The sequence below is a fragment of the Battus philenor genome, unplaced genomic scaffold (genome assembly GCF_028537555.1).
Source record: "Battus philenor isolate CCGP_79_NKW_IND1 unplaced genomic scaffold, ilBatPhil1.0.hap1 SCAF_20, whole genome shotgun sequence".
In the NCBI taxonomy this organism is placed as follows: domain Eukaryota; kingdom Metazoa; phylum Arthropoda; class Insecta; order Lepidoptera; family Papilionidae; genus Battus; species Battus philenor.
In genome coordinates this window covers 11,551,597-11,695,775 of record NW_027181683.1, presented here as the reverse complement: position 1 = coordinate 11,695,775, position 144,179 = coordinate 11,551,597, and the positions used below count along the sequence as shown (strand labels likewise).

Genomic DNA, 144,179 nt, shown 5'->3' with positions numbered 1-144,179 from the left:
AAACATTTTGAGTTATGTCTTGTGTCTTACGCGTCAAGTCTTGTTCGGAAAATGTCAAATTGCATTCGTCTTTCGCAACTTTTTTTGCAAATAAATACATTTAAAAAACTTTTAAGTTAAACGGTTTTTTGATACCCATATTGTGGTGGTTGTGGAAAAATATGTACCTAGTCCGCCATATTGGAACGGCGTCCATCTTGAATCTTAAATTTTGACAAAATCATCGTGTTTTACTAGTGTAGCCCTTTCATTTGATACCCATATTGAGAGGGTTAAGGAAAAATATGTAATCCGCCATTTTGTATCGGCGGCTATCTTAGATTTATAATGTTATTGATTTTATTATATTGTATTGTCATCTAAATTAAATATGTGTACCAAATTTCAGATCAATCTGACAACGGAAAGGTGCTTAAATTTCAATTTCAACTTTTGACCCAAATAAACAAATGCCGTACGGGTCGAAATAAATAAAACCGTTTAAAAACTGGATACATGCCGTTCCGTAACCACTGTATTCGAATAATATAATTCCGTGCGACTTCCGGATATTCAGCAAACGAAAGGCCAATTCGGAGACGTTATTTTAACATGATTGAAGAGATAAAAACTAAATCTAAGAAGGTTTTGAAGGCCATACCGGAAAAAGACTATTCCGAGTTTTTGAAGACTGAAAAAAGCAACGGAAAAAGTGCTTCTTACCGGACGGGTATTACTTGGAAGGAAATGAAATTGTTTTACAGGAATAAAGAATTAACATTTTTATTAATACAATCATCTTACTTTTTGATAATAGTATTATATACTATATATAGGTAGCGTATGAATTTAAATCTACATTTAAATTTGATTTCAAACGCGCAATTGTAGTTTAACTCTGAAAAGCTTTATAGCTGTGTGGCCAGTTACACGAAGCATTCTCACATGAACGCTGTACAAATTTAAAATCGCAGACAAATAAAATTTTGATTTAATTTTAATATTGGATACTAACTTGGATTTTTTTACTAAATCTATGCGAAATTTGAACACGGTATCTTTAGGTTTACATAGTTTTGTTTTATGTTAGAGTTAGATTCCTAAGTAGATGGAAGTCTTTTTATCAACTTAGTTGTTGAAAAGCAGATGAAAAATCGGGAAAATTAAAATGAACCGAAGTATGCTGCTTTACATGGGTCTCCCTCATACTCGACTGGAGCGGCTTTCATTCAACATGTTTCAACAACCTTGACAAGGTTGTCTGTCAACCTTGTTAGGACATTTTGCGCTGCGCTTGCCGATGCGTGGTTTTCAGAACCGTAAGGCTTTAGCGGTCAAGTCAATCTCATGGAGAAATCATGATCATAACACTCGACATGCCACGTTAATGGTTATTGGTTTGCCAGTTGAAATATAGCGTGTAAATTTAATTACACATTTTTAATACTTATATCATTCTGAAAGTACATAAATAAGGTTTAAATTTATTTTTACATCCGTAAAAGAATATATCGATTTTAAAATATTACGTTAAGTTAGGATTGCATTTCACTCGATACCTTCGCGGGTGACAAGGCCATCATTCTGTCCGGCTTCCGTGGTTAAATGTAGTCAAAGCGTAATTTAGTCGTAAAGTCGGTCTGCAGTGTTGAGTCGCAGATAACAGTCGCTTGCGGCACGACGCGTTTCCCTAACGATGGAGGCGCTGGTTACCCTACCAATCGCGATAGAATCTAAGAAGAGTTTCTCCTTCAATCTGTTCTTGAGAACTGTGTTTCACACATTCTATTTCGCTCTGTGCTGCTTTGTGTCGCTATGGGGTATTCTTCTATGCGTTAATATGGATGTCGAAATACATTCGGATCAGATATTAAAAGATCTGAAATATTTGGCGCCGGGATTCGGAACTAATTGGAATTACGTGAGTAATATATCTATTATTTTTAATTTTTTTTTTATAAATATAACCGGCTTTTACTGGTTCTTTCGTTATTATCTAAGGGCTACACGATCACATGTTTTAGTTTAACATTCTTATCTAAATCCTTGTGAGGGTATGTAAAAATCAACAGCATATTAACATAATAATGTATATCAATACGAGTGTTTGATAAAATATTGAATTAATATCAACGATTAAAGATACTATCTAATTAATACTGATTAATAGGTTTGATATGCTTTTTAAATTTAACGATTTTATATATCACAACTTTTAACTTAACACTTAACTTTATTTATTATTTATTTGAAATTAATAAATTAATTTTATCCGTAAATAAAGAACGATGCAACTTTTCAACACAAAAACTGTAAAATGCGCGAAATTTATAACGAATTGCCAAACTCGTTGTAGCATTCGTTTAAACTCAAATTAAAATGTAAACCGCTCAGTTTTTAATCTTTTTGATATATCTGAAATAACAAAAGTTTATGCTATACGAAACATTTAAAAACAAGATCAAAGATGGACTAGATGTGCAAAGTTGTTTTCAAGCTATGAACGTGATCAATGTATTCATTTTTATATACATATATAGATATTGTATTGTCCTGTCTTGTCTTGTCTCAGCGAGCTGGTTTCCGAAACCAAGCGGCACCGTGCACATTTTGCGACAGGGACTCATATATGTATATATATATATATATATATATATATATATATATATATATATATATATACATGTATATATATATATATATAAATGGTATAAGCATAGATATTGTAGATTTTTGTATAAATTGTTAGTTAGTATGTACGTAATCATGACAAAAAATCTGTTCAGATATGTATACATTTCTAGATAGATAGCTAAGCACAGATCACGAATCCTAGAGTTACCAATCTAGAAGAAATAATTACAAGTAGTAATAAATAAAATGTGTATCTTAGGTCTAACGCGACACATGATATATTATTTAACAATAGGTAGCAAATACACTATGAAATATGAAAGTATTTTATTAAAAACATTTCAAGATACCGCAGCGGAATGCCGTAGTCTGACTAGTATAAAGTATCAATGGAAATTTCATTGATCGACCATGACATTTTCAATAGAAATTTCTAGAATTATTTAAACTGAATAGAAGTAATGAAACAAGACGAAAGATTCTCTAGAAGAGAATGTAAAAAATAAAAATGAGCAATAAAATTTAAATCAAACAAAGATTCTCGCAGCTCAGACTGGCAAGTTGAAATGGCAGTTGGCAAGCCACATAGCCTACAGAACAGATGGCCTTTAGGAGGTGGTCAGATGACCTTGTTAAGGTTAAAAGACTTTAGTCGCAAGGTGTTACTGAAGATCGTGTACATCTTGCACCGCCTTGACGGACACAATTACAATTTCTTTACATACTACTTTGCTTTCCACAGTACAATTAAAAAGAGACCAGTTATTGATTTGACTTGATCAGACTAGCGGAGAAGTGGTCACAGCCTGTAGTTTGTCAAAGTCATCAGGTTGTCTACAAACATATATTTACATATATCTATAGCTTACAGGCAATGTGGCCAAAATAGCATAGGTGTGATAAAAATGTAATATAGATATAAGATATAAATATTAAAAAAAAAAAGAAATAATAGAAATGTATAATGTTAAATAGGTATTGAAAATGTATATATTATAAAGTAGCAGTACTAAAACGGCGCCATTAAAAAAATTAACTTAAGATTCGTAGCACATTGAGAAGAGCCTGGTTAATATTAAGCTGGTTGAAAATCTTCGCGTTGGTGCATCTTGATGTCCATGGTGTGTGTGAACATTTTTCACCAACACCACATTTTAAAATACTAAAAACTTTTTTGTTTCGTTGCACGAATTAATCATGGCTCAATAAATAGACAATATATTTATATATATATATATACACACACACATATATTGAAATTATTCACACACTGACCTGTAACAAATAAAGTATACATTAACATTACAAATATATAAAGTTGAAGTGTGTTTGTAATTTAAAAATAACCGCATATATATATATATATATATATATATATATATATATATATATACACACACACACTTATATATATATATATATATATATAAATATATAAATGAATTGAATGTAAAGATCGCCTGTCTGACGAAGTTTATAAAGATTGGTGGATAATCGTCAGGACGTTGTAGTTAAAACAATGATAAGGAAAAAATAAATATAAATCCACAGTTGAATTGTAAACAGTGTTCTCTTTCTTTACTTTGAATTAATTAAAATCTCTAGTATGCGTGTATATTTTTATCTACTAGAGAAAAATAAATAAACAGGTGCGTTAGTAGCGGATAAGTTAATTAAAGATAGTTATAAGCATCTTCTTATTTTCTGCTTATATACGCCCACTCTAAGGTACAGGTCTCCCCTAAAGATCATTGCGATGACCTGTCCTGCGCTGCCCATCGATCCATCTTTTGGAGGGTTTAAACACACCGGGTATACTGGCTTGTGGTCGCAACTCAATGACCTTTCGGCCACAACGCCCATCGGTTGCACGAGCTGCTTCGCCCACTGCCACTCTAGATGAGCAATTCTTCGAGCTACATCACTGATCTTGCTTCATCTGCTGAACGTTTCGGCTCTGGTGATGTTCCTTGCTCACTCCAGTATTATCCTTTATTTACTAACTAGCTGTACAAGATTTTCAATTGAAACAATAAATCTTTGCAACGTATTTCAGTGTGATCATTTTATTTTTCAAGTATTTGGTCCATGCTCTACCAGCTTGTGGTCGTCACTCTAGAACCTTTCGGCCTCAACGACCATCTTACACATCAGCGATGTGCTGCAACTTTGGACGGGCAATTCCTAGACCTTTTAAGTGACCTTAGTTTTTCAACGAATTTCCGTTACAGCGGTACCTTTCGGCCCCAACGACCATCTTACATATTAGCGATGTGCTGCCACTTTGGACCGACAATTCCCAGACCTTTTAAGTGATCTTAGTTTTTCAACGAACCTCCGTTACAGCGGTACCTTTCGGCCCCAACGACCATCTTACATATTAGCGATGTGCTGCCACTTTGGACCGACAATTCCCAGACCTTTTAAGTGATCTTAGTTTTTCAACGAACCTCCGTTACAGCGGTACCTTTCGGCCCCAACGACCATCTTACACATCAGCGATGTGCTGCAACTTTGGACGGGCAATTCCTAGACCTTTTAAGTGACCTTAGTTTTTCAACGAATTTCCGTTACAGCGGTACCTTTCGGCCCCAACGACCATCTTACATATTAGCGATGTGCTGCCACTTTGGACCGACAATTCCCAGACCTTTTAAGTGATCTTAGTTTTTCAACGAACCTCCGTTACAGCGGTACCTTTCGGCCCCAACGACCATCTTACATATTAGCGATGTGCTGCCACTTTGGACCGACAATTCCCAGACCTTTTAAGTGATCTTAGTTTTTCAACGAACCTCCGTTACAGCGGTACCTTTCGGCCCCAACGACCATCTTACATATTAGCGATGTGCTGCCACTTTGGACCGACAATTCCCAGACCTTTTAAGTGACATTAGTTTTTCAACGAATCTCGTCAGCGGTACCATAAAAAATTAAAATACCTTTATTCAAGTAGGCATTTATATGCGCTTTTAATTGTTGTTTATTTTACCATTATATGTAAGCTACCAGCGGCTTGAAACACTGATATGTTGAGAAGAGCCGGCCGGAAACTTAACATATAATATCAATCATGTAAATGAGTAATCAAACCTACAAACAAACAAAATTTTGATCAAATAAAAACTCTAGAATTATCAAATTACATTTATTTTTCATTTATTCTTTCTGTCGAAATAAGCGGATCACCTCGCAGTAACCTGATGTTGCGTGTATGGCCAGAAAATCAACAGTTGCCCTTTTAAATGAAATTTAATAATTTTTGATGTATACATTATAATATCAAGACATAGCAACTAAAAACTTTTGGAAACTATAATAAGATTTATTTAATAATATATACTTTACATATACTTTAGATTCAAAACTAACAAATGGGAGGTCTAAGATATCTCGTGGAACATTATTATATTTAAACTAGCTGATCCCGCAAACGTTGCTTAGCAAAAAAAATAAAGTTTAGAAATTTTAGGGTTGTATGTATTTTTGTATGCTGTATCATAAAAAAATAAAAACAAGAAATTTTGTATAAAAAATAAAACAAAAAATTTAGGGGAGGTCCATCCTTATCACTTAGGGATATGGAAAATAGATTGTAGCCGATTCTCAGACCTACTGAATACGCATATTAAATTTGGTAAAAATCGGTCAAGCCGTTTCGGAGGAATACGACAACTAACATTGTGACATGGAAATTTTATATATTAGATACACTAACATCTATGAAGGTTTTGTTAACTTTTTAAATACTTATTTATCATTTGTCCTGCCATATTATTATTCATAAACGATTTTAAAATATTTCTCATTAATAATATGCTATCAAAAATGTTTCACATACCCAATGAAAAAAATCAAGTTGTGTATAATTATTTGGTATTTCGTCTTAATTTAAAATATAATAAATATGATACTAAGATACTCCAAATGGTAATCTATAAGGTATTATATATGTCGCTTTCTTAAGTTAAATTCACACGACTACGTTTTTAACAATTTTTTTTTCTAATCAAATTTGTATTCATTATCAACAACCTTTTGACATCTAGTATACAAATTTTTAACGCTGAGCGGTAAAAATCAATCGGATTTTCTGTAAAGCAGTTCGTCAGAAACGATATTACTTTCCGGTCCCCCATCAAAAATATTTTTATTAAAATACATCATTATCACCATTATCTCAGTGGTAGGACATCCGTCAATATTGGCTTGTAAATACAGACAATTCAGTTCTTTTATACCAGAAGGGAAACTGCCGTTTTTCTTATTATTATTAAAATGAAACTATCATGACTTGAAAGGCTGTTCTGGCATTGCTTTTGGTAAAGGCATGACTCTTTTAACTTAACCTAGTAAACACCAACTTAATCATGATGCAGCTAATGCCTTCCTGTAGCCAAGTTACATCAGCTTAGATGGACTAACTTACTTAGAAACATTAGGACCTCATTACGTTTAGAATGTACAAAATACGACGCATTTAATATAATTATTAATTCAAGTTTTATATACATGAATATTGTTCACTATATTTTAAATACATGAATCTTTGATTTTATGTATTTAAGTCATATGAAATCCTCAGCTGGACAAAGGCTTTATATATATGTTTCCGACGAGACCGGTTGGAAACTGTCTGCATTCAGTATTATAACAAGAATATATGATATGTGAATATTAATAATATCTACGTAATTTTATTACATTTATAACTATACGCGAGAAGTAACGTATAATTGAGAATTGTTGCAAAGTTCATGTTTTTATTTTTATTTTTAACTTTGCATCTTATAGCACTCCTTTGTCTCTGTGAAAAGATAACTCATTTTTTCTTTTACTCATGATTTTAAAGAAGAGGAATTTGATAGAAAATATTGTTAAATCTTCGTGTCCGTTTGGCAGGCTCGCAGAAGCAACTGCATCGAACAAAGCCTTCGAGATATATATGTATAAAATTGGTATAAGCAGGGTCCTCAGCAGAGAGGTCCATTGGGGTCGAATGGACCTCAATCGGACTGTAACCGCGAATGGGAGATAGCCCATGGGTGCTTAACACTCATTGGCGCTCTGGAAGCATGGGCCCCTAACACGCTCGGCAACGAGTAGGGTAAAAATGAGGGTAGCTGTAAACCCATCACTACCTTATTGTGTAGAATACGACTACCCTATAAGCAGGGTGATATCGACACTTCTTTTCATCCAATGAACTCCTAAGTGCATCCAGTCTTGTCTATGACTAATGTATGTCACGTGTGATGAGGTTACTGAAACGTGGACTTACGTATTTCGGGCTTTATAATCAAGCTAACAGCCTAAAATATTCAAAAAAACTTTAATTGACAATTATATCAAATTCGCCGTTTTTGATTACTTAAAAAAGGTAATAATAGAAATGAATATTTAATGGAATCAGGCGTTACCGTGCGGAAGTCCATCCTAAGTAAGAAAAGGACCAATATTTAGCCACTTCCGCACATGCAGTGATAGTCGTGCAACAAAGTGCACCACTCGTCAGCCCGCTGACAAATGCGCATGCGGCAAATAATGCGAACTACACAACTGCCACCGTCAAATCACACAACACGTGTTTCACCCCTCCACGGGGCATCTTCAGGAGCTATGTTACACCGATTAGTGCCAATCACAGAGTCATCAATAGAAATGAAGGTAGTTCCCCTTTCTTCTCATATAAAACTCCTAAACGATTTTTGAATTTCGAATCAAGTCATAAATAAAAACAATCCATTGCACATAATTTCTTTGAGTATTCAAAGATTATTATAAAATCGTGTAGGTCGAGTGATTAAAAGTAAAAAACAATATTCGTTAAAAATAAATAGTAAAAACTTAACAAATTAAACAAAGGTAAGTGTAACCGGTTGGGACAAGTGTCTTAACATTTAATATTTTATATATTATATTATTTAACGTCTTCCGGTATGAAGGTAGTCGGTTAATGACATATAGAACTATCGAGCTTTAATATTCTCAAGGTGAGATATACAGGGTGTTTCATTACAGATGTAAAACCTTTAAAGTGATGTATTGCATCTCCAGCCGTGTCCCATTGCATTTGATGTGTTAGAAGTTGTAATGCTAGCCAGTCTAGGCTTTGTGCAGCTTCATCGAAATTGAACCCGTGGAAACAGAGGTCCACGGACTAAAAATTTTACGCTGGGGATCGTACCTCAGTTACGACGAAGACGTCCACACGCGGAGAACTATATCCGTGTAGGTGTATAGTGTAGTGAGTAGGGTGTAGTGTAAATAGCACGAAGCGAGGACTACTGGGCGGTCGGGAGAGACACGGGCCTCTCCGGACCGCCCTCGCTTACGCGGGTTAGGCGGACGCGGCCGCCGTGTCATGTGTAGGTGAGTAGTGCATGACATGTGCATCGAGACTGCCGGGGCTCGATACGAGGCGTGAATCTTGGCGTTGAGACGGGGGAGTGGATATTATTTTAATTCCGCTTTAAGGGCGGCGAGTGCTCCGCAATACAGAGAAAGCGCTCCGAGGGACCGGAGGCTTTGCGGAGTTTTGCGGCGAGGATGCAGACCTTGTCGAGGTCTACACTGACGAGGTATAGCGCGAGGGCTTGAAGTTCCTCGGTGGGCGAATGGGACCCGGTTTGGGGTTTGGTTTTCGTTTGTTTGTGAGCCACCGATGGGGCGGTAGGGAGGGTGGCGGGCTTGCCTCTCGGGTAGAGTGGCTTCGCCCAGGCTAAAGTGGCTGGGGGTGGTTGGGAGCTTAGCGCTTGGAGCGTTCCACTGAGGCGCCACACTTTAATATTTAGTTGACTAATGGTTTACATCGGGGCGGCTCTAGCTCGTGTAGCGCCCGTGTGCGATGAAATCTTAGCACCCCCTACGCACGCCCCCCCGCCTCGGCTACAATTATTAACTTTGCCGTCGTAACAAGAAAGTTTTTTCATATTCCAACAAGCTATTTTATAAGTAGGTACAGCTTACAGTATGGTATTAGTAACAGCCTTTTGTTATATGACGGCAGAATAACACTCATTGTTTTTATGCCTGTAGCATATTTCTGTTGCGAGACTAAGCGGTGAACCGCGATAGATTCCAAGACGATCTTCACTTTCCGCTGCCCCAGCGCCCCGGCGCATTGCACGCCTTGCACTATAGGTTAAACCGCCCCTAGGACGGTACAGCAACGAAACTCAATTATGTACATTGTTTTAAATACAAATTAAAACAAATTAATATAATACTAACAATACTATATTATAATGTATCGTATCTGTGAGAGTGCGTGGATACCTTAGGCTATATATACGATTGGTACTAGGCTGTTATCCTTTCTGGTTTTAACAGCTTCTTCGGACTCAAGGCTTGCATATTCGAAATCCGCGAGGTACTAAATTTAAAAAAAAAAAACTACATGAGATGCGATAGTTGACGTATTGTAATGACGTCAGCTGAATCGATGGTTTGAGTCCCAGGTGTGTGTTGCACTGCTGGTCATGAGTTTTGCGAGTTATAATTGATTTTGTGGTCGATACAATCATGTAGACGTGTTTGGATCGGGTTCGTAGTTAGCTGCGTTGTTTAATAGCGGGTTTTTTATTTGGACCGGACTATCACTGCTGCCCAAATGAAATTCGCAGATTCCGTAGATTTTAGGTGGCAGGGTGCTGAATGCTCCTAGCCAGACAGACAGAAGACCTTTTTAAAGTAGGGGAGTTCTAGGGAGCCCAGCTCAGGCCGGTACAATGGTAGTATCTAGATACTACCATTGTATAGGATTGGGGAGCCGACCAGGTCTTAGATCGCTTGGGTAAATTCACCATGGAGTGACTAAACTCAAGGACCTCTCCAGGAGGTTCGTGTGCGAAATGGCCTCATTGAAGTAACGTGACAATGTTTCGGAGAAAAAAATCTGCTCATGGATACGGCACACAGGCTACTTATATCTACTCGGGTCTGCGCGCTGATGGGAAAGATCTGGTCATTTAGAGGCAATTGACGCGTGAGGGAGGTGATTTCAAACTATCCCCCGTTTTTAAGATCTCTCATGGGCTGTTATAAGTAGTTACTCCATGCCACGTCCGTCGAAACCATTAATATCTTGAAGAAATCTCAATTCGGTAGAGTAAGAGACTTCAGAAAAAGTTTTCGAACTAGTATTGGGTGATAGACCAGTAGAACATTTTGAATCACGTGATTATAATCACTTCATGACGCGTTCACCTATATGATCTTAGAGCTCAAGAAACATTAAATGAATTTAAGGCTCTTGAGGAAAATATCGATACTAGTAAAAGTTTAGATGTCTAGACAGTATGCAAGCAAATAGAATATGCGAGAAATATCTTCAAATATATCGATACATATTTGTTAGTTTATAATAAGAATTATACTAAAATATTTTTGAATTGTGAAATTTATTTGAAATACGAATATTAAAAGTTTTAATTTTTTTCTATCTTTTCCTATATTTTGCCATACCGTTAAATTATACAATGATTTACATAAAGTTATCTGAAAAAGTTGTGAACTGTGTCATTTAATATAAAGGTATACGTATTTATATATAGACAGATGGATTCGCTTAATAAATTAAAAGGAAAATTTGTTCCAGCAAGTTCGATGCGCTTTTGGAAATTCCGAGATCAAATTATGCAGGTCATTGTCTGTTTCGTTCCTCAACATGATTTACGATTTTAAAAATAAAATTAAAAATTCGTATAAAGAACACTCTAAAAAACCACAAAAAAATCACCCATTAAGCGGACATTTCACACGAGAGCCTTTGGTTGGTTTTTAATTAAAAAGAACAGGACGATACATGAAATTTTAAAACATTCGCCGGCTCCGTGGTTTATTTTATGTAAGATATCAAAACTTTTTTGAATTAACTCCTTGGTTTCATTTATAATGTATAGAGGTCATTCAACTCCGGTCCTTTATTATATTAGGGTATGAAAATTGTTGCGATTATTAAACGAAAAACGAGTAATATTCAACGAATCTATTTATAAATATGATCATGTAAGTATATAGACGCCATGCAAGTAATAGGTCACCCTCAAAAATCCAGCGACGTCCCACCACCAGTCAAGGTATTATTAAACGGTTTTATTTAGTTCGACCTGTACGGAATTTGTTTATTTGGGTCAAAATTAGAAATTGAAATTTAAGCACCTTCCCGTTGTCAGATTGATTGATTGATCTGAAATTTAGTACACACATTTAATTTAGATGACAGTACAATATAATAAAATCAATAACATTATAAATCTAAGATGGCCGCCGATACAAAATGGCGGATTACATATTTTTCCTTAACCCTCTCAATATGGGTATCAAATGAACGCCGTTCCAATATAGCGGTTCACCTAGCGGTGGGCTTGCAGCCTTGCCTTCGCTCGTGTTAATCACTCGAAAACTTTTTGACTTAAATGTAATATATCTGAATTATCACGTATAGCATCGACCTTTGGAAAGAGACAATCGGCTAATTTCTGCTTTGTAGCGCACTATCTCTGTCCCACACTACTCGTGTGACGTTTTGTCAGTCGTTATATTTCGTGTGACAGAGATAACGCTTGTCAAATCCGAAATTAGCCGATTGTCTCTTTCTAAAGGTCGATGTGCAATATTTATCGCCAGGTACTGTGTAATATTTTGATTTTTTTTAATAAAAATTATATAAAATCTCATACAGAACCAAAAATGTTAACGAGCGCGTGGACTGTATAAATGATAATTTTACAAAAATAGGTAACAGTAAAGTAATACGTACAAATAGACTGACAGAACAAGCAAACACACAAAACAGACTGGCATAATAAAAGTATAAATAACAAATAAAAATGTAAAGAGGTTATAAATGATCCAGACAGTCGCCAACATTGCATCATAGCAAGGCGTGGGTCTCTGTCCACTATATTGTCAGATAACTGAACCAATTTCATTAGTGCCAATTGGAGCTTGCATCGCTCTACCATGAAGATATCGAAAACTTTGCGATCTGCCGCAAGATATCCTGGAAGTTCATGCCCGCTTTGCCTTTTATGGGAGGCGCGTGACAATGAATGGTGCGATCGGTAAAAACCATATTTTCTGGTTAAGAGGCGTTCTAAGGATGTCCTCAGCGACCCAGGGGTTTCCTCAACCCCAACTTGATTACACATCGCACAAACACGCGATGATACATTGAGATCAAACACAAAACTTCTCATAAACGGCGATCGCGTATAGTTGGAGCGACCCAAGGTAGAATTCGGATCCTACCTTCGATGTTGAGTAGTCCTTGCTGCCTTGCACACTTATCTTCTCTACACTCTACACTAACATGTATATAGTCTGTTGTCTTCATGTAACCGTCAACGTGCATCTGAAATAACAAATCAGCAAATTTCGTTACTCTTATTTCGGCGAACTCATTTCCGATGATGAAAACCGCCTAACTTGTAACAACTACATCAACAGAGTAAGAAAAAGACCAATATTTAGCCACTTCCGTACATGCAGTGGTAGTCGTGCAATTACACAACCGCCACCATCAAATCACTCCACGGGGCATCTTCAGGAGTTATGTTATGAGTGATTTGGCAGTGACAGTTGTGTTATTCGCATTGCTTGCCGCATACGCATTTGTCAGCGGGCTGGCGGGCGTTGCACTTTATTGCACGAGTACTATTGCATGTGCGGAAGTGGCTAAATATTGGTCTTTTTCTTACTTAGGATGGACTTCCGCAAGGTAACGCCTGATTCCATAAAATATATACATCAACAGAAACAAAGCAATGTGCAAGCAAACGTGTTTATTATCATTTGTTTATCATCAAAATCTGCTATTTAACTGTGAAAACTGCTATGTACTTGTATATACATTGTCTATCGTCATAAAAAAATCATTACTTTTGTATTGATCGCGTGTTTTGTTCTTTCATTAATCAATATTCCTTGACCTTGTGACCTATGCAGCAAAGATCCATTATTAAATGCATTTTATTTTTAATTTAGATAAATATTTTTTAATGTCCTTATTAAATAGGTTATGTTAAAATTTCTCAAATTAAAACCTCTATGATGTCATTCCATAGTATCAGGATCATAGTAACATAGTTCATCAAACCATGGAGAGGAATTTCTATACGTGATAAATTTAGAAATGAAGATATTCATAAACGAACGGAAGTAAATGACATAGTCCAACAAATTTGGAAGTTTAAGTAGCAGTGTGCAGGCTAGATGGCACAGAGAACAAGTGCCCGTTGACGCCTTAAGTTTCTGGAGTTTGTACGTCACCTGATGCTGACGATGTGCAATTTAATCAGTCATATTGAAAATCTATGGAGGAAGCCTATGTCCAGTGGTGGGCATCTCCGTCCTACACCACATATAAAGTAAGGTCTTTTAAAACTTAACTTAAGTACGAGGCTCAAGATACGATAGCTAGATTTATCGAAGTTGACAAAAAGTCACCCACCGCCTAGATACTGGCGTACAACCTGATGAAAGGTCCAAAGGGATGAGGATGTGGTCGCGCAAACCGTAATTTAAAAACTAGACATTGTAAGTGCGTTATGAAAAACAAAAATATATAATCCGCCATTTTGTATCGGCAGCCATCTTAGATTTATAATGTTATTGATTTTATTATATTGTATTGTCATCTAAATTAAATGTGTGTACCAAATTTCAGATCAATCTGACAACGGGAAGGTGCTTAAATTTCAATTTCTAATTTTGTCCCAAATAAATAAACAAATAAATTCCGTACGGATCGAACTAAATAAAATCGTTTAAAAAATACAGCGGTGATTTAAGCCAGGAAATTTGAAGTAAATTTAAAAGAGTTAGTAAACTGATTTGCCGAAACGTGTGCAAAAACAATATTCGGAAATGTTAAATGTAATTGTTAAAACAAAGGCAGGGACGCAAATGTTTGTTGTAACAATAACTTAGCAACTTAAAGGTGTCTCACCGACCTATAAGCCCACTGCACCGCCTACGACGTCCCAGGCAACTGTATTTGCTCTATAGCCTGCCTTCAACCAATTCAACTTGCCAATCCTCTGCGATATATCGATTATTTTATTCGTCTTAAAATCATTATCATTAACATGTTTTAATTATTATCCTAACATTTTAATTATTACACAGGCTGTTAAACATCGTAGTGACTAAACAGTTGAATATCGTTTCGAAGTAATAAGATCAGGAAATTTGTTATGAAATAAATATATTGTTTCGATTTCAGTTTAATGTTACTGTCGTATTTTTGTAAGGTATCAGTGATAATAATATAATTGAAATGAAAGTTCTAGTTGAAAAATTGTTATTAACAAAAACTTTCAAACACTAATTTCATTTTCTTCATTATTACAATGTTGGAGTGCATAAATAAATAAGGTCTCCTTGTGGAGGCCCTCGACTCTAGTCACTCTATGGAGCGTTTGCCTAAGCGAGCTTGGCGAGAGCACAAATCGGTGAAACTGTAAAAGGTGCCTAAGTTGTGGCTTCTGAAGGAGCCCTCATTCTTCGATACCTTAACACGTTCACTGCGGGCCCAATTTTGAAGAACTTTCAGCTGGTGCGGCTGAGGTCGAATCAGCCTCAAGCTGAACTTCCTAGTAGTGCGGATGAGGCCTTTTCTGCCTCATGTTCATCAATATTTTTTTACAATATTGAGTCAATGCTTCGCAGACATAAAGAGAGCTAAATTTGTCTTTGTCATACCTCATACGGTTGAGTGTAAATAGCCGCCGCACTAGAGAGAAAACACGAGTTTTACGCGCCGCACCAGTGCAAAGTCTACCATGAGGCTGAATCGACCTCAAGCCGCAGTGAACGTGTTAAAAGAGGTTAACGCCCTCTGCGCACTACCACCTGAAACGAAATCTAAACACGCCTCAAGGCAGTGATGAACACGTGAAAAAAATCCTTTATCTAGTAAATAAAATAAACTTAACAGAAAGGTTTTTCACGGAAGCAGTTTTAATTATTTGTATTTTGTAAGTAAACAAGGGTGTCTAAAAATACTTTTGATATCATTCCGTAATGAACATGTTAATTTTATATGTACCGACAAACGGTTTCCGGTTTACAGTAGGGTTGTCAAAACTGAAATAATAAAAAATATCAAATTAAAAGCCTTTTTTTACTATCATCGTAATTTAATTAATCGTTCTTTTTTTTAAAACAAGAAGAGAATTAATAAAAAACGAATTAATAAAAAAGAGAATTAATAAAATTCAGTATCATATTTATTAATTTTACACAGTGTAAAATAATATAATTAAATTGAAATGTGAACTATTTCTTAGCTAAACGCGTTACTAAAGACAGCGTTTTAATTATAACAATGAATAATATAAGGAACACCAGAATAAAAAATAAAACATAACTTTATTTCGTGTATGACATTGTTTAATATATCTTTGTTTTATTTCCGCAACTTTTGCCTTTTGTGGCAGCCATGATCGTAAGAAAATGTCGCGTTGTCTAACCTGAATTGTCATAATTGTACTAAGTCGTTCAACTGGTACAATTATACGATATAAGATGTACTAACTTCGTTTGGGTGAATAAAGAAGATATATATCCTTGTCACTGTCGATTGCCAGGGATCTTTTATGTTAAAACATATATATGTTTCTTTAAAGTTCGTTCGTATATAGTTACGTCAATTGTTTCTTTGTTCAACAATTTATTAAAGCGCCTGTTATATTTTTATATTTTAATTTTAAATCATGGATTGGTTTATATAAACAAATTTCGAAGGCGTATTGTGGACGTCCATCTAAAATATGGACAGACGTCTTTGTGAAAGTCATCTGAAGATGTTGGATTCAGTCCGTTTCCAAGCGGTCTTATTGGAAATCTATGAGGTAGAACCATGCCCAGCTGTGGACCGGGAGGTCCTCTGTTATGATGATAATGATACATGCATACATAGCATGTAAAATCACACCGTTAAATACATGCCAATTTTTTACAGGATGAGTAATTACTAATGTCGTTTTATCACTAGTATTTAAAACAGAGTTCCCCAAACTTTTTTGTGTCGTAGACCCCTTGCTATGTTTTTCCGTGTTGGGTAGACCCCCTACTTACCTCATATTGATTTCCTGTAATTGTAGTGAAGTTTAGTGTTAAAAACTTATACAATTTTTAATTTAAATTAAAACTACTCAAAATAAAATTTTGTATCTGTTATGTAAAATATACGTAACATTAAATAAACAATTTTTTTACTTCATAGGTACTTTTATAAATAATGTATATGTTTTGATATTATAAGATAGTATGATGTAAGTAAATAGGTACTATCAGTGTATGTATTGAGATCCACTATCGTGGACCCCATTTTCGTTTCATGGACCCAAATTTTTTTCGCTGACGTAGACCCCTTGCAGGTTGTCATAGACCCCTAGGGGTCGATATAGACCACTTTGGGAATCACTGATTTAAAGCAAGCATATAATTGTACGAAGTTATTAAAACCTGCCTGTTAAGTAAAGGATGTAATACAAGTAATACTTTTGTTAATTTGTTTAATTAGGGTCATGATATTATAAAGGATATAATAAACGTATTAAGTAAAATCTGTTTCTTTATATTTTGTAATAGAGCAGTCTAGTTATATTTATTAAAAACTCTTGCAAATACCCAAATATTAAAGCAATACGAACATATTGGATATATGTTTAGATTTGTAAAACTTTTAAACGCTTTTTCTATTAGCTGATTCTGCTATATAGCATATTTACTAATTAAATACATTACGTAATAGTTACTATCTTATGATTTAATAATAGGGACGCTGGTACGAATTTAGAACACGAACTAGTGGACCTTTTAAAATCAGCATATTAATTATGCATTAAAATAAAAAGGAGAAGATAATAAGAGTAAAAAGAACGTTAATTAAGAAATATAGCATTAAAATGTAAAAAATGGAAGAATTTTTTAAATTTCAAAGCTATATTTTATAAGAAACAGATTATTTTTGCTAGTAATCAAAATACAACTAGTGGATTTATTACAGCGCCCTCTCTTAGCAACGTTCAAAAACACTTAGAACTTATTTAATGTTTGTGGTATCGACGTTTATATACTACTGTGATTAAAAAGTAAAGTGAAATTGTCATTTAAAACTCCCGGGCATTAGAAGGGGTAAATTATTTTTTTCCAGGTTGATAAGACTGTCTATGAAATTTGCCAAGCGTCTGTTAGTCAAAAGGTTTAGTTATCTCCGAGAAACACGTGTTAATGTCAAATGTTTCAATTTTGTCAAACGCGTCAAATCTCGATTGGAGTTAAAATCACCGGAAAAAGCCTATTCCGATTGTTTCAACCGATGTTTTTTACTTTGAAGATGAAATAGATTTGGAATAATAAATAAAGAATTTATGTTTTATAAACAATTTTACCTTACTTTTTATCACAGTTTTACAAAGATTACGTAATTATATTAATGAAAATTATTACCGACTGAACAAAATTATTACTGATTTAGTTGTTAAATACGGTATGAAGCCATAGATGGCGTAACTATACTTGTACTTTCCGCCCTATAACACTGACCAATGGCTCTTCAGAGAGAAATTAATAAAAATAGCACCGTGCTAGATATGTATGATCATATTGTCTCAGTGTGGTTAATATATATATTTTTGAAATTTTGTATTTCAAGGACAATGCTCATATAATGATATCATTTAACTGTTTTTTAACAATCATATTAATGGAATATAGCAATAACAGATAACAAAATATATTTTAATGACATGCGCATTCTTTTAAAATGGAAAAAAATAATAGCGACAATGTGAGTTCTTTAAGTAGATGTGTTATATTATATTTTAATGTTGATGACTTATGAATTAAATATAGTAATTTCCATTAAAATATAATTGGAATTATAGAGAAATATACAGGATGGTTTACTAGCAAAAATCTGTAAGGCTTTTACATATATTTTCAATCATTCTGTATAAAATGATCACTCTGAAATATGTTACAATACTTTAATTTTTGTATGTGAATCCGACAAGCCAATAACTTATGGCTTTACCATAGCAAATAGCGTAAATAAATTTATGGGTGGATACCATAATTGCCATGCTTGGCAGGTGGGTTGGCGATCACAGTGTGGTATTATTGTACATAGAGGATACTGATTCTATCGTTTGGAAGCTTTTTGTGAGAAGTGGAAATTCTATATAATTAATGCACAAAGTGTGAACTACATGAGATTATATCCCGGGATTTAAACCCGCGACTTGTGATCGCAAGTCAACTCCCTACCGTTGAGATACCACTGCTTTTATATAAAGCCTTCACTCTGGTGTATTTTAATTTTTTTTTTAAAGAATGACTGGACAATAATTTCTGGCAGTATAAATGAGGCGGGGACAGTAAACAATAAATAATTTATCAGATACGGTCAGCGTAAGAACGGTCATTCTGCCGATTTTCGGGGGAGGTTTATGCCCAGCAGTGGGCATCTATCCGCTGACATGATGATGATGAAACTTTTTAATAGATTTAAATGATAAATAAAAAAATAAAATAATTTTAGGGACATTACACAGGAGTGTCGTACACAATTATAATATGATTTATTTACACAGTAGTGGAATTAATAATATAGCTATTTCCTCTTTTGTATAAAATTAGTGGATAGTCACGCTTTGATGGTTAGAAAACACATTATTTATTTCAAGGTATTTCGAACCATTCTGTGTAAGATTTTGAACTCCTAATAATATAATAGAAATATTATTCATACAAAAATACAATGTAGTGAAAATGACTTAATTTTATTAGTGTGAAAAACTGCATTCGTATTTTGTATGAGAGCGAGGTTAGTTTTTTTTCTTAGATTATTTACATTTAACTATAATATATTCGTTCTTTTGTTCCACGACTTAACCATCATGTAGATTTCAGGTCTTTAAAAAAATTCGATAAGTAATTTTGTGTTTTAATAATGTTTACCTGGAACAGCAGCTGCAGCAGCAGAATTCTGGAGAGACAAGAAAGTGGAAATCTAGAGCTGCAATGATAAGACTGCATGGGGGATGCTTTATCACCTCCTAGTCAAACTCTCCTAATTTTTGATGAATGGCTAAAGATGTGTGTGATCTTATGATGATAAAAAACCACAGCAGTTGTATTGTGTTGTATAAAGGAGATATTTTCAATCACAACAAACGGTGTTTGGCACTAATCGATGTAACATAACTCTTGAAGATGCCCCGTGGAGGGGTGAAACACGTGTTGAGTGATTTGACGGTGGCAGTTGTGTAGTTCGCATTGTTTGCCGCATAAGCATTTGTCAGCGTGCTGGCGGGCGTTGCAATTTGTTGCACGACTACCACTGCATGTGCGTAAGTGGCTAAATATTGGTCCTATTCTTACTTAGGATGGACTTCCGCAAGGTAACGCCTGATTCCATTACATAACTAGATACAAATAATAAAATCAAATGATTTTGATACGTGCTTGTTTTCACTTTTTGTGAAAATACGTTTTCTCTCATTATATATGGGATCGTACAAGGGAAGGCTTATATAAGTGAAGTTTTTTACAGATATTCCATAATTATTTGACCATATTTATTGGGAATGTAAATTAATACTACTAATAGGTTGTAAGCCACGGGTTTAATTCCTTACAATTGTAAATAATTAATATACTTTGTGCATTAATTATACAGTAAATGCCACTGCTCACCAACAAGTTTTCAGAGGATGGGTAGCAGCTTCTGCAGTATACCAAAATAGCATATTGCGATCGCCAATCTGCCTGTCAAGCATGGTGATTATGATATATCTTCCCTTAGATATCTTTGGGGAGGCCTGTGCATTTGCAGTTGACGTCTACGGAACGAATATTGAAAAAACACAAAAATAAATGCAGATACAAAATCATTAATGTTATTAAATAGATTATTAAATGTAGAAGATCAAGTTTCTAGAGATTAAAGTTTAGACCAGGGGTGTAACACTCGTGATCCGCGGGTCGCATTAATATTTTTGTATCCAAGTCAATACATCCGTTGGGTGAATGTTAAAAGTAGTCTCGGCTAATAAAATTTCTCCCGAAATAGGAAAGGCGGTATCGGCGAAGAGACTAAGTAGCAAGATGTCGCGGGTCCTTTCTAGATTACTGCAGAAAGGTCATAGGAGAGACCACTAAAAGGAAAAATTAGGCAAAAAAAGAACAAAAGTGTATAAGACTGATCAAAATAAATATATAAATCTGTGATAAATGTATTTTAGAAATAGGAAAGTAAAAATTAAATTACAAGGAAATGTAAATGGAAGAAAAAAATACAAACAAGGAAATAAAAATGATGCAAAAGAGAACAAAATGTAAATCTATAGTATTCTGGTGAAAGGGCGACGAAAGTATGGTGATAAATGAAAGGGATGAAGTAGTTTGTGAAGAATAAATAATGAATGATTAAATGACATTGAGAATGTATATACGGAAACGCAAATAATATGATAAAAAAAAATTTAAAAATAGTCCACGTGTAACTAAAACAAGGGTAGTAAAACAGGCCCCCTTTAACGAGGGTCAAAAATAGCATCAAGACGTATATAATAATTTAACTTTATATATATGTGGAATGGTCAAACAATAAAGGTGGCAGTCCGGAACACAAGTCTCTGTTTTATTTTTAGCAGCTTAAGTCTTTTCACTCTATATTTCTCGTGACATTACATCAACTTGACGTTTAAACTTCAAGCAAACAAAAGATACAAATAAGGTATGTTTATGAAGTTATATGTAATAAATAAATAAGAATTAAAACAATAATTTTATATTCATTATAATGTAATAGTTAAAGTAAAAATATACTTTTTAATGTACATTGATTTTTTTGCGGCCCATGTTAAGTTATGAGTTGGACACCCCTGGCGTAGACCAAGCAATAGATGACGCACAGTTCTTAGTAATTGACACATTGACTAAGCGTTATAAGAACTGCATCGAAATGAGACGTTCTCGGATTATATCTAAGCAGGTCTTAGCAGGTGATATCAGTTATTTATTGTAATACGTTCCGTGGCACGGCAATTTTTGAACATTTTCCACTCAGGCCGCGTGTGGCGTATACGATACTTTAAAAATTAAAAAAAGTCGTTTAAAACGTATGCTTAACAGTTCTTAATTACTGCAATACTGTAATTAGCGGGCAAAAGTAAATTTTAATACGCATTACGTACACGCATGCGTGATGTGAAGTTATTTATTCGACCCTACATTTCATTTGTTCAAGAATCCTTTGTTTTTTAATGAGAACTGCAAGTGGCCTGAACGGAAAGTGCAGCGGGGGTCGTATATAGAAAGCATAGAATGTGTTGAATAAGCACTCCAATGGCATACATACTCGTATATTAATAAAGTGCAAAATTAAAGATATTTAAAAAATAAACCATGACAACATTATAAAAAAGAAAATAATTTTAAATAACTTAATAATAATGAAATAAGACACCAACAATCTATTGTATTTAAGTTAATTATAACTAAGATAAACTTTCGCAAAGTTACGTTGGCCCCACGTTGGGAAACACTACTAGTGGGACCCACGCCGCACAAGATGACAATTAGATTTGAGAATGAACTCTACACGAATTTAACCGTTTCGATTTTATACATAATTATATATGTTACATAGCGCGAAAAAAGAATTTCAAAAAGTCAAAGGTTTAAGGCTCATATAGACTTTTCGGGAAACGCTTCTCTACAAGATAGTCTTGCGGATAACGGGGAACCCCTCCTCAGACAATATAGGAGAATAATATTCTTTCAATTTATGTACAAGCACCTTAACTTAAATCAGTTTTTTTATGTCAAATTTAAATCAAGTTATTTTAAAAAACAAATTTTCGCAATGTACTAGTTATTTTTTGCATATATTTGAGTATATGTTATGTATTGAGCCGGTGGTGTTGCAGCGATAGGTTTCGTAGTCGACCACCTGATTGGCCCGCGTTACCGCAGGTATTCCAATTTGCATTTTGTCTGTAGAAGTAAGTGCTGTTAGCCATAAGGCTTTTACAGCTTCATCTGAACTGATCTCACGGAACGGAGGGGTCCGTGAACTTAAAAGGTATCCTGCGGACGTGACGTCACGCAATAAATTGTCTAACACCTTCGTGTCGGCGAGAAACCAGGGGTTTAAATGTAAACCGTGTAGCCTGTATCACTATAGTGTCTTTAATAGAGAGAGGTTACTTGCTGTAAATGAAATAAGAGACTGTTAACTCAACACATACACTGATAGTACCTATTTACTTAGATCATACTATCTTATAATATCAAAACATTTACATTATTTGTAAAAGTACCTATGAAGTAAAAAAATTACTATATTTGTTTATAAAATTTTGTAAGTTGTAGGATGTTGGACATCATTAGCCTAGGAGATTTAAGATTAACCCTTACAAAATTGACGCCAAATGTTAATAATTTATTATTAAAGCATCAGGTTCATAAAAATATTGACTTATTGCTTTTGTTTTTTTTATGTTTATTTAATGTTACGTATATTTTACATAACAGATACGAAATTTTATTTTGAGTTTTAATTTAAATTCAATTAATAAATGTATAAATTGTTTTAACTTTAAGTTTTTAACACTGAAGTTTACTACAGTAAGAAATTTACAGGAAATCAATATCAGGTAAGTAGGGGGTTTACCCAAAACATGGCAAGGGGTCTACGACACAAAAAGTTTGGGGAACTCTGCTCTAAATGAAATAAGAGACTGTTATGTTAAGTAATCATCATGACTCTTAAACGGAGCGCTATTACGGAACAATTGTATTGTCAGAATTATGTGGTTAAACTGCATAAATAATATTATGTTATACGTTGTACTTGAATGTAACTCTAAGACAATATCTGTTACCATGACGATTATTCTGTCTTCGTTTCAATTGCGTCTGTTAAAATTGTATTTACATATTCATTGATATATTCTTGCATTAACTATTTACATTGAAACAATTCGTATGAAAAAAAAAACTATTATGTACGAGTGATTTTTTAAACGTCTTTTTTTAAATAAACTTTAGTCGCTCGCAATGAATAGCAAAACAATGGAATGAATAATTACGAGTGTCATGCAAATGTGTTTAAATTTTTAGGAAATTTATTTCAATAAAATACGTGTGTTTTTAATTCATTTATATAAAAATTATATATTAATTGATAACATACATCATTTAATATCAGATTGTCTTTAAGTATTCAGGATCGTTTTAAAGTTCCGCAAGGCAGTTTTATAATAAAGACAGAAACACAATTTTTGTGATATATAATTATTATTTTTTAGAAGACATATTACACGTAATCTGTGTAGTTTTTGAATAGAATAAATCGTCGGTAAAACAGTACTACGTATATGAGGCTTAGTAACTAGCGCCATCTAGTAGGATATAGAGAGAATATGATAAAACAGTTCTATGTATTTACCACCGATGTAGCTATAGGATTGCATGTCCAAGTGGCAGTTGGCGAGGCTTGATCGTGCAACCGACGATCGTTGGAGTAGGAAGGTTTTAGAGTGGCAGCTATGAGCCGGTAGACGCACCGTGGGCCTCCCACTTGGTGGACCGACGACTGTTCTCTTAGAGTCTGTTTGGAACTAGGGTTCGATGCGTAACCGTTCGTAGGCGAATTATTCATTTTCGTCGCACAAATTATTGTAATTATTAAATTGCATTAAATAAACGTTTTTCCAAACCACAAACTATATATAATCATTATATCGTCACATATATAATAAAGTTTCACAAGATATATTAGACATTTATTTTCTTAGTTTTAAATGTAAGATTTAAAGTATATTATTAAATAAACCTTATTCGAACATTCCAGAGTTTTTAGTAGATTGAAATGTTAAATAAAAATATTGTTAAATTTAATTTAAAAAGAGCAACTGTTGAGTTTCTAGCAGGCTTTTTAATATTCCGCGCCGATAGTTATTCTAGTTATTAATTATTTATTAATTAGTTATTAATCTGATATTATTCCTAATAATGTTAAAATAGTAGCAAAAGTGTATGTAAAAGCGTACTTGAATAAAAATCGATAATAATAATTAACAATTACATATAATAAATTTTTACTTGGTATTTTCGAACTCGTCTTTCTAGCATATTTTTTCTCAATGCTAAAGTTTGTGATCTCTTGGACACCTATCTTTAGCATCGAAGAGAACAGCAAGTTCGTTGTCAAGTGTCCAGCGGTTTTTTTTTGACGAACTGATGGAATTATTACTCCACGTTTGCATGCGACTTTTTCAGTCACTATCAGTTGTTCGATTTTAGTAAGATCACACAAAAAGTATTAAATCTCTATTCAAATTATATTTCTTTAATATTTAATATAATCTAATATATAAAATTCTCGTGTCACGGTGTTCGAACTTGAACTCCTCCGAAACGGCTTGACCCATTTTTACCAAATTTTACATGCGTATTCAGTATGTCTGAGGATCGGCTATTTATTATTTATTTATATTATTATTCTATATTTTCCATACCCCTAAGTGATAAGGGTGGTCCACCCCTAAATTTTATTTTTAATTTTTTTAGACCATTTTTTTCGGTTTTTATTTTATTATGATACAGCATACAAAAATACATACAAACCTACAATAAACCTAAACAATAGAGAGAGGTATAAGGGGTCACCATAGAAGGGAATATTTAAGAAAAATACTCGACAATCAGACGTATCCATCATGTGGGTGGACTTCCTATTTTGCGTGTTGTATTATTTATTATACGTAAAAAAATTATGTATTTTATATTCACTGTAAAAATGTTATATGTACGTATACGTGTAATTATAAATGTTTTGTATTTAAAATCAGGATATCATTGCTTAATATCAGACGAGAGAGAGGTCAAATGCTTTGACTATAATCAATATAAAAGCAAGGATTGAGGCTCGAAGTATTGCTTGTCTTAAATCGCAGCAGGGTTGAAACATGTAACTGCTATGTGGGGAGAAAGGTTCTCTATGGTCTGTGACCACAATACGGTATGCTGTATGGGTAGACTCACGTCTAGATGGACAGACGACTTGATTAAGGCTGTGTAAGGCAGCGTGGCAATCTTTGATGTAGGCCTAAGTCTTGCAGTGGTCATCTTTGGATCACACTGCCCGTATCCAACGACATCCCGTGACCTTGGGTAAGAATAGAGTATCACATATCCTGACGGGAAATTTCCTCATTATTTAATATTATACTTATTATTAATATTTATTAATATTATTTATTGAATATTTTATATATAATAAATATTTTTAATATTAACTCAATTATTTTAATTATTCGGTGTTTAATATTATAATAAAAAGGAAGCGCTACAATTATATTCATGCATAATAATAAAGACATGAAGAGTTTATTCTATAAATAATATGCAAAACAGTCAAAAAATATAATGGTTGTGTGCGATAGCGTATTCCAAAAAGTTTTTAATGTTTCTTACAAATGCGTTCAAAAGATATAAAATTACGTATGCCTTAATACCATCGCGATTCGAATGTACCGGCAAACGTTCGCCATATAAAAGGTTAACATCGTGGGAGAAACACGTGTATCAACATAAACGTTGTTTTGCGCGAAACGAAAAAAATATATATCGTCTATGGTGTTGCAATTTGGCGGGCTGTCAACACTAATTCAAAATGGACGCCGACTTGCATGCGGTCCAGGCGGGAGAAACGAAAAATAAATTCCCTTTAAATTTAGTATTAAGAACGATTTTTCATACTATAGGATGTGTTGTGTTTTGTGCAGTGGGTCCTTGGGGTGTTGTAATGTGTTTTGGAATAGACACCAATATACACACAGATCCTTTATTAAAGGATCTGAAATATTTGACGCCGTTCTTCTTAACCAATTGGAATTTCGTAAGTAATATTTACAAATAAATAAAATTATTATGCCTGTTTGTAATATTAAAATAACTGCTTTTATATACATGCATATGATAAAAAATAATTAATATTTATTAATTTATGTGTGCCTTTGTTACGGCTTAACTCTGAAATGGCTGAATCGATTTTGACAGGACTTATATTGACAGATAGCTGATGTAATAAGGAGTAACTTAGGCTATGTTAGTTTTAGAAAAAAAGTAACGTAAAAAAAATATCTAATTTTTTTTTGTTAAATATCACGCGGATGATTTCATGTGTTCAGCTATTGATAAAGTTTAAATTTATATATATATGTATGGTTTAATAATTATCACCGTTTAGACTATAAGACGTCCTCTGGTGAACATAAGCTTCTGCTTCCCCCTGGTTGCAATAGGATCGGATGGAAGCGGCCTGCATGCAGCATCTTCTGATGATATAAACGAGGTCGTCTTTTCACCTTGTCGGACGCCCTCGCTGCGCTTGTCGGGCTGTTGTTTTCAATCCACGCATGCATTTTTAAAATTACTTAAAGTAACTTGACTTTAAATCAAATAGCATGGGATAGAGAGTAATAAACTTGATAGTTATATTATATATACATTTTTAATCACGCAAATAATGCATAATTTAGATTTTAAAATTAAAAGAAAAAATATTTTTTTGTCGTTTTTTTTCTACATCTTTATCTATTTCAAATAAAACACCAAATATTATTCGATTTTATGCGTTCAATAAAAAGTAAAGATAAATAGAGAATGATATTTTGTTTCTGAACGTATATTTTAAAATATTTCAAGTATTGAAAAGGAAATGAAATAAAAAATATAATATAAATTCTCTTCCAGACAGTGTTGACATTTTTAACTAATTTTTGCAGTGTTTTGTACTTAAATGTTTACAAAACTAAATGTAATCTAATAAAACATTATTCATATTACTGTGATCAAAATGTAAGATGAATTTGTTCATAAAATGTAAATTATTTATTTATTCCTCCAAATCAATTTCGCATTTTAGCCAACGCTTTTTCCAGACTTCGAAATAGTGGGAATAGTCTTTTTCTGGTAATGCCTTCAAGATCTTCGATTTGGTTTTTATCTCCTCAATTATGTCAGAACAGTGTCCCCGCATTTGATTTTTTAGTTTGCTATAGGCAGAAGTTGAACGAAGCTAAATCAGGTGAATACGGTGGTTGCGGATCGATATCTGACAAGTTTTTTGGCACAAAATTCACAAAGAACCAGTTGCAATATGACATCGAACAATCGAGACTTATTCTTCAAAATGGTTTGAACTGCGCCAAGTGATATTTCAGCCTAGGAAAAAAAATTACCTGCCTTACTAATGAAAGATTTAAATGACAATTTCAACATACTTTTTGATCACAGAGGTATGTTATTAATAGAATATAAACTATTATTAATAATTACGTAAATATATACTTCATTGAATATATAGTAAATAGGTCTATAAAAATATGGTTATTATAATTCAAAGGCTTCGCATAACTTCATGTAATCGGTGGCGAACGAATGAATCAATGTAATTCTAACATAATGGATAAGTTTGAAGGTTGTATTCTATTGACCTTAAAACGTAACATATAGTAAGAGGATTGAACTTGAATTATCTAGACAGGCGTAGACAAACAGAGGTATTCAATATATAGAATGTATGTAACGTTTTTATATATTTATTTCCGAAAATTTAGAACAGCGGTCATTCAGTAGTGAAGAAAAGGACTTGCGATTGTATGTCGCGTTCGATTCCCGATATACAATCTTATATAATTCACAATTAATGCATTAATTATAAAAGATTGTCACTGCTCAAAAACAAATTTCAAAAGGAATAGCAGCAGTGTCTTCTGGGTACCATAATACCACACTGCGATCGCCGACACGCCCGCCATGTTGGGCGATTATGGTATATCTCATACATATCTTGAGCGGAGGCCTATGTATAGCAATGCGTGTTTTTTAAGGTTTCACAGATATTAAAAGAAACTATATATGAAAGTAAAAACTTTTAGTAAGAAAAGACCAATATATAGCCACTTCCGCACATGCAGTGATAGTCGTGCAAAAAAGTGCACCCCCGCCAGCCCGCTGATAAATGCGTATGCGGCAAACAATGCGAATTACACAACTGCCACCGCCAAATTACTCAACTCGTGTTTCACCCATCCACGGGGCATCTTCAGGAGTTATGTTACACCGATTTGTGCCAAACACAGACTCTGTGTTATCAGCGGGCAGGCAGGTGCACTTTGTTGCACGACTTCCCCTGCATGTGCGGAAGTGGCTAAATATTGATCCTTTTCTTACTTAGGATGGACTTCTGCAAGGTAACGCCTAATTCCATTAAATAGTCAGGAGTTAAGAAATTTTGGTTTATCTCATAATACAAAAATCAAAAGATTTAAAATAGAGAACAGTTTTTTTACAAATGCAATACGCCTGAAGCAAGATTATCATGCCATATGAACAAAGATTATATAGTGAACTATTAAAATTCGCTTTTATTCACCCATGTCATTTAGAGACAACCCGACCCTTATATCTTGTATCTTATAATATAATCTTATAATATTTACAATATCATAACATATTAATTATTGTTTAAAGAAACCACGCAATTCAATTTAGTGTGAATTATGTGTGGAAATTTTTTTTACACACGCACATATAAACACACACGCACACATATATGTATATATTACTCACTTTTATTGAAACCGGAAATTAATTGGTCTTCCCCATAATGGCATGCTTCAACTTAAAAAAAAAAACACTGACGCGGTTTAAATTTATTCTGATCCGAGAAAACCACATAAAAACTTTAATCGGGTTTTTATTTTGCAATCAAATTCTATATCTCATATCGTATTTGTTTCTATGATATATGTTTTATTTAATAAAGAACCAAAAACAAGGTGGACATGATGATTTGTTCAATTTATTTACTAAATTTAAATTATCATTTAACATATCATTTTTAATACAAGGTTGACGACATCTGGTCTTGATAAACTAAGGGATCAGTTCATACGTTTGATTAGAAAATTGTGATACATAGTTGCGTGTAAAGGAAATTTCCTGCATCTTTATCACGCGCTGTTAATATGAGAAATGATTAAATATATGTATATTGTATATAATTAAATCAGACATGAATACATCCGCAAAGGAATGAATGGATGGGTCGGTTAAAAATTAGCTCGAAGCTTTGGATTTAATGCTGAGTTAAAAACTTATTGGTCGTGAAAATTTACCAGTTTATCGGTGTTCTATAGATTGCATTTTGGAGAATGTGCTTTGTAATTGAATCTTCTATCTCTTTGCTTTTATACACACATTGAAATCCCTTCAAACTGCACTAAACATTTTTGATATTACGTTTGTAGTGCGAATATACAAGGAATGGAACAACATACCGGCGTAATTGTTTTAAACTAACTATAACTTAGGAGTCATCACGTCAAGAGTGAGTAGGTATCGCTAGTTCGTCGCTTAAAATCAGGCGAGACGGAGCGCCAATACTTTGTCTATAAACAAAGGAAGATCAAAGAAACGGCGTTTCAAGGTAGACACGACATGCAGAAATAAATAAACTACCGAGTAGAATAAGACTATTATAGAAGATTTGACGAGATGTGGACGCATACGACGGGCCTTGCATGCACCCACAGAGCAATGTTCGGAGATTCAGTACGAGATCGAATCAGAAATGGAAAGATTCTCAGAAGAACCAAGATCACGTACGTAGCTACCAAAATTGTTCGTCTGAAATGATAATGGACGGAGTACATTGCTCGTGTAGTAGTTGTTTAGGATCGAAAGGTTTTCGAGTGGCAACTACAAGCATAGATAGATAGATGCAACATGGGTAGGTTCATCACTAGATTGAAAGACTACTTCAGTTTCGGGAAGTCGCTAGATCCTGGCAGTGTAAGACCAGTCATTGTGGTAATTCGGAAGCCTATGCCTTCCACTGGACGCCTTTTACATGTATATCTAGAGAGAGATAGTATATGTTCGGAACTGAGACAAAGAGACATATTAAAATCAGCTTGAACACACATATGTTATGTACAGAAAAACCGACCCCGACACAATCTATCGTATATGATCTACAATGTCATATTAATTATTAACAAATTTCCATTGTAATTCAATTCGGTGTGAATAATTTTATTTAAATTTGACTAAACAATTATAATAAAAATATTACGCATATGTTAATGAGTAAGTTTTGATGATTTCCGTTTATGTGGAACCCTCGTTCATATACATGTACTTGGTTCACAATGTTAAATTGTTTTATTAGTTTTGATTTTTAATTTTTCTTCATTCTTGCTTCGTATTTTATTTTGTGATATTCCGTTCTTCACAATATCTGTCATTCTTTACATTCTTTGCATTTCGTTCAAACTTACTCTTACATCCCTCCCCTGCATTCCAAAGATATCACAGATTTGTTTTTACCATCACACACTTAGATACTGGTCTACGGCTTGCGTCCGTATCTACAATAGTATTTATTTCATGGAACCAGGCGTTATTTTGCGAAAGTCCATCCAAAGTAAGTAAAGGACCAATATTTAGCCACTTCCGCACATGCAGCGGTAGTCGTGAAACAAAGTGCACCGCCCGCCAGCCCGCTGATGATAACATAACTCCTGAAGATGCCTCGTGGAGGGGTAAAACACTTTGTTGCACGACTAACGCTGCATTTGCGGAAGTGGCTAAATATTGGTCCTTTTCTTACTGAGTATTTATTTTGTTGTTTTTAGTTAACACATTTCAATTACAAATTTTATCTCAGTTTTTATTTATGAAGTATTGAAGTCTTACCTGATGTATGCTCATGTTTTGCAATTAAAAAGTAAAATAGGAATTTATTTAATATGAACATGGAATACCTAATGTTTTTTGTCCCATATTGTGGAAACACTTGGCATGATGATGATGAAAGCCTAATAACCTGGTGCGTAGCAAAATGCAACGGAAGTATGCAGTAGATTGTAAAAACCAGCTCTTCACAACATTTTTCTACGATTTTTTTTATGTTAGCCAGTTACAAATTTGTAAAATCACGTATTCTTTGCAAGCATGTACGACCGCGAAGCCTTATTAAAGCCTGCCTTGTTATCCGTTTTGTAACAGAAGCCCTTGTGTCAACGAACTATTTACAAAATCCAAGTCGACACGTTTAATTCTGCTATAAGTACATTGGTATATAATATATTTACTCGTATTATTATAAGTGTAGTGAAATCAAGCTATCGTTGATGCCGTCATTTTAGCTTAAAGACGCTCTCTATAAGGCTTCCTTAAAGATATCTATGGTGGAATATACTGTAATCACCACGCTTGGCAGGCGAGTTGGCGATCGCAGTATCGTGTTATAGTACGTTGAGAACGAACCTGCCAATCCTTTGAAAACTTGTTTCTGAGCACTGGAAGCCTTTATAATTAAAGTGTGAATTATATATGACACTGTCTCTCGGGAATCGAACTCGCAACCTACTTCTGGGCTACCATTGCTCAACTGATATACGCATAGATATTCATAATTTTTAATAATATACTTACATAATATTATATAGATGACCATTGTAAAACAAAAGCCTCACGCAAAGATATTTATAGGAGGAAATATCATAATCACTTGTAAATGTAGTATTTAAGATATGAACTCTACTATAACGGTAATGTGCCGAATGCCGATTCATGTTCGTCCGGAGATCTCAGACGAAGATCTTCCGGTCTTCCTTTAAACCCTTGAGAGAAGAGACGGTGGGTAACGAGGTCAGATAAAGAGACAATAAAGCTCCCTGATTTGTTACTCTTAGCCTCATTGTAGTTCATAATTTATTTCATATCACCGCCTGACCGCTGCTAGGAAAGATGCTATTAAGCGCGGGACTAACTAAATCCACATTTACCTTTTTGATGTCATGCCGTCAGCCCCGACTGGCCCGTTCGTAGTATTCGTTCTGTGTTCCCGGTGGTCTCTTTCATGTCAAATACTTTAACGAATGTTACAGTGTTTTACAATAGTTCATGTCAATGTCGTGACTAAGTATATAATTTAATCCACTCGACAGATATTAGACAAATTGCGGATGTAATATAGTTATTATTAGACAAAGCACGAAAGGCTCTGTAGTTTTAATCATCAACGATAAATTTAGCTTCATCATCTCCTGGATGGTTGCAGACGTTAGGTTCATCGAGATATAATTATAACGATAGTATAACAAATGCACTTACTTATTCCATCCAAAGAAAGTGAAGCTGGGCAGGTCACGTGGCGAGGTTCGCTGATAACAGGTGAACACAAAGTGTTATTAACTTGACGGGACCACGAGGTACCAGAGCGAGAGGCAGACCTTATGCCGGATGTGCTGATGAGATCGTGGCTATGGCAGGTCACGGGTGGCTCCAAGTTGCCAAAGATAGAGAGAAATGGAAAGCTTTGGAGGAGGCTTTTACCATGATGGATTCCATATAAACTTAGTACAAAATTATCAAAACTCTAATTAAAATTTTAAATTTTAAGTCATTTGTATGAAATGAGATAAAACTTTATGATAATTATCATCATCATCATAATTATTAATATCATCACCACCACCACCACCACCACCGCCATCACCACCACCACCGCCATCACCACCACCACCGCTACCGCCACCACCGCCACCATCACCACCGCCACCGCTACCGCCACCACCACCACCACCACCACCATCATCATCATCATCATCATCATCATCAGTATTATTATTATTATTCCTAATATTATTATTATTACGCGGATTATTATTTATATTGACGCGGCGTGTGACGGTCCCCCACTAAATAGAACGACGATATAGTCAAGGTCACTAGAAGAGCCTGGTTGCGGTCAAGATCACTCATCTTGACGATATTTGGGGCAGAACTAAGCCATGCAATGATTGATATGGTGATCATAATGAAACAGTTGCCCACGATTTAATATTTAAATAACACATACACCAATAAATACACATTGTTTCAACATATCAGACAACATTGTGTTATAATGAACTGTTTACCAACCAGTATTTTCGAAAGATTTTAAAAATCAACGCGCTAACTCGATATCCTTAACATGTTTTATCGTATTCGCTTCATTATCAATCTCTTCATGTACACGCGTTGACGATTTCGTAATAAAACGCATTTCACCATTTCACAACTGTCTTTCTTAACCGAATATTATTATTGACTATATATTTTATATATTCATTTATAACTCGTTTCTAGAACACCATGTACATCTTAATTAAAACATAATATTGTATATTTAATAATATAATAATTTAAATAAATCCAGGCAGTAATAGGCTAGCGATGGTGGACTGAGACTTGCCAATGATATAATCTTTTAATATACATTTTGTGTATTTATTATATAGGATTGCAAATGTTTAAATACAAGTTTCCAGAGGATGATCAGCAGCGTCCTCTGCGTACCAAAATATAACACTGTGATTGCAAATCCTTTTAATGGAATCAGGCGTTACCTTGCGGAAGTCCATCCTAAGTAAGAAAAGGACCAATATTAAGCCACTTCCTCACATACAGTGGTAGACTCTGTGTTTGGCACTAATCGGTGTAACATAACTCCTGAAGATTCCCCGTGGAGGGGTGAAACACGTATTGAGTGGTTAGGCGGTGGCGGTTGTGTGATTCGCATTGTTTGCCGCATACGCATTTATCAGCGGGCTGGCGGGCGGTGCACTTTATTGCACGACTACCTCTGCATGTGCGAAAGTGGCTAAATATTGCAAATTCTTTTGTTAAGCGTGATATCTATGGTATATTTCCACGTAGATATTTTTGGGAAAGGCCATATGCCTTGCAGTGTGCGTTTATGAATTGATAACATAAACATAATACTAATATAGATAATAACTTTAAAATTACTTAAATAATTTAAACCACATGCAAAATGAAGCCTTTAAAATGTATCGATTGAGTTAAACGCACGCGATTTTACGCAATTCATACCAAATAGGTTTAAAAATACCAACTCGGTGTTTACTTGTCAAGGGCGTAGAAAGTTGATGTTTGGGATATAACAGACACAAATTCTGAGAAAAGGTTGTTTTGACAAATATTTTAAAGCTATTTTATTGGTCGATTCGTAAGCTGCGGGTCCCGACCTGCGTGAGAATACTCGTCTTGTAAACAGACAACGGACCTCGAACAAAAACCTGTGGGCCGCGTGACTGTGGGAATTTTCCATAATAATCCCACGGATGGACAAAAGGTTATGAAAATTTGACAAATACATTGCGTAATGGCGTTCCAAACAGAACAGTCATTTCACCTAATTTAAGATATATATATGTGTATATATATATATATATATATATACATATATATTTACAGGACCTATCACTAGTTGTACGGTTCTATTACACTTAAACCGACTTGTAACAGTTCATAATTGTCCTAAATTGAGATACGATGTTGTCTCCAACCATGAAGTTTATTTGTGGAAATACCTTGTGCAAGAATGGGATATGATGTAACATGTGGTGCAAAAGTAATGTCGTAATTGAAAGTGACAACAATTTTGTTGTAAATTAAATAACAGAGCTCCTTTATTGATAATATAAGTGTAAAACTGATGACATCAATTGATAAGTATTATATTCCTCAAGTGGCCTAATCCCGAGTTGATATATATTTGCGCTCGTTTTATGATATTTTGAATTGTTGCGCGCAACACATCTGGCAACAAATTGGCGATATCTTCTTCAATGTGGCCAAGGCTTGTAAGATGCGTAGTTTGTTGATATAAAATCAAGATTTAAAAAAGCTCAATCCTTTGATTGTTCATCCACATGGAGTAAAACGAGGAAAACGATGACCAAATTTATGCTGCGTTAAAATTACAGACTGAAAATTTGTCAAATAAGCTGTAACATTAATTCCAAGTTTTTGAAGCGTGTATCGCTCCATCGGTTATTTAAAACTAATTCTTTATATATCTATATCCTAAATGTCAAAGTACAGTTACATTTAGCACTAACTTTAAAAATTAAGGCAGGATCACATTATGATATTACTTTTGCGCCATTTATTATTATCCACGTAGTACCCAAGAATTCGGCCTTCATGTAAATGAGTTTTAATTCCATTCTCTTTATAATTTTTGTACTAAGCAAGATATGATCATTTGTATTGTTAATTTTTATTGAGTGTCCTTTAAGGCCAGATAAATGTATAAAATATTTAATACAAATGTTTCTAATACTATTCTAGAATAAACACCGCGGAATTGAATTTGACAACCTCAGCGAAGGACATATATTTATATTTGTACAGACAATCTTGTTACGGTCGTAGAAAGAGGCTAAATGCAGGCTGTTTACTTCCAATGTTATTGAAAATATTTTGATATATGCCCAGCTGTGGACTAAATACGGGTGAAATGATAATGATGACGGTTTTCAAAACTTTACATTTGTTAAAACAAATTCTCTACCGATTTAAATAAATATGTAAACACGAATTATTCGGGACTTAAGTTCTATCACAAACTTAATTTAAATTACGAATACTGGTCAAAAATATTTTTGAAGATGACATGTGTTTTTAAACTTTTAAATTAGAAATATGCCGATTGTCAAATTGTTATTGTTAACCCTGGCCAAAGTTGTATGGAGCTCTCTAAGTTACTTTAAAAAGAACCAGGCTAAGTGGTTTCGGCGCCTGCCACGCTCTGCCATTTTTAGCCCCAAAAGCTGTAAATGGTAACAAATAAATAGCATATCTTTATCGCGTTGAAGCGAAGGCGGTTACAGTAGTCCTCACTTCGCATCACTTACTCCACATTACAGTCACAACACTATACCTACAGACCACAAATGTAAGCTGGCTAACAGCATAAAATATATCATATTAAATGCAATGCATATATTTAAGATAAATAAATGCCACATTCCGTCTATACCAACTTTCTACTTTTTTTCAGTAAATTTTATTCAATTTGGTCTACCACAGTATATATATATATATATATATATGTATATATGCTTAATAACATATATAATATGTTTTTAAGGATGATTGGTTCTATAAAGACTTTTACAGTATTTAAATCTGTTTAAAATCAACCTGTATAAAAAGATCATTATGAAATATGTAACATTAATTTATTATTTCCATTTCAATAGGACAGGCCAAAAGCTTTTGGCAGTACAAAGTATATGAGGATATATAGTAAACTACAATAATTTTTAAAACGATTTTTCTTACTAGATCATAATTATGCTATTTATTATTTCTGGAAACATTAATTTTTCGACAAGTTTTATCATATTTAACAGCGAAACAGTGTACTGTGTACCATACATTCAATCTCTTAAAGTTTTTTCATCAATAACTAATCATCCTGTATATAAATACACGAATATACAATAAAGTGACAGTAACAGCAGCATATTTGAACGCATTTTATGTTAATTACCAATTTTATATATCGCAGAGAAAACCTGTTTGTTTTAATGTTACACGATTGACACATGTCCTTGGATATATCTAATATTATTTTTTATTAATTTTGTCGATTTTTACACTTTAAAATGTATCGCTGGTAGAATAATAAAATTTTGTATAGATTAGTCAAAATTATCTTATTAAAGATAATAATATTCATTATATTTTATTCATAATTATTAACGTGTGTTTAATTTAGTGTGTATTATGTAAATTGCTCTGTTAATATTACATAGCGAAGGTTAATACTCAATGTTAGAACTATTCGCTTGTTCTAGAAAAGATAAAATCGATTTGAAAATTCGCATATAATTCATGGTCGATTATTTTAATCGATTGAATTATAACATCATCCGTTTTATACATAGATAGTTTTTTGTTTATTTATATATACTGTTTTATACACAGATAGATTTTTTAATGTATATACTGTGATCAAAAAGTAAAATCAAATTCATTTAGTCAGTCATTTAAAATTTCCAGGCTTTAGGAAGGCAGGTAAAATGTTTTTTCTAGGTTGAAATATCTTTACGCTTAGTCTAAAATATGAGATTGGTAGATGTCATAATGCATAGGTTCTTCGCGACTTATTCGCTCGATTTGACTTCGTGTGACTTCTCGCTATTCGGCAGAATTAAAAGGCCAATCCGGAGATGTTGTTTTGATACGATAAGGGTGATAAAACCAAATCAAAGAGGGTCTTGAAGGCTATATAAGAAAAAGACTATTCCGACTGCTTCGACGACTGGAATAAGCGTTGAAGAGAGAAAAAGAAAAACCCATAAAAAGACAACTGTAATATAATAATAGGTTAAGTATTAAAATAAAGAATAAAAAACGTACCTAGCCACCTGAGAGTAATAAGATGATGCAAGGAAGGCGATGAAAGCAAGAAGGAATGAAAGAACAAAATAAAAGATATTGTGAAGGATAAAAGGTAAGAATAAAAGAAATTGAGAAGTTTAAAAGTGGGTGAAGAATAAAGATAAAAAATTTGAAAAACTTATTTGTAAGCAAAGACCCTGATTAGGGGTACGAGAGGCCTCCAATAGCGAGAGCCATAAAAAAAATAAGCGTTGAAAAAAATTGCATCATATCGGATGGGGATAATTTTAAAGGTATAAAATTGATTTAGAAGAATAAATAAAAAATACATTATAAACAAATTCATCTTACTTTTGGATCTCAGTGGTACTTAGTAATATTGGAAAGTTATTGTGGCAGTAGCCAAGCCACAGAACAGATGGGAGCTTTAAGGTTCTAGAGGTTTCCATGGACTGGCAAACGTTACGAAGGACATTCACCAACTACCTATACAGATGACGTCCTTTAGTTTGTTGGAAGATACTGGCGGGGGGCTGCTTTATACCGGGCCTATCGGAAATTTATTAGGTAGCCTATACCCACATACATTGAAATTTTAAACACGATTGATTTAATCTATTTTATATTTACTCTACTCTAGTTCGAAAGGTATTATAATTGTGGAGACGAATCAGTAAGAAACTTCATAACAACACGTCTTTTGTCACTACTCTGTGTTTGGCACTAATCGGTGTAACATGGCTCCTGAAGATGCCCCGAGGAGGGGTGAAACACGTGTTGAGTAATTTGGTGGTGGCGGTTGTGTGATTCGCATTGTTTGCCGCATACGCATTTATTAGCGGGCTGGCGGGCGGTGCATTTCATTGCACGACTACCACTGCATGTGCGGAAGTGGCTAAATATGGGTCCTTTTCTTACTTAGGATGGACTTCCGCGAGGTAACGCCTGATTCCATTAAATATTAAACACGTCTTTTATCGAAAGTGAATTACTTTGAAGGTGATGAATATCATTTCGAAAGAATTAATAAAGAAATTTTAAAAAAAATCACCTTACTTTTTGATCACAGTAATATGTTGTGTTCACCTGAAGGTAACAACTTATGTGGATTATTCGAATCCATCATCTATATAGTACTACATATATTAGTGATATTGATATATTTTCGTGCTCTCTTGTATCTTTTATAAGACAATTTCATTCGAAATTATTGAATATACACAATACCATTTAAACCTTATTGGAATGAGTTTGCTTGCTGTGACTCGTAATTATTACTCTCTGTTCTGCAGAATGCGCTGGATCTTTGTTTTCGATTCTAGGTTTTCGTTCTGTTTTATTAAAGTTTTACTTTAATTCATTAAATTTTCTTAGTGGGATAGTTTTAAGGTAACAATTGTAACTAATTTTATATTTCAAAATTTGTAATTTTTTACTGCCTTTTGTTACTATTTATCTCCAATCAAGTAAAATAAAACAAAATATAGACCTATTTTAGTAATGTATACATAGAGCTAGCAGTCCCATTGTATCTCGGACTTAACAAACGCTCCATTGATGTCGAAATTTCGCAAAATCCTTTCTTAACTGAAACTTTAACTCCTAAATTTCAAATATCTAAGGTTCCAGAGATGTCGTGATAACTCAGTATATAAGTGAAAATCTCATGTAACAAGAACAGACTTTATAATAACTCAAATTACCTGGAATGTCATTCATAGACTCCAGGTCATGCAGAATCAATTCATGGACCATGGGAGCACCGTTGCACATGCACGAAAATTTGCATCTAGACATGGAAAACTACCAGCGATAACTCAGTTTTTTTATGGCCTTAGTACCCTATCGTGGGTACATATGTAAAATTTTTCAACTGATTATTAATTTTCTTATATTATTTCCTCTGCAGGCTGGTGAGTGACGTAATAAGGTAAAATAAAACCGTGTAACAGGAAGTGTGGCGAAGGATGGCGATGCGTAAATGGAATGCTGTATGTTGAGTGTATGCAGAAATTGTGAAGGATAAGAGATGGAAGGTGAAAGTAGGTGTATATCCCTGTTCCGAAAATAAGACAGGAAGAGAAGTATTCATAAAAAAAATAATTCGTCAGTAATAAAAGGACTAATATTTAGCCACTGTGAGACTCTGTGTTTGGCACTAATCGGTGTAACATAACTCCTGAAGATGCCCCGTGGAGGGGTGAAACACGTGTTGAGTGATTTGGCGGTGGTGGTTGTGTGATTCGCATTGTTGGCCGCATGCGCATTTATCAGCAGGCAGGCGGACGGTGCACTTTGTGGCACGAATACCACTGCATTTGCGGAAGGGGCTAAATATTGGTCCTTTTTTTAATATTTTTACTCTACTTTTATTTTTTTTTCGAATAAAATAATTTGTGAACTTAAGAAGGGAAAAAAGATACAAAACGAATATAGAAAAGATAGAGAACGCAAATAAATTATTTTGAAAAATAGTCCCTGTGTACTCAAGTATGAAAGACTTTTAAAACGTGGGCCATAAAATAAGTAAGGCGATTGAAGCCTTAACAGTAATATAGTTACTTAGACTAGTATATGGAAATCTAATATTGAAATATCGACTACTTTACAATTTATTCTTTAATATATTAATTTAATTTAGTATATGATTATTAAAAAGATCATGAGGGTCTTTATAAAACTGTATACAATTGATCATATGAAAGATTTATTAGTTTTTCTAAGCATAGAGAAATAGTGACTACCCAAGTAGACGTCTTCGTGGACCAGACCGTGGTCAACCTGTTAGCAACTGTCCCGCTTTCGAACTCCGGGTCGACTCCGAATGCCACTTAGGTATTAAGATTAGCGAGGACTCTATGGCCTGGCTAATCAACGGCGAGGAAGCAAAACCAACGTTCCTAAAAATTAAAAATTGTAAAAGTGTAAAAATAGACAATTAGATAAATAAGTAAATAAAATAATACATATTTAATGGAATCAGGCGTTATTTTGCGGAAGTTCATCCTAAGTAAGAAAATGACCAATTTTTAGCTACTCCCGCATAATCAGTGGTAGTCGTGCAACAAAGTGCACCGCCCGCCAGCCGCTGATAAATACGCATGCGGCAAACAAACACAACCGCCACCGCCAAATCACTCAACACGTGTTTCATCCCTCCACGGGGCATCTTCAGTAGTTATGTTACACCGATTATTGACAAACACAGAGTGTAAGTAAGTGTCACCCCTCCATATGCGGAAGTGGCTAAATATTGGCCCTTCTTACTTAAAATAATACATATAAAAATGTATACCTAGAATAGATAAAAATTGTGATACACAATAAAACAAAGATATTTTAATAGTTAATATATGTGTGGAAGAAAGAATAGTATCCAATAAAGAGAAAAATGTATATGAAAGGGAAAGAAAGAAGAATTATAGAAAGAAAGACAATAAAGGAATGAAAGATCATGGGAGGAACGATAGAAGAGCGTGAAAATAAAAATATTACATGAAAAAATTATTAAATAAAAACAATGTCCCTGTCCCACAATAGATAGGGGTACGAGGGGTCCACATAGCGAGGGCCATAAAAAGAGTAGAGGTCCTTTTCGCCTATTCCCATGGAGCTATATTCTAAGGATCAATAAAGTTTTACCGATTTTTAACTTAGAGACATTGTAAGTGAGCGTATTGTAATTCACAGTGTTCGTATATACCATACCTTATTAAACCAAGATTTGTAAAGATATTTTTATGTATGTTTTAACTGAACATTTTTACAGTTGATTTTTTTTATGTAAAATGTTAAACAAAGGAGCTATCTTAAACCATCGTTCGAGTCGTTTCATTACAATATCTTCTGACATCTACATCGGTTCACACGTACCTTTGCGGAGATGTCGGCTGCTTATTATGCGGTACACACGCCCTTAATAATAAAGATTATTTTTCACGGATGTTTTTTACTATCGTGCTGTATTTCCGCGTATTATGGAAGCGTGATTATTGACGGGATTAATACGATGGATGTTATACATGAAGATTTAATGACGATAAAGGATAACGTACCATATTTTTTTACAAATTGGAGCCTGGTAAGTGATTTAATTTTTTTTTGTTGTTATAAAAATATGTACGTAATAGATATGTATTAAAAACGGTTAAATAATAATTGGGTTTGATGCAAGAGATCGGCTGAATACATAATGATTAATCAATTTTTCATAATCAATATCATGTCAGCCAATAGACTCCCACTGCAAGGTTTAGGCCTCCCAAAAGATCACAAAGATGACATTTAATGGTATACTCTATCCAAAAATCAATAATTTCAAAATGGCATTACACTACCCGGCGATAAATATTGCACATTGAACTTTGGAAAGAGACAATCGGCAAATTTCGTTGTTGTAGAATTTATTAAGGCTTCTTCTTCACAAATATAACCTCTTGCTAAGTAGATTCCAAAATATTTTTTTAATTTTCAATCTACTTAGCAGCGCAGATTAAAAAAAAATTGACAATCAACAAAAGTTATGTCCAATTGAAGTTGCTATTGCTGAATAAAATAATTTTATTTTGATCCGCTAATAACCGCAGTTCTCAGATTCAACCACGACATATGACAGACGATATGTAATTATCTATTATTAGTCGTATAGACATATTATAATGACGATATTAGTGTATAACATAACAATATATAGGATATTGTGTAGCATTTTTATTTACTCGTTTTTTGTAATACCTTTTCCACACACCAAGCACACGCACACGCATATGCACACGCACACGCACACGCATATGCACACGCACACGCATACGCAAACGCACACGCCCACGCCTTAGCCTATGCCCCCGCCCACTCACACGCACACTCACACGTACACGCACACGCACTCGCGCACGCACTCGCGTACGCACACGCACACGCACTCGCGCACACAGTTCACACACATATATATATAGGGCCGGAAGGTTCTCGGTAGACGAGGCGTAGGTAGTTCTCCCCCTAGTTGGGGTCCAACATGACATAGTAAAAGAGACAGGAAGTCGCTTGATGCGGGCAGCGCAAGACCGGTCAGCCAGGCGATCTTTACAGGAAGCTTATACCTTGCAGTGAGTGTCCATCGATTCAATAAAAGAGAAAGATTTCAAGAGGTAACTTCAGCTTGGAATGTCACTTAAGATGGTCTAAAATGGCCCAAGCACGTCTTGGCCGGTACTATTGCTTGGCTAACTTAGAAAAGCGATAGCGCTAGAACGTGAATTGAAAGAAAGAACTCCAGAAACTCTTTTATCTAAGATGATCGGAGGAGATACCACCTTCCATATACAGCCTTAATTTGTGTGGTACGTGTCTTTGTAAACATTAGATTATCTCGCGTGCAATAATCATAATAAAATTAATTAAATACATTGTAATATGTATGTTATATACATTTTAAGATCGAAAAGTAATTTTCTATAGAGAAGGGTAGTCAATAAAGGCGCTTATTCTTAAAAGGAGATAACGGCGACTTCTTTATAAGCATAACCTTATAAAAGATTTAATAAATGTTTTTAATAAAAAATATTTCACTTAGTAGCGTATATTTTAACTTGACCTCGAAAACCAGTTCGGAGATACATTCGAACAAGTAATATGTTTTCCTCATTATATATGTTTTTTATTTATTTGTTTCACAATTCAAATAGTTTTCATTGCTATGTATTTACTGGTAATTTTTGTTTACGTAAATAATAACTAGTGTGTTCCTTTTACGATCACAATATTTTATAATACTTATCCTAGAACATTGAAATATGTAAAAGGCCCCTGTTTTTCGGAAACTAACATTCGCCCCTTTCTTTTATTTCGTAATAATTTTTTCAACCTATATTTTAATGATACCCTCTTCTCTCGTCCTTTACAATTACTATTTCTCTATCTTCTTTTGTTCTTCACGTTATGTTACATTCTTTTTTCGTTTGTTGACAATTCTTTCACACATCTCTTCTGTTCTTTTGCTACAATCTTTGAAATCACTGTTTACTATTTAGAATTTTTGTTTCTTACAACTTATTTCTATTTCCATTTTTATTTTTACTATATTCCTTGCATTTTGATTAACTCAATCTCACGTTTTAAGATTTACTTTTGTTTAAAATATCCCTTATAATGTTGTGACAATATTTTAAAGATACATGGCAGTTGTCTGCATCTCCCATTAGGGAGGCGATGGTGTCAATCTCCACTCTTCTCTCCATCTTCATTTCTCAATCTTATCATTTTTTTTTGCGAATTCATAGTGACTTTATATGGCAAAGATTCGAAAAGGGTTACTAACGCATCGTTTATTTAGCAAAGAGAGTAGTAGTCTGGTCTGTGGGAGAGAACGTCATTACAAGGAGACCGTCTTGAACCACTCTATAACGTGACAGACTTGGACTCTCACGTTTAATCAACGGAATGCTTCATAATCCCTGTGTGTATAATACTATACGAAGTAATGTTTATATACCATTGCATCTAATAACACAATAAGTAGTGAAACTGTTTTTATCATCATCATAAATATAGGTTGTCCAAAACTGGATAAAGGGCTCCAGTATAAATTTTAAGCAACAACAAGCAAACTTAACAAAGTCTGTCCTTGTGGGTGAACGTCTTAAGCTATATTTACGTTCGAGGTCTTCACTCCATAATCTTAAAGCCACAGCGGTCATCATCCCAGGTCGTATGTCCAGCTGTGAATATTCTACGGCTGATGATGATACACCCTTACATGAGACTTCTATTATGCAAGGATCTTTAAACATCGTAAGCTTTATATGGATTGTAAACTACCTGATTTTGTGAATTTTATGATTTCTTACGATGATTTCAATTGTTTATTTTAAAGACAACTATATACTTGATAATACGCGTTATATTGGTTACTATGATTCATATACGGATCTCCTTATTAATGATTCAAAAACATGAATACATTGTGTTGAACAAGAACACTTTTTACTTGGTTTTTATGGTGAAATTGAGGGTGTTTCGCTTACGTAATTTCCTTCAACGGGTATCGTTATTACAGTTTATACGTCAAACACGTTTCCTTAATTACAATCGACGTTCAGAAATTAATGTGAATAATTAAAAAGAAAATTACTGATAAGCATCGATGTTTCCTTTATGATTGAAAATGTCGTTTAAATTTCGTACATTGAACCTTTTCAAGGCATTTAATATCTTCCTTTTTGATATAAACTTTACATGGATAACAAAGTTTATTGGAATTATTTTTATTCAATTCTCTTTATTGATGTACAGTACCCGGCGTTAAATATTGTACACCGAGCTTTGGAAAGAGACAATCAGTTTATTTTGGCTTCGTGGAGCACTATCTCTGTCCCACACTACCTATGTGACATTTTGACAGTCGTTTTCGTGCGACAGAGATAACAGATCGATGTGCAATATGATATATATTTATCGCTGTTAGACGAATAAAAAAAAACACCATGAAACTATGTCGTATAGGCTGTACAATCTCCAAAATTAGGTTAGATATGTCAAAAAAGCATACATATTACATTTATTAAACATTATCGAGTCTATTCCTCAGACATATAACTATGTATTTAATATTAACTACAAATATACTAAAAAAGGTTCTCTATTGTCGAGATATAGAATAAGCTCTGCTTAATATTCCTTGTATTATCAGCACAGAAAAATATTTGATATAACATATTTCAAAGCGATTACTTTTTACAAGCACTTTTATATATAATTCACGCGTTTATTGCTTTCACGCCTATAAGCAATTTTACCGAGACTAAAATAAAAATAATTATATTATTTATTTATTTCGATAAACATATGTCAAAATAATAAATGTTTGTATGTTTAACGCTAATAGTTTTAAAATTATTATTCATTTTAGCTTTTCAAAGTTACATTCTATCTACGTCATCCAAGGTTGACAGGTTTATTATGTATGTGACATTAAATCTGCCTGTGTACATTTATAAGAAATGTTTTAACAAATAATTAAACATATCAATTCTCTTGACTTTATTTTAGAGAAGGTGCTATATGAGATTTTAATTTTTTAAATTCTTTTAGGAAATTTAAATACGAACGTAAGTAGCCCAAGAAATAGGCAATAATATTTATTATAATTATAATAAATACAAAAGGGGAACGCCTGTAGTGTACTTATAAGGCACCGTGAAAAACAGGCAGTACCAAAGTTTCGACTGCAAAGAATCCCAAACGGAATAGGGTCTTTTAATAAAATGCCGCAAAATATTATTGGCTGATCATTGAAAAAAATCAAAACGCATATTAAAAATAAACTGACGGTAAATGCTTATTATTTAATAAACAAATATTTAAGTGATAAGAATCCACAGCAGATATGTCACTTGATTATTTTGTTTTTATTTAATCTATCTATATCTGATAAGAAATGTAGTTTTTAAAACATGTGTTGTTATAGATTTTCTTCTTCACAACTATAACACCTTGCGGAACAGAATTTATTTATTACGAAACTAAGCTTGTTCGATAAATCGCTTTTAAAATAAATATACAATATTACATACAACTAAAATAAACATAGCTGTAACAGATACACAATTAACTGGTTACGCATAACGAGCGCTGTTATTGCTAATTTGCTATTGCTAATTAATGTTATTTTTTTGTTTTGTTTTGTTTCGTGTGAAATTGTTTTAACCTCAGATTAAATTTTTGTAGTTCAACTATGTTAATTAATAATTAGTATTGTTGAGTGTTTTTTTCTATTTTTTTAACTTAGCATATATTTTTATTTCAATTTACTAGATTAATTTCGTTACAACGGTTGTTGTAAAATGTAAAATTTTTAAGCGTATTTTAATTGTTTCTAATGTTTTATTTGATGTATATTTCTAGACTTCTATACAGAGATACAAATCTATGATGCTAGAAAGCTAGTTTATTAGCCATGTGTTTATTTAATCTCATTGTATGTTAAATTATTGATTTAGTATGTTAAACTTTGTTTAATAGAGAATTGAATAGACTAAGGAATACGCATTACATTCTATTACCACGTTTAAATGTATATGAAGAAGAGAAAAAAGTCTTGGCCAAAATATTATCCTGTTTGAGGATCTGATATACAATCAGTCATTCTAGAAAGTCAACTATGAATAAAACCTAAGGCTGTGATATAGTAATGTCATGTAAAGTAATGTAATGTGATAATAAAAGTAAAGAATAATAAATATGTAATATAGTTAAAAATGTGGCGACGAACAAAAACGATGTACGAATAAAATGTAAATAAAAGTTATAGAGTGAGTTATTGTGGTTGAAGGAAGAATAGAGAATGCGAGATTATATGAAGGATGTTAGAAGAAGATGAAAAACATAATGTAAAGAACATTTCGTAAAATCAGTCCCTGTTATAGATTAAGAGGAATGAGAGGAGCCCGAAAAGGAGTACAATGAAAAGTAGAAGAAATATGACTAAACGACATACAGCAGAGCGATGTTAAAATGGATAAAAGTTATAAAAAATGTTAAAATCAAACGTATTATCATCACCATTTCAACCGAAATCCACCACTGGATATAAGCCATAGATTCCAAACAAGATCGGTCGGAAACGGCCAGTCGGTTTTTCAATGTCCTTGAAGAGGTTACTTATTCACCTTGTGTGTGGAAGTTCTACGCTGCACTTGCAGGTCCGTGGTCTTCAATGTAGAACCTTAAGGCTTCAGCGGCCATCATTCTTGATAGCTGCATAGCCTGCCAACGCCACTTCATTGCGAATCGAGCGTGTATAATTAGGTAAAGTTCGTCTACATTACTTTACTTTCATTCGAAGAAAGTTTACGTTAACCCCTAAGTTCGCAGTTGAACTAAACACGTGCAAGTCGATGTAATCAAGACGCGTTATGAAACGAGGAATACCGCGTTATCTAACTGAGATAATATAGGACAAAGAGCACACTACTGTCTGTCCGTACTACGCAACCCAGCACTGATATTGCTGTGTTGCCATCTTATTCAAGAATTATTTACCATATTTTTGGGTAGTTTTTCTTTTAATTTTGGTGAAAATATTTAAAAGCAAATTATTATGTTATTGTTATATTTTAATATTGGTAGTACATAAATAGGTAATTCAAGTAATAATTCGCTGTTTTATATTAATTGATCCAATTGTGAAAAATCGTACATTTTACAGTTGTATCATTTAATATCATAAAAGTTAGTTTTTACTATTTAATAAATTTTTGTGACAATTATTTTAATAGTAGGTTATTCTAATACATGGTATATTAATTTTATATTTTCTATTACAATGCAAGTAGCCAATAACTTCTGGTATACATTTTTAACACACAGACACACCCACACACACATAAATATATGTTTATGTATGTTTATATATATATACAATATAATACAAAATTTATTATGAATACAATAATTAACCAATAGAATGAACAAAAACACGTTAACATTTATAGAAGTGAAAAATATATCGCACTGCCAGTTCCGACGGACTCCGTAGTACTAGTAGTTATTGGCCATTTGCATAGCATTGGAAAAATTATTTATAAATATATATACGTATAAACATTTACATAAATATAAATCTAATATATACATACATATCATTTTTTATTCATATTAGGTCTATATGTACAAGTTAACTAACCGCTACTTATTCCACTTCTATTTCCATACTATGGTTGTCTGGAAGAAATTTCCTCGTCTGATAAGACCGTATTGTTCTTTTTCTTTACTATTATGCAACTAATTATATATTTTTTAGAACGTACAATAAAGAGCATTAAATTAAAATATGATAAATATTTTTACGGGTAAATATTTTTCGCAACTGGCCACACAGATGTCATTTGCGACTACCGTCTACAAGTCCAATTATGAATATAGTCGCCCAAAACAAGTCGGGCGTCTATTTAGTGTAATTTAAATTTAAGTTTACACTTAGTAATAACTATATATAATAGTAAGTTAAAGTAGTAAATAAGATAAACTTAAATATGGAGGAGGTGTGGAAAGACAGCAACGTGTTGTACAACGTTCTGTGCTTTCTCATAACGGAAAATGAGAAACTCTTCGATAGGAGTGACGCGAGATTGTATTGGAAAACAGTTTTTCATATTTTCTCTCTTCTTCATCACTTTTATGTAAGTTTGTTCGCCGCGCACTTGGAGTTGGAAACGAACCCGAATGTAGAAATTAGATCTCTGTATACATACAGAGTTGCTTATCTCACGGGATGGAATTTTGTAAGTACATTCTGTTTAATGTAGATATTTGATATTACTTCGTCAATTTTTTCAATTCATTATTGATAGTACATTAAACTTTTTCCCTTTTTTATAACTACGAAATTATACCTCCGGACCTCATAGGTTTTTAATTTAAAGTGACTTATTATTATTTCAATTGTTCGCAACTTTTTAAAATTATAAAAATCTATTTAAAAAATGATTATTATTTCAATTAAATCAAGCCAATAGATATATTTATAAGAACATAAATAGCTGTCATCTATTATTTTTGTCATAAGATTTAATGCGCTCTTATAATTTAGCATGTCAGAAGAAGATAACGTGATGTGTACAGTTTGATAGATGCTAGAATAGATCGAGTTTTTCTATAATGGCATCATATTAAAATACGTGACTACGAGGGTTCCAAACGCAGCATGATCTGAGAAGAGACCACTACGAACTCAGTTGTGTTATATTTTGAGAAAAATTTCATAAGCTTTCTCAATTTCATTCTGCATTTTTAAGGACGTTCTTCGGAATTAAAACAAATAATTGTCCTATCTCCTTTCTTCTATTGTACAACAAGACGCACGCATTCACGACATTCGTACACGGTTGAAATTCCTTCCACCCTCACTAAGCGTTTTGCTAATACTTTTATAGTGCGAACAGTCAAGGATTTGAACAACCTACCGGCTTCATTGTTACGAGACATTTATAACTTAGGAGTTTGAAAGACTAGCGTGAATAGGTTTCGTGTATCCTTTTAAGTTTCGTCATCGCTTAAGATCAGACGAGACATAGGTCAAATGCTTCGCCTATGAAGGAAAAAAATTTAGAGAAATGAACTTGAATTATCAAAATTTAAAAGTCATTGTTTAAGATTGTTAAATTGACTGCATATTTCTAGTTTTTTCCGCTTGACTGAGTTTCATAGACAATCATATCAGTTTACGTCTTTTTTTGTTTTCTAAAATTTTTATAGAACCATGCAGGGGGTGGTGTTGCACGATATAACTGCATCACTCCAGCTAGAAGATGACCATCCTCTAGACCTTTTACCCTTTTTATACCAGATAACTTACTGGTGTACTTCAAATTAAATGATTCATATATTCTGGAATTCTTTTTATAAAATCCGTACTGCTATATACGTACGTATTAACATACACATTTGAGTAGTCATTTTAATCTTCATTCAGAGAAGGACAGGGCTATGTGGGATTCCCCTCAGTGGGTCTCTTAGACAGGCCGCAGGATCTCTTACGGAACTTGCTGCTGCCTCAGTACGAGTACTATACCAAGACATATCCTGGGAGGAAGCTTTGCCTCCACCGTCTTCTCTCCTGTACCGCAGCAAAACTAGACCACTTCTCATTGCTGTCTTTCTCGGTTTGCATTAAATAGATGATGCAGGCCACCACCTTCTACACCTGTCAACCCAATGCTCCTTTAGTCGCCTCTTACGACAGGCAGAGGATACCTTAGTCCCATTCTAGTGGAACAAAGCGATCTTTGTCACAGCAGTTATTTGATGCCATGTTTACTAGACCCGTAATTATATATTTTTGATATTATTGAAAAATACACCTATCCCCCGATTTACACGGTAGATACGTTCCTGAGAAAAACGTGTAAATCGAAAATCAAAAATTTTCAAGTCAAAACCGTGTAAATCGAAAAACTCGCAAAAAACGCATAATTTTGCTATTTAACAGTTGTGATTTTTTTTTCAATAATTTTAGGTGTACACATAAATAAAAATAGAATTCATTGACAAGTTAAAATATTTAATATATTACGGAAAAACAGTTTTTTTTTTAATTTAATTACAATATACATTAAACAGAAGAACAAAAAGTAAATTACACTCATTCTTTTTTTCGGAATCGAAGGTTCGAATTCACTTTCATCACTCGAAGTTATTTGTGCCGATTCGATGTTTGAAGCAGAAATATTTATATTATGAGAGATGGTAATAAAATCGGTTATTAAAACAAAAAAACAACTTTTTTGGAAAACCGTGTAAAAGCGAAAACGTGTAAAACGAGTACCGTGTAAATCGGGTGTATACAAGAAAGATAGGTCTTGGGTTACTTTTGTAGTGATTCACATATATCATACAAGGAAATATAGTTGCGTAACTTATCTGGTAATTGGTGTACTATATGTGATAGACAAATATAAACTTATTTATCGAATAAGGAACCATGATGTATTTTTCGTGTCATTTATTACATGTGAAGTTATTGTACACGTTTGATACTTTGATAAGATTTTATTAAACAAAGCCGGGAACTTCCTGGAACCCGATTTCTTGCCACATGTAACCTTATTAAAAGACCTTCGAGTTATTAAAATTATTGTTTTTCACATTAACGACACTGCTGTCTGATTCGCAGCCTCCACGGGTTGCAGGAAATATATCGCAGATGACGCTTAACTTAAATTTATTTAATATGCAGGCTTGAGTTGCGTCAGTAACCATGTCTCTGACGTCTTCCTTTTCTTTTTAGCCTATAGACCATTGGGTACCTGGTGGTGTACCATTGGGTATATACCATAATCGCCACGTATGGTAGGCGGGTTGGCGATCATCATCGTGGCAAGCTTTGAAAGAAAGCTCTTTGATAGTGCGAGCCGTTATTCGAAATTTGAATTTATATGCGAGCCGCAATTTAATACGCATTAAAAAAAAACAAAAGATCGTTTTTTTATATATACATATTCATTTAAATTATTTAAACAAAAGTACAAAATATACGTATTGAAGTTAGATATAATGGCACACGTATATGACAGCACTCCTAATAATACTTAAGATGTCGGTTAGTTAATTATGATCGGTGTTTGGATTTCGCTAATTTTATGGTTGAATAATAATAATAATTATTCACGCCAGTAATTTGTTCCGATTTACCAGGAGCTGACATAGGTTATATAAATTGAAATATTTCAACAATCAATCGTTGAAAGAACTGCATGTTGCTCGCGAGCCGCAGTTTGACCACCCCTGGTCTATAGTTTGAAACGACGACAACAAGAATATATGGCTACTGAGGCCTTAAGAATCTGAAGGGGAAACTATAGATGCAGGCGGCTTTCGTCCGTCATACCGAAAATCAATGTGGAAGGCCTATGTCCAGCTGTGGTGAGTCCGACAGTTGAAATGATGTTGATAATATAATAACGTTAACCGTTAATAGCCTAATTTACGTAAGTGATTTTTTTTAATATTACTGTGTTTGCTTGAGGGTCTAGATGAAGGGAAAAATAGATTTTTTGTAATTTCGTTAGAAAGAATATTATACAACAGTAAAATTCGTACAGCCAACCTATAAAAAAACTAATAGTAATGTGAACATTCGGTTTAAAAGAACGGTAGCAAAATTGAAACTCTAGGCTATTAAGGGTTAAATTCCAAACATAATTTCGTATTTGTTTTATGATACCCACGCAATACACCCAACGTTTGGGTAACATAATATATATTTATATGCATATCATTTATATCGTCTAAACAAAACTCAGTTACTTATGTCAAAGCGTATTAGTTTAATTTATCTATTCAATCATTTTATTTTCTACCTGAATATTTATAGTGACCTCTTTTATAAGTTATAAAAAGAATACCATAAAAGTTATTTTTCTTAAAAAAAAAACTAGAAACTTTTGTATTTAAATCTATTATGATACACAGAGGACGCTGCTGACCATCCTCTGAAAACTTGTTTGTGAGTAGTGGCCATCCTTTATAATTATTGCACAAAGTGTGAATTACTTAAGATTTTATCCTGGGAAGTAAACCGCTTGGCTACAACAAACATTTTATTATTAAACAAGGGTGTAATGCTCCTTAATTATTCGTATTTATATAGTACCTTTGCCACGTAAATGTATATATATATATATATAGATGTGTGTGATTCTTGTATGTATGTATGTTTATACGTATATATATTTATATTGGTATGTTTGTATTTATTTTCAGAAGTGACTCACATGATAAGTTGCTTAGATCATCGGAGAATACACACGCACACAGGCACGCACGCACGCACGCGAACGCGCGCACACACACACACACACATGTATTTAAACCTACACCCTAAACTGCCCTCTCCTTCCTAACCCTCATCTCCATTTAAAGGTTGTCAGGTACAGATCGCCTCGTGCCATAAGACCGCTTCTTGTGCCATATAAAATGTTTCATTTTTTTTCCTCCTTTTTTTATTGTATATGGTGTACAAAAAAGTGTTAATAAATAAAGGGTGTTTCCCGGTAATTTTGATCAGACATCACAATACGAACACTATTCTAAATCAGGGTAGACGGTATCAAAAAGGTCGACGACAGGCCAAAGGTCAGGACACGAGACGACCAGCCGTGGTCGATGCATGCGTCGCTTATCTCCTAATTAGTAAATAGAATAAATTACAACATAACGCTGATAAGCGATCGTAGAGTAATGTAACCACAGAGACTTCCGTCGAAATTTTTAACGGAAACAATATCATAATATCCTCTTCCTTTTTTATCTTAGTCCTATTTTTTTATTCACTTCCTTATGTGTTCCTTGTGTATAAAATTGTGTATAAAAGAGGACTCTTACAGAAAACCTTCGTCCTTTATTGAAGATATTTAGTGTGAAAATCCTTAAAATAACTAAGTCAGACACACACACATTACAATCAAAATGGCCTTTTGATTGTAACTAAAATCAGATTGAGCCCCTCTATAGTGAAATCCTTTAACTTAAGGCTACGCGGGTTCCAAACGCTCAAGTGATTTAAAAAGAGCATTGGCTATCTAACACCAGGGGTAAACCAGCGGTAGAGTATTGATACTTGCGATAGTAAGTCACAGGTTTGATTCTCTAGATAAAGCCTTATATAATTCACCTTTTTTTCGATAATTATAAATGATTGCCACTGCTCACAAACAAGGTTCCAAAGGATTGGCAGCGGCGTCCTCTGAGTACCATAATAACACTTTTTGCTAATCTGTCTGCCAATATATATCTTTGAAAAAGGCCTTTGCTTTAAAATTGGTGTCTGTAAGATAAAACGGGGACAAAGGCATTTCATTTCACAGCAGTATTTTTATGCGAGTTATTGTAACTGAGGTACTTTTTATTTATATTACAATACATGGGAGTGATGATCGTAACACCATATGTTTACATGTACGGAGAAAACATTTATGTTTATGTAATATGTTAAACATTTATGATAATATACGTCTCTTTTATTGTAATGTAAATGCAATAGTCTAAAATTACCTTACTTTGTGCAATAAAACATCGGGTCAGTCATATTGTTATGGTTTGGACCTATTTACAATTATCTTTACTAAATAACCTAACCATTAATAAATAAGTACTCTTTGTATACATTACAGTAATAAAATAGGTGTATATATATACATATCCCCTATTTCCAATAGTCTTATCAAGACTTGAGAAAGACTAGGGAATTCTTTCATGTTTTGTAAACAAACAGGTTTGATTCCCGGTATACAATTTTATAGAATTCAAAATATGCATTAAATATAAAAGATTAAAGATGGCCACAGTACACAAAAAAAGTTTCAGAAAATCGGCAACAGCGTCCTATGCCTACCATAACACACTAAACGCCAAGCGTGGCGATTATTGTACATACCTCCACTTCTCGGGATACTTATTTACAACTTTCAGAATAAGTACTGTAATTTTTTTATAAAAATATTGCTCAATTGTAAAGTTTTCTAGCAGTAAATTTTTCTATTACCTCCCTTTGCGTACCACTTAAGTTGTTTTGATTTTACCACCATATTTTTATTTAAATTATCACATGACAAGGCTGCAAGTCCTAAAACATCTTTTAAAATATGCGACACGGTTTTATGAGGTGTCTTCAACTCCTTTGCTTTCGGACAGGATTACTTCTAATTCTTTCCCTTACTGCTCTGATCGCCTTTTTTGTACGAAGTTCTTTTTCTGTCACAAACAGAGAATGTTTTATTGTACCTATTAATATCCCGGCACACAAACATTTGACTAAACCAAGCATACGGAGGATTTTAAAAATCCATTTTAATATTACAAAATATTTTACAATACATTGGCGCGAAAATAAGAAAACATAATGAACTATAATATAAAAATGACAGATTCCAAATTCAAAAGTGACGTTTTGTTTATTTTTAATTATAACAGTATTTATGGCCAGATTAAGTAATGAAGACCCTGTCCTCGTGGAAGGATATACGTGGGGTCCCAACGGGACAACTGGTCCATAATTCATGCGCCGCTCGACAGTGGGAAGCCTTCATGATATTATTCACGCAGGTGTATAAATAGCCGTGTGTCTTTAACATTCCGTAACTGCATTCCGTATGGAACAATCACACAGTGTACTCGACACAACAATCTTTTATTTCAATCACAATATGGCACTCTACTCTTATCATTTTTGTGTTCATAAATTATCATCAGCTTCTATTTTATATTAATCTGTTACACTTGTTTTGAAACCTATAGGACACGTGATGTAATTAAAGATGGTCTTATCTTGAATTAATTGGTCAGCCTTTGTCTGTCCGCTTATTTTACGAAGACGTTCTTTGATTGCTTAATCGTTGACCTTAGCATTTATATCATCGACATTTTGCATCTAATTAATCCTATTGCAAATCTATTGTCTGTTTGTTTTATTTATTAAACACTACCATTATTGTTTTAGAATTGTGTATGATAAACTAAAAGTACATTACATCGAAGCTTTTCAACACGACGATAGCAACGCCATCTATTGGATAATGTACCTTATTTTCCACAGTAGAGGGTCCAATCGAAAATAGAGATATTATAAAATACCTCTATTTACATGATGATACATTTTATCTAGAAGTCAAAAATATTTATTTTATTATTATGATGTAAATAAGAATAAAAATATAATTTAATTTTATGGAACTGTATTATAGTCCTTCAAGTGGTGAGCACGAACCTGCAGATCTGGCGTGGGTTTCCCCCTGAAGGTTGAACGACTGAATAGTCAAAGGTCTAAGCAATACAGAAAGTACGGTACGGTGCGAGAAGGGCATCGGGCATCTATCAGAATTTAGATGATGAACTTAAATTTAATTCTATTTTTAAATACAAACCTCTCATGACAATTAGAACCATCAGATAGAAGATTTTGTTTATTTAAATTTACGATATTTTTATATGTGTAATAATCTTTAAAATGATCTTAGTATTGGACAGCATAGATCGTATCTATTTATTTAATGGAATCAGGCGTTACCTTGCGGAAGCCCATCCTAAGTAAGAAAAGGACCAATATTTAGCCACTTCCGCACATGCAGTGGTAGTCGTGCAACAAAGTGCACCGCCCGCTAGCCCGCTGATAAATGCGTATGCGGCAAACGATGCGAATCACACAACCCCCCGCCAAATCACTCAACACATGTTTCACCCCTCCACGGAGCATCTTCAGGAGTTATGTTACACCGATTAGTGCCAAACACAAAACACAATTGGCGGGCGGTGCACTTTGTTGCACGACTAATACTGCATATGCGGAAGTGGCTAAATATTGGTCCTTTTCTTGCTTAGATCGTATCTATTACATATACAGCGGGCACTAATTTGTAGATATAGTCATGATTACTATCTTCATTTGAGCTATAGCGTGTCCACAGCTGGACATAAATCTTCCTTGTAGGTTTCCGAGGACCTTAATAAGGTTGTATGTCCATCTTGTACGTGGACGGCGAATGTTGATATCATTATATAAGTTGATAGACACTCATTGCAAAGCGGCTTCTCCTAAAGATCGGGACAACTTGCGTTTGTGGTCACCACTCGGAAATTTTCGGTCCCATCGATCGTTAGTTGCACGAGATATTAACCCATCAACATTACTTTAAATGAGCAATTATCGGAGCTTCACTGTTGATCTTGGTTCTTCTGTGTATTTCCTCATTTTTGATTCGATCTTGCTACGAAACTTCGAGAATAGCCCTCGTTAAATAGATTTATATGTGGTTGTGTCTCTGTTTCAGGCATTTCAAACAATATTCCTCATGCTGTCGTTGGCTCATGACGTACTGGAATGGATGGACAAACACGAGAGTCACTTCGCTTCCAGGCTGCGTTATTGGCGTGACGTCATCTTTTCCGGACTTGTTGTTCCTTTCACTCTTGTAAGTAGTATTCATTTGTTTATACTATTATAATATCTCTACTCCGTCTTTCATTTCGGGCCTTATTGACAAGCTGACAGTTGCTCAATGTGCCGTGGGGGAGGCCATGCTCGCAATCTGTAGACAAAAGAAAGCAACCAATGGCAACTTTTAGTGGGTAGACCAAATAGCGTGTATTCACCAATTGCGTGAAGAACACGGACTGAAAATCTTGGTGTAGGACGTATTTCTACAAGTTAAATAGATGTGACAGTGGTCGGATACAGACCGCTTTCGACCGGTCTTATTTGAAATCTCTTGGGGAGGTCTATATCTAGAAGAGGCTTAAACGATGATAATTATTATCCACTTCATAGATATAGTGATAATTTATGAACGTTTTGAGAAGAAAAAAAAACATGAAAGAAGTTCGACGTGAGCCCGGAACAATAAAATCGAAATCAATATTTAAAAAAATTATTCTTTTTGGATATTTAAGAGAGAGAAGTTTTTTTCTTTCATTTGAAAATTAAACTAAAGTGAACAGAAAAAAAACCCTATATTTATAAAAAAAAAACATTAAAACTACATGAATAAATTCTAGAATTAAATTAAATTTCACAACCAATCACAATTCCTACTTAACAACCAATCACAAGTGTCGTCTGTGTGAAGCGACGGAAGATATGCGCGACAGAGAAAGAAATACAATCGTTTCGTAGTTTTGTAGCGCGCAGTTATCTGTGCCGGTTGGTGTTGCTATGTAGATAAGCGAGCAGGCTGAGCATCTTCAGCTCTGCCTCTTCAAACTCGTTCAAGCTATAAACGCCAACGACCAAACAGTGAGCTATTGCATTTATGCTGCTAGCCGATATAGGCTTTGGGCAGCTTCATTGAAATTGAGTCCGCGAAAACAGGAGGTCCGTGGATTAAAAAAAATTACGCTGGGTGATCGTACCCCAGTTACACGAAATCGCAGATACGTAGAGGAACTATACCCATGTAGGTGACCATTGTTTTAAATGTGGTGTACTGTAAGGTATGCGAAGCTAGGACTACTCGGAGGTAAGGAGTTACACGGGCCTTTCCAGATCGCCCTGACTTGAACGGCGGGCACCGAGTCATGTGTATAAGAGGGATGACTGCGATGTACATCGAGACCGACGGGGGGGGGGGGGGATTTATTTGAATTCCGCTTTAAGGGCGGCGAGAAGCGCCGAATGCTCTGCAATACAGAGGAAGCGTTCCAAAGGACCGAAGGCTTTGAGTTTTGCCGCAAGTAAGCAGACCTTGTCTAGGTCTACATTGGCGAGGTAATGCGCGAAGGCTTTGAGTTCGTCGGCAAGCGAAGGGGACCCAGTTTGGGGCTTGATGGGAGGGAGTTATTAGATACATGCAGTGTCCCCTCAATAGGTGGACCCACTACTTAGTTATGGTCTCAGGAAGATGCAGATAAGACCAGTCACCTTATCGATTTTTAAGGGAAGTCTATGTCTTGTAGTGGACATTCATTTAAAAATTACGTTTTATCATGCAGTGGAAGAACTTTGTTTAATCAACATTTAGTATGTATGATAGGTACCCAACGTGTTAGTTCAAACTACGTCTATGTTTGGGTATTGATTTTATAATTTAGACGTATTGTCAAATTTCGTTTATACATATTTGGAAGAATATACTCGCTAATTACGTTTGGAACTATGTAAAAACAACTCCATAATTTTCTTTATATAAATAACATATTTTTGTTTCTTCTATTGATTTTCAATAGTGTAAAAGTAATTAAATGAAATACATTTATACTGGGCTTACTTCAACCGGTCAATGTGAACACAGCTTTCTTATATGATCAATTTGGGCGAGGTTTGAACGATAATAAAGAATTAATATAATCTTAACTTGATTTAACATAGTTTTAAGTTTAGAGGAATGTATACCAACGTATTTCAAATATAAATTGATATGTATAACATATATTAACATTGTCATATTCAAGATGTTACATGTTTACATGTCTTGAGGTTGACAATCATCGATGTTTCAGCCCTTAGTCTCATTTTAAGGTATACGCTTCCCTCGAAGATATCTAAGGAGGGATGTACCATAATCGCCACACTTAGCAGGCAGGTAGTATGTAGAGGGCGCTGCTGTTCATCGTATCGAAACCTATTCGTGGGCAGTGTCAATCATATATAATTATTGAACTTAACAAAAATTGAAAATATAAAATTGTATCTCAGGAATCAAACTGATAATGCCCGTTAAATAATTAATGTTTACATAAAAAAAATTACAATAGTGTATACATTACATTGGAGACAATTGTATGTTTCGATAGCTTATTACCATGTATTATATGAAATGACTATAAAAAGGTTTATGTGGTATTACCTATATGTTAGGTTTCGCATCTTTTTGGATATTGTATTTATGTGTAGTTAATACAGACGATAGCGAAATTTACGAGTATATTATATATTTTAATACATTGTTGCTAAAAAAATATAGAAATAAATGGTTATATAAATGGTTATAGACATTTTATAAGGCTTAGGTCGCAATATTAGGAAAATTTCAAGGTCAACATCCAAATACAAAAAAAAATAATTTTGTTTCCCTATGTTAACGTATTTAACGATTTTACCAAATTTTATCAATCCTTTCTTTATTTTGTTGAAAATAGAATAAAAAAGATAATTATGTCGTCACGATTCATCTATACCTTCTAGAACATTCTTTTAAACAACACTGAATGTTTTCAAAAACACACTGACTCTCGCAATTTTTCGATCGTTTTGCTTTATTAAACCAAGAGGTTTCAAAGAGTTACATAAAGGTCTTTTATATTACCTTTTGAACATTTTTTATACAAATTCCATGTCCCAGTGACCCTAGAGCATGGTTGCACAGACTTATTAAGACTAGGGGCCACTCGGGCAAATCATGAACTGATAGCGGGCCGGCCGACAGAAGTATGGGTAATTAATTTTTTTTGTTTTTATTCTGGAGTAGAATTCAATATTTTTGGAATGTACGAGAGTATTATTTTTGCTGTCGGCGGGCCACCAGTATTCGACCGGCAGGCCGCGGTCTGTGCATCCATGCCCTAGAGCCTATGTCGTTGGTTCAACTAATTCGGTTCCCACCCACATCGTTTTGATTGACTAGTGGTCGTCATTCAGTAATTTTTCACTGTGACGAGCGGTTGTCTGACCTGGTAAACCTTGGTTCTTTCACCTTCTCGCAATAAAACTCCAAGGGTAGCTTTAGAATATTGTTATGTTTTACTATTAAACCATTTTTATTTTTTTCAGTTCGTATCATTGATGTTCTGGTGCGTGTACGCCGTGGACAGAGAGCTGGTCTTCCCGGAGGTATACGACGCTGTGGTGCCTTGGTGGTTCAACCATTGCGTGCACACTAACATCTCTATTGTGATCCTCATCGAGACCTTACTGCAGGCCAGGCGAAGACCACGTGACTTCAAGAAGGAGATCATATTCGTCACGGCTGTTGATCTTGCTTATGCTGTTGTGTAAGTTGTTTTATGATGATCAGGTTCCCACAAGGTCTGCCCGCTCACATGGTGAACAGATGACCTCGTTGAGGTCAACGAAATATGCTGAATATACCCTTCCATCGGGTAATATTAGAAATATTTTTGAGAGGCTTATGTCCAGAAGTGAACCTTCTATGATTATGATGATGATAGATTCTCAAATAACAATATCATCTCTGGGAATTTATTTCATCACTCTAGTATCATTTTTTGTTTTTATTTTTTTAGGCACTTTCTACAAAGGATAAGGTGTGTGTAGAAAGTAAAATAAAACAAAATTTTTACAATTCATACTTCGATGTCTTCATAATAGGAGCATATGAATTGACAAGTGCACTGTAAGACGCTTAGTCCAGACCAGTTTGTTATGGTCATCGAAAGATGGTACTATTTAAAATCTATATTGGATGCCTGTATAACAGTGAATATCTACGGCTGAAATAGTGGTAATTTATTTTCTAAAATATTACTTAAAATGGTCTATGTTACATTCATACACATTGTTAGAGTTTATTCAAATAATAATAAAAAATACCAAACTTCAAGGCTGCGACAAAGACTATTTCAACAGCCAATTAGTAAATATTACATAAAATAGTCACAAAAAGGTTTTAAGCGAAATAACTCATTTCTTTAGCTTCGTAACTTTTTTTATCTTATATTTAGCTGATACAGACTGACAGGTTTTTTAAATTTAGAAGATGATATTCGTCACAGTCGTTGATCGACCTTATGCAGTTATATATGTTATTTTGATATGATATATATTCCCACATTAAACCTATATAGATATTTATTTTTATCTTTTTTTTTGCAACGGAAAGTCATTGTTTGCCTTTTCAGCAGTATAGCGTCATAAGCGTATAAATATAGAAAGCTTGTATATTTCAAAGGTATATACGATGTCATTGACCATAGTGCTACCGAAACCGCTGTACCGCGCTTTAGGTAAGTGCGGGGCGAGATGGGGGGTGATATTAACTGATTTGTCTAGTCAGTTCATTATTAACGCTTGTAGCGGTAAAACTAATGCTTTTACTCTCGCCCCCCCCACCTCGTTCTTTTCTGAGACGCGGTATAGGGGTTTCGGTAGCACTGTAATGTTGCCCAAGGACTTCTAGGGAAGCGTCTGTTCGATACATTATATTATATATCACACCTGACTGCCTGCGAACTCTTAGATAGCTTATGCAGATATTTTTCGGAGCCATGAATTCCTGGAAAGTCATCACGGCTTGGTCTCTGTGATTGATATCATCAATTGAGTTCAATACTCGTGTTAAAAAGTGTTTACAACTTCTTTGGGTGAATTAGTTGATTTCAGAATAAAAAATTAAAAATAATAATTATTAAACCACTATTATATTTGAAATCTTACAAAAAGTTGCACATCATTATCATCATATTTCCAGCATTAAGGCTGTACTAGACCTAGGCCTACGATAGAGACTACCAATAGGACGGGTTGAAAGAGGTTTGCATCTACGTACCTTAAGGTCTGCCCACTTTGTCGGTGGACGTCGTACGCGGCCTTTATCGGCCTGTGGTCTCAAATCTAGAACGTGAAAGCCTCCGCCAAAATTTCAAGCAGTAGGAAGGCGTAATAAAGACAGGAAGCGATATAAAAATATTTCTTATGAACGTGTTTGTATAACAGCAGAAATGAAGCCGCGACCACATTATTCTTTTTTTATTTTAATTCTAGTCTCATGATCGACCATACGTATACGATTTCGGAAAAAAAATACCCGAAAAACTGGGATCCAAGTACAGTGCCTTGGAATATTCCCGCTGATATGAATCTTTTGAAAAAAAAAACCTAACTACCGTATATATTCACGGAATTTTCCGACGAACAAATTTTCATTGAAATTTTATTACAAGGTGTGCGAGTTTTATGTATATAAAATAAATGAACAATAGATGTTAAAAAAATATTCACATCACAGAAAATAAATTTTAGTGTATTAATTAGGTAAATATGAGTAATTATTTAAACAATTCGTGAAATTTAAAAACAGATAAGATCTTATTTAAACTTAACAATGTATTTTTAACTAACTAATGGTTCCGTAATACGTTACATGCGTCGATTATAGTAAATAAGAAAGCCGTGTTCACATTGAAAGATTGAAGTATATTCAGTAAATACGAAAGTAAGTATTACGAATTTTAATAATAGTAGAAAAATATTTGTTTAGTTATTAATTCATTTATATTATTGTCTATGGATTATTTAGAGTGATTACTTGTGTATATTAATAGAGATATATCAAAAGGCCATTTCGACAAAAACTAGAATCAAATTCAGCTTCTCCATAACGGCATTCTATAATTTAAAATACGTGGGAGACTAGAGTCAAAAATACGAAAGACAATAGACTAAAACGACTTTATGTTTGTGATCTTTTTTAAAAAAACCCGGATTGGGTAATTGATTTTCACGGTCAATGGTCAATTACGAAATAATTTTTTTTAATTTTCTTTAATTTACCAGAGGCATTAGACGGGCGTTTATTCTGAAAGTGTACACAGTTGCTTATAAGACGTTACTAATTTAATAAAGCCTATAGAAATTTAAACTTATTTCTAGGAGACTTTTTAGATCTCGTAGAGCTTTAAGGTTCTGAATGGAAGACATCCACCTGTATGTTTGATAGACGTCTTGTTAAGGTAGTTGTCGATACAGGTTGCTTCCAGGTCCTATTGTTAGTCTCTAGTTCTATGTCCAGCGGTGGACTACTGTGATGACAATGATGACGAAGACCTTTTTTAAGATTTAGTGTTCGAAAATTCTAGTGATTAAACTTTTAATGTTGTAAATGTGTTGCTAGTTTGTCAGAAAAAGTTTTAAAGCTTTTATACCTATTTTTAATCACCATTAATAATGTAATCACTTTTTAAAATATGTTACATTAATTTGTTTTTTATATTGACATACGTCACGTAACTTGTCCCAATACAAAGTCCAAGGAAAAGTAGTAAACAATGATTGATTTTCAAATGTAGTAATTCCAAATTTGAAATCGATTTGTTATTCTATTTACGTTACTTCTTTTACATTTACGTTCCCTTTTTTCAAGCTTTTAAATCTATAAGGTAGCGAAGAAGTAAAGTCATGTGATAAAATGTTGACTTGACTTTACCTTTTTTTGATAGGCAGATTATATTTTAAAAAGTTCATAATCGACTGTTAGTTGTAAAAACTTGCGTATTCTATATTCCGTACGTGTTCACAATTCTAAAAACAACAACCTTCTTTTTTGAGTATGGTAGAAAGTTTCTTTTTAAAGAAATACAGATAACCTTTTAGACGGACATTTGTTTGATAGACTTTTTTTTTTACTAACAGACACTTAACTCATATTTAAGAACTGAAAACTAATTATTAACAAGACTGTATCTCATATAACAATGTACGTTAATGTTACTTAGACACCTGATAAACATATTCAAGGAAGTTATCCAAATATTTTAACACGGTTTTCATATAAGTGTGAAAAAATATATTTATCATTAATAACAGGTGGAGCAAAAGTAATGTCATAATTTGAACTAGTCTTAATTTTTACTAATGGCGCCTAATATTACTGTGATATACATATAGAAAATTAGTTGTCAACATGCAATGGAGTGTATTTATATATTTACATCTTAAATGTCAAATTTGACATTTGGTGCCATTTGTAAAAATTAAGGCATGTTCACATTAAGACATGAAGAGAGAAACTCACTTCTGCCGATATAAACATTGTAACGATATCTTAGATTATTGTGCACGTGGTATTTCAAACTATAAGATATAAAGCGAATATACTAAAGGTTTTCCACCTCTGACAAACATTTAGTTCCTATATTTTTGTTTCAGATACTACGCGATCTATTTCTTTACTCACAGATGGCTGTACAAGGTGTTCGGTGTGATGACTTGGTGGCAGGTCTGCTTGTACCAGCTCCTCATCTGGGGTTCATCGTATACCTTCTACTTCCTCCAGTTTCCCATCAACAGACTGTTTCACGGGGATGCCGATGAAACGGAAAGTGCAGTGTCGACTGATAATGTCAGCACTGAGGAGGTGATGAATGGAACCAAAGAAGAGAAGAATGATAAACCTTTCTCAGAGAAATCGTGGAGCTTAAAGTATAGATCGAGTAGAAATCAAATCGAAGACTCAAATTTATAAATATTGTTTAGTGTGATATTACTGCTAAGATACATGTTTTAATTTTTTTTTAATTCAAATATTGTCCCTTTAGCAGTGCCTTTGATATAAGTTATAATAAATACCTTGTCAATTAATATATACTATAAGTTATTAATATTTGAAAACAATATTTTAAATATGCTCAAATTACTAAGTTAGATCATTTGGTCTCCAATAAAAATTTCATTTTAATGTAGGTTTATTTCAAATCCCTGAAAATTAGGTACAGGCATTGTTATATGATCTCAGATATAAAAGCACCTATTACCGCGGTATGCAAAATCGGATTTATCGAATTTCTGTTGCTTTGATAGAAAAAAATGCAAGTCAATTGAATTCATGTGTCAAAAATATAATTATTACATTTTTTTCGAATGAAGAAGCTCGGAGTTGTTCAAGCCACAGAAGAAATTATATTCAGGAGTTTGCTACGAGATCCAAATGAAGAATGTGGAGATACGTAGATGAAAGGAAGTATACGATATAGTCCAGCGTATTGGAAAGTTGAGGTGGCAGTATGCGGGTGATCTAGTGCACAACGATGGCCGATAGAGCCAAGTTTTTACAATGAAGGACATAGACCGACAAACACAGCATCGATATCGACGAAGATTAACAGGATCTTATTGAAGTCGCCAGAAGAGGTGGATGCCTGTGATGCAGATCCCTTTGGAAGTCTATTTGGGAGACCTATGTCCACCAGTGGGAGACTAGTGGATGAATCATGAGGATGAAATTTGTTTCTAGTCAGCGTGAAGCGAAACACAAAATAATTTCCCCATCTTGTTTCCATCGGATAACAAGACGCATTGATTCACCACATCCGTACACAATTGAAATTCCTTCCATCGCTAAGCGTTTTTCTTATACTTTTATATTGCAAACAGCCAAGGAGTTTAACAACCTACCAGCATCATTGTTTCTGGCCAATTATAACTCAGGAGTTTTCAAGACATAGATGAATAGGTTTTTTTCTAGGCGAGACAGAGGTCAAATGCTTTACCTGTAGATTATAAAAAAATAATGCATATTGCGGTAAAAGGTGTTTTTACCTTCCAAGGATATAAGAAAAATCAATTGTATGCCTTTTCAGTATGGTATAAAAAAGAAATAATTGCCTTCTACGCGTATTGTTGCCATTAAATATGTGTGAACACGATATCGAGATACTTCCGTATATAATATTGTATTTGAAGTAAATAGACATCCTGACTCTTTTCTTGAGATTTTTGTAAGAGTCAAGGATGTAAAGGATGTGAAGGATGTTCGAAATATCAACATATTTACAGACACGAAACCATACATTTTATTTGTAACTAAATTTATGCTATAATTTTAAATTTATAAATTTAATGAGTTTATTTTTAAAATAATGTTCTATGGAAGTACTCGACGAAGATTTTCTTGATCGTGTGTTAATATTTTATTTAGAATATGGGACCAATTTTATGTAGGGGGTTGATATTATATTGATATTAAATATAGATAACATATTCTAAATTTGAATTTTATAATCAAAGTTTCTGAAAATGTACATTGAAATTGTCCAGTTATTAATATAATATATTAAAAAAAATAGATCTTAAAATCAGTACATTTTTTATAAACAGGTTTTATATGTTTCCTATTCAAGATATAGTTATTATATTGTTATATAAATGCAAGTAATCTTACATTTTGTACAACCAAAAATTATTCGCCAGTCGCATTGTAATAGAAAAAATAAACTGATGTAACATATTTCAGAGTGATCGATTTATTTATGCTTTATATGTATTAAAAGTAAATTTATTTTGTGATCAGTAAATACTGATTGAATTTTTATTTATTTTAAATTACAGCGCGTGAAATTCAAGCGCGCGAATTTCAAAGTGCACTGTCAAACGTGCGATGTTCGTTTCCTAGATAAAAAAGACATTACATATTGTTTTTTTATTTTCTGTACAGTTTTGTATTTTTTTCCCAAAAGTAAAGTTTCCCTTCTAGAAATTTCAAAGTCAAACATGATGTTTAAAAATAACTGTAAGTTTAAAAATTTTCGTTTGATATATGAGCTACATCCTCATAAAGCTTTATGAGCTACATCCTCATAAAGCTTTTATATCGATAATCAATCATCCTGTATAATCTCTGTTCATTATGACGAAATATTTCTCATAATTTATGCATACATATCAAATATCACAACCATTTGCTAATTATACTGAAATATTCGACCTTTGTACGAGATTGGATTTTGTTCGAGTAAAAGTTGATATTATTGGGGTTTATATTATATATCTATACAAAGTTGTATGACATAAGTGTGCCTTATATGTTAATATGTATATACTGGACATTCGACAGACAGAGAATAGTCTGAAATTTATGAATTCCAATGATTAGTTAAATAAAAAAATAATTTTTAAATTAAATGGTATGTTCATATTTTAAAAAGTTAAAAAATATATACCGAACCAAACAGTAGGTCGCGGAATCGATTCCCTGGATACAATCTTATATAAGTCACACTTTCTGCATTAATTATATAGGATTGCCACAGCTTTAAGCTAATTTCCCGAAGATGGGCAGCAGCGTTCTCTGCGTACCATAATACAACACTGCGATTGTCAAACCGCCAGCCAAGCATATTCCCCCATAGATATCTTTGGGGGTGGCCCATGCTTTGTATTGGGCGATTATGACCTGAAATGACGAATGTTGTAACCGGAACAGTGTCCCTCCGATCTGGTATCCTTTACCTAAATTTCACATGTACTAGTCGACCAAATGTCCGGAAACGTTAAGAGTACTACATATAAAACTGTCTTCTATTTCTCTGTTAAGTTCCGTTTTATATTTCTCTTGCAGTCTGTCTTCCTAATCATATTTATTTATTCTGGATGTAGTTTAATTCTTGAGGGGTGACATATTTGGTGATTTCTAGATCTTTCTTAGTCATATTGTCGTCGTTTATCTATATATATAATGTCTATGGGGGTATATACTATAATCGCCACGCTTGGTAGGTGAAATGGCGAACGCAGTGTGGTATTATTACTTGTCTGTGAGCTGTGAAAAATGCCAGGAGTAATTCCAGTCTAGTTCCAGAACTCACTGGTGAAATTCCAGCGGCAGGTCCTTTTTGATTTAGATACTAAAACTCGTAACAAAGTACAGTGTGCCTCGGAATGAAACCGACGGTGGATGTGTTTCTTATTTCACACTCACAAGTTTAAATATTTAACCAGTAAATAGTAGAGCAGTGGTAGTCTAGTGATAGAGGACTGACAATCCTAGATCATGGTTTCGATACGGAGACAATGTTATACAATTCACAGTTTGTGCATTAATTATATAGGTTGCCACTGCTCACGTAGATTTCATAGGATTTCCAGAAGGGTCGTCGGCGTACGATAATATCACACTGCTATCACCAATCCGTCTGCCATGGTCAATGCCTTGAAGTGGACATCTAGGGGAGGATCGATAAGCCAGTAAAGGATTCTCAAGTCTGGTAAGGAAAGCGCTTGCCAGTTTTGCGATCACCATTAATATATCTTCAGTAATTTCAATGCGGTGACGAAATCTAAAATCATTTTTTTAATACGTCTTTAATTACAAGTTTGCTTTATACAGACGACTTTATATTGATTTCAATTTTATATTTCTTATACTTTGACGTCAGATTTGCGGAATCTTTTCAAAATGTTTTTTCGTTTATTTATCTTGAAAAATTTGTACCCTTGCCTGCTATTATTCGAGAAAGGTATATTAGCGTAATTAATAAAAGATTAAAATAATTTCTACATCTTTTTAATGAATTTTAAAAAAGTAGCCTTAAAATATCAATTACGTTTAATTACAAAATTGTTTTAATATTTATATAATTTACAAATTTTGTGCGCCTGCCGAGAAAAACCACTCGATATATTTACACAATTATAAAATACTGTTATGAAATATATTTGCTGATTGTTTTAAAGAAATATCAAATGCTTTGTTATGTTAAAATTTACTGTTTCTCATTGATCTTATAAATTTAAATATATAGCAAAAAAAAACTCAAGTGATTTTTCAACACCAGTATAGTTTCAGGTAACCTTTGAAAAATGAACGTTTCTTCCTTAAAATTACGGGTAACTAGGGAGTATTATGTTACTTATACATAGATTTACATCTTGGCAGTGTTGGTTTGTAAAAACATAATTTATAAGTTGTTTAGTTTCTTAATAAATACATCAACTAGATAGAATCCATTAATCATTAACTTACTGATAATTTTATAAATGTACAAAAAATACTACATTTTAATGTCAAACTCCTTTTTAGTAAAAGAAAATTCTTCTACGTCTGCTTCTCCTTTCTAGAATTAATCTTTCAAAGGTTACCTGGAACGTATGCTTAAAAGAAACTTGGATAGTTCATGTGAACTAGTTGTCTAGGGGCTCTTGCTAGCCCTTGGTCTTGGTAAGAGATCCTCTGAGGTTGAAGGTAATATGACGTAGGAGTTCTTATACTAACTCCTTGGACTCCTTGAACTTGTTGGCGTTTCCTTAGCTGATAGTTATTTAATTCGGATGCTGCGAACTGCGGATCTGGAAGGCTGTTCCTGAATCTAGAAAACGAGTAGTCCCTATCAGGAGACACTATAAACCCGCTTGGAACCCTGACTTTAGGTGCGATTGGCGCCAGAGCTTCATTTAGCGTCACATCGTAATCATTCTCTACTGAATCAGCTAGATTCTGTTTTATCGATATTTCTTCAGGTATCTTTAACGGCTTACCAGTAGCTGTGTATGGTTTTGATATATCCGGTTTAAGATTCAGTGGTCTGTAACTGGTTTTCAATTCTGATTGTACTGGCGGGGAGGTCGCCAGGTACGGCTTAAGGTAATCACCAGGCGATAATGTAGATTGTAGTTTATCTCTTATGGCCTCGTAATTGTCGTTGAAGACCCTGAGGACTTTCGTAGCAAGGACTTTTGCCTTTTGCTCCGTCGATATTGCTCCTGTGGTGGTAGTGGTTGACGGGGTGGTTATCACGACTTCTGTTGTGGTCGTTTCTTTATTCTCAGTTTGCTTTTTATCCTTTCCTTCATATTCTATATCTTCTTCGTCATAATACTCGTATTCTTCCTCCGGTTTTTGAAGTTCAGTTCGAGTAGGCTTTTCTGTTCCTATAGTTGTAGTTATTTTTTCAGTAGTTGTTCCAATAGTTTCAGTAGTTGTAATTCTCGATGTCGTTGTGGGAGGTGGTGTAGTAGTGGTAGTAGTGGTTGTAGTTGTGGTCGTGGTGGTGGTGGTTTTAGTGGGTTTAGGGGTGGTATTTGCTGGTGAGCTTAGATCCTTACCGGCAACTGGTTGCAAGCCACGCGGCAGGTAGGGACTGCCACCCCTAGACGGTAAAAAAGGACGTTTAACAACTCTTACGTTAGGTCTCACTTCCTTGATTTTTGCAGTGATTTCTTCTTCATTAGGTTTAGGTTTCTCGGTACTGGGCCGCTTTTCATCTTCGTAGTAATAGTCATCATTAATTGGTTTCGGCCTCACGGGCCTTTCGTTTCTAGTGCGTTGAGCGGGAGCTGGTTTCCTTACTGGTTGTTCAAATTCGTATTCATCTTCCTCGTAATCAACCACTCTCTTGGGCTTTTTGAACCTATTTTCCGGATTTGTCAAATACGATCGTGTCGGTTTAAATTTTTCCTTCACAATGGGCTCTGACTTGGGCCTTTGTTGGACAGCCGTTGATTTTTCGGACGACGATGGCTTGCTCACTTCTTCATCATAATCATCATAGTACTCTTCGTCGACTTTGGGCGGTGCTTTTGTAGTCGCTATCGGAACGTAGTCGTATTTATCCTTTTCATTTGCTGGAACAGGCCGTTTTATTTTTGGCGGAATGCGCGGTTGACTAAATATACCATGACCATTGGGCTTGACTAGCGGTTGACCATCTGATGGAGATGGAACTTGGCGTTTTTCATCTTGGACTTTATCATCATCATCGTCGTAATTGCGTTCAGGTTTCACGACAGGTCGTTCTTCCCTCCTGCTAGGTCTTTCATCTCTATTGTATAGACGTCGACCTTCAGTTGGTTGGTAACGATCTCTACCTCTGAGAACTTCCCTTCTACCTTCAGTATTAAAGGCACCATCTCTGTAGGGTCTTCTTTCATCTCTAGGTCGAATATCATCTCGGGGACGAATGTCATCTCTAGCTCTTGTCTCGTCCCTAGGTCTCTTTTCTTCTCTAGGCTTGAATTCATCACGTGAACTTGTTTCATCTTTAGAACGAACTTCATCACGTGGTTTTACATCATCTCTTTGATCATCTCTACCAGTCGGAATATCATCTCTGGAAGTGATATCATCTGCCGGTCTTACTTCATCTCGAGGTTTATAGTTATCCCTGTATCTATCATCGTTACGAAACCTTGTTTCGTCTCTTGGTTTATCTTCCCAAGCGTTTGAATCGTCTCTAGATTTTTCATCTTCCTGTGGTCTTATATCATCTCTTGACCTAGTTTTATCTCTGGGTCTGTAATCATCTCTTTTCTGATCGCGCGGTCCAGAGCGCGGTCTACTTTCATCATCAGATTTATATCGATCATCATCGGTATCTCTAGGACGACCGGGCATTCTGCCTCCTTTGTAACCTGGGCGTCTATCCTCTCTCCTGTCCTCTTCGTCGTATGGCCTTCTTTCTGAATAAGGTCTTTTCGCTGGCCTCCTATCGTAAGTTCTTCTTTCTTCAAAATAATCTTCACTTTCGTCTCTAGGCCTTGGTCGCGGTTCATATCTGAAGATAAAATATATCAATTAATATTTTTTTTATAACTAGTTCAATCCTAGAATTGTAAGATGCTGGAAGTAGGCTGTTTCCAGTCGAACCTACTGGAAATCTATGGGAAATGTCTAACACTAGATCTCTTATGGCTGTACGATGGTGATGAAATCATCGATAAAGATTTATAATATAATGCTTAGCAAGCTACAGCAAATATTCAAGACAATATGCTCATCTATTGTTTAACTAAATAAAATATTCTCATGTGTGGGTAGAATTAACAATTATCGGCAAATTATACACGGCGTGGGATTTGCCTTCACTAGAATGCGGTCAAACTAGGACAGTTGATTTGTATATAAGTAAATATAGCATACAAAAGAACCTGTCTTTACATTGATTTGTATTTTTGAAATTAGAATAGAAGTAGTTTATGTTTTTAATAACAAAGATCTGAATGAAAACTCACTTATCATCGTATTCATCATAAGGCCTTCGTTTCCCTGGCCTCATAGGCCTTCCTTGAGGCCTCCTTGTTCTGCCACCTCTGTAAGTTTTAAAGTTATATTTTTAATTATAAAAGCTAAAGTAACATATATTTATATACGTAATACGTAAGTAAATTAGTTACGTGTTTTATATTTTACGTGCGTATAGCAGTCATATAGAAAAAAGAGGACCACTGGGGCTTTAAGGTTCTAGAGTGGACATCGAAAGCCTTTAAAAGCAGGCTGCGTTCAATCGATCCTATTGGAAATCTATAAGGGAGTTCTATGTCCAGGTGTGGGATTCATATGACAAATGATAATAATGAAATGATTTAAGCAAATAAAACGCGGTTTGATAATAATACAGAATCGTAATAGAGACCTTTTATCAGTCGCAGTTGGCATCTATAGGTCGACGGAAATGAATTTATTAAAAAACTGTACATTGTTAGGACGTCGTTAAAAACGAACAAGACTTATGATTTTTAAAAAATAATCATAATAATTAGTTTACTTCAACTTAGTTTTAAAGAGGGTACTATATAAGCTAGTATATAGTTTAAGTGACTTAAACACTAACATGGAAAAATTTGAGCAAGTAAAAAATTAGTAGTAATTTTAAAAACAAAGGCACGGAAGCTAATGTCTGTGGAATGTAGATCCTAATAAAACAAATGAATGAATAAAAAGTTACTCACCTTTCCTCATAGGCGTAATCATAGTCGTCTCTAACGGGGTAATAATAGTCGTCGTCGTAATAGTCGTATCTGTGACTAGGTCGGCGACGACCAGGACGCGGGGGACGTTGCGTGGTGGTAGTGGTGGTGGTTGTTGTGGTCGGAGGCGGTGGTGGTGGCGGAGACGACGCAGCTTTGTACAGAGCCTCATTTCTGTAATGGATTATTACTTTATTTAGTTATACATTCATCTTTTTAATAATCTTGTAATGTAAATATAATCAGTTGTATCAATTTCATCAGATAATATTTACTTACATTAATTAATTTCAAAATAGCAAATAGTTACTCCTCATTGTTACTTATTCACAATTATAACCGGATTTGATTATAGTAAATTAGGTAAACGAATTAAAGTTCAAGAATAGCCCAGTGGATTGGCAACTGGCAGGCCACGAAGAGTGCAAAACAGATGGCACTGGAGCCTTAAACCCTTAAATGCATGACTTTTATTTAAACTTTAAAAAAATATTTTGCAGGTAAGTACACAACAGTGCAGGGAAAAATTTAAAAAAAAATTAATAATATTTTTTACACTAATTTAATAAAAAAAACCTTATGTTGTAGATATACAACACTATGCATTTACTATACACTATTGTATTCAAAGTGGTATGTTGCAGTTTTTCGTCATTATGCATTTAAGGGTTAAGGTTAGAATGGAGACCACAGGCAGCGAAAGATGTTCACTCACAAGGAGAGTAGATCTAGTTAAAGTTGCCGGAAGATGTTGCATACAGCCCGTTTTAATATTGGAAATCTATGGAAGAGTTCTATATCCAGTAGTGGACGTCATATCGATGAAATGGTGATGATGTTGATGATTAATTTAGGATGATTAAGGAACTTATAACAGAAATCCCATTAATCAAGTTTTTTTTTTATTTATTTCACTCAAAAGGTTGATAACGATGAAGAAGTTAGAAAGCCGTGTTCAAATAACTAATTGAGACAAATTCTGAAAACACGGACCCGTTTTTTGTTTATTTCTGAAATGAATACCTCAGATGCTTCCTATTTATTTTGTATTAAAACTTAAAGACGAACCTGTTGAAGTAATTTGGCGAGTTCTTGCAGTCGACCTCTGATACGAAGTGACATATGAATGTCTTTTGGTCGAAAGCAGTGTAGTTTGCGCAAAGGAAGTCGTACCTCGTGCCGAAGAGACAATGATGGTAGACCTAGAAACAAGCAGAAAAGAAAATTATTTAGTAGAAGTTACCTTTCCCTGAGATTCGCAGGTAACTGAAATATAGTTAAAAAAAGAAACGTAAAACACTAGATAGATAAAATTCGTTTATTCTACACAGGAACTTACCTTTTTTTTTAATTTACTTTATTTATGACTCTACTCTGCTCCGCAAGGTGTTGTGGAGAAGAAGCAGGAATAAACTCCACAATAACACATCTCTTAATAAAGTTAAACACAGATTTATACATATACACTTTATCAGATGTAGCCTAAATGAAAACAAAATTATCAGGCGACATCATTTCCAAGGATTCTTACCTATTAAATGTTAGTTTATTATATAATAAGCTTTTTTCGTCAATTTAAATTTGTTATTCGTTATGAATTTTGTTAATGGTGGTCCAATATGGTTTTGCGGTATTTTATTGAAAAAAAATCTGAAACAAAGACTTTTTGCAGTCGAAACTTTGGTGCAGGCAGTTTTTCACGGTGCGTTGTAAATACACTATGGACGTCCTGTATTTTTGAATTTATTGGTATCATTTTAAAGGTACTAAATATTATCACAGACATATTGTGAGGCAACTGTAAGAATACTGACTTCCCCAAACCGATTTCTCAAGGAGATTGATAAATATACATTCAAAGTAACTGTGTGGAGTTTTATTCAACTGTTAATATTAAAAAACTTAGTGGTTTAATAAGATAATTATTTTGGTCAATAGATGGCGCTGACATGAATTTATTGTAAGGTAATTACACGAATGTTATTCTGTCATGTGAGGAGCAACAGTTTCATTTCGGATGTTAATATATTTTTTTAAGATTTTACTTTAACTTGCTCCTTTCCTCGCAAACTATTTCTCTCTTTCCTTACACCCTTCACAAAATCTTTAATTTTTCACGTTCGGATTTTCTTTTAAATATATCCTTATTATACATATTTGGTTTAATTTTTCCACTCGTGTACTTTATGTATCGAATTAAGAATATTCTATTAAACACTATCGAAGCCTTGGATTCGATTCATTTCATGTTCTAGCACCAATGTTAAACACTTCCGAATTTTGATCTAGAAAGCTGCTATCTCACAGGTGATGATTTTCATTTGATCATCTAATAAACGCGGGATTGTCATCTAAATTTCTTAGTTCTATATCAGTATGATTATCCTAACGCATTACTCACTATACTGATGTGGTTAAAAGATTGATGAGAAACAATGTGCTTTAATTAGATGATGATTTCTTTTCTGCTCTATTAAAACCTTCGTGCGTATAACAGATCTGATTAAAGAGTTACGACTGTTTGCAGATTACATAATTTAAAAAAAAACATATTTAATGGAATCAGGCGTTACTTTACGAAAGTCCATCCTAAGTAAGAAAAGGACCAATATTTAGCCATTTCCGCACATGCAGTGGTAGTCGTGCAACAAAGTGCACCGCCCGCCAGTCCGCTGATAAATGCGTATGCGGCTTCAACAACGTGAATCACACAACCGCCACCGCCAAATTACTCAACACGTGTTTCATCCTTCCACGGGGCATCTTCAGGAGTTATGTTATGCTATCAGGAGTTAAAAAAAAAACAAAGCAAAAAATAACTAACCTGACATTTGTGAGGAACCGAAGCGTAGAAGCCGTCATGTAGACCGTCACACTTGAAGTCCATGGTCTCTGGAGGAGGAACGGCCTCGTAGAATGGGTACTCGGACAAGTTGTACCCGTTGAGCTCGCGAGGCAAGTTTGGATCGTAGATATAATCTATTTGAGGAATACCGGACAGTTTCTTTGTCGCATTCTGTGCGGTGTCCGCGCCTTCAGCGGTTGTCTCTGCCTGAAATAGAAAATCAGTTTAAGTCGCCACTAGAATTGGTTTTATTTTAAAAAAAATCTCCAAATGCTAAACGCAAAACGTAAGAGAAAAATCTGTGTAAATAGTAATATAAAACACATTTTTTTCCATATAAACCTTGTCACATATAAATTTAAAATACACGCCTTGTATGAATACGGGATGATCGGTACTCGACGCTGAGTAGCCGTGTAGCATTAACCTTTTTTTTTTGGTTTCGGTGGGGGAAATCTTTCGGTGTTCAAGATGCCCCGACTCTGGGGGGAGGACATACCCCATGTGGGATTCCTACCCACTAAACCCCTCCCCCCCCGGTGGTTGCCCTCTACGCCCTATACGGGAGACCGCGGTATCTCCCGGTCAGGGATCGTCACGCAGTCTTCCGTCGAGCCGTACAATTTTTTCGATCGCCCATCCCGGGGTATGCGTGTATACGTTACCCCCGAAACCCTCGTGGTGCTATCTCGATGATTCGAGACCACGTCGAACCATCGTCTGCCTAACCGTGTAGTATTAACCTTCACTAACCCGACCCCATTCTCTTTTTTTCTGTTGATAGACGCCCATTGCAAGGAAAAAGCCTCCATCTAAGATCCCAATGGCCGGTCTTGCACGATTACCCACATTATGATGGGTCCATCTACGCCTCGTCTACTGGCTCATGGTCAATACTCGTCGTGATCCGCCCACAGGCACTTCAAACAGTTCTTCAAGCTACGTCGGTGATCGTGGTTCTTCTGCGGAACTTCTAATTTCTGATTCGATCTCGCAGTAAAACCCCAAGTAAAGTTATTAACACACACTCAAGATTCAATTAAAGTAATCTAAATTTTCCTCTAAGGCCCTTCGTAAGCGACCACATCTTGTATTCACATGTCATCACAGGTAACACATAGCTTTTCTTATGTGACCAAATTTAAATGACAAGTACTTTGAAAGTCGATAAATGATAAGCCAATGAAGCCTATGAAAATCACTCTTTATAAACTTCAGCTGATTATAGAGAGATTAAGTTGATTATCTTTTCGTTCCCACATTCACCTCTAACAAATTAACTATATATTTATTTCTAGTTACTTCCTTGACTAAGTTTTATTACATGTTTGTATTTCATTACTGCAGTTTGAGAAACGCAGGCGTATCTTTATGGTCATTTATTAGTGAGGCGATACTGTTCTCTCTAATCTTTTTTCTTATTAGGAGTCCTCCGAATGCGGAAGGAATATATTGGAAATGCGATGCCAGTACAAGGGTTAAGCCACTCCTATAAATACCGCACTAGATGTGGTCACAGTAAACATATAATCCCAGTGGCCTTATAAGAGACTGTATCCATTATTATTCAAGCACTATATGAATGCATTATAGAAGATAGGAATCCGAGGCATTGGCGCGTGGAATCGAAAGTACCTCACCTTGTACTGCCTCACTGAGCATCTGATTGAAGGCAGTTTCCGGAATTAAATATAACAGAGTAAACTACTTAAGTGTAATTTTATTTTAGTGATAAAAAGTGATTGGAAAAAGTGGAAATATTCGAGAAAAATTGGATCAAAAAATTCGAGAAAATCCATTGTTAATATGGTATAAAACTTTGCCGAGGGATTCTTAATATACAGGGTGATTAATTAAAACTTTAAAAGTAGTAAGTTATTTGCCGTTATATAGTAAACATCCAAAAATCAGTGATTTTACAAATAATAAATTACGTAATGATAATATTATAAGAATTTTTATTTCGAAAATCGAATTGCTGCATATAAAAATAAACACTGACAGTGTATGCGGACTTTGTACTACTAAAATAGTCTGCCATATTAATGTAACATATTTCAGGATATATAACAAGGTGATTGAAAATAGGTGTAAAAGTTTTAAAATCTTTTTTGCTAAAGGAGCTATATTTATTTGTACTTTCAACTCATAAATGTATACAGCAAGGCATTGCAATCCTTTAAAAATAAATATGGATGGGTATGCCATAATCGCTACGTTTGATAGGCGGGTTGGTGATCAAAATGTGGGTGGTATTACGGTACGCAGAGAAGGTTGCTGCCCATCCTCTGGAAACTTATTTGTGAGCAGAGGCAATCCCAAACACTCAAGTTATATTACAGTGAAAACATTTGCAAGAAGACTTTTAGTGTTCTATTTCGTTGGACCGTATTAATCTTCTGTTATATAATTAATAAATAAAGACAGTTATTCCATTCAATTATAAAATCAAAGGAAGAAGGAACTTTAACTTCACCTCGTTTTTAATCGTCTTCTTTCTTCTATTCTTTTATTATCAATTAGTTCTCCAATAGTCTTTATTTAAAGTCAATACTCTTAAGGCTCAGACTTATTATCATGAAAGATGTACCTGGACTTCATCTTCTCCCTCCGATGCTGGTTCCTCTGGAGCGCTAGTTGTACTTGTAGTCTTCGCGAAGATCAGTGACGTGGCTCTTACCGCTGATGTTGTAGGTAGATCTTGTAACAGCACAGCGAGAACTAGACCTGGAAACAAACAGAACAATTGTAAAATTGCAGAAGAGAATGAATAAGCCAGACATTTCTTTTCCTGGTAGTTAACAGACAAAACATCATTTGATAGTAAATTTGTACTAACAACGACAGACAACATTGTTAATATTATTGGAAGCTGTAAACTGCTCTCTGTTCTATTGGAAATATTTTTGGGAGACCTATGTCCAATATTGGACGTTCTTTGACTGAAACGATGAGACGAGAATATTTCTAGGTGAGATAAATAAAATAGCTTATGTGAATTTATATTTACTAATTTGGAAACGTTAGTCCACCTTATCTATTGATATCAGTTGATGGTAGACTCTTTGTAAATGTTAAGCTATTGGAGGATTAGAATATCATCACCATCATCAGGCCACCGAGAATAATGACGATGATGAGAAATATTCGTGTTGTTGATATAATATTTAAAATTTAATTTAAGTAACTTTATAAAGCAAATTTTTTTATCACCAACTTAGGACGGTTTAAGCCATATATTCATGTAACGTTCGGTTCCATTTCCGAGAATAATACAAGGAAAAGATTGCCATTGACCACAAAATCGACTTCAATAACGATGCATTGGAAATAATAACAAAAAATAAACGTAATTTCGTATTAACATTTTAACATATGGCAAACCTTTCAAGATTATTTATAAGTCGGCGATACGACCAGGTCATATTACAACGCTAAATGGGTAAGCAGTTTGTTAAATTATAATTGATAAAACATCTCTCTGACGAGTCTCTAATATAACAATATCTGAAGATGAAGATCTTTGATCTGTTTTTGGTGATGGATTTGAGGTGTGGTCGCTTACAATGGGCTTTATAAGAATGCTCAAGGTATGCTAAAGTGCAATTCTAGGTCGAATCAGAATTAAGATGATCATCAAAAGTATCAAGGTAACTCGTAGCACAAAGAATTGTTCGTCTGAAGTGGCAGGGGAAGTGAAGTGGTGTAGCTGATGGTCGTTGTGGCTGGAAGGTTCTCGAGTGGCGACCACGAGTTGACCATTGGTCAAAGGATCTTTAGTATATGCCTTACAGTAGACTTCTTTTAGTTGACCTGATGATGAACTCTAGTGATAAGTTGCTGCCCAGGGTTATGAAATTCAAAACACCGTATGCACTACATCTTTTTTATCCTTCATAGCCAAAGTTTGAAACCTCTATCTAGCCTGATTTTAAGCCTAAGATTGTACATGCTTGCCTGGAAGAAACTCATTCTTGTCTTAAAGATTCCTAAGATATTATTTGATTGAATTCGAAACAATGACGTCGGTAGATTGTTGTACTTGTTGGCTGTTAGCACTATAAATGTATTAGCAAAACGCTTAGTGCGGGTAGAACGAATTTCAATCATGTACGGATGTCACTAATCCGTATGTCTTGTTGTCCGATGGTAGAAAGAAGATGGGGGATTATTAGGTGTAGTTCCTACCTAAACTAAAGTATCCTACCAATTAGCATCTTGGATCGTCTTTGTATATAACGATAGGTCTTATTGGAGTAGGAATTTATATATCTTTGTAGAGTTATAGAACTAACATAGATCATGTATGAGATATTTCTCTTCAGACTACTGAAATGAAAATGATTATGGCTTTCTAGTCCTCTAACAGCGAAACACTTTAACAATCTGTATTCAAACTGATATAATTACGTAACGTTCACTAAGTCTTTTGTAACTTTATTATAAAATTAATAATTTACAATATCCGTAGTAAATATTGCACATAATCGACTTTTGGAAAGAGACAATAGGGTAATTTCGGCTTTGTAGAGCGTTATCTCTTTCGCACGAAATACAAACAGTCTTGTATCTATTAGGAGCTGTTACAACAAGTATTATTTGCTTCTTTTGATAATTATTATTATTCTTTGTAAAATACATTCATTTTTCTATAAGTGGTGGCCTTAGGTTGGAGTAAAATCAAAAAAAAAAACATGTTCACATTATGTTTACGTATTTAATTATTAAGGAATATTACAACTGTACACGATAAACACCATTTTATAGCCGGATACTGTAAATTATATTTCGTAACGACATTTTCCATTTGGCTGAAAGGTGTTTTAATTGTTAATACGATTTGAAAATTACTAAATGCCCTTGAAATTGTACATTAAAATGAAAGTGTATAACAGAATTAACCGTTAACCGTTTTAAATCTATTAAGAAATTGTATTTCAAGTCGATTTTCACTTTTTACTTCTCAGACTTAGTTAAATATTAGACCAGTGTTTTCCAACGAAAATGGACTTTATTCCTATCATTTCAGTCCATTTAAATACAGACGAAAGAAAAAAGAAATTTTTTAAATAATTTCGTAAGTAATTGAAGTTGAAGAAATTAGAATCAAATATAAAATATCTGTACCACAAGCATCAAACGCAATATTATATATAATTATGAATAATAAAATAATATAGAAAGAATCTTTAAAAAAAATGTTTGAAATTGGAATTTGTGTTTATTATTTATTTATTATGTATATGTTACATGAACGGTTGTGGTATGAAGTCTACGCTATGCTACACCGTCAGTTAAAAAACATACATTTTATGTATAATACAAACAAGCGTGCAGAATATTAAAATAAATATTGACAATTAATTTTTAATTATAATGTTCAAAAAGGTTTTAATATTTATATTAAATTTTTAATCTTTTAATAAAACGTTTAAGTTTATATTTAATGTCTTTGATTAATTACGTCATCATTTTACAACATGTAAAAATAAAATATCAGCTACAATATTTTTATGTACATGTCTGTGTTAAAACTATTTCTTGGATTACATTTATCTTTAAGCTAATGCATATTTTTATAGAATTCTACTTATACTTAAGCCAGGTAAGATATCCGCGGTGTCATTGACCATTCTAACCGTTTTTTTTTTATTTAAGAAGAGGGCATTGGTGACTTTCAATATTAGAACCTTAATTATTTTTTTTCTTGATTGGAATAAGCCGTTACAAGCACTTTCGAATCCTCAATCAACATGAAATGCCTACATTGTTGTCCCTACAGGAAGCTGCGACCAGCTCGGAAGGCAGTTCTACTGAGAAGATCTAGCTTGAAACTCTACACTTGCTCTTTACAAATATAATTTTTTAAAGAGTGTGCGACAATAATTAGCTTCCCGAGTAAGCATTAACAATATTTACTTTCTCGCATTTACATCAGTATAATATTCTTTGTTAACATTTACACAAACATTACTTTTTTCGATAATATTGTTTTTTTTTGTCCAGTGGCATATCTAAATTTGATTGATGATTATTTTTATATATAAGTATACTTTGTAGCATAAATTTAATAAAATAAATAGTTGTATGTCTTAACAATACCTGACTATAATTTTCATAAACAAAACATAACTTTTCAATTTAGATATATCAGGGGGACCTAAAAGTAATGTCGCTTTCTTAAGTTAAATACGTACTACAACATTTTAACAAGTTTTTATTTCTAATTAACAATATATTCACCTTCGTTATCAACAACCCTTTGCAATCTAGTATACAAATTTTCAATGCCTGAATAGTAAAAATCAATGGATTTTTCTGTAAAATACATCAACAGAAACGACATTACTTTTCAGTTCCCCTAATATATTTTATTAGTAAACTAATGTTTGTACATAATTAAAGCCATATTCCCTTAAGTATGCTATGGTGACTTGGCATAAACTTCACTGTTCTCATTTAACTTTTTTTTACCAATTGCGTTATATTTTCTAGAAGATTCTATTATTTAAAAATTCTCTGTCGTGAGCAAAAAAATAGTATCATTCTTAATTACCATCAACATCTATAATTATTTATTATTGATTTTCGCAGTATGTTGAAATGAAAGTGGGTCAGGTGAGATGGAGCAGCCAAGAGGAATGCTGAAGCCTTAACGATCAAAAGGAGACCATGGACCTTGTAAAGGTTGCCAAAATACGCTGGATGTAAACAGCTGCCTACCAGTCCTATTGGGACTCTATGGTGAAGGTCTATGTTCACTAACGACCTACGACTGCAATTATGATAATGGTGATGTTATCTTCATTAAGAAATATATAACATACTTGACAAGATTACCATTAATTCTTAAATATATTTTTAGTTCAAATAACCAGTTATAATATGTCAACACGTTACAAAATATAACATTAGAGTGTAATAAAATTTAAATATCATTATTTTATAGGTTACAAATGGAAATTAATTTTATAATCAAACACCACTTAAAGTCCGAAGCCTTTTTAAATAATGTTCTATTAAAAAAGATCCTATGAATTTAATAAAGAAATAAATTATGTATATTAGCTTTGTTTCTATTTATGGTATCTGTAAATTTTGTAAAACATTGTAATGACCCAATTTAGGATACACGTTTTAAATGATTGCTTAGTAATATATATATGCACACACACACACATTATATATATATATATATATATATATATATATAATACTATCTATAAAATTTGTGAATTAATTGAAGACCACTTTTACCGAATCTGAATTGTACAATGCTATGTTAATATATAAAAACATTCATTAAATATATTTACAATGAATTTATTTATGAACATAAATAGCAGTGATAGAGGAATGAGACTTGCGATAGTAGGTCGCGGGTTCAAATCTCGGAATTAAATCTTTTAATGCACATTGCACAGGATTTCAATTCCTACATTGATGACGATTGGCCATTTGATCCTGTCCTTCGTAAATAGTTTAAGAACAATCTAGAAGCTTAAACATAATCCTGAATACAACTGCAGTACCACACCCATAATAGCGACCGGTTGGATTCTCACTCTCACGATATCTCACTTAGGTTGTTTGACAGCCAAAGTTTAGATCTTTATAGGTCAGATTAGGCCGTAGTCGGAGAACTAAAAAAAAACGTAAATAACATATATATATATATGTGACTCTGTGTTTGGCACTAATCGGTGTAACATAACTCCTGAAGATGCCCCGTGGAAGGGTGAAACACGTGTTGAGTGATTTGGCGTTGGCGGTTATGTGATTCGCATTGTTTGCCGCATACGCATTTATCAGCGGGCTGGCGGGCGGTGCATTTCATTGCACGACTACCACTGCATGTGCAGAAGTGGCTAAATATTGATCCTTTTCTTACTTAATATATATAATATATCGTCTTATTTTATAGATGCTCATAGCAAGGCATAATCTTCCCCAAAGATATCTATGGAACGATACACTATAATCTCCACGCTTGGCAGGTTGGTTAGCGATCACATCATCGTATTATGATACATAGAGGGCGCTGCTGTCGATCCTCTTCAACCTTGTTTATGAGCAGAGACAATCCTTTATAAGTAATGCACAACGTTTGAACTATATAACCTTATGTCTAAGATCGCAAATCTCAGTTCCCAACCGTGGGGCTATCACTGCTGAACAAAGTCAATAGATGGCACCAGTAGCCAGGCAGCATTAATAAAGAAGAATCAACAAAGACTCGGCAAACAGATTAGAATGAGAGCGTCTATCGACGGAAAATCATTTAACCTATAGCGAACAGAATTCAGAACGATGAGCGGTAAACGTGAAATGTTACGCCACTCTTTATCCTTGACTTTTAACGGTTCGTGGTAATGGATGCATCCAAACACACCTGACAAATATTACGAAATGTTATTTAAGTCTTTATTATATTGAAAATGGCAAAAGCTTGAATAAAAGTGAAGTCTTATCACAAGTTTGCAGACAACCATTGAATGAAATCAATAGAGAAAAACCAATGCACCTGTGACATTCTACACAAGTTACTAAATTTACCTAATTTAAAAAATTAAAATTTAATATTACTTACCCTAAATACATCTCTACCCTAGACCGGGACCATGTATTACTTTATTTAGAGTTTCTTTCCTTTCTTAATTTCGTATTTACCATATTTAATTACTCGACTCTATCTCTAATGTATTATGTGGATCTTAATTTTAATGTCATATTTACTAATATGTGCCGTCTGTTAGTGTAATAGATGGTATTTAGCGTGATTGTATAGCTTGTTTGTTTTTTTTTTGTTTCATTTGACTATATCTAATTAATTAACTCGTAATTGATTTAAGCTCTATTTTATATTTTAGTGACATTAGCTTTATATGTTGTATACTAATTTCTTATTTATTTATTAGACGCCTGATGATACGTCAGTAATAAGTAAATCTTAGTGAAGTATAAGTTTGTATTTACGATAAAATGAATACTTATTTTATCACGACAGTTTCTTATAAATGACTATGTTTTATGTGATATTTCAATACGATTTTTATATAAGGTTTTAAGTTATAAAGGCTAGTAATTTTTAAAATCATAAAAAAAAATTATGCCTTATTAAAAAAATTACTCATTACAATTTTATGTCATTATTAAATATAAGGCTTAAATAATATATCAAATTTATAATATATCACTATAACATCCGCCATTTTATTAGCAAAAATGACTTTATTCAACTAATCATTAAGATATTGGCCGTTATATTACATTTTCGTGACTTGTGCCGGTATATATATAACTTTTTTAAGTTCATAAATTCGAATTGAATAAGGTAATCCTGATTTGTTCTTTAATGAGAGAGATGATAAAATTTATAACACTATTGTTACAGATAATGCTTTTATTATAATTTTATTTATTTCTATCATTAAATCATAATCAAAGTGATATTTCAAATTCTGTTAATACTTACGAAAGTTATAATCATTTTAAATTTTGATTAATTAACGGTTATAATTAATGAGGCCACTTCGTCTAAAATTAATCTAAATTGTAGATTAATTATTTAAGATATTAATTAATCATATAGATGTGTAATAAAAAATATTTTATTATTCAATGCTAAGAGATGTATCTAATGATTCACCATCCAGATGTCCTCGTGAAAAAGGTCAATAGCTAATTTTAAAATTTCACTCTAGTTATGCGCATAATCAAACTTGCAATCGACGACGTTTTAGATCGAAAAGTTCACGAGTGGCGTAGGTGGGCTTCCCACAAGGCGGACCAACAATATATGTAGAACACTCATGGAGAGTCCTTCTGCATTCATACATTATTACACACACACACACACACATATATGTATATATATATATTTGTATTGGTATGTTTGTATTTGTTTTCTCAAGTGATTCACATGATAAGTTGGTTAGATTATGTTATGGTTATATTATCAGACGAAAGGATGAATCTGTACCGAAGCAAAAAATGCAACATCAGCTGAATTTCGAATCCAGGGAAAACTGAAAAGCTTGAAACAGTGGCAATCGTCCTGGGATAAGTCGACGAAAGGAAAATGGACGCGAAAATACCATATCTAGAGCCATGGGTGAACCGGGATCATGGAGAGTTTAACTACTACCTAACTCAGATGATATCCGGCCACGGCTGTTACCGAGCATACCTCCATAGGTTCAAATACGAAGATTCCCCTGACTGTCCTAATTGTGACGGAATGATTGAAGATACAGAGCACGTCTTTTTCGTCTGCCCCCGATTTAACGAAGCCAGAAAGTCTTGGGATGAAGGTGTAGGATGCAAAATCAATCCTGAAACTCTGATAGCTACAATGCTGTCTTCACCTTCGGCCTGGGAACTTACGAGCGCGTACTGTACGACCGTGCTGAAGGACTTGCGAAAAATAGAGCAGGAGCGGAGGAAGTTGGCCTAAACAGCCAGTTTATCAGAGAAGGCTGCGGCTAAATCCCCCCTGCAAAGTAATGCCTAGCGGCCGTGCCGTGGGGACCAGGGATACCGAAGAAAGAGGATTGTTTTTAGTCGGTATTGACGCCTAGATCGAGTCCGACATACGGGGCACCACCATCAGGCCCTATGATACGTAAACGTATTTTTAAACCTCTTCGAAAAAAAAAACTCATATGTGTGTGTGTCTATGTGTTTATAGTAATGTATGTATATATACGAATGTACACCCTAAACTGCCCTCTCCTTCCTGTCCCTCATCTCCATCCAAAGGTTGTTTGGTAGAGATCGCCTCGAGCGATAACACCGCCCCTTGTACCATATGAATATTTCATTTTTTCTCCTCTATTTATTGTATATGGTATACAAAAAAGTGTTAATAAATAAAGGATGTTTACCTGTTACTTTGACAGCTGACACACAAAAGGGAAGAGGCCTAACAGTGGTAGTAATCGAAGGCATATCCGTAGCTTCTAATTAAAGGTTTTTAAAGTGTAGGAATCCGGCATAATCCGCTGCCCCGCTACGGAAATGTATTCCACGTAGGATTTTTCCACGAGATAAAAGATTTCTATTGGTTGACTCGAAAGGTTTACAAGTCAATTTGTGGTCTTTAACACCAGCTGGCATTCAGCTATGGATTTTCGTTTCTAATCTTGAAAAGACACTGAAATTTATTTTATGTATCCTACAATCAATGACAAGACAATTTATACCTATTTCCATAATAAATATTACTTAAAAAACATGATATATTTATGCATAAACCGGTTAAAAATATTCCAGAATCATTTTGAATAATTTTAGCATTATTTAATACAGTTCAACCTACTTCCTGATCAAGAAATAACTGGTAATATGTTTCATGCGATACGCGATATTAGGTTTTTGTTAGAAGGAAAACCACAGCATTAATGTCAACTCGATTTTTTTAATCATAAGTCAAGGTTTTACATACACGATTAACATTCTGTTCATATTTTATTTGACAACCTATATTACTGGTAACTTTATGAATATGTACACAGATAAAATATTTCTTTTTCAATACGGTACCACACAGTGACGTTATTTTTTAACGTAAATGCTAAAGCTATTAGTGTTTAACTAAACTGTTATGTAGTTTAGCTATTTTGATACAAAAAGAATTAAATAAGCTAGTTTATTTTCGCCTATGATTCCTTAAGTACATCATTATTATATTAACTTGAAAGTTAAAACAACTAGCATTTGAATTGAAGCTATTGTCATGTTGAATATTTTTTAATAAAAAATAACAACATTACAAAATGATTACTAACAAGATTTTTTATATATAATTAACACTTTCTGTAATAATTATATTGGATTGTTATTGCTTTCAAACAAGCATCCACACATCGCGATCGTTTATGGTATATTCGACATAAAAACGACGAATGAAAACGATATGAACAATGAAATTAGCGTGATTTCAGCTATGGATCTAAACGATTTTTCATTTTGACAATCTTACATAATTATTACGGTAACCTGTTCTGTCATGTTTCATTTAAATGTTAAAAATAAATATTAAAGATTTGTTTTAATTCTTTATTGTGTTAAAAGTTACATGGATGTGTTATATTGAGAACATGGTTTCGTATTAACTTTTAATTTTTATAGGCCACACGAATTTTAACAGTGTACCGAAAAAAATCCATCCGCGCCCATAGTGATTTGGGTTTGAGTATATATAATATTCTTTAACGGTAAATGTATATAAATAAATCTATTTGTATGAAGGCTTACTTGCTTCGCCTTCCGTTTTATTTACCCAAAATTCTTTTTTTCATTCACTAATGGACACAGGCTTCCAATGATTTCCAAGAGGACCTGTTGAAAGCGGACTGCACACAGCGTCTTCCGAGGACCTTAGTAAAATCTGTGTTCTCCAATAAGAACCTTAAAGCCACGACCAATCACAAAAAGTGAGTAGTAATAAGACCCAGTCTACCTCTAGTACAAGATAAATTAAGCAAGTAGTATAAGTCAAATATTATTAAATAGCAGTATAGTACTAGTTTAAGAAAATAGAATAAGAGTATAATTGTAAAAATAAAGAAAAAAATGTAAAATAATCAAAATGTAACTTAGCATAGCCGTAATATTAAGAACTGAGGTGAAGAATGAGAGAAGATAAAAGAGAGAAATGTAATCAATGATAAAGAGTGGAAGATATTGTGATGTGTGGCAGTAGAGAGAATGAATGATCATGTGACGTATGACAGAAGAAATAAATTAAGAGTGTGAATAACTTATTGGAAATATACATCCTTAACCTTACACATGTTAGGGGAGTACGAGAGGCCTCCAATAAAGGAAGCTAAAAAAAAAGAACCTTAAGGTCCTGCCATCTGTATTGCGTGATATGTAATATACCCACTGCCACTCTTACTTGCTAATCTGTTAGGCGATTGTTGTGTTGTATGATATTAAAAAATAACTTACAAAACAAGCTGAAACCCAGCCATCTGTGGCGAGATCGCTTCATATTGCCAGCTTGACCTGTAAATAAACAATTAAGATATTTATTTTTTCTGTTACACTGCAATTATAAATTTGATCTTTCGTATATTTTCATTTAGACATAAATGCAATGAATCAATCATAAACATTTTATGTGGAGAGTCCTGTGGAAAAATAAACGATTCTGCTTTGTAAAAACAAATAGAATGTTGAAAAAAAAAGTTGGTAATTATTTCACACGATTTCTCAATCTTGAAGGCACGTGGTAGGAATTAATACATTCTTTTATATTTAAAAACAATTAATTAAATTTTAACATTCTGTATACTTTACTTATATATTTTATAGAGGATATTATGAAAGATATCTCTGGCATTTTAAACCCTAACACCTAGTGTCATAGGGTTCAAAAAGAAATCCTTTAATGCATAATAATGAAAAATTGCAACATACCACTTTGAATACGATAGTGTACAGTAAAATAGTATTGTATATCTGAAACATAAGGTTTTTTTTAACAAAACAAAACATAAATATTTTTTTCTCTACATTGTAGTGTACTTATCTGCAAGATATATATATTTAAAGTATAAATAAAAGTCATGCATTTAAGGGTTAATTTTTAATTTTGCTACGAAGTGTACACAGGAACAAAACACAATGTGATCACGAGTCAGAAGTTACAAAATTACATTTGCAGTTGACAAACAAATGACTTACAATGTGACTTACTAAACAGGAAAAAATTGTTAATTGATTATAGTAATTTTAAAGGTACTACCGAGATATAAACATAATTTAAATAAATCTATTTGAATTTGGTGCTTTACGTAACCTTGTTATTTTATATTAAGGGGTACCAGAAAGTAATGATGTTTCTATCAACATAATTAACAGAAAGATTAAAAAATACACAAAAATAAAAAACATATAAATAAAAACTTATTAAAAATGTAGTCGTGTCAAACTAACCTAAGTAAGCGACATTACTTTCATGTCCTCCTAATATTAAAAGACTGAATTTCAGGAAAGCCCAATTTGAATCTCGTTTTTATTCTGTCAGAATATGTTCTTCTAGTATTACCTCTCATTACGTACAGGGGTAACATATAGTGGACGATCCTAACATGAATTATAGAAATAAATTATCTTGATTCTTAGTTTATTATTCTGTTGATAATTCGATAAACATTTTATTGATAACCTTATATCCCTTTTTTTCGGCTTTTATTTCTCCTTCTTTTTAGTCGATGGACACTGCAAGACTAGGTTAGCTACCTTAGCTATGTCGTCAAACCTCCTATAGATAGCCTACCTGTGCCGCGTCTACCGGCTTTTGGTTGCCACTGGAGATCTTTTTTAATGTTTAGGTAAGAAAAGGACCAATATTTAGCCACTTCCACACATGCAGTGGTAGCCGCGCAACAAATGCACCGCCCGCCAGCCCGCTGAAAAATGCGTATGCGGCAAACAATGCGAATCACACAATCGCCACTGCCAAACCACTCAACACGTGTTTCATCCCTCCACGGGGCATCTTCAGGACCGATGTCACACCGATTAGTGCCAAACACAGAGTTACTTACTTAGGATGGACTTCCGCAAGGTAACGCCTGATTCCATTAAATATTTTTTAATGTTTAACCGTTATTAAATAAAATATTTTATATCTTGAATTCATTCGTGGATCTGAGAAGAAGTCGCTTACGATGAGCCTTAAGTTCAAACTTAGAAATTAATGGAGCTATGATCGTTAACTTCGGAACGAATTTGGAATAAAAATGAGGATATTTTCAAAGGAACCAAAGCCACTGTCATGTTTGTAAGGCAGAATTACACGTCTAAAGTTGCAGTGAACAGATCACTTCACCAGAGCTGAAAGGTTCTAGAGGCGTGGGTAATTCGTCTAGTTCAGAGTTCCCCAAACTTTTTTGTGTCGTAGACCCCTTGCCATGTTTTTCCGTGTTGGGTAGACCCCCTACTGACCTAAGCTCTGAGACTGCGACTTTCAGGTTTTTACAAGTTTAAAATGTATTGCGACCCCAAAGCGAATACTAACATCCAACAACTTACACAATTTTATAAACATATATAATAAATTTTTTACTTCATAGGTACTTTATATAAATAATGTAAATGTTTTGATATTATAAGATAGTATGATGTAAGTAAATAGGTACTATCAGTGCATGTGTTGAGATACACTATCGTGGACCCCCATTTTCATTTCATGGACCCCAAAATTTCTTTTCGCTGACGTAGACCCCTTGCAGTTTGTCATAGACCCCTAGGGGTCGATATAGACCACCTTGGGAATCACTGGTCTAGTTGGACCTATGAAATAATTAAGGTTGTTTGAAGTCGTTAGATGTAGGCAGCGCGAGAACTGTTATCGTAATGATTTTGTTAGCTGGTTTGATGATGGTAATTAAATTTTGAAAGAAATAACTATTAATACTAAAAAATATACAAATGTTTAAGTATTAAATGAACATATAAAGTAATTAACACGTTAATTAAAAGATGTTTTAAGTTTCGTTTAGAAAGTGTTTTAAGAAATACATTCATATGATACGCTGTTGAATAAATATGATCGTTTTATGATAAGCATTCGGCTGCCGACGCCGGATATACGAGATCGGACACGACTTATGGTAGAAACCCGTAACTTACTCACGTTCTCATATCAACAATTGAATATAAAATCTTTAGATATAAAACGGATAATAAACGAATGAGACGAACAAAGAGGTATACTATGGGAGCTATGTTATGCCCTGTATTGTTTTTAAGATAGGTCGAGCGCACGCGCATAAACTTGCAATGAACTATGCAGCCAGAGAGGCTTATTTTTTATTGTAAACAAGTTAAACAGAATGCGTTATTTATGTAAAGGCCAACCTATTCGTACCTTCTTCGCCGCTGGAATGTATTTCCACGGGCGGACGGTTGTCAGACGGGTTCCATCAGGTAAAATAAAATGAATATACTTATACCTGTATACTTTTGTAAGCAAAACAGAAATATTCATAATTTATTTGTATGTTTATTTGTGATTATTTTAGCCTTAGGACATCCAAAACTAGACATTGTTCTTCCTTATTTATTATCCAGTAGACCAGCTCGAAGCGGCCTGGATCAGAAGTCACCGCAAGACAATGTCAATAGTCAAAACCAAAATCAAAAGTAGACATTAAACAAATATTATCTGGAAAATATGTATATATGTTAAAAAAGTCGTATATTTACACCGTTTATAACTCTAGATAGGCTGGATGAATTAAATATACTATTATTATTATTTCAGCAATAAGAAATCTGCTTCCGGAAATAATGTGGGTTGGTATAGGCTTGCATCTAGCATATTTCGACAACCTTAAAACAGTCATCTGTCCACATTGAATGTTGACGTCTGATGCTGCGTTTTAAACAAATCTATTCCAAATTCAAATTTAAATTTTGAATAACCTTTATTGAAGTAGGCATTTAAACGCACTATCTTCAATTATTTTAAGACTATATATACCAGCGACTTCATCTGCGTGCACATAAAAATATATTTAGTTTATATAGTTATTTTTGTTTCGTTTAAGAATATATATGGGATACAAGTAGCCTAAGTTACTTCTTATTATATTAGCTACCTTTCAGTATAAGTCTCTTTAAAATCGGTCCATTTATTTCAGATATTACCCGGAACAAACAGATAGACAAAGTTTTTAAAAAAATAGTTTTGGTAGGTATGTATATATATGTAAAATGCATGTAGTAGAAGGCGATTATTTTAATATTACATAGAGACACTGCAATTTTAGTTATATGTATAGATTATAATTTTATATCCGGCTACAAATCCAACAGTTGCTCCTATGAAAAAAAAATTAACAATATTAAATATGTACAATCTATTATCAACCATGCGAATGAGTCAACAAACCAAAACAAGTACCTTACCTTAATAATTTTAAGGCAAATGTAATTATAATTCTTTATAACAACGATTTAATTTTTAAAACTAAGATTTAAAAAATTATAATAAAATTTTCAGTTATATACTTTGCAGTATTTACTTTAAATATATATATTTATATGCATATATTTAAATATATATATATATATATATATATATATATATATATATATATATATATATATTTATACACACATCAAAGAAGTTAATGATATAATTAATAAATAGATTATAATTATTGATTTTAATGACACGCGAGGAGAAAATGTCGATAAAACATGTAAACGTAATAAAATTTCACCAAATTTTAAATAGCATTTCAAAATTCGAAAATTCTACGATGAAACCGTTCGAAGCGGCGGCATGTCACTCAATGTTAAGTAACATAACCGTGATGAGAATCCCAAAAACCTAATTTGGATTCTTTTGTTCGAGAAATTCCACAGTTACGGAGCCAGTTCGACGTTTGTTAGAATTATTAACATATTATTTTGGTAGTTACGACTTCGTTGTATTTACAATTCGTATTTCAGATGTTAATTTACGTATAGGAAACTGCGGTACGAATAAGAGAAAAGACATCGTTACATCAGTAAAAAAAAACCGATCGAAATAATTGATACGCCTATCAATTCCTTTACTTCCTTCTTACTTTACTACCCTTTTACTTCCTTTATATGATGAAGGTAAAATGATGTATATATTGTAGTTTCAGCCCATAGACGTCAACTGCAAGGTATAGGCTTCCTCTATCGGGTGATGTAGCATAATGTAGCAATGCGAAAATTGTAAATTATATATGGGGTTGTGTGTAAAGAATCAAACCCACAACCAACGTTCACAAGCCATAGTGCTTACCAATTGGATGCTGTGCATAGTGTATATATAGCACGTAGTATTACGTAATTTAATTATTTTTCCATAATATTTTTATACCTGCCTATTTACTATCTTCGTACTAACTGCGTGGTCTTGTAGAGAATGGTTATAGGATATTAAGTATGCCATTTCACAGTGGAAAAAATAAATAAAGTAATACAAGCCTTTAATGTTATACGGTCTAATAATCATGTAAGGCGTGAAGATATCTGATAGTGCAAGGAACCTTGCCTTAATTAACCAGATTAAATTATCATAGAGCTAGGCTTTACTAATGACTAATAAAGACTTATGTCTCTTTTCTGTGAAGGCACTGAAATTATGTTTTATTGAAAACACATATCTGTAAATTAGTACCACGACTTAATATAGTTTATCATCCAGTAATAGCAATATCAACATTTCTGTCGTAAAAAGTCCACATCTCAACCTAAGTCTCTACCATATATTACCTATAATATCGGTAAGAAGAGATCTGCAATAGAAATACTCCAGAACATAATACATTATCTATTGTACAGAAAAAAAACATTTTAAGACGTTACATTTCGTAAAAATCGTGATATAATATTTTTTTTATCAAAAAAGAACGTTATATTTTGTCCACCATTCAAAAATAACATACCTATAACGATTTATAATTCATCCATATATAATTATAGAAATAGCATATTTACAGAAACATTACATTTTGTGCACCATTCAGAAATAATATACCTATAATGGTTTATAATTCATCCACCATATAGAAATAGTATATTTACAGAAACGTTAAATTTTGTCCACCGTTCAGAAATAACATAAATATAACGACGTTATAATTTTTCCACCGTACAGAAATAGCATATTTAAAGGAATGTAATATTTTATGCACTGTTCAAAAATAGCATACATAAAACGACTTAATAATGGATCCACTGTACAGAAAAAGCAATATCGTCTGCTATATAAAAATTACAATACACCAGAACGTAATAAAATATTTTGTCCACCGTTCAGAAATAGCAAAAATATGACGAGGTAATAATTCTTCAACTGCACTGATATGGTATATTTTCAGGAACGTAATATTTTGTCCACCGTACAGAAATTATGAAGAGGAATCTAATATTTTATCTACCGTTTGGAAATAGCATACATATAACGACTTAATAATTCATCCACAGTACAGAAATAGCAATATAACAGGATGTAATATATCTTCTAATGTTCAGAAATAGCGTATTTATTAGAACGTTATATTTCGTTAATCGTGCTAGAAAACTAAACACTGCTAAATGCTCTAGAAAATTATATTGCAGTAAGGATATGTAAAATTTATTACTATTGTTTAAAATATTTAATTGCTAAATAGAAGCATATCTAATTGGTTGGAATTGAGGAAGCAAGAAAGAACTATATTGGGGCTCATGTTCTATAAGCGGGTGTATAGGTCGTTCACCTTGCTTCAATGCAGGCGTCCTTGTCGACTCACTTTTACCTTTATTGTTGGCATCGCGTTGCATTTTACAAGCGACATATTTATTGATTACATTTATGTATTCTCAACTTACATTAAGATATAGTTTGATATTTGTTATATGCAAGCAATGTATGATTATAACTTAAAAATAAATTTTTAAGCTGTCTAAATCATTGGCACACTTGATGTATTTTGGATTCGGTTGCTCCGCCTAACCGATGTAGGTCTAACAATTGCTCATCTGAAATGGCAGTAGGCGATGGCAGTTGGAGTTGAAAGGTTTTCAAGTGGCGACTACGACCCAGCACACGCAGCATGGGCAAAGGGACCCCCTTTAGGTCACGGGAAGCCTCTGGATGTACAGTGCAAAACCGGTCATAGTGGCGATTTTAGGGGGAGACTTATGCCTTGCAGTGGAGATTATAGGTTGAAAGGAGAAGGAGACGCCCACAACTAGATGGACCTACGACAAAGAGTCCCAACATATGAAGGTCGCTGGCAGTCGCTGGTTACGGGTAAAGCAGGACCAGTCATCCTGGCGATTTTTGGGGGAGGCGTATGCCCAACAGTGGGCGTTTGTCGGGTGATATGATGATGATAGGTTGGTATTGACTGAAACTTCTCGAGTGGCGACTACTAGCCGATAAATGCGGCGTGGGTAGGTCCCCCACTAGGGGGAGTGACGATATAGTCAACGACGAGTGAAGGCGCTGGATGCGGCAGCGCTAGATGGGTTATTGTAGCGGTCTTTGGGGGAGGCATATACCTTACAGTCTATCGGCTGATATGATGATAAAATTAAAAAGGAAAATTAGAACTTTTCACAAACAGAAAACAACATACATATGTGCTGTCAATACCACAAATATAGAACTCTGTTATATACATGACACCGGAGATAAAAACGTGAGAATTAATTTACAAATGATGTAAGTCGGAATAAACCTAATTTTATTTATTTTCATTAATTTAATTATGAAATATATTTATAAGTATCATAAAATGTAATAAAAAATTATTAATTAATCTATTGCATAAGAAAAATATTGGTCGAATTAAACTTTGAGTATTTAACATCGAAACCGTTTATCTAATGTTAACCTGATTTATACCTTAAAGCCTTTGTGTTAAGTTATATTATTTACTGCATTGTAACACGTTTGAACATTGTTGGTTATAGTTTTGTAACCGTTTATTGGCAAGAGCGTGAGGTTACAACAAATTAGAATTGTTTAGTCGATCGGAGGCCACCGCTCCAATAAGAAACATTTGTATCGCTTTGTCGTGTTTCCATTGCTTCGATTGTTACTAGATACGTTTAATCAAATCATACATAATTAGTTGATGTATTAAACACTTAGAAAGCTTACGGAGTAAAGAGGTTATCTATTTTAAATTAATTAAAAGAGTATTGTGTGACAGTTCCATATGGAACATAGGACATATATACAAAATTGAATTTTGCTTATATTTTATAGCGTAAACAATAGAAAATATAAACTAAATATCATATATATCAAGAATACTTTAAACTTTCATTACAATACACTTTCCTGAGAATATTGTTTCATTCGAAAAACAACATTTTAAGTTTTTTTTTTTTAATTTATACAAGTAAATGTAAAGTTTTGAAGTTAATAAGGCATGTCGAAGTTCACATTTTTGCATCCTGCGATATACGAATTTACAAATAATTGAATCGATTACTAGTTTTTCGAAGACATAAATAATTCACTTTGATACAAATTTCTTTATTACGTTTCGTACTTTGAATTTCAAATTGGTTTAAAAACAGAAATAGTAAATAATAATGACTTTATTCAATGTACAATTCTGTAGGAAGCTTAATCACGCGATGTTATTATATAATCGTTGTACTAGGTTCTTATGTTGGAATATAAAGATGTGTCTACATTGCTTTATTTTTCGTATTCCGAAACTATTTTTCTTCAGCCGATATACTATGCACTTGTATTATCCGCATAAAAAACACAAAATATTATCAGGTTCATTTCAATCATTATAGATTCTTTTTATGTGTAGTCACACACATTGATAGATACTGCTACATTATCCATTGTAAGGCATAAGATTCTAATATATCACTTTATTACCTTACTCCTTAACAAATATCATTTTTACTATACTATATGTTTTTTAAATCTAATATATAAAATTTCCATGTCACAATGTTAGTTACCGTACTCATCCGAAACGGCTTGACCGATTTTTACCAAATTTTGTATGCCTATTCAGTAGAACTGAGAATCGGCTACTATCTATTTTTCATACCCCTAAGTGATAAAGGTGGTCTACCCCTAAATTTTTTATTTTATTTTTTATACAAATTTTGTTGTTTTTATTTTATTATGATACAGGATACAAAAATACATACAACCCTAAATTTTCACTTCTCTACAATCAACCCTTATTTTTTATTTGTTTGACTTTATTTTTTTTTGCAAAGCTACGTTTGCGGGATCAGCTAGTACATACGAGTACATACTCGTACTAGTATATAAAAATATATTGCATGGTTTAGAAAACATAACCATTGTTCCCTGTAAATATAATAAATACCAAAGAGCAGTGGTACACCAGCGGTTGAGGAGTAGGTTTGCGATCATTGGTCGAGAGTTCGATTTCCAGGATAAAATCTTGTAAATTTTACACTTTGTGCAGACAATTGGCAGCAGCATATTTTGCGTACCACACTACCTAAACTGTGATTTCCAACTCGCCTACCTAACGTGGCGATTATGTTATATTCTTCCATAGGTATCTTTGGGAGAGTCATATGCTTTGCAACGAACTTCTATGGACTAAAATGACAACGTTTTATATCCGAAAATCAAAAAACCGATAAATAAAACTAAACTATGTAAACATCGATGATAGGTTCCAGGGTTACGAAAATAGTACTTTCTAAAAAAAAATTAAGAAACCTTAAAACATTTTTTTTCTAAGCTGAAACAACACGTGAAAATTTATATGAAATTATTATTCTCTTTAAAAAAGCACAATACATTGGACGAGTTGTTCACACTACGTAATTGAAATTGAAGTCTTAAATTAGCATAACAAGGTGGAAAATAAAACTGTATTAAATTGCATTTATATTTAGTTAGAAATGGAATCTCCGAGTTTTTATGGCATGGTGTAATTAGAAACAAAGTGTTGCCACATTTAGGAAAAAAAATTACAAAAAAAATTAAAGACTCGAACCCAAAAGAAAGCAATCTTGAAAATCTAACGACGGACAGTGAAAATTAGTGCTAATTATGTAATGGCGCAACTTAGAATATATCATATTATCTTATAATATTATCATTCTTTTACATCTATGACCAATCAACCTGTATATAAAAAAGTATACCGAATAAAAAGAGCCATAAATCTGAAGGCATGATATAAAAACGGATTGACGTGACGTTGGAACGTGTGACGTGAAATGTTGGAAACAAACCCGCCACGCTCGGCCGCCCACTTTCACTATTGGATCGCCGTGCCGTTGTGATTCGATTCACATCGTGGATGTTATTTCCCAAGTCCCGACTTTATCACGTGGGTTACGGAGTCGATTCTGAATCTAATATTTTTAAATGTGCAATCATATTTAGAAAATAATATCTGAGATGGAGATTTTTGGAAACTGGAGGTAATTTTAGGGAGCAAATGTTTGAACAATTCGTAAATTATTTACTTCACGAAAGTACAGAATATTCTCTTTAGACAATTTAATATAGATCGTAAGTTAAATAGTCTCCATGTCACTCACAGAGCAATGTAGAGGTCTATACTTCGAGTTTGGTTGCGAAATCGAGTCAGAAATGAGGGGAACCACAGAAAACCAAAATCACGGACGTTTTTTGAAGAATTGTTCATCTGAAGTGGCAGTTAATATGGCACATCGTTCGTGCAGCCGATAGCCGTTAGGGCGAAAAGGTTCTCGAAGAGCAACCACGAGTATGTCATGCACTAGGGTGACCACGACATAGATAAGATCACGGGAAATCTCTTAATACGTTCAGCGCAAGATTTGTTATTGTGGCGATCTTTTGGAGAATATACTTTGGGCGCCTGTCAGTTGAAAAGAAGAATCTTTTTCATACCCTACCATTTTGCTTAATGTTGTACCCACTTTAAATAAGTTGTTGCATTAGAATTTATAATTGTTATTACTCTTAATTGTACGATTTTAATGCATCTACTACTAGTATGTTTTTCAAAATAAATAAATCAATAATAATGATAGTTTCAATCGCCTATCGTATATATTTTTCTTTGGTTACAATCGAACACATTTTTTTTTCGATTGACATTAAAAATTTGATAGATACGTATCGTGTAGCGCGAGGAATTTGTTACATGATAGTTGCACATTAAAATTCGGTGGCCGGAAATTCGATATTCAAATTCTTGTGTACTGTCCATTTGAGGTCATTTTCATACATAACACATATAATATTACTTCATTCGCTGAACAGAGCTAGTAACTACATCTAGTACTTTATTATTTAAATGTGAAGTTAATACTTTATAATACATACTGTATGCTATATATATAATTGGAGTCATTAATCAAACACACAACACACATATATTAAACACACACACACACATACCGCACCTACTGTCAATATAGTACACCAGGGGAGGCCAATTTGTGGCCCGCGAGTCACATGCGGCTCTTTGAAGGATTTTATATATATTTATATACATATATATATATACATATATATATATATACATATATATATTTATATATATATATATATATATATATATATACACACCATATATGGTTCTCAATCAATGCCTTTTTCCTTTTTGATATTTTAAAAAAATATATAAACACTAACAGAGTTATTGAGAAATATTGCCACTAAATTATTAACAATTTTATATTAAGCGTAGTAAAATAAATGTTTTTAAATTTAATTAACTAAAATTCAATACACGTATTGTGAAATTTTTATATACATTGTCAATAAATGTATTTCTTGTTATCTTTTAAATACATACAGGCTCAATTTCAGCCAAGGGGCAATGGAGAGGGATTTACTCGGAGTTTTGGTGCGAGGTCAAATCAGAAATGAAAAGTTCCGCTGAAGAACTAAGATAACCGACGCAGCTCGAAGTTACTCGTCTGAAATAGTAGCGGGCAGGTCACATGGTATGCAGCTAATGGGCGTTATGGCTGAAGGTTTTAGATAGGAGACCACCAGCCGGTATAGGTGGCATCGGTTTGCCCCAAGCTAGGCTGACCGTCAATATAATTAAAGTCATAGGAAATCGCCGGATAATGACAGCCCAAGATCAGTCATCATAATGATCTTTTCGGCAATGTGATACAACAAAACTAGAAATTGTAAAGAAAATGTAAAATGAAAAGAGGATGAAAGAATGGTAAAACAGAGCAAAAGGGAAAGAAAGCAGAATTGTGGTATAAAAGAACAAAATGAAAGATTATGCGAAGAATGAAAGAGAAGAGAATGAAAATAAAATAATTAAGTGAATAAATTAAATGCTAATAAAGTCCCTATCCGACCATAAATTGGGGTACGAGAGTTTTTTCAAAAAAAAAAGATCTTTTCGGGAGGCCTATCTTTACAAAAGTGATACGAAGAAATAAAGTTTCATCTATTATTATAAATGTTATATAAAAAAGTATATGTTAGTTTTATTTAATGTTGATCTATTTAATAAACAGACGTACATATAAAGAATTGTAAATTATGTATACACACGCACTTAATTATATTACAAAAGCGAATGCGACGCCGTATGCAAAGGCTAGTGTAGTGAAATATAATAATTCCATATCACGTAAGCACTACAGTTATGCAACGTGATAGACGAACGGTGAAACGTGACCGGGGTACGGCTACCAGACCTAGTTTAGGTTGCATATGAATGCCCCCCGGCGTTCCCTGTAAGCTCGTTGACCTTACGATAACAAGACCACACGTACAGGGTTTATGGGTAAAAGCTTAAAAATAACGAATGCTCATTAACTGTCAAATGAAATGTAGTATTTCTGATCTGTGACATATACGTAAGAAAAGGACCAATATTTAGCCACTTCCGCACATGCAGTGGTAGTCGTGCAACAAACTGCACCGCCCGCCAGCACGCTGATAAATGCGTATGCGGCAAACAATGCGAATAACACAACTGCCACCGTTAAATCACTTAACCCGTGATTGAGGAAGGATTAAAGGTTTAAAGATCGGAAGAGAAAAAAAATGAATTATGGAATGAAAGAGACAGACAGATAGATTTTTTTAAAAATGGAAGAAGAGAATAAAAATAATGAAAGAAAGTGGAAAATTTAATATAGAAATAAAATCACTGTTCCCACATAAATAGGGGTGGAACTCTCGGTCAAAAACGGGTTTCATAAAAAATGGACTATCTTTATCTAAATGAAGTGGTATCCCAGCGGTAAAGAATAAGACTTACAATCGTAGATCATGGGTTCGATTCCCGGGATACAGTCTTAAATAATTCACACTATGTGCTGTTGCCACTGCTTACAAACAAGTTTCCAGGGTATGACGCGGCAGTGCCTAGTCCTGTGCGTACCATAAAACCATAAAGCGATAGACCACATAGATATCTTTGAGGAAGCCTATACCTTGCAGTGGGCGTTTATGAGTAGAAACACAACGTTTTTCTCCAAAAATCAATGTTTTTAGAATTTATAAATAACACATATTAAAATGATTGTGTACAAACTGTCACTGCAGACTTTATAAAGAAAGCAGTTATTGGATTCTCGCACTCTAAAAGAAAAAATAAATTATTTTAGGAAAGGACCAATATTTAGCCACTTTCGCACATGTAGTGGTAGTCGTGCAATGAAATGCACCGCCCGCCAGCCCGCTGATAAATGCGTATGCGGCAAACATTGCAAATCACACAACCGCCACCGCCAAACTACTCAACACGTTACACCGATTAGTGCCAAACACAGAGACTCTGTGTTTGGCACTAATCGGTGTAACATAACTCCTGAAGATGCTCCGTGGAGGGGTGAAACACGTGTTGAGGTCCTTTTCTTACTTAGGATGGACTTCCGCGAGATAACGCCTGATTAAATATAATAGCCATTAAATATAAATTAATTCGTCATATGTAATATATCAGAGAGATATATAACTTTATAAAGGGTAATTGGAAATAAGTAAAGCTTAAATGTAAATAATCAACTTATATATAACTTATGATTACTTAATTGCTTGCTATGGGACGCAGGTTAGATTCTTATTACGTATGGCTTAATTAGGTTATTGATGTATTTAAGTAAGCACTTAAAAGAATAATTTCGGGTTAATAACTTAAAAAGATTAAATATAAGTTACCTCTGCAAGTAGCAAAAATTTTACTCATACGACTGTTTGATCATCTACCTCCAGGAATATAACGAGTAACCAACACCACAGTACAATCAATCTCCTGTTTAAGTGCGTTCCTTTTTATGCGATTCATTTGGTACGGTCTATAAAGGTTTAAAAGTTTACAATTATAAACAGTAAATAAAATATACGTAGGATATAGTAATTTATCTTACATATAAATATACATTTAACCTTTTCATTAATAAATACGCTACAATAAAAAAGTAATAAAGAGACGTATTTATTAACCGCTAAATACATAATAATTAAAAACTGCAATATACCACTTTGAATACAATAGTGTACAGTAAATGCGTAGTGTTGTATATCTATATTGTATATATCTATATTTTTGTATATATATATATATATATATATATATATATATATATATATCTAATATATAAAATTTCTATGTCACAATGTCAGTTACCGTACTCCTCCGAAACGGCTTGTCCGATTTTTACCAAATTTTATCTGCGTATTCAGTAGGTCTGAGAATCGGCTACTATCTATTTTCCATACCCCTAAGTGATAAGGGTTGTTCACTCATAATTTATTTTTTAATTTTTTGACGAAATTTATTGTTTTCATTTTTTTATAATGTGGCATTAAAATATACATACAACCCTAAATTTTCACCCCTTACAATCAACCCTTTAATTTTTTTTGTAAAAAAACGTTTACGGGATCAGCTAGTATATATATAAAGTATAAATAAAACTCATGCTTTTAAGGGTTAAGTGTTAGATTCGTTTAATATTTATATTATAACTCTGTATTATTACAATACTAGTGGTGATTGTTTATAGCTGTAAAAGCTATAAACAAGTAAATATATAGCTTAATACTTTAGGCTCTAAACCTTCTATTCCTATATCCAATCACCTTGTATAAAGTTTTTACATTAACATCAACAAATAACTTTTGGAAAGCCCAATTTTTACAGGAACATATCTTTTTTAATACTATATTATCATTATGTATTATTTTTGAAACCGTTCACCATGGATGTACCATATATTTATGCACTTCAAATGAGGTATCCATATGTATTTAATGTTTATAAATACGCACAAGGAATCCATAGAATGCTCAGAAGTTACCTCTCATGTAAGCCCGTTAAGAGGTCAGTTAAGAAATGTATTCGTTCTCTATATACGACACATAATTTCACGTATCTTTCTAATAGATATCATTACCATACCAAACTTCAATTATATACCGATGTCCGTTTTTAAAACTAGCTAACGGTTACCTAATGTGGGCTGTGATCCTTCTATGGCTGCTACCTCATTATACCATATTAGATAGTTGGGTTACCTACTGGCCTACAAGGTATTAGCCTACAAGGTATAGCCATTAAATAGTTCGTGACCTTGACATGGTGAACTCTGTTTAAAACCGCGTAGATATTGATGACATCAGAAATAAAGAGATCCGTAGATAAAATAAGCTACTCTTCGTCAAATGATCTATCTTTCCTCTTCTAACATATTACAATTTTCTAGCATTCCTTTTCATTCTGATTTTCTTTATATACATCGCCTCTCTTTCTTCACCTTTTCCCTTAAATATCACAGATACTTATATTTAAGCTTATATTAATTTCATGCTATATTTATTTAAGAAACTCTTATCACATTTTATAAAAGTAAAATGATTTTTCATGCACAGCGGATTGGCAGTTCGAAGTGGGAGTTGGGCAGGTCATATAGCACTTAGAACAGGGCATTGAGGTTCCAAGGAGACCATGAACCCGTAACCAGTTCTGGACGTCCGGTTGGTAGATGAACAACCTTGTTAAGACCGTTGGTAGACGATGGATGCAAGCCTATTTCAACGGATCCTATTGGAAATCTATGAGGTCTTTGTCCAGCCGTGGAGGTTCAAAAAACAAACTCCTTGTTAAAAAACCTCATATATTACGCTTGAATATTCCCACATTAGTAAAGATATACATGTCAAAAAGTGTATTCACTTCACATATCTAGACTTGACAACGTGAGGTTAAGTGAGGACTTTCCCTCTCGCAAATAATAAAGCGTCTCGTTGTGTATCTGTTGCATTGTGTTGGATCACGTTTTGAACTACCATCGCTGATTAAAAGGTGTTATACAATACAAAAACGAAAACGTGTACAGAGATATACGATTTCAATTCATCTTTGCGCGCGGCTTTATGTGTGCGTATGCTTGTACAGATACGGTGACTGTGTGCGTGACTTAAAGTACAGTGGAAGTACTTTTGTGTTAATTATATGCCGAAATAATAACATTTATGTATGTTTATTCCCGCTGTATTACCAGTGGAATAATTAAATTATTAACATTTTTTGTTTATTGTAATTTTTTATATATTATAATATGTTTATAATTTTGACGTATGTAAAAACAAACTGAACAATGTCAATGGAAGGTACTATATGTGTGGGCTATTAATTAGACTCAAGATCTAGAAAGTAATGAAAAGGGTTATGTTCAGAATTTCACTGTCAGTAATGAGGAGACCCGAGTGTAAATCAAGTCCACCTGGCTCGAAGAATTACTCGTCTAAAGTGGCTGTGGGCGAATCGGTCTTGCAACCAATGGCCGTTGGGGATGGAAGGTTCTAGAGTGACATCGGATCGGTAGACGCGGCATGGGTAAGCCTTCAGTAGGTGGACAAATGATATGGTTAAGATCACAGAAATTCGCTGAATGTAGGGCAGGGCAAGACTGGTTGTCGTGACAAACTTTGAGGAAGGCCAATACCTTCCAATGGGTAGGGTATATACATATATGTATAATTGTATTTGTATGTACGTACAACCAAACTGCCCTTTCCTTCATGTCTCCCATCTCCATCAAAAGGTTGTCTGGTAGAGATCACCTCGTACGATAAGACCGCCTCTTGTACCATATGAATTGTTTCATTTTTTTCCTCCTCTATTTATATATTGTATATGGTGTACAAAACAGTGTTAATAAATAAAGGGTGTTCCCCTGTAATTTTGATCAATCACCGCAGTACGAACACCAGTTTATTCTAAATCAGAATAGACGATATATAAAACTTATGTCAAACTTAATGAGTAAGTACTAGCATAAATTTTATACATCTGTGCATATATTTAAAAGCGGATATCTGATTTTTGTAACGATAAAATGTTTTCTAGACTTCTTTAATATTTCCTTCGTTAACAACAACGGAAGTTTTCATTTTAATACTGACTGTACCCGTTCAACAAATCGACTACAATACATGTTACTCTGTCGACGTTAACCGCGTCACTGACAAACAATGTAATGTACAGTTACAAGCACACGCACACATATAGCCACGCGCCAAGATGAGTTGAGAATTTACAGAAGCTTTTCGTATTCGTTCTATTTTTACTGTATTTAAATTTATTATAATTTCAATGTATTTAATAAATAAATAAAGCGATAAACGTGAAATGCGTTGTGTAAAGTGATTTGTTATAGATGCATTAAAGTGATGAAAGAATAGGTCATCAGTCAGATAAAAGCTCTGAAGCTTTTTTACCAATTCCAATCACCCTGTATAATGTGATCATATTGAAATATATTGCGATAATTTGTTTCCTATAGGTATACGACAGACTAAAAAGTTCTAGCAATACAAAGTCTACGGAGATAGATAATAAACAATAATTAGTTTTAGATGTTTCTTTGCCGAAATTGAGACTTTAGTAGCACAGCCAAATATCATTGGCGAATATAAAGCTCAATGAATCCGCTGGCTTGGTCACTTGGAGCGAATGGGATCGGATCGGAGCGTGAAGGTAGCGTACCTGGAAAAACCGAGGGGTCGAAGACCAGTGGGTAGACCCAGGTATCGCTGGATCGATCGTGTTGAGGCAGACTTGCGCGAATTGAATGTCAACCATTGGCAGACGATGGCGCAAGATAGAGGAAAGTGGAAGTCTCTCGCTTCGGAGGCCAAGACCCACTTTGGGTCACTGAGCCAGCGGAGTAAGTAAGTAAGTAAGATTTTTCTGTTGTAATGTTATTATAAAATTTTTTATTATTTGTGAAACTATTGATTTCTGAATAGTTAGTATCATATATCAATTGACAGCAATACCAATTACTCATAAATTCACGACGTGAAAGCCTTTGTACTAATTTCTATCATCGTTTCAGATATAGGACAATCCACTGTTGGACGAGAGTCATTCTAGCAGATTTTTCAATCTTTCTCTTTCTCTCTTTTCAGCCGATGGACTCACACTGCAAAGCATAGACCTCCTCCCAAAGATTGACCGGTACGGCGTTGCTTTTTGCTGGATGCAACCTGAATTATGTCTTATTAATCATATAAATATATTTAAAAAACTTTTAAGTTAAACGGTTTTTTGATACCCATATTGTGGTGGTTATGAAAAAGTATGTACCTAGTCCGCCATATTGGAACGGCGTCCATCTTGAATTTTAAATTTTGACATAATCATCGTGTTTTACTAGTGTAGCCCTTTCATTTGATACCCATATTGAGGGTATTAAGGAAAAATACGTAATCCGCCATTTTGTATCGGCGGCCATCTTAGATTTATAATGTTATTGATTTTATTATATTGTATTGTCATCTAAATTAAATGTGTGTACCAAATTTCAGATCAATCTGACAACGGGAAGGTGCTTAAATTTCAATTTCTAATTTTGATCCAAATAAATTCCGTACGGGTCGAACTAAATAAAAACGTTTAATAATAATAATTTTCAATCAGCCCTGTATAAATTGAATAGTTGATTTGGGTTTGAAGTGACAGTGTATCGATGTTCGCAAAATGTCAAATGGAAGCCGAACTATGATATGTCGCAACAATTTACCTCCGGCGGCAACTGCGACTTAGCATTACGAAATGTCAATGTATTTGCATTTTAACTATTGAATTGTTACCGCAATCTGAAAACAACTTACTGTGGTTTTTACCTGTGAGGTAATGATATTTTATTTGTACAGCGTGATTTCATACGGAAAAGCTTTGTATTCGATTTGTACAGATCATTTGTTTATTGAACTAGGCATTTATATGTGCGTTTCAATCGTCGACTTTTTTAACATTATAAGTAGTAAGCTAGTTGAGATGAGTTGGCCAGAAACTCAAAAGTTACTGTTTTTAAAAGTAAATTAAACATTTTTCCATGTGTACAATATAATATCAATTAGTAAATGAGTCCACAAACCAAGTTCGACACATTTAGATGGACTAAAAACTCTTGAATGGAAATAAAGATTTATTAAATAATATACTTTTAATTTTAGATTTAAAACTAAGATACGAAAGGTCTAAGATATTTTGTGTAACTTTATTATACATGTGTACACCCATGTACATAGCCCATTCCATGGCTTGTAAAGCGACTATGATCTTACCAATGAAGACCGAAATGAAAGACCACATTTCTGTATCTAAAGTCTTCACTGGTAAATAACCTTGATATTAAGCCACTGACTATTGTACTATTAAATGAACTGTGATTGAAAAAAAATCAAACAGCATAAGTCTACGAGAAAAGATATAAATGTTGAAGCTCTGTAGTTTCTACCAGCGGCGACAGATGGCGCTAGTAGTTCGTGACCGTATAAAAGGGGTAATATGCCTTAGAATTGACATTAATAAAGAAGACATGACAACGATACGACAGATAAAAATAATGGATATTTAAAAACCAAATAAAATACTTTCACATCACTCTTCGATGAATAAACTCTATGCAATTGTCACCGAACAAAGGATACGGGGAACTTCATAACCATAGACAAATGTCCAAGACAATGGAAAAAAACCGTAAGACCACAATTTATGCATTATAATGCAACGTGACTGGAAACAAAATGGTGTCTTATAGCATTGCACTGTTTCATTGTCGGTGTTAAATTTTCATTCTGCAAACTATTTTGAACCTTATTTGATATAAATTCAAAACTATTACATAGCATTTTCGTTCGTATTTATAAAATATAAATATTAGTGTACGTGATGTAAATATTTCAATAAATTATATACTCGAGGTTGTTCTTTGAATATATCTGAACAGTCATGAAATAAATTTAAATAGTTTATTAAACAAAAACTTGTAAAAATATAGAGAAAATGATATTTTTTGTACACATATATAGAATCCCTTTCTCTTACATTTATGATAGCGAAAAAAATCCTAATTTGTTTTAAGATATTTTTCGATGAGGATACGACAGGAATCTTAATAGTTTGAATTTATGTTAAAAGATGATTTTGCAGGGGAACTCAAATTGATAGTAGTTTCAATTAGATCGAGTTTAAATTGATTTAAAATACAATCAAATTGGGGTTGCTCTTCTTAGCTCTTTTGGGTGTTTTTATTTCATATGCACAACTGATATAAAATGTAAATTATGAATTACTACATTACCATCATAGTCGTCATAGGACGTCCACTACTGTACGTGGCATCTCTCACAGACTTACAATAGGACGGGTTGAAAGCTTCTTCCGATAACCTTAATAGGATCCTCGGTCTACCTTGTGGGGGAACACCCCACGCATCCCGGTACTGGGTGTTCGCTCCAGAAACCTAAGCCTACAGCGACTCTATCTATCTCTATCTATCTTGCTATTAGGCTGGACAATGTTAGTAGCATGTTACTATATGTGTAGACATACACCATCAACGTCGTCCTCAACGTACTGAATGCATGAATATGATTAGGGTCTGACTTCCTCGCAAGAGATATGTAACAAGGAACTCAATGTGGAAGTAAGTGGAAGAAGAAGGAAGATAGTATATATAGTACTCTAAACATGTCTGGATATTTGGTCGACTGATATTTTTTTTTCTGTGCTAAAATTAAACTATTAAGGCTTGAAAGACGCTGTTACTATATTGTTTTTGGTTGAAGCGTGGCTCATATATATTAACCTAAACACCAAATTGATGATGATGCAGCCAATACTGATGATGTAGTCAATTTCTCAGCTTAGATGGACCGACTTATGTTGAGAAACTTGGATCCCGGTCGACTGGTATATGTGATATTTCGGTGACGAGCACAAGGAAGAATATTCTTACCAGGCTTATTTCTATCTTAAAGATATTTACGTGGGGATATACTATGATAACCACGATTTTCTGACGGGTTATCGATCGCCATTTGGTATTACGGTATGCAGAGGTCGCTGCTGCTGCATATTCGCAAAGTTTTTTACATCATGCTGCCAGCCGGCTTGATCTTTATGCAGCTTCATCGGGATTTCGAGTTAAAACTTAACCCTGGGTGATCGTTCTCCAGTTACAAGGAAGAGGTACCAGTGTTGTAACTATTTTTTTAATACATTTGAAGGTGGTAATTAAAACCATTCGTTGTAAAATATAACTCATTAAAGTCAATAAATATTCATATCAAATATACTAAAAAATTAACACAAGCGAATACACTGCATGCTATCAAAACATATTTAATATCTAATTACTGAGCCTTTACAGAAATCTTGCTTATGCAACAATGTTTAAGTTACAAACAAGTACGTAACGTTTATGGGATTTTAATTATTGTTTATACGTGAGATTCTAGCAATGTGCTGTTTATTTATTTATACCTTATATAAACTTTGAATCATATAGAGATATCATTCGTACCTCATTAGATGAATGTAGGAAGAATCAAATTTTATTAAATAGTTTAATAATTCTTCAACTAACAAAACGTACCTATGAACGTAATCGGATTTTTTTTTATTGGTTATAGATAAAAAAAAATTATCTCTGTCTAGTATGATGTTAAGCAATGACGAGGTCTAAGATGTTACAGGTTTGTCTAAAAGGTACCTATTCACTCTTAACTTGAAGACTTCCAAGTTATATCCATTCCAAGTTAGCAATATGTGATAAAGAAATAGGCAATAAAAATTGTGATATAGATAAAAGTTATATAAATGAAAGTTTTTCTTTATAATTTTACTACATTTATAAAATGTATTTTACCGTAATATTATCTATACTTTATTTATTATAAGTATATATGCTATATACATATGTATGTTTGTATATATATATGTATGTTTTGTACACGTTAACTACCCGTTGTTTATCCTTCCATTGTTTCCATATTATGATTTTTTTCATTAATTCTTATTTGTATCGCTATTGTTTTTTACAATATATATATTTTTTCGCTTTTAAAAAACGCAGACAGTTGAGAGAGGGTTGCCGCTATTTGATTCGGATCTTTCTTCTCCCAGCTGCGAGGCACGAGAGCGTTTTATCACTATTTACAATTTTTCTTTTACAATTTTAGCAACAAATATAGCTAAAACTTATACTTATTAACAATACAATCTGGAAATTTTACTCAATTATACATTAGTTGGTACATTATTTCATTTCAAGTCGCTGCTCAAGCGCTACAGATAGTTAAATGCCTTGAGGTTTAGGACAATATGCCGGGTCAACTCTTCAAAAGATTTTGCTGTAGATTTTTCCTTGAGGAGGTCCGGTAATTGAACAGAGGTATATTAAGGTTTTCACATAAAGTCACATGTTTACGCCTTTTGGATTCGAATCAGGAACAGTGTCTGAGAAGTTTGGATATATTAACTTTAAGTCTATTATACCTGTATTCAATCATCCTGTATAAATGATTAAATCGCTCGATCTATTCGAGCCATTGTAATATTGTGCCGAACCAAATTGTGTCGTGTGATAAAACCGCCTATTGTACTTTTTGTTTATTATTATTAAACTATTTATATGTTTTCTAGTGTGTACAATAAAGAATATGAAATGAAATGTTTACGTTTTATATAAATAACTTTCGTTTAACAGTGTGTCCTTGTAACGGATTCGAATGTAGTTTCTTACCTTCTCGTCTCTCTTATAACATACACACATCGAAATATATATGACGTAGTGCCATTTAAATATTACCGCATAGGCATCATACTAACGAATCGTGTAAAGTAGGTAAGCGGGTCAGGCTTCGATCAGACGGACACAATTCAACAATTTACACATAAACACGTCTGTTTGTTTGTTGAAAAGCAGTCGTCGGGTGACCATGCGGCAAGTCGAAATATTATAGACCCTATTATCGGTTTTAGTGGGTAGGGATCCCATATACCCTTGTCCTCCCCCCAGAGGCGGGGTATCTTGAACGTCCGGAAGACCCCCCCCCGAAACAAAAAAAAGATACCAATCACTCTGTATACGATTATACTTTTATATATCCCTAATTCTAATGTTAATTTGTCGTCATCCTAGAGTAAAATATTACATTACATAATTAGAAGGAAACTGTAAAATTAATAATTGAATTATTTTCCGGTAATTTAAAAAATATCCAGAGATTGCACAATGTATGGTCACCCACATTCGCTTGTTTAACGAAAATGTCAGCAATTGTAAATTCTTACATAATAATCATATTTTATCTGTCCATTATGAGAATGTCCTAATTTATCTTTTATGACGACGCCTTGAAGACTAGACGCGGAAATTTTATGCAAATAATTTGTTATATCTAGGTCATTTGAGTTTTTAACTTTTAAAAGATCATCACAAGGATTAAGTAAGGTCTAAACAGACGAGTTTTAGTTCTTAGCGACAACAAGCTGGTTAACGCGGCATGGGTAGACTGATATAGTTCAGGTCCCGTGAAGTGCCATGATCTAACATTGTGGCGATCTTTGGTGATGAAACAGTCTATGAGCACAGCGCATTAATTCGCTTCAGTAAGGATGACCGCTCTCTCTCGTTATTGCATCCTATCCTTTATTCTCAGACGGTCTTTTGTTTGAACGAGGTTATGTAATTTGAAAAAAGAACAAAGAATACGCTTCTGGTAACGTTCAGCTGATTGTGTATAGGTGATTACTTTATAATTAAACTTTTACATAGTTTTTATTTATTCGTATATTATAAGAATAGCGGTAGCCTGGTGGTATAGGACTAAGATTTGTAATAATAGGTCGCGGATTCGATTCCCGGGATACAATTTTATTAACACTTTGTGTATTAATTATATAGGATTACCACTACTCACAAAATATGTTTCTAGAGGACGGTACGCAGGGGATGCTGCATAATAACATATTGCAATCGCCAACTCGTCCACTAAGCGTGGCGATTATGGTTTATCCCTCCACAAATATCTTTGAGAGAGGTCTGTGTCTTGCAGCGAGCATAAATGGTATAAAACAAAGAGATATATTACATATAATAAGAGATTATAAGAAATGAAGTAAAAAAGTTACAAGGTGGTGTCCTAGGGAAAGGTAAAAGGAAAATAAAAATATCGCAGAAAAGATGAGATGACGTCAAAGAAGTGGCAGAAATGACGTGGAATCAAATGTATATAGAACAGAGTGGAAAAGATTGTTGTAGGCTTCTGATTAGCAAACATATTTAAGATAAACATAACAAACGTAACAACAAACGTTAAATACTAGATTAAGTATTTAATTTATTATCTTATTTTTATTTTATTTTATTTAAAAATGTTTTATCAGGTTAAGTTTATCTGAATAAAAGTTTTTATTATATATATTATTAATAATAATATATTGTAATAGATTTTGGTCAGTTTTTTTGTTTCTTAACACCCTCATAGCCAGAATCTAGGTGACAGTTTAAAAAAAAACAATTTTTTTGTGCGGATTTTTTCAAAATTACATAATAATCATATATTGTTGTTCACCCAACTTTTTTAGATTATTTCTTAGATTTTTATCCATGTCACATAAATACACATAGTCTGGTAAATAGTTTATTTGAAATTCATACCTCCCAGGCTGTGCATCCAAAAACAAACACAGTTATAAATCTTTTTTTTTGGATTTCAGTGTTCTCTTATTATATATTTATTATACTCGTATATAATTAAATAAGTTGTATCTGTCATAGTATGATCTACAAAATCGACTGCAAACTTTTTATTTTATTTCCATTCATACTGGCACGTAAAACAAGTAACTTTGTATTTCTTTTCTTCCTAAGTTATCGATACTGCAAACATTTACTGCTCTGCACTTCATCACTTCACTTTCACATATTCAATGCTGCTGCCCATTATTTCTAGCTTTATGTTACATTCATATAGTCTTGCATATTATTTACCAAAATATTCCTAACTATTCTGTATATTATATTTACTTATATTATTTCTTTATATAAACATAATATTAGGGGGACCGGAAAGTAATGTCGTTTAGCGCATATCTATATTTGATTATCATTTGTTAGCTAATTTCGTATTTCGAAGACGTTGTATACAAGATGGCGAAAGGTTGTTGATAACGAAGGTGAATATATTGTTGATTAGAAATAAAAACTTGTTAAAAATGCAGTCTTGTGAATTTAACATAAGAAAGCGAAATTACTTTCCGGTCACCGTAATATATTTCTAAGTGCAATTAAATCGACACAATTTGATACGATTGAACAACTGTCTTGTTTTACGTGGGACCAACCATCGATAACGCCGTCGCAACATGACACCGTGCTGACACTTCTCACCACAACATTCCATTCATACCCCGTGCGATTTTCAGATACCTTTAAAATCCTGCTGGTGTAAAAATAACTGTATAATTTCATAAATACATTCATACCGTAGAAATATTCTGTCAGGAACAACTATACTGGCTTAGTTCACACAACAATGTTTTATTGGGACAGAATTCTCGTTGTTTCAGCCCATAGATACACACTGCAGGGAAAGGAAGGCTTCCCTCATAGATATCTATGGGGATGTACTATAATCGCCATGCTTGCAATCGGGTCGAAGAACGGTGCTGCCTATCCTCTGGTAACTTGTTTGTACCACTGCTCCTTAAGAGTGCTTCTCTACTTTTAAAGTTCTCTACTCTTAATTTACTACTCTACTATCTTTTTCTATAGTTCTCTTCTCTTTAAGTTCTAGAAAGTCAAATAGTATCGTTTTATTTAACTAACAAGTTTGTGTAATTCTTTTATTTACTTTATGGTCCTGACTCGAGCAGGTTAACATTAATTTTGTTTAAAAAATATTATAATAGCCAAAAAACACTTTTAGTCGTACATTGATTTACAAGTTGGATTTAGACAAGTATTTATCTACCATATAAGGCTTTATAACGACGTCCGGGTCATATTTCGTCTGTCCATGTGCAACCTTGCGCCGGTGGCGCGCTAACCAAGGCCGGCAGCCGTTCCACTCTCACATAGACACACAAATCGATAGACTAGACGAGATATAGTTAATCACTCTACCTGAAGGTCTGTACAAGCTAGTCTACTTCGATGGACATTAGGCAGTCTGCTATTACTGCTATTAGTTATTCTGCTATTATAGTCGAAAACGTTTAAAGCATTGGCATTATTGTAGGCTTTAAAGTACAGGGTCTAGACCCTGTACTTTAAAGCCTATTGAGGTGTAAATCGCCACACCGTTTATATCATTCGTCAAAAATTAGTAAGTTGCAGAGCCGCTTAAGTAGACTATGTATAAATATCTACGTCCTTGGCTATATACCATTCTAGTAGGATAAGTTCAGCAGGTAGACGTATGTTTATTGTATTTTGCCTAAAAGCTGGTGTTATTATTTGGGTCAATGATACACACTACTCGTATTACAAGATAGAGCATTTAATATAAGTATCGTGTTACTGCAAGTACCCGCAAATGTTACAAAAAACTTATGTAGCTTATTTAGTTTTTTTTTAAGTCTAAAATATAAGTAGTCCAAGTTACTCTTTATTACTTCCGGTACCTACCAGTATAAATCCCGTGTAATATATATATATATATATATATTTATACACATATAAACTTCCAAGCTAATTTAATTTTCTATTAACAGATCTTTTCGTGTATTTATATCACCAGCATTGCAAAACAATTACTTGTGTAATGAAAAGTTTTATTTAACTAAAAATGTATAATGCATTTGCCACGGACAACCGGTCCTATTGGTAATCGATCAGGCAGGCCCATGTCCAGTCGTGGACCTCCTACGGCTAAATTTAGATAAAACAGAAACCAATTTAAAATACAATTTACCTAAAATTTCATTAATGGTATTCTTTTACGTTAGTAAATGTAATATAATAAAAAAAACAATTCACAATTTAATAAAAAGTCCTTTCTAGTACATTCTTAACTCTACAATTCGCGGAAGGTTCTTGAACACCTTTCGGTTTTAACACTTGACATTTTATAGAGAAATAAAATAAAATCATTAGCTTCAACTGGTTGGGGCATTATGTAGACATTGTATATAAAATTAAAATATTATGCCGTTTCATTTAAACAATCAGGAAAAACAGGTTCGCTGTTTAGAAGTCTGTCATTGTTCACGTTATTTCCGGAGGTATTCCAATATTTTTTTTGCGAATTTTAATTAAAAACATCCAGTTAAAGCGATATATTTTCGTAACGAAGTCTCTGTTTAAGTTAAAATTATTAACAGTTTCCGTAAACATATATATATATATATATATATATATATATATATATATATGTATATATATATATATATATATTGTCATCTATCGCCCGCCTGCTTAGCGTGGCATAAGAGTTACTTTTTGTTATTTTTTACGCGTTGCCTTGCTGCCTATAGCCTTTTGTGGCAAAATTCCAGAAAATCCTTTATACACATATTCACTTAAAACCGGCCAAAAATACTTATTTAATGAACGCCTCTCATTCCCCTTACGGGGATATTTCTTTTCATTCCGTTCTTAGCAGTGTTGTCAACAATAAAATGAATATTTTTACCAAATTTCAAGTCTATATATATAATGGTTCTAGATATCTTGATGAGTCAATGTATGCAAGGAAATCTTCATACAAGTCGTATATAGTTTTCTTCTTTATTACATTTCTCATAGGTTTTTATTCTATCACATTTTTCCATGTCTATTATTTTTTATCTCGAAACCGTCCAAATGGTTAAATGGTAAAGAATGCCTTCTCTATACGGCAGTATTTTTGAAGCTTTTTTTCGCTATTTCGCACTTAAGCCTTTTTAAAATTCTTATGCCTCCTTATCTAACATACATAATTGTTTATATTAATTCAAGAAGGTTAAACTTGCGACAAGTCCACTTTCAAATTGCCCCCGTGTGGGGCGTGGGCCCTACGCCAGGAAACACGGTTATAATGCATCATTCGGTATGGTCTTTGAGTAGGTTAATATATATCGTCTGTAATCTTTCACTTTTTTATTCATGTTTCAATTAATACTTATAATATTTAAAAACACATAAAATAACAATACAATCTCTACTAGTTAATATAAACGTATAATTACACAGATGAACAGTTGAACAAATATCTTCAACCACATGCGAGACAAAATAATGTCAAAAGCTACATTACAAAATGGTTAGCAAAATTTATTGTCGTCAATTCAATTAATTTCTTTTTTTAATAATCTATATCACTTTTATAGTTAACAACCACTGCTGTCTGTATCATTCATAGATTTCTAATGGAACCAATTAAGCATCTTCGTACCAGGAATGAGGAGATCATGCGTTGTAAACAAACGAGACTTCAAGTGACAGTGGGTAAACCACACAGTGTTTAGAACAGATGGCCGCTATGGCCTTAAGGTTGTAGAATGGAGGCCGCGTACCGGCAATCGCAACATAGAACGTAGAACGCACCAAAGTAGTCAGATAACGTTGATAAATGTTAAAGCAAAACGGTCAACGACTCTTATTTGGAATCTATAAAGTCCCATGTTCACCAGAGGACGTAGAACGTCAAATTGTGACGGCAATCATAAAAGAATACATGCGTGTCTGAGTTTATCGAAAAGGGGAGTTTCACAGGAATATAATTCTTTATTTAAATCGGCATTATAGTCATCGTCGGCGGCGCATCGAAAAGGGGAATTCCACAGAAATACTATTCTTCATTTACATCGGCATTAAAGTCATCGTCAGCGGCGCATCGAAAAGGGGAATTTCACAGAAATAAAATTGTTCATTTATATCGATGTAAATACGGGCGAAGTTCGAATATAAACATTTGTAGTTAGGACTTTGCGTTGTACTACCTTCAGATCCACCGGCCCTAGAAAGAATTCCACGAGTAATAAAATGAATAAATAGATAATATTACACCTACTTACAAATGACAAAGGAATAAATTTATTCTAGAAATAAAATCTCAAAATAAGTGTACAATAAATTTTAGAACGTCACTTCAGAGAGATCGTTACAAGGCCAATATTCCATTCCAAAATAAAGATATAAAAGATAGATTGTAAAACTTTTCACTCATACTTGTTCAATCAGATGTAAATTACAATGCAAGAATCAATTAATATATAATGTGATCAAAATGTAAGTTGTAATTTGTTCATAAAAATTAAATTCTTTATTATCTTTCCAAATAAATTTTTGACATACTTTTGCTGACACTTTCCCAGTCCCATATACAATCGGAATAGCCCTTTTCCAGTAAAGCCTTCGAGGCCTTCTTCGATTCGGTTTTTATCACGTCAATCGTATCAGCGTCCACGTATTGGCATTATGGCCAGTTTGCTGAAGAATATAAAATTGACGAAATAAAAGACTTTTATAAGAAAGGCGTACACACACACACACACACATATATATATATATTTGGGTGTACATATATTTTGACAGAGTTGTAAGTTTAAAATGTATCTGTATTTTCATTCTAATCGCTCATATTGAGGAACAGAAAAACTATAAAACTACTTTTTTATATATCATATGTCTTGTAGTATTACAATTAATCATATTCAACAAGATAAATACAAAAGAGGTTTAATTGGAAAGTTTTTCTCCGTCATATCATATATGTCAGTTTTTTTTTTAAATTTACATATTTTTCCAACCTTATTAAATTTTACATATATATATATATATATATACTTATTTCTTTCACTTCTCTACACTGCGAAAATTATTAACCGATAGAGAATGCCGTAAGCAATAAGATGCTGTGCTATTAATTATAATTGTATACACAAATATATAAGGTTTTTTTACTTTAAGGGGTGAATATATATCTCCTTTGTTTGCAAAAAGTTTTTACATCTATTACGTCTCTACTACGTCTATGATCGTAATATGAATTTTGAAAATGCTTTATCTTACTATTTTATCCTTGCGTCATGCGATAGGGATTAGCATACATTAAATGATTTCAAATGAGCCATACAGCCTTTTTACATTTTACACTTAAAACTAATCATTCTGTACACACTTTATGGTATTAAAAATATGATAAACAAATGTATATTGCTTCTATTTTGGACAGTTGACGTTGCTTTGACATTTCAGCCCGTAGACGGCTAGCAGGCAAAAGTCTTTCCCAAAGATATCTATGGGGGGATATATAATAATTGTCTCGCTTTGCAGGTAGGTTGGCGATCGCAAGTCAGCAATGGCAAACCTATATAATAAATACTAAGTGTAAATGATATACAAGACTGTATCCCAGGAATCGAATCCGCGGTCTTAGATTCGCAAGTCGACAGTGGTCTACCACTGATCATGTCATGACGACGGTGGTTAGGCGTTGCATAAGCGTTAAGAGTTGTTACATTCAAAAAAATATTTATTTTTATAGACCATTTTAGTTTATTGGACGGTTACGAACAGAGTTTTACTATTAATTTTTAAATTTATTACGAAATATTATTGATATCTTTGTTACTATCGCTTGCATGAATCTCTGAGTTCACAAAGATTCTATACACGAACAGGAAGTTCTGGTTAGTGATTGAGTGATTTCTATAATTTTTCATCATCATTTCAACATAAAGAAGCTCACACCTGGATATATGCAAATGTCATAGATTTCAAAAGAACCGTTTTTATGACCCTCGTTCTTGAGGGCTAAAAATTCAGGTTAGAAAAATTTCAGTTTTGTATTTATTAATTTTTCTTCTTTATTTTTTAAACATTCTTCTTATTTTTTCATTCATCATCGTTCTAATATTCTTTCACACCTAGCAAGCGGTCTGCATCTAGCATCTTCTAGCTTTTATTTAATACACTGTCCCTGCCAACCAATGATCTCCACTTCCGTAGTGGTGACCACGAACTAGCAAGCAGCCCTCTGTTATGTTCGCTATGTGCTATTATCTAAAATTATTGTAACATCAAACAAATCTTTTTTACGAAGAGAAACTTGTAATGTTAATTGTAAAAAAATACTGCCGAGTAATTGGAAATAGAAAATTCCCTGAATAAATTTGAATATAGCTATAAATGCCACCCATAGTTTTAAAATTAAAACATTAAAGAATTTACTAAAAAAATTTAGATTACGTTTTTGTGTGTAAATTCTTATTCTAAGAGAGGGTAGACATTAAAACGACTAAAACTATCGACTCAAAGAATACGTGAAGGAATTAGGGGAAAAACAGGAAAAAAAAAACTCACCCAATCGACCCGTTGTGAATAACACCTGAGATAAGCTTCAACACTGGATCCACTATGTTCACCTCACATTTCTGTCTTAAAACACTGGGTTACTGCCTACTCTATCCGAAGTAGTAGTCGTAATAGTAGAACAGCAAGTATATTGCGACTGCGTATACTGCGAACTTGAAATACAGGTAGACGAAATCTTTAAGGAAGCTCCAAAAGATTTGTGCTATGCTCTTTCGTACCGGGGGATTGGATTCTTGCATTTACGCCAATTGGATTGTCATTCACCTCTGGAAGAGAGTTTTTTGCCAATCATTTTCAAAACATATCGGGGAAATTTATTTATATGTGACCACTTGCGAGAAACGATGGCGCTAGTGGGTGATATCGTGCGACAATATACTACTAGCTCTATCTAGCGGTTGCGAAATAACAACATCCTAACGTAAATAAATTTTTACTAATTTTTAATTCTCTATTATATATATTATGTTATTGTGTCGTGTTTATATTCCTACATAATTAAACAAGACATCTCAAACTTCAAGAGCGTTTATTTTCGAGTTACAAAAAATTATTTTACGATATTCTGTTCTTTAAGGTGTATAAGGAAGTAGCTATGTCCGCGACTTCATTCATGGGGAATTTAACAAAAAATATTTAGTTTATTTTTTTGCACAAAGAATGTTTCTAATATAAGTTACTCCTCATAACATCAGCTATCTGCCAGTATAAGTCCAGTCAAAATCGGTTCAGCCATTTTATAGATTAGCCATAATAAACAGACAGACAGACAACAATTTTAAAAATGTTATTTTCATTTATATACAGTATATATTCATATGCATCTACTAAAAATGGTTTTTATAATATTACAAACAGACACACCATTTTTTTATTTCTATAGATACGTTGACTATCTATATTTAAAAGTTAACATTTAATAAAACCTCTTAAACCTCTTATTTACATCATTTAAAGAGATACTGGCGGATTTACATATAACCTCAATGATTTCCTTAAAAAATATAAGAGGAAGTTTCGATTTAAAAAAAAAAACAGAATATGTGAAACTATTTTTATTTTATTTTTTCCTCGACTTTATTGACGATTTTCAGACTCTTTTACGTGATGTAGTAAAGTGCTGTATCTTAATTGTAAACTTTACTTAAGTCAATCTACAAGTAACTAAAAATCAAGAAAATCGTTTATTCATTATGAATAAAACATATTTAAAAAAGTTAAGTAATATAAACGGACCATGTGTTGAATGATACGAATTGAAATTGTCCATATTGATCAGATAATATATATTTACATAGACGTAAATGTCAACTCTACAACCTTCGCAGCTAACTGCAATAAACTTGCGAGTCTTGAATAAGTTACAGATGTTGGTCGTGTATAGCGATACGCTGTTGTCTTATTAGCATTTGCAGGTTCAGCTTAAGAGATCCATCTGGAATCTCGAGCCATTACGGAGTACCTACAAAGTAACTGATGCAAAGAAACCTCGTCTGAGGCTTTTTCTAATGTCTGCCTAACATTACCACCGCTCTATAAGACTTTAATGCTAGATGTTTAATAATCTACGCATATTTCAAACATACAATTATTCAAAAGAATTGTTTTTAAAAATAAAATAGTTTTAAAAAAAATCCATAAACAAAAGACATTGTAATTCAAAATTAATCTTTTTCTGGTAGTCGTATTCAATTAAGTGTGTTTTTATATATAATCTATGCATTATTAATTTTAATACACCAGGAAATTAATTTGCAATTTTTTTTGTAGGATTACCTCGAATTACAACTAAAAAAATTTAGTACATTTTAAGTCGATACGGAATCAAAAAAAAATATTTAGTTAACATTGACTATTTGCGTCTCTTTTTAATTTTAACAACCTAAAATATTCAATATAATCTGTCTATATAAATAAATATCAAACGCCTAATATGTTGCAAAGCTTAAAACTCGAGAACGGTTCAAAGAAATGGACTTTATTTTTAATATACAATGAAACAAAAAGGTTTTAGTATATGTTATATAAATTAAAAAAAAATTAAAAATGTGATGGAATTAGTAAAAACCGACACGTTTTTTTCCTACAAACTACAGTGCAAATTAAAAAGTGTGTTTCTAACTGTTAATAATTTCACGGGAATTAAACTAAAAAAAAAACATGCGTTAAGATGTAATAAAATTAAAACGTCATGTAAATACATAATAATGAAAATTATAGTTAAATATTTACCGAAATCCGTAAGTTTACGAAATAGAAATCTAATTTTTGGTATGTAATGGTTGTTTGTTATAAAGTTTTTTTATGTGTCTGCGACTAGTAAATATCTTTTCACAGTACGAAGATTGTTGGGGGAGTTAATATATATAATGTTATATATAAAATATACACTAAATATAGTACCTATGCAAACACAAGTGTGCACTGAATAGTGCCAAGTACTTCGAGTTTTCACTGGACACGCACAAACTATCGACACAATCGTCCGGTACTCCACTAAGCGAAGAACTAACCGCAGCCGTATTCGAATAACTGTAGTGGGGTAATAGGTTGACCAAGCTATCGCAAAAACCTTGGACATGTTTATTTAGGATTCCATTTCGTATTAAATGTTTGCTTACTACTATTTGATTTATCAGAGACGGCGCAAATATAATGAAAAACTATATGTTAAAATAATTTGTGATAAAAATATTGATTTATTATTAAATCTATTATACATAATGATTCGTTAAAATATACATAATTTGTCAGCAAAAAGTTTTAACACATATTTTCAGCCATCCTTTATAAAGTGACCACTAAGAAACTCTATTGAAATACGACAAACAAATAGCTTCTTGCTACACAAAGTCTACTAGGCCAGACGGTATATTACGACTTATTTATTATTTCTAAAACCATATATTTTTGAACACAGTTTACCATTTATTAATTAACAGTAAACGATCTATATATTTACTCCTTTAAAGCCTTCTGCAGCAATCCCTACTACACCTATAACCTATCGACCTGTATATAAAATATAAATGTCGCTTTAACAATTTGACTGTCAAACATAAACGTGTTTATAAAATGTGTTACTGAATAAAGAATGCGCAGTATATAATATGATCTATAAGCTAAGTCGCCTGGTTTTAAAGTAAATACTCTCCTATACCATAAATATAAATACAGACACAATAATGACTTTTTTTAAAAAAAATATGTTTTTTGTTACTCTAATTGTAAAATAATAATTAAATTGTTTTGTATAAAAATGAGTCATAAAAATGTATTATATGTAATGTAGAATTGTTATCAGAGAATCTTGATGAAGAAAGAAAGGCTATATATTAATTATTTATTAACTTACAGTTTATTGTATGTTACATCATAAATCATTACTAAATAAAGTAAATAGTAGTACAAGAGGCGGTCTTTACCAGACAACCTTTAGATGGAGATTAAAGGTATGAAGGAGACATAAATTACATACTTTACACATAAACATATATACAACTACGTAACGTAAGATGACGCTCATAGGCGGACAGATGACCTTATTTATTTATTCTTTTTATACATACACACGCAAACATATATATACATATCTTATATATATATTAGTATATATATATATACACATATATATAGGTACAAGAAGACGTCTTATCGCTCGAGGTGATCTCTACCAGACAACCTTTGGATGGAGATGAAAGACAAGAAGGAGAGGGTGGTTTAGGATGTAGGGGGCACAAACACAAATTTAAAATACCTGAAAAGCTCAAATACTCCTGTAACGTTCCTGACTCTGCACTTGTTAGTAGGAACGAGAAGTACCCAAAAACAGTAGCCGTTTTCAAATTTAAAAAAAACCATGATTGTACAAATTAGCGAACGCATGCACAAGTAACTCTAACATGATCGCTGACGTCTCGAAGTTGTTTATCTGTATGAATATTTTAATCTCTGGTATTCTACTTGAATAAATTTCTGTGACATCCGTGTCATCATGAATTTATAATGTCATTTTTCACCTTTTGCAATATGTATTTGTATTGAACGATTTTTGTGTTTTTTTCTAATAGACTATGCGATTTGTTCTAAATATGTTGTATAAACTTTCTTTTTATTCTTTGCTGCTAGGTGTAGACCCCCACTAGATTTTAGATTTTATTTTATTACATTTTAGAAGTTGTTGTCACTAGAAAAGGACATTGTTTAAAACTTGAAGAAAGTTTTATTGATTGAATGACAGTGCTAGAGTACATACACGGTACGGTGTATAATGGTAGCTCAGCGGTAGACTGGGATTTGCGATCATAGGTTAAGATTTTATATTATTCACACTTTGTGCATTCATTATATAGGATTACCACTGCCCACATACAATTTTCCATTTTACAAGCAGCAGCGAACTCGAGTACCATACCAAACTACGAACGCCAAACCACCTGCCAAGCGTAGAGATTATAGTACATCCCTTTATATTTATCTTTGACCTGTCTTGCTGTGGATGTTATATGCTGAAGTGATAATACGGTATAATACGTACAAATATATCGAAGATATAGATGGAATCGTCTGCTTCTTTCGTTACCTGTAAATATAAAAAATGTAAATTTATAAATGGACGCCAAAAGACATACCACTATTTGTAACACTATATATCATCTACTTTGATTAGACAATTGAAGTGGTCATCGTTTTAAACGTAGGAATTTCACTGCTGGAAATAGGTGGCGTATTGATTTTAAATAGGATCAGTTGAAGGAGGCTTTAAGATTCTTCCGGCGGTATTAACAAGATTCAAGTGCCTACCTAGTGGGTAGATTATACTCTGCTTTTACCGTAAGTAAGTGCGGAAGTGGCTAAATATTGGTTCTTTTCTTACTTAGGATGGACTTCCGCAAGGTAACACCTGATTCCATTAAATACTGCTTTTACCGATCCGTGGTCTCCACACCAGAACCTTATAGCTCCATCGGCTTTATTATATAATTAATATTTATGTAAAACTAAAAAATAATTAGGTGTGATTATCTTTTAAAATCATATGTTTGTTAAAAATATTTGATAAGGGGCGTATACCCTGTTTAGTGATTCTATTGGCAGCGTAAAAATCATCGCAGGGTGTCATATGATTCAACTACCCGCTCTTAGCGGGGACAGTTGGAAGGTTTTTACGGGAAACTAATACCTACTCGTTCAACCGTACCTTATCTTCTACATTACACTAAAAAAGTGCTTGTCTCTCGTTTAATCTCTTCATACGTCTGATGAATTAATAATTAATTAATTGAAACATAGTATACATAAATAAATATGCAGCATGGTCACCCTACAGGCTTGCGTGTGCCACTGGTTATCGACTCTTGCGCAGTATGCATGCGTGAAGCCAACACAACTTCACTAACAACCTCGCTTTCTTCTCCCGAGGGAATATACGTTCATACAACCTTCGTAGCAGAAACATATATATATGTGTGTGTATATTTATATATATATATATATATATATATACAGACGACATCCACACCTTACTAGAGAGAGGTTATAAAAACACAGCCGAATGCAACCGATGATTGCACATTGGAAAGGAGATATTAGAGATATAAATTCCTATTACTAATTTACTTTCATATAACATACTTATATATATTTAATAATGCTTCTAGTTATGTTTGTTATAAAAACTTCGATTTAAAATTTCTTCGCTATATTGTGAAAAAAAAACCAAAATAAATGACTCTTATAATCAATTTTTAATAGAAGAAAAAATATCTTGCTCTCTTATACGTTTACAGTATTATGTATCCGATTAAGTTTTTTACTTTATTTGTGTAATCTACAGAACCATTTTGCAAATGCAATTAATTGAATTTCTTTGATAAAACTGACTTGGTCTCTCGGATTTTAACGTTCACGTCAAACTACGTGATGAACAAACAATTATTGGGTCGATGGAAGATGCTATACACACCGCGTCTAATAATTCTCATTTGCACTTCGTTAAAATCTTAATAATATAGAATAATAGCCCTAAAGATGACTTAAATATGTAACCAAAATAATAATAAATTATTAAAAAAAATAATACACTCATGAAATATTCCGTCATATTACATGAATTTACCAATAAACAATTGTTTATTCCGTACTATCAACATATGAAATTGTTGAAGAATGTTCAGTCACGCCTGACGTATTAACATATCCACGACATGAAAAAAAAACATCCGTTTCCTATGCGTACGATCGAATATTGTCTGATCGATTTCCTTCCTTGACAAGTTTCCTTGAAAAATAAACACTTCCACCGTATACTTTTTAATTGACTTCAATAATTGCGTACATACACGACAATTTGAACTAATAAAGTCAGTATTACAATTAAACTGTTTTGTTTTTAAAATACTTTAATTGTGACTATTGTTGTCAGAAGCGAAATTTATATAACCGAAAGATGTCCACAGCTGGACATAATTCTTCTCCATATATTTCCAATATGTATATGTGTATATATGTATGTGTGTATAGTAATGTATATATTTGTACGAATGTCCACCCTAAACTGCCCTCTCCTTTAAGTCTCTCATCTCAATCCCAAGGTTGTCTGGTAGAGATCGCGTCGAGCGATAAGACCGCCTTTTGTGCCTCTCTATAAATTATTTCTTTTTTTAGTTATTGTCTATGATGTACAATAAAGCATAAATAAATAAATAAGGTTTATCTATCCACCTATGAATGGACAACCTACGCTACGCTAGCTAGTTCGTTGTCAGGATTCCGGAACTTCAGGACCCTAGCGGTCTCTAATTGGCGCTATGTAGCCTGCTAGCTGTCGATTACTTTCGCTGATCTACGGAGCCTCACATTCCTAGTTCAATCTAATAAAGAAATTACTGACATTGCTCATGGCTCGTTGAGCGAACGTATAACACAAAGTTAGAAACAACTTAATGACTTCATGGCTCTTTGAGCAACTGTGAGCTAATGACTTGTCAGGACATATGTCTGGTCTGGATGTACACAGGGCACGGGAGACTCCATGAGTACCCGTAAAGGTTCGAGCTCAAGGAGAGTGGTGATCAGACTGCGATACACATCATTGCCGGTTGTCCTCTGTTTCCAAGGTCAAAATGAAAATCAAAGAAAGAAGCATCTGCTCCATAATTAGTGACTAGAAAGGTAATAGTAAGAAAATGACCAATATACAACTACATCCGCCAATGCAGTAGTAGTCGTGCAATAAAGTGCACCGCCCGCCAGCCTGCTGATAAATGCGCATGCGGCAAACAATGCGAATTACACAACTACCACCGTTAAATCACTCAACAAGTGTTTCACCCCTCCACAGGGCATCCTCAGGAGTAATGTTACATCAATTAGTGCCAAACACAGAGTCTCTCTCTGTGTCTCATCTCTGTGTTTTCTTACTTAGGATGGACTTCCGCAAAATAACGCCTGAATCCATTAAATAAGTAATCCAGTATACCATAGAAAAGAATTAGACAAAGAAGTAAGTCAAAAAGGGTCGAACAAGATCCCAAGCTAGTCATGAATAAAGTAATATAGGTTTAGTCAATAAAAAGATATAATAAAAGATTTGCTAGACCATAAACATCGAGGAAGGCCTATGCTTTGCAGTGAAAGGACGACGACGCCGATATTGTCATCATTATATCGAATCAAGAATGCGTAACAAAAGGTTCGTAGATGAACGAAGGTAACCAAGTAGGGGATAGGTAAATAGATGTGCATTGACCACATAGGGTGAATTATAGATGTTCGCTGGGACCTGAAGGTTCCGCAGTGAAGACCGGGGCAGCTGATGACACAAAAATATAATTGGTAGCTGATTAAAGAAGTAATTCCTTATTAGGACACTGTTATATAGCTTAAGGCTAAGAGGAGTAGTTCCCACCAGTGGAGAACTTAGACTTTGCAGTCGCAAGTCGTTCGACTCTCGAGATGAAATCTTAAATTATTTCCACTTTGTGCATTAATTATAAAGGATTACCAATGGTTACAAACAAATTTACAGAAGGTGGGTAGCAGCATCCTTCGCGTACCACAATACTACACCTCGATCGCCAACCCATCTGCCAAGTGTGGTGATTATGGTATATCATCCCCTTGTAGATATCATTTGAGGAGATCTATGCCTTGCAGAGGGCGTCTATGAGCTGAAATGATGTAAGTAAAGTTTGCAGAGCATTCAATGCTGTTTTAAAAAAGGCTGTATAGTTTATTTCTCTAGTATGGTTATATATGTTCTTATAAGCTTCGCATATAGCATTGCAATCGACATAACTTGATAAAAAATTGATAAATGTGTTGTAATTTTAAATCTGACTTAATTAACTAAGTACACTTTATTAACGCCTTTTGTGTAACACAAGCCTGCCCGTGTTAAGGAAACGTCAAGACTGTTGCACTGGTTTTTAGGTTAATAAAGAGAATGTTGAAATATTAAGTAGGTCGTACAGTTTGCAAGCGTTCAATACCTTGTGAATAGAACCACCTACCCAAGTTATATCTAAGTCTTAACTGAAATCAGTTTGATTATTTCTATTAAATCTTAAACTCATAGCTACAGCATAGCTTTATCCGTTATGTTGTTGTAGAAATATGTGTGTTATAAGACGAGGAAGACGCAAATGAGATATTTAATAACAAATTTTGGGATGGTTATCTTGATGGTAGCCGATACACACTAACTGCAATACATAGATCTTCCCCAAAGATTCATCCATGTCGAATACAACGACATCCCATACACTGTGGAGGACTTACCTACCCACTCCGTGTCTACTGGCTCCTGGTTGCCACTCGAGAGGCTTTCGGCCACCATTACCGAAGGTTGTATGAGCAATGTGGTCTACCTACTACCATTTTAGGCGAGCAATTAAATATAAAAGCTAAGCTAAGCTAATTCATACTTAGAATTACTTATTAGTCTTTAAGTTTAATAACAAAATATATAATTAAACCAATGGTGTCTAATCTATTGATAAAAAATATATTTAACATAGAATCAATTTAAAGAACTTATTCATACATTTAATGCGTGAGCGACGATCTAAATAACGAGAGTTCGTGTGTCGACAGCTTCCGGCTTCACCCGGACAGAGACGCCTTTATGATCTAATGCTCTTTTAGATCTCAAACGATTCAAATGCAACACGTGCATCGGTTTTAAATGAAAACAGCATCTATTAAGTCTACGTGTGAATATGTTCTCAGATATGATTCTATGTTAAATAATTAGATTCTTTATCATACTTAAAACATGTAATGCAGTAATATTAAAATAAAAATATTTGTATTAGGAATTTTCATTATTCACGTTAGGATATAGACATTTGCTACATTATATTATTGAGATACATTGAATTGTTATCTGCAAACAAATAGATTCTAATTATATTTTTCAAATCATTGAATCCATATAACAAAGGAGTATGTTACAAAGGAATAGAATATTCATATAAATAATAAAAGGAATGGAATTTGATGATCCATGTTAATAGATGACAACTGTATAATGTTACGAATGTTGGTGTATGTACAGAAATGTGGTCTCACAATTCTGACATTTTTTTTATTTCGTTCTTTTATTTCACTTTCTCTTTTAATCCTTCACAATCTCTATTTTTCTTCATATTCAGATCGTCTTCCGTGCATCACTATCTTTCCTCATCTTCTTACCTTGACCACAGTTTGATATATTATGCCAGTATTGCAGCAATTATTTCTATTTTTTATTTTAAACATTCATAGCTATTGGATGTGCCATAACCGCCTCAATTGGCAGACGGGCTGGCAATCGCTGTGTGGTATTGTGTTACGCAAAGGACACTGCTGCTCATCCTCTGGAAACTTTTTTACAACCCTATATAACCAGCTATCTATGACTGCAAGATTCAGTCCTCTACCACTGGACTACCACTGTTCAAAAAAGAATGCAAACACAATTTTGTTAATTACAGCACACTTAGAATCTAATCTAATAGAATTAACATTCCTAAACTGGCTGACGACTTGATGGGGACGTATTTAGATGGCGGAGGCTTAGAGCGACCTTCCGCCACTACCGGTGTACCACGTAACATTAGACTGGACAGGACTGAGACTTGCATTCGTAGGTCGCGGATTCAATTCCTTGGATACAGTCCTCTATATAATTCACAATTTGTGTATTAATTTTGATTGTCACTGCTCACAAACATGTTTCCAGAGGATGAACAGCAGCGTTATATATATATATATATATATATATATATATATATATATATATATATGGTGTATCCCCTCGAAGTAATCTAAGAAGGATATCTAGGTCTTGCAGTGAACGTCTACCGACTATCTTCTACGAAGTATAGTTACCGTATATAACAATATATGTATATATTGTACATATTGCTCCTTTTATATTTCTTATTCATACACAATTTAGTGGTGCGATGTAATCTGCTACTAGCGCCATCTATCGATCCGAAGTAATAGCTTTGGGAGGTATATAATAATTAATTTTCAACGATTGCGCGATTTTACAATGCGTTCCGACAAGATATATATTTCGCTATGGATTGCGTAAATTGTAACTTGAATGCGGTCAGTTAAGCTACAAATGAAACTGGTTGAACAAACTGTCAACTGTTTTTATTAATCTATATGCTATTAGTTACTTTAAAAAGTTTCCACTGTTTGGTATCCACCTTTAACGTAAATGGATTCTATCCACCATGCACAAAGGTTCTAGATAGGATTAGAAGTGTTTTGGTAAATAAGGACTGATAAAGTTGTTTAAGAAAATGCAGGAATATATAGCTCATTTGTTACCAATAATTGTACGGTAAATAACTTAAATAACTTAATTATAACACAATAAGAAAAAGCCTCTTTAAATTCGGATTGCTACATATTGAAATAATTATTGTTTACTATCTGTCCTTGCAGACATTACTGTCAGAAGATAATAGCTTGTCGAATTCAAATAAAAAAAAATTATGTTACATCTTTCATAGTGATCAGTCAGTATATAGGTGATTTTAAATCGTTGTAAAAACTTAAAAAGGTCAGTTTATAGCTTATTTACATAAAAAGAAAAAGTATATTCTATATTCGTATAAATACATATTAAAATATTTATTTCTTATTATATGGCCCTGCAGGCTTTACTTTTAAGTTATTATCTTGTCGAATTCCAATAAGAAATTAATTATCATTACATATTTAAGAGTGGTAGCTTATATTTATATAGGTTGATCGGAAATAGATGTGAAAACTTTAAAGCTGTTTGCTGAAAAATGAACTATAGATTTACATCTTTAAAGCATTTATAACTAATCGAAATATGTACACCCTGTATAGTGAGAATTGTTAAGCGGGGAGCACTAATTAAAAAGTGTGCACGATAATCTAGCGTGACGGTCAACGGTGTCTCTGGCACACGCGCGCAAATAAACCACTTTCTACCAACGTAATGTCAGCAGATAATGTCTGTTACAGACTTATTAAATGACTTATTTATTTAATTAATTATAATTAATGTACCTTTTAAAAAAGATACTTGTCCTTACATCGCAGCGACAAGAACAGCTTACTCAATTTGACATAATATATTACATTAAAATTTAAACGAATTGGCTAAAAAGATAGTTTTTTGATAGTTAGTTAGGTTTTGATAGTTAGTTAAGAGGTTATGTTTTTAAACCATGTTATCACAATGGTTAACAATTAAATCTTCGTCAACACATGGTTTAAAAACAGCTTTATCTATCTATTTATATAAAATCCCAAAGAATATATTTTAAAACGAATATCTCTCTTAAACATAATTACTTTAAACTTAGACGTGAATCTGTTACAATAAAATGGACGTCGAAATTCGTATTTTAGTAATTTATAATTTTTATTTTATTTAACGTATATATATAAAGGAATTGATTCTTTAAAATCAACAATACATTACGTCTTTTAATTACAGAGTTAGATTTTAATATCGGGAACACAGTTTTTTTTAATGGCTTCCGTAATTGGGTGCCTCGCGTTTTCCCCTATCTCGTGACAGAGAGTGACAGAAAACTTAGAATTCTAATTATTTATTTCACAACCTTCTTTTTATTTCTATACTCCTCTTTCAGTCTTTTTCATATTCCAACAAGCTATTTTATAAGTAGGTATAGCTTACAGTATGGTATTAGTTATGGCCTTTTTTTTATGACCGCAGTATAACCCTTATTGTTTTTATGCCTGTAGCACATCACTTTTGCCGCGGCGCCCTCTGGGAGGGCGGCGCTCGTGTGCATTGCACACCCTGCACTATAGGTTAAGCCGCCGCTGCTCTGAAATTCTTTTATTTTAAATATATTTATTTAAGAACAATAACAATATTCGTAATTAAAATATATTCATCAATACTAAGATTAAGATAAAACAGAAATATGTCTATATTTAAAAATACAGTAAGCCAATTAGACTTATACACATATTAATAACTGATTTAAAATTACATTGAGGATAAAATTCGTATAAAACGTCTAAATTTCGCGTAAGGTCAGCCGAAGAAATTCGTAAAACATTTTTGGCCAGCGTGTAGCAACGTATTTCGTCAACCGTACCTCGTCATGCAGTATAAACACATGACAATTGTTATTCAACCTCGATTTGAAATAGTTATTATGTAATTTGATACGTTTGAGGACAATGTGATTTAATAATTGAAATGCCTTCTTTCATAGGTGCCCCATGGAACTATATATATATATATATATATATTGTGTGTGTGTGTGTGTACATATATTTGACTCACTGGGGCACCTATGGGATACCAAACTACATATATATATTTAATTTAAAAATATTCAACTGCTTTAATTAATTTATAATAGTATCTTTTGATGATAAAAAATTGTAATTATTCAACTTTTTGTGGGAAATAGTCTATTTTAAGAAGTTTAGTAAACAAAAACTGGTTTCAATATCTATTATTTTTTACATTTACGTAACTTAGAAATGAATTGTTTTAAAATTTATTATATTGTGTTTATTATGGGCTCTTATTAGATTAAACAAGGTATTTTAAAAGAAAATAAATTATTAGGTTTATAATTCAAAAGGTAGAAATGGCAGTGGGCAAGGCGCGAGTGGTGAACACGAGCCGGTAGACGCAGCGTGGGCAAGCTTCCCACTAGGTGAACTAACAACATATTAAAGGTCGAAGGAAATCACTGGATGCCGTCAGCGCAGGACCAGTTATCGTAGCGATATGTGAAGGAAGCCTATACCTTCCAGTGGACATCTATCAGCTGAAAAGAAGAAGAATAAAAAAGGAAATCTGTGGAAAAAGTCTATTTCTAGCGCTGGGCATTTTTTAGCTGAAATGATGAAAGTAATTAAAATTATTTTCATTAATAAAAATTTTGAATACCTTTTTTTTCCGCTGCTAGAAAACTTTCGGATATTTTCGAATTGTCTAATTTTAATAGATACTGGGAAGAGTCTGGTAGGTGAAAGGTCAATATATTGCTAACAGGCTTCCTTAAACTTTGTACACTGCCTCTTTACCAACGTCGCGATGGACCCGATATTCACACGGTGTATATATTCATGAAATACCAAAAAGTTAGGTCTCTCACACAGTACACCACGGTGTGATCCTGAAATTTTACGACCGAGAAGTGAACACCTATTGTTCATTGTTACATCAGCTGCACAATGCCACGGCAAATTCAGCCATGATAAAATCCGAGAATTTTAATGCGATACATCCTTACAGACATCAAATAAAACAAGTAACAAATTTATTCTATTGAATAATTTAACATAGCCCAAACTTGGTGCTCTAATTTAAAAGCGTAATGTATTTTTCGAAAGATCAGACTGCAGAATCGTCTAGAGTTAATATTTGTATAGAGTAAGAGAATTTAAATTACATTTTTTTATTTAATTGTGTTTATAAATGTCCGAATAAAATATACATAGATTCATAATAACAAAAACAAAAAGTACAATAGGGGGTTTTATCAATTTAGGCAATATCTTACAGACAGAAGGACAAGTAGCGAGTGGTCGTGTACATGCAAACTTGTATGTATATTTATATATACTGTATAAATATAAGTATATAAAATAAGTAACAAAAACAACAAATTACTTGATAAGTTTTTACTTATTTGAGAAAAGAAAAATATAACGGAAATGAAAATACATTTTTCAAGAAAATACTTTTCAACTTTTTTATCTAACACTTTTTATTTTAACTGGCAACGGATTCCATGATGGAATGGTCTATACGACAAAAGATTTTACTATGTACTATGTAAAATTCGCTGGCATTATTAATCTCAGAGAGTTTTGATAAAATCTTCAGTTTAAATAGAAGTATATATATTTTGGTGTTACGAAAAAACCGCAAAGTAGCTTAGGTTGTATTAAAAACATAGTAGAACTAATTACAGATTCACCTGTGTTTTATCACTTTGTATGTTTATGTATTGTGATCAAAAAGTAAGTACTGAAATTGTCATTAAAGACTCCCGAGCATTAGGAAAGCAGGTATTTTTTTCCTTGCTTGAAATGTCATTAGATCCAGCCCAAATAACTTTGAAGAATATTTTATATCTTAAACGCGGTCTCCTTTCATATATGTCATTTATTCAGCTATTAAAATTCAGCTCATGTCGTTCCGCAACCACTGTTTCGCCTGATTTCGAGCCGGGTAACTTCTGGCTATTCAACAAAGTTAAAAGGCTAATGCGGGGACGCCGTTTTGACCATTGAGGAGATAATGACCGAATCGAAGATGGTCTTTAAGGCTTCACGGGAAGAAAACTTCCGACTGAGGACTGGAAAAGGCATTGGAAAAAGCTCGTTTTATCTAAACGTTTTATCTTTAAACAAAGTATTTACATTTTATAAACAAAAGTTATTTATTACTATTTTATTTATTACTATGATTATATGGGAGTTTTCTAATACTGCTAGACTTTCTACAAAAGAAGTTTAAATTTTTATTAAAAATCATCAACCTAGGCTTATTATACCATTGAGAAATATTTGAATTACAAAAGATTGCTGGGAACAATCGTCTCCGCTTCGATCTAGTCACGAGATATAAATTATTTTTTTAAAAAGTGATAGTGATGATCTTCCTGTCTCCTTTTTTCGAAGGATACCTACCTCCAAAAGCATTGGTAGAGTGAATATATTTGACGTTTCATAAGCGTCTGTAAACAAGACGTATTTCAAATTAAAAATTTTAAATTGAATTGAATTGTAACGCCCATGCTTAATAAGAAGGGGCTAGATTGTAAACAAAAACCTTATGGAATAATCGGTTCAGGTCACAGACGCCCTACATTTATTTTTTTATAAGCATAGAGGTAGTCTAGTGGTAGAGGCCCGAGACTCGCTTTCGTTGGTCGCGAATTCGATTCCCGTGATACAATATGATTGCTACTGCTCACAAGCAAGTTTTCAGATGATGAGCAGCAGGGTCTTCTGCGTACCATAATTTTTAAATACGATAGCCAAACGTGGCGATTACGGCTTTTCCCCCCATAGACTCCTTTTTATGAGGCCTATGTTTTGCAGTGAACTTTAAGAGGTGAAACGACGATGATGTCTAATTATTAATACAGATCAGAACTATGACATAGGCACTTAAAATTCCATATATCAACTAGTGATATAGTATCTTCAAAAATCTTTCGGCGTCTTTCCACCCAGTGTGTCGCCACACTAAAGGAGCGTAATAGCAAATTCCGCATCGAAACCGCGAAGCGACTGTTTTAAATGCGCACGACACTCGCGTTCGCTGCTATAGTTTTGCGTAACCCGGAGAAAGTTTTGTTGCACGGGGTCGCATTCGGAAGCGTATTTTTTTAGTATTATGCGACTTGCGATGAGATGATAATAATAATTAGAAGTAATTACCATGTACGATCGATTTTAATTCGCGTAAGTACGACCCTGACATGTTGATGGCGTCGTCGCAATATTATGACTTGTTCAAACAGACAATATGTTTTGTAAACTAACTATATGTATATTGTTAGTTGGATATAAAAAGATTCTCCGAAACTGTGTGGTGATTTAAAAACACTATATAAGGTACATATACAACACAGTTTAAGGTAAACGTGTAGCATTTTTAAAAAATAAAATTCATTCATTCAACGTTCGAACTTATAACAGAACTCTTAATGATCGTCAACTTATAATGTACTTATTGTATTTATCTATTTTATGTTTGACTCTACTATGCTCCGCAAGGTATTATGTTTGTAGAGAAGAAGCAGGAAGAAACAGCACTATAATTTGTCAGTAAATATCTTTAAAGCTTTTACGTCTATTTATAATCACATAATAAACACTTTGAAATATATTACATTTATTTTTTTTTCTTTTGGAAGACAAAGGTGTTATTACATATGTCAATACAAAATCTGCAGGTACAGATAGTAAACAATAATTAAATTATATTATTTTAAGCAAATGAGGTATTAATTCACCACTTTGAATCTTTTACAACTCACTATGTTTCAGGTATCGAACCTTTACCTACTATCTCTACCAATTCATATAATTTATCACTCGTTATAAAGCAAATATATCTAATATGCAATAATCCGAGCTCATACCTAGTAGTGGGTTACGTTTCAAACTCTATAATAGAAACATATATTCCAATAGTGGGAATAATATACTACCAAATTGTGTTACCATTGATGATATATGATAGTGAAACATTGTCTCCCACTCTAGGTGTTTTTGGCAAGCTAAAACTGGTTTAGTACCAGATCGAATGAGGAAATGACATGGCCAAATGGATTTTGAACTAAGTGGCAGTGGGCATCATTGCCGGCTGTCCTGTGGGAGTTCTCAAAGTTTCCGTTCTGATTCCGAGGCATCGCCTCCCTCATAGGCGAAGACTATTCCTAGAATTGTCTAAAAAGTAGTAACACAACAGAAAAGAATAAGACTCAGAAGTAAAGCAAACAGGGTCGAGCAAGATACCATAGATACCAACTAATAAATAAAATAACATAGGTTAAGTAAATAAGAAAACATAATAAAATACCTTATTTAATATATTGGAACAGACAGTAAAATGTCAATAAAACCTAAAAATTTAGTCAAAACTCTGATAATGTAGAAAAATATGGCGAAGGGATGGAGATGGAAGAAAGGTAATACACGGGACACGATTTGAATGTGTTGGATAGAAGCTTATTGTAGTATAAGAGATTGTGAAGGGTGATAGGATATAGTGACATAAAAGAATAAAATATATACCGGAGTTGTAACATCCCTGTTCTACACGATAGAGGAAATGAGTGGTCCTCAAAAAGAGGGAAGGGTTTTATAAAAACTTGTTATGTAGAACCGGTAGCTAGTTGGGACATTAAGGTTCTGAATTGAAGACCATGGACCACCCACAGTGATGACAAATGACATTGAAAACGCGTGAAAACGCTAGCATGATAAAGTCAACTTTTAGATGATCTTATTAAATATTTAGTGGAGTAGCCTACATCTAGCAGTAGAGAGTAGAGAGTAGTAGAGTCCACGTTTAAAATAATGACGATGAGCCAAATATATACATGTCATGTCATTATCGAGTCTTCTTTGTAAATGTCGATTCTATGTTTCTGAAGATGTTAATGCTGATATCCCTAAGGCTTTTACAGCTTCATCGGTACTGTGTTCAAGGACCGGAAGGGTCCGTGAAATAGATTTAATAACTAAAAAGTAAAGCTGGTAGAGCGCCTACCAGTTGCACGGGGACGCTCGCACGTTGTTAAGGCTCTTTGCTGTAGAGCTTTGACGGGGTGTATTGCTGGAGTGTGCTTGCGGGTTGGGACGGCAGCGTGGACCACAGGCGAGCCGAAAAGGGATCTGGATCCAGTCACGGTCGGCCCACGCTGTTCGCGGTTAGGAAGCAGCCTGTGTATAGTGTTGCAGGTGCAGTGGTTGCTGAGTGTCGATTCTACTGGGCGGTGCCCTATTTATGTGCTTATGCTTGAAAGCTACTAGCGCCATCTGTTGACGTCGGCTGGAACTGTAAAGTTTCGACATATATATCTATTTCTTCATTTAAAAGAAATCAAATTCCTTTCAATTGTTCTTATAGTTAGAATTAACTGTCACCAAAATTTCGTAAATTATTCAAATTGTGTTTAATTACTTTGATGGAGTCCTGATTGCATTGTATCGTCTTGCAGTAGTTCAAGCGTGTAATGAAAAATCACAGACTTCAGTGATAGCTCAACACGATCGCATTGTAAGACGATCTCCGGAAAGTCTTATCCTAATATTACCTCACGTGGGTCATTGTCCAATTGTTTTTCATTATAATTTCAATGTTAAAACTTCCATTGTTGATATTAGTAGAAAGTCTTCGTATAGTTTTAGAGCAAGTTACATCACTAGAGTCCATGTCTGATTATTCATCACCTTCATCATTTTAACAGAAGGACGTGCCTTAAGACTTCTTCTTATTGTCTTCCGATGATCTTAACTAGGTCGTCTGTCTGCCTTGTGGGTCGACCATGTATTTGCCGGGACGTGATTCCACTCCAATGTAGTTACACAACCTTTACAAGATTATGTGTCCGCCTTGTGTGTTTTATTATAGTTAGATTTATTTTCATATAAAACAATCATATGAGATAGTTCGGTAATTTGGTGTTATATATATATTTATATATATATGTATATATATATATGTGATTATAACAGTGAATATAAAATACTCTGGTAGGTAAATAAAAAAATGTATTACTTTTACTACTAGTAACAAAATTTATGAAACAATTATTTGGTTAGACATCAATGCTTGTAGGCTTTGATAAGAATATTGTATTATATGCTATATTCATATACATTTACATATACGCCATTTTAAAGTTACACCTATAGCCTATTCTATCGTATAGAGATTTCATTCTAAGCTGATAGTTCTGTATTTATATAATATGTTTACCTCTCCTTCAATGAAAAGCCTTGCATATATTTAACACGTAAACTGGAAGTAGCATGCTCATAAAAAAACTATTGTCTAATATACTTCAATAACGTGGTTGTCAAATTTGGTTATCGGTCGTTTTTTTATTCATTATACCCTATGTGCTATTCGGAAGTATGTCTTTAGAACTTAGAGGTCACTTTACGTCCGGAAATTACCCTTGTAGTACATATTTGTAATATAGCTTGTACATGTGTAATAATTGTTAAGTAGTAGTAGCCCACCGGTAGAGGAACTGGTACTTTCGGTCGTAGGGCGCATTGAGAATTACACTTTGTTTATTAATTATAAAGGATTACCACTGCTCACAAACAACAGTAACGTCCTCTGTTTATAATACCACACTACGATCGTTAACCCGCCTGCCGAGCAAGGCGATTGTGGTATATCCCTAGTCTATATCTATCTTTGGAAGAGGCTTTGCAGTAGGCGTCTATGGATTGAAACGACGATATGTAAAAAACATACAAAAAATTATAAGAAGGTGGTCTCGTAATCGTCTTAAATAAATAAATCTGAACTCTTAATAATCGGCAAATTATTATCTATTGAATTTCTAAACTATTTTTTGAACCTACTCTATTTCACAAGGTTTTATAGTTGTGGAGAAGAAGCAGGAAGAAACTCCACAACACATCCTTTAACATTTGTTTTACAATACAGATTTACACATAAACACTTTATCAGTTATAGCCTAAATTAAAACAAAATAATCACGTGACCTCATTGCCAAGGATTTTTATCATTAATGTATTCGTTTAAGGAATAATAAGCCTTTTCCGTGATTTTGTTTTTATTACGCTTTTTGATTTTTTTAATGGTAGTCGGAGAATTTTTTGTGATATTTTATTAAAGAATCTGAATAAATTTTTTGATAAAATGCCTCTTTGCGATTCTTTATAGACCTCTCCTTGCACATAGTTTCAATTTTTAAAAAAAATTTTTTTTTTGAATTTACGTTGTTTATAAAACTGTCAATATTGAACAGAAAAGATAAAGGATTATTGAGAAAGTTTTCCTTTTTTTCAGTACTTTGTTGTGTAAGGTAAGGTAGGTAAGGTAAGTAAAAGGTGTAGAGTAAGGTATATCACCTAATTAAAGATCAGTCAGCTTAAAGCTAAGCATACAGATGTACATAGCATTTACAACTAACGTTCATTGCACTTACCGTGCGAGTGTCGGTTTTTAAGAAGATGCCTCGGTTACAGAGCAGTGGTTAAGGGAGTCAACCCTGTTATATGAGTTAACCTTCACTGACTAGAGGAACGGGAGGGGAAGGAGCCAAAAAAACAAAATGTATTTGAAGTCCTCCCAAATAAAGTAATGCAGAAATAGTAATAGCTGTATTATTCGGTGAGGGAAGGCGACGAAAGTGAGGTGAGATATGAACGGAAGAAAGAATAAAATGGTATGAAAGAACATGTGCGGAATAAAAGAAGAAAAATTAATCGACATTAAGACGGATATAGGATGAGAATGTAAATAATATTAAATTCTATCAGGATATTATTATTGTTATAATATCATTGTATACCTAAGATAGCGGAAGTAACAGAAGCCTCCAAAGACAAAGGTTTTTTTTTATAAAAAACACAAATTGATCATCGACTTTCATCAAAGCATTTATAATAAAAATTTACATGCTACACCGTAATACTCATAATAAAAATTAATAAAAATAAACGAGGTAATAAGATTTTCATTAATTATTAACACTCTTTATTTTCGTATCCGTTATTATTAATTATCTATTTATTAAATATAACTAACAAAAAATGATAAATACAGGATGATTATAAATAGGCGTGAAAGCTTATTGTCAATTGATGTATATTGCATTATATGCAAAAGTCAATGATTTGGAGTCATTGTAAATAGGTGTGAATTTTTCGAACCTTTTTGCTGATTAATGTGCAATGCCTTTTCCCTTTTTAAAGCCTTAACACCTTTAACCAATCAACATGTATTATCAAAAATATAGAAATTTAATAGCTTCTTTTTAGTAATGGATGTAAATATTCCTGTAATAATGTAATATTTGGGTTGTATCACTTCCCCAGTTATCGATACGTTCGCGGCACTGGCCGATCCTATCCAACCAGTTGACTTACGTAAGCCGCCGATACTTCGCAAGCGGCTTGTGCAATGGATGGCGAAATGGCCGGCATGTAACCTAGTGTCTACTGTCGCCCAGCTAGCCTCCGTTCAAGGTCTAAACGGTTTGCATTCTCCCAGTTTAGAAAAAATATATATTTTATTAGCCTATCAAGTTTAAAATATCATAATACAGTCATTTAAATATAGAAGCTTTTAGTATGATAAATAATAAGAGGCCATGTAAATACTTAATCTATTCTATAATAAATAATAATAAATATAGTTAATAAAGGCGTATAAAGTGTTATAAGTTAATAAGCGTTCAAAAGAAATATAAAAGATAGTGCATACGAGTAAAAGTTATTACTTAGTTCTGTGGACGTAAGTACATAAGGAATAAAATGTTTCGAAAAAAGCAATGGAAAAGACTTCAACGCGTTTAATCAAAATGTCGTTTATTGACTGTTCCATTGATTTCATATACATAAGAACATCTTTAAAATGTATTTCTTTAAATTTATTCAAAATAATTCATTGCGTAACTAAAAGAAACATTAAAACCATATTCAAATGATTAATATAAATCTAATGTAGTGACAACTTCGAGAGTGTTAATGCAGCCAACTAACTGAGATACAGCCCTTCTACCATCATTTAAGTAAACAAGGCTCTAGTGTTAATGGATGTAGAATTAACAGGCTAGTTAGAGCTGCTATATCAAAGAGCATGGATTGAGATAAGAGGTCTAGTTAAACTGGATAATGCACACACGTATAAAGATATTTACTTTCTCTGCGCGCTCACAAGTCAGCCGCTCCGTCCGTGTTTATCAAGCGATATAATATCGCGAGTATTGCGTCATAGGCGAAAATGCCGCAAAAAGCAGGTGGATGCTTTGAGATCAGCTGTTAACTGAACATGTGTTCTCTTCACTCGCTTTTTTTATTAATTTATTTTTTAATTATTTATATTGTTATTATTGTTTTTATCATGTTGTGATCACGTATGTTCCTCTAGAGAAGGACGCCAGAAGAGCGTAATTTAATAGAAAATATCCTACATAACTATTAGGGTTTTAAACGCGCCTTGATCTGAAAGAAACCTACAAAAAAGCTCCGGTGGATGTTTTGTCATACGTCTTACATAGTTACATGTTATTTAAGAGACATAAAATTTGACTATGTTTAAATTTTTTCTAGACGAAACTAGTTTAATAAATCTAAAATAAACCTTTGTACTTGATTTAAAAAACTTTTCTTTTAAAATCGAGTTATTACCTTGTAAGATCAATTTTATCTTAAGTAAATGTATATAAATATAGATTGCTTAAGTCAAAAGTTTCCATTTCTTACGCCATTACGTTACTTGTTATTCTATATCGGAAATGCAAAGACATTACATAGCGTTTTCGATACAACTCACAATGACGTGCGCGTTGATGTCTTTTGTACCGCGAAACTGATACTGATGGTTTTTTAATAATAAGTTTTGTATTTCGCATGTATATTGTCTTCTTATGTTACAATTACTAATGTGTTTGTTGGAATAATAAAAATGGAAAACTTTAAAAAAATATGAATTTTGTTACTGATTATTTCTAAAACGACTTTGTTTATGAATTATTGTCGAAATAAAAGTCTATCCTGACCTTAGGGTCTCCCTAATTTTGGTGTAAAGTATTCTAATATTTATCTTCTGTAAAAAAAACTTCTTCCTTCTTAAATGAAGGCTTAAACAACTACTCTTAATGTAAATTTAATCGAAAGAAAAATTATACTTCATTAACAATGTTAATAAAATTTATTAATATTACAATTTGCTATAATTTTAATTTATATGTTAAGGATGTAACCTTCGTTTTATAACGCTAATAAGCTTTTAACAGAAATCAATTTACGATGACCGAGACTTTTAAACATTTTAATATTCAAATACATACATTAAAGTTATCCTTAATTATTATTTTCTGGGTCAAACACAGTTTCGAGAAAATGACAAATCGAATATTCTTGAAAGTGATATCGGTATCACTTTATCTATTTATATTTTAACTTAACAAAAATTAAAAGTTATTTTATTTAGGAACGCGGCTAATTAAAATCTGTTGAACTAAAACTCGTTACAACAGTATTACTTGCCAACATTTATTATTTATACATTACTTACATTTTCCTTAATTTCAAAATAATTTATCAAGGCGGTATTGTGTTTACGAATGTTATCTGTGAGCATAATTGAAAAAAAAATCATACTTAGTACATATTTATGTCTAACATTTCGCCTTCTTACTTAACTCTTACTTACAATTTCCTAACTTAATCCGTGATATAAATCTACGACCTTCAAATAACATTTACCACTGTTTCGTACTCAATCGCTCTACACTACTCAAGTATATTTCAAAAAAACTTTGGGGTATACTTCCTCCTGGATTTACGAAGTCATAAGTTAGAGTCAATTGTTGTGTTTAAAAGTCCGATTGGTAAGAGAATCGTCATATATGATCGTATTATATCATACAATTTAAGTATGTGTTTATAAGTAAATAAGTATATATTGTCATGTTTATATAGCATTTCGTAATTTCTGCCCACAGATGCCCATTGCTAGACATAGGCCTCCTTTAAAGTTATCTACGGGGGATGTAACATAATCGCCACGCTTAGCTTAGGGAGTTAGCGATCGCACTGTGGTATAACGGTACGCAGTGGACCCTGGTGCCCACCCTCTGAATTTTTTTATGAACAGTGGCAATCCCATAGAATTACATAAAGTACAAAGTGTGAATTAAATAAAATTGTATCTCAGGAATCGTACCTAAAACCTAAGATAGCAAGTCGCAGTCCCCTTATAAAACATATGGTATTACTTTCTTTTAACATTTACACACTCTCCTTCTTGTTATTTTTGCTCAACCTCTGGTAGAAAAAGCCTAGAAGATATTAAGTTCACTATTTCACAATGTGTGGAAAAAGAGGTAAACAAAAGAAAACCTTATCTAGGTTACAGAGCTATGTTATTAG

At 33.4% G+C, this 144,179-nt stretch overlaps 2 protein-coding genes across 3 annotated transcripts; one reads left to right on the top strand and one right to left on the bottom strand.

Moving 5' to 3' along the window:
- Nucleotides 1-26,213: 26,213 nt before the first annotated feature.
- LOC137922757 (androgen-dependent TFPI-regulating protein-like) lies at nucleotides 26,214-66,061 on the top strand. 2 transcript variants are annotated; one of them, XM_068765815.1, is made up of 4 exons: nucleotides 26,214-26,539; nucleotides 57,240-57,380; nucleotides 60,674-60,894; nucleotides 64,787-66,061. In XM_068765815.1, exons 1-4 carry the CDS (start codon nucleotides 26,315-26,317, stop codon nucleotides 65,100-65,102), a joined length of 903 nt encoding a protein of 300 aa, XP_068621916.1. In that variant the 5' UTR covers nucleotides 26,214-26,314; the 3' UTR covers nucleotides 65,103-66,061. The 2 variants fall into 2 exon arrangements, with proteins under 2 accessions (XP_068621916.1, XP_068621915.1); XM_068765814.1 differs by lacking the exon at nucleotides 26,214-26,539 and adding an exon at nucleotides 48,855-49,199.
- Nucleotides 66,062-68,966: 2,905 nt separating this feature from the next.
- Nucleotides 68,967-122,520, bottom strand: LOC137922832 (nucleolar protein dao-5). The gene is made up of 9 exons (XM_068765920.1): nucleotides 122,442-122,520; nucleotides 120,027-120,304; nucleotides 88,899-88,955; nucleotides 78,532-78,668; nucleotides 75,921-76,148; nucleotides 74,165-74,298; nucleotides 73,079-73,270; nucleotides 72,362-72,439; nucleotides 68,967-71,904 (listed from the first exon to the last, which is right to left on the bottom strand). Exons 3-9 carry the CDS (start codon nucleotides 88,939-88,941, stop codon nucleotides 69,507-69,509), a joined length of 3,210 nt encoding a protein of 1,069 aa, XP_068622021.1. The 5' UTR covers nucleotides 88,942-88,955; nucleotides 120,027-120,304; nucleotides 122,442-122,520; the 3' UTR covers nucleotides 68,967-69,506.
- Nucleotides 122,521-144,179: the final 21,659 nt, after the last annotated feature.

Excerpts from the sequence above, each read along its gene's own strand:
- LOC137922757 (XM_068765814.1), top strand. The coding sequence starts at position 48,951 with ATGGAGGAGGTGTGGAAAGACAGCAACGTGTTGTACAACGTTCTGTGC. Across the intron at positions 49,200-57,239 it reads ATCTCACGGGATGGAATTTT|GCATTTCAAACAATATTCCT; the intron begins GTAAGTACATTC and ends TCTCTGTTTCAG. Across the intron at positions 57,381-60,673 it reads TTGTTGTTCCTTTCACTCTT|TTCGTATCATTGATGTTCTG; the intron begins GTAAGTAGTATT and ends TATTTTTTTCAG.
- LOC137922832 (XM_068765920.1), bottom strand. The coding sequence starts at position 88,941 with ATGAAGCGATCTCGCCACAGATGGCTGGGTTTCAGCTTGTTTT. Across the intron at positions 74,299-75,920 it reads CGGTTCCTCACAAATGTCAG|GTCTACCATCATTGTCTCTT; the intron begins GTTAGTTATTTT and ends GCTTGTTTCTAG. Across the intron at positions 73,271-74,164 it reads TCGCCAAATTACTTCAACAG|AAATGAGGCTCTGTACAAAG; the intron begins GTTCGTCTTTAA and ends AATCCATTACAG.